This window comes from Heterodontus francisci, chromosome 21, assembly GCF_036365525.1.
Source record: "Heterodontus francisci isolate sHetFra1 chromosome 21, sHetFra1.hap1, whole genome shotgun sequence".
In the NCBI taxonomy this organism is placed as follows: domain Eukaryota; kingdom Metazoa; phylum Chordata; class Chondrichthyes; order Heterodontiformes; family Heterodontidae; genus Heterodontus; species Heterodontus francisci.
In genome coordinates, this window is record NC_090391.1 from 53266806 (window position 1) to 53410984 (window position 144179).

Genomic DNA, 144179 nt, shown 5'->3' on the forward strand with positions numbered 1-144179 from the left:
TCAGCCCCTGTCTGAATTTAGTCTGGGTCACTGCGTAAATACATGTGTTGGTGTAGGAACTGAGAATCTGCAGCATCATTGATGTTTTATTTGTGATAAAGTGAGGGTCAGTGTTGGAGGAAAAGTACTGAATATCTGCAATTCGGCTGCAAATGATAAACACAACCAGTGTGACTCACAACATTATAAAACTGCCGGGTGTACTGAAGAGTAAAATAATTGTTTTTCTGCGATTCTCCATCTCTGGGTCCTTGTGATTCTTTCTTCCCATTAGCTCCTTGCTCATCCGATATATGTGGGATGCTTATAGTGTCCTCCAACGTGAAAACCGATGCAAAATATTGGTTCAAATTATCTGCCATTTCCCTGTTCTCTGTTATCAACTCTCCAGTCGCATCCTCCAACGGTCCCACACACACTTTAGCTACTCTCTTTCTTTTTATCTCACCATGGAAGCTCTTGCTGTTTGTTTTTATATTTCCTGAAAATTTGCTTTCATAATCTATTTTCTGCTTCTTTATCAGCTTCTTAGTCATCCACTGCTTGTTGCTAAAATATTCCAAATCCTCCGGCCCATCATTAGTTTTTGCTGCTTTTTATGCCTTCGTTTTTGATTGGCTGCTCTCCTTCACCACCTTTGTTGACCACCGGCCGTTCATCCTTCTCATCAAGTCCTTCTTTTTACCTGGATAATTTTTTTTTGCTGAGCATTATGAAATATCTGTTTAAATGTCTGCCACTGCACATCCACTGACCTTCCCCTCAGTCTTTTTTTCCAGCCCTCTTTAGACATCTTTTTCTTCATACCGCCATAATTGTCTTTGTTTAAGTTGAGGTCACTAGTTTGAAACCCGAGTTGCTCTCTCAAACTGATTTTGAGATTCTTCCATGTTGTGCTCATTCCCCCCGGATGATCCTTAACTATGATATCTCTTATTAATGCTACCTCATTACACATTATTAGATTTAAATAGCCTATTCCCAGGTAAGTTCTGCAACGTATTGCTCTCAGTAGCAATCCCTGATGCACTCTCTAAATTCGTCCTCCATCTTACCTCTGCCAATCTGATTTGTCCAGTCAGTCTGCAGATTAAAATCACCCACGACAATTGTAGCGCCCTTCTTACACGCCTCCATTGTGTCCGATTTAAAATTTGTCCTCCAGTGAGGCATCTCTTCAGGGGCCTACAGACGACCCCCCACGCGTGACGTCTTACCCTTGCTATTCCTTATTTCCACCCAAAATTGCATCTATATCACTGCTCAGCACCATACTATTAGCTTCTTTTATTAACAAAGCTACTCCACCTCCTTTTCCATTTCGCCGATTTTTCCAGAACGTCAAATACTCTTGAATATTGAGCTCCTAGTCTTGGTCACCCTACAACCACGTCTCTATAATAGCTATCAAGTAATATTCATTTATTTCTATATGTGCCATAAAATCGTCTATCTTTATATAAATGCTGTTTGCATTGAGATAAAAAGCCTTAAGCTTTGACTTTTTACCATTATTATTCATCCTGGTTCTAATTTCCGCTTAACGCTTCAGCTTATATTTTCTGCCCCTTCCTGTCACACTTTGATTACTTATCTCTTCCTCATGACCCTGCAGCTCTGCTCTCTCGCTTCTTCCTTGACTTATTTAAACTTCCCTTCAATTGAACCCGACCACCACCCTCCCCACCCTCCACCTCCACCCCCCCCCCCCCCCGCCCCCCAACTCATAAATTTAAAGTCCGATCTACAATCCGAGTTATGCAATTCGCCAGGACACTGGTCCCAGCTTGGTTCAAATTAAGCCCATCCTAACGGAACACCTCTCACCTTACCCAGTACTGGTGCCATTGCCACATGAATCAGAACCTATTTCACCCACAGCAATCTTGGAGCCACGTGTTTACCTCTCTAATCTTATTTTCATAATACCAATGTGCATGTGGCTCAGGTAGTAATCCGGGTATTATTACCTTTGTGGTTCTGTTTCTTAATTTAGCCCCGAGATGCACATAGTCCATTCGCAGAACCTCTTTCCTAGGCCTACCTATGTCGTCGGTACCTAACTGGATTACAACAACTGGATCCTTCCCCTCCCACTCCAAGTTCCTCTCTAGCCCAGAAGAGATGTCCTTAACATTGGAACCAGGTAGACAACGCCGCCTTCAGGACTCTGTCTTTGCTTCAGAGAACCATATCTATTAACCTAACAATGCTATCCCCTATTACTACTATATTTCTCTTCTCACGCCTCACTTGAATGGCGCTCTGAACAACTGTGATGTGCTCAGTTCATTCATCCTCCCTGCAGTCTGCGCCCTCGTCCACACTGGGAACAAGAACCTCTTACCTATTGAAACAGGGGACTGGCTAAGTCTCCTCCAAAGCTAAACTCGGGATCACCATACCTACCTCAATCGCAGTCACACCCTCATGTCCCTGACCATGGTCCAAGTTTGATTTAATTAATCTAAGAGTCTGAGGGTCTCCTGAAATACTGTGTCCAGGTAACTCTGCCCCTCCCTGAAGTGTCGCACAGTCCGCAGCTCGGACTCCAGCTCATCAAATCTGAGTCGGAAGTACCTCGAGCAGTGAACACTTGCTGCAGATGTGGTCACCGTGGATCGCACCAGCGTCCACCAACTCCCACATACTCTTGCTGCAACAGCAACACATTGCCTTCCCAGCCATTTCTATTCTATTTAATTAATTAATTTGGATGTTAAATATTATAAAAGTGAATTTCTTACCTGTACTCTTCAGCTGTAATAATTTCTTGATTTAAACCACTTGACTAATCAAAAGAGACACCGTCAAGATACCCACCAATCACCTACCTGTTTTCCTGAGATGTCACACCTCGGCTCTGACAGGTGGAGAGAGGTAGAAGGGATTCTCTGCCGCCGCTTTTTATCTCCCACCGCCGCTGCCCTTCTCACGCAGGTCCGCTCTCCATGTCGTTCTCCCGACTGAGTAACGATTATGCTCTGCTGATGAATAACTGAAATATTTAGAATTAAAGTGCAAAAACACTTTAATTTCTGATCAGATTCTCCTGCTCTCCCAACATACTCCGGAATCCACAGGGATAGTGTGGCACAGTAACACAACAATATATTGTATCGAGGAATTGGTGTATATTTAGTACTTGAAATACAATATAGGCATTAATATTGACAAAGGCACAAATTCCAGCTAAAACATTGAATAAATGTGTTATTATTATTTTCCGTTATTTCCATTTTACATCAACACATACATTATATACTGCAGCAATTTGTCCACATTAACTATATGGCAGTGGCGGAAGCAGTTACAAGAAATGTAAAGAGACAGATTTGTTATTGGTCACCCGATGTATTCTAAACCTTCTTTAATAGGAGATGAAAATGTGAGGCGTTACAAAAGGACCTTTGCATAAACACTTCATTAATAAACAATGGTTTTAATCTCTGTAACAGTGTTGGTAATTGCATGTGGAGTAATATGTCTCAGTATTTGTATCGACAGAGAAATAGTCCGAAATCAATTCTGTTTGGAATTTTAATTAAACAGAAAACACACACTGTCAGACAAAATATAGAGGAAAAACAAATCTAGTTATTTCAACACAAAGTACAATGACGGTTGATTAAAACAAAGTGATGTTTATATAGTAAAGCAAAGCACATTCATCATGTTCACACTGTTGGGAAAGTTCATGCCATTCTCTCAGGTTTAACACGGAATATTTTCCACCAGTCTGTGATCCACCGCCTGCAAACATCAAATGCAGGATTTGAGGCTGAATTTTACCTTAAAAGAAAAAGAAAATTACTTGAAAGTTTTACAGCAATGCTAACCATCAAACAAACACATCAATTGCAGTGTATGATCTCCTCAGAATATTCCTGCTTCAATCAGCCTCCCATTTCCTCAGTAAATACAGCAAATGTTCTCTCTGATATTTTGGAATCAATGACCGTTGAAAACACCATTAACTATCATACTAATATCGGAAACAGCCGGGACTGCACATTGTCAGCACAAATACATGTAACAAATAATGAAGCATTGGTCTGACCGGGGTGATGGAGATGTAAGATATTGACCTATACAGTCACTGTCCATCGTTGGTGGAATGTCTGCTGTTGTGAACGTGTCACAGTGATTGTTTTCAGGAATGGAGGGAACCAGTGTTTACCGGGATCAGTGCGGGTCTGAGAGCTGTATACTGTGGAGAGAAATATTATGGATTAATGATTGGTCTCAAAGCGGGTTCAGTGTGGGTCTGAGAGCTGTATACTGTGGAGAGAAAGATTATGGATTAATGATTGGACTGAAAGTGGGTTCAGTGCGGGGCTGAGAGCTGTATACTGTGGAGAGAAAAAAAAATACGGATTAATGATTGGACTGAAAGCGGATTAGTTGCGTGTCTGAGAGCTGTGCACTGTGGAGAGAAAAAAATATGGATTAATGATTGGACCGAAAGCGGATTAGTTGCGTGTCTGAGAGCTGTGCACTGTGAATAGAACAAAATATGGATTAATGATTGGACTGAAAGCGTGTTCAGCGCGTGTCATCGATCTATGTGTCAGTAACGTAAAGGGGACTGGAATTTGTTGGCCTTTGAATGTTTTCAAGCTCCATTCACCGTGTTGTTATATTTCCGCTGGGTGATAGCAGATGAAGCGGATCTGCTTTGCTTGAATCAGGGTGTTCAGATTGAGCACTTGAAGGATTTGCAGTGGGAGTGTTAATAAGAGAGATATCACACACAGAATGGCATCAGAATGTCTTTTCTAAAATAAGTCAAGCTTTGTTTAATCTAATTTCCTTCAATCACAACATGAATTTAATTCAGCCAGCGGTCTGTGAGATCGCCGATTGGAAGGAAATTCAAAGTAGTGCCAGAAAGCTGGTGACTGTGGGAGTTTAACTCACCGAGAGTGGAGAGATCACCGCCGGCACTTGTCAGTGTGAAGAGATCATCAGGACCACTGTCCAGCAACAAGTGACCATCCTGAGTGTCAATGGCTCCAGTCTCAATATCATCAGAATCACCCGTAACCAGATCTGAGAGGAAATAATGATTCTCACAGATATCAAATGGTAACACTGAATACTTAGAATAATATTATTAAATGTTAATCTACCCGGGCCGGCCAGGGTAGATTGTGACCTTCAGCTGCAGCAAGATTAGAGGAGGGCGAATGGTAGGACCATGTCATGTTGCGGGAGTTGAGTCTTCCTGGGCCAGTGTCGTATTTAAAAGACAGCCAGCAATCGATTGAAAGGCAGGGGCTCTGAAGGACATTGGGTGGGAGGATTGACAACTGGTGTATTGGGTAGATGGCAGCAACCAGATCAAGGGTGGCGCCCAGGTTTTCTCCTGCCACGCTGCAACTGCTCATCCAGGCAGCAAAGGCAAGGAGGGAAGCACTTTACGCTTGGGACAGGTGGAGGAGACCAGCTAGGCAGGCAGGGAGGGCATGGCAGGAGATTGAGCAGGAGGTGAGCAGCCGTGAGGTGGTCCCATGTAAGAGGCTGCAGTGCAGGAACAGGATCAATGCCATGATGTACTTAGGCAAGGTGAGTGAAGTACTGAACAGTAGCTGGCAGCCTGAAATGTCAGAGAAAAATGAAAATGAAACTGGAGAAGGGGTCTCCCCACTGAGTCTGCAACAATTACCAGGCAGCAGCATTGGCTGCCAGAGGTATATTAACCTCTCTGTGCAGGACACTGGTCAGTCACAGCTGAGCCCTGCACCTCCAACACTGAATGGCTGCATGCAGCAGGCATCGTTGAGGTGCCATCATGGACAGTGAGGCTGCCACTAACAAAGGTATGGTGTATGCCTCTGACGAGTAAATGCCAATGTTAATCTGTGTGCTTGGAGGGGAACAGAGTTCGTAATGTGCACGAAAGAAGAAGGACTGGATTTGGCGTTGCATACCTCATAGTCCTGATGCCAATGGAGGAAGAGGCCGTGGAGCGAGGAGGCCTGGAGGCAGAGCAACCTATGGCACAGATGGTGAGCTGTCTGCGGAAGCACCAGGTAGTGTGTGCCCGAATGGATGAGGGAAAAACAAATGCTGGTCAGCAATAAGCATAGCGTTGATGTGGTCATCATTGGCCTCCAGCAGCTCCAGAGACTGAGTAGTGAAATAATGCATGCAGCACCCTCTCAACATTCCTCTCGCTCTCTCTCTCTCACAGATCAAATCGATGCAGAGGTAGCCTTATGGACTGCTCAAATATCATTGGAATTGTTGCATGACATTTGTTGCAGCTCTCCTTTGCATTTGCTCTGGGATTTTGCACAGGCATATGAGGCATGTCTTCAGTGGGTAGCCCTTCACACCCATTATCCAACCTTGAATTCTCATGGGAGGGCTGAAATCCTCGTGCACCTCAGACTGCCTTAGAATGAAGGCATCGTGACAGCTTCCAGGGAACTTTACACAGACAAATAAGAAGAACTTACAACGTTCCCAAACCATGCGCACAGAGAGTAGAAGCCCATCCTATTGCTGCCTGGACTATGGAAGTCTTGATGACCACCAGCATGAAGTGGATGGCACCCTGCATGTAACGATGCCCCCAAATGCCGCAACAATTTCACTCTGGCTGTCCAGATTAGTGTGAAAGTGCATGTATTGGCTCGCCTTCTTGAACATGGCATTTGTGGCCATCTTGATGCACTGATGTGCCACAGACAGGGAAATCCCGCAAATGTTTCTCGAGGACCTCTGTGATGATCCTGAGGTGTAATATTTCAGTGCCACTGTGAGTATCAGTGTCGCAGGAAATGGGTGCCTACCACTTCTCATTGGGTTCAGATCCTCGTCCAGCATAGGACACACCTCAGTGGCCACCTCTCTGGAGAGGCACAACATTCACTGACACTGCTGCTCTGACTTGTGCAGGAAGCAGAACCTCTAATGGTAAACCCTGTCTGGTCGGTAGCATCTTCATCACTCAAGACACTGGCTGTGTGCTATATGCGCCCTGGTCATCCACACACTCTTCCAACCACAAGATCTTTTTCCCTCTCTGGTTGCTGCAGCCAGAATGGAAGGCCTCAAAACAGGAGTCGATGAGACCTATTGTAAATTGTTACCCTCATTTCGCAATTCCTCCATTCTTTTTACTCTTTATACTTAAGTTGCAAGCCGGAGTGGAAACTCAACCTGAATATCTCCGATGTGCTCGCCAAGATTGGACAGCCTCCAGATAGTCCATGCCGCGATTCAGTATCTCTCAGCCTCCCTATACTGCCACGATGATTCTTACATCGAAAACTGACCTTCCACTGAGCTACCCCCTCCTTACAGATGACCAGGCTCTGAAACGCCATTTTCTTCGCGCGAATTTCACTAAATTGTGAATAGCTTGGAAAATTACCTTGCATTTCCTGTTCTATAGGCTCAGTTACCAGCCCGTCATCTTGAAGTGCGGCCTTGACCCACCAGCTCGGGCGACTCTGGGAATATCACCCAGCAGCAAAAAACGTTTGGATTTCTTCACACCGCTATCCACCAGTATTTTGCCTCCCAGACTGTCGCCACGGTGTGACAACATTCTGCCCTCCGTTTTAAAGTCACATGCATCCCATTGAATCACCCATCCAACATGCACACAAATTTCACATTTCACCGCCCAGACACCAGTGTCAGAAAACATAATAATTGAATGTTTCATTCCGTTATAGTACTGGGTGCAATCAGGATGATGTTTTAGAAATCCTAATTATTTCTCCATTTTTAAAAGCAAAAATCACTCCGAAAATCTCCATGTTTTCAGCAGCATCATTTTAAGTTCTGATATATTTAGTTGCTGATTTTAGATAGCAGACAGTGTGATGTATTAAAAAAGTGATGGTATTAAGTAAAGATGTACCCACCCTGAATACTGGAAGAGTTCCCTTCAGGATTTTCTGATCCAGGATCCGTGTCACTCAAACTGTGACTGGTGTAATATTCAATCTGACTGAGGGACTCAATGGAATCTGTAACTGTTAAACACAGACATGGATGGTTATTGGAACGATTGAAAATGACGTTCGAGCAAATTGCATAATACCGACATCATAGAAACATGGACACATAGAAAATAGGAGCAGGAGGAGGACATTCGGCCCTGTTCCGCCATTCATTCTGAACATGGCTGATCATCCAACTCAGTAGCCTGTTCCCGCTATTGCCCCATATCCTTTGAACCCTTTCGCTATATCAATCTCCTTCTTGAAAACATGCAATGCTTTGGCCTCAACTGCTTTCTACGGTAGCGAATTCCACAGACTCATAACTCTGTGGGTGAAGTAATTTCTCCTCCTCTCAGTCCTGAAAAGTTTACCCCGTATCCTTAGACTATGACCCCTGGTTCTAGACTCCCCCACCATCGGGAACATCCTTCCTGCATCTACCCTGGCAAGTCCTGTTAGAATTGTATGAGATCCCCCCTCACTCTTCTGAACTCCAGCGAACATAATCCTAGCCGACCCAATCTCTCTTCATACGCCAGTCTCGCCATTCCAGGAATCAGTCTGGTAAATTTTCGCTGCACTCCCTCTATAGCAAGAACATCCTTCCTCTGGTAAAGAGACCAAAACTGCGCATAATATTCCAGGTGTGGTCTCACCAAGGCCCTGTATACTTGCAGAAAGACATCCCTGCTCCTGTACTCGAACCCTCTCGCTATGAAGGCCAACATGCCATTTGCCTTTTTCACCTGCATACTTATTTTCAGTGACTTGTATAGGTCCCGTTGCATCTTCCCCTCTCTCAGTTTAACGCCATTCAGTTAATAATCTGCCTTCCCGTTTTTGCCACCAAAGTGGATATCCTCACATTTATCCACATGATACTGCATCTGCCATGCATTTCTCCACTCAGTCAATTTTTCCAAATCACCCTGAAGCCTCTCTGCATCCTCCTCACAACTCACCATCCCACCCAGTTTTGTGTCATCTGCAATTTCGGAGATATTACCTTTTGTTCCCTCATCTAAATCATTGATATATGTGATAAATTGCTGGGGTCCGAGAAGCGATACCTGTGGTACCCCACTAGTCACTACCTGCCATTTGGAAAAAGCGCCGTGTATCCCTAGTCTTTGTTTCCTTTCTGCCAACCAATTTTCTATCCATCGCAATACACTACTCCCAATCCTATTCACTTTAATTTTACATGCTAATCTCTTATGTGGGACTTTGTCAAAAGCCTTCTGAAAGTCGGAATAAACCGCGTTCTCTGGCTCTTCCTCATCAACTCTGCTAGTTACATCCTCGAAGTATTCTAGTAGATTTGTCAAACATTATTTCCCTTTCGTAAATCCATGCTGACTCTATCCGATTTGCTACAAAATCTTTGATAATGCACTCTTGAATTTTCCTCACTACTGACGTCATGCTGACTGACCTATAATTACTCGTTTTCTCTATAACTCCCTTTTAATATAGTTGGGTTACATTGGCTACACTCGAATCTGTAAGAACTGTTCCAGAGTCTATAGAATTTTGGAAGATGAGCACCAATGTATCCATCATTTCTAGGGCCACTTCCTTAATGCTCTGGGATGTAGATTATCAGGTCCTGGGGATTTCTCGGCCTTCACTCCCATCAGTTTCCCCAACACCATTTCTCTACTAATACTGATCTCCTTCAGTTCCTCCATCTCATTAAACCCTGTGTTCCCCAACATTTCCGGGGTGACGTTTGTGTCCTCCTTTATGAAGAGAGAACTTAAGTATGCATTGAGTTGGTCAGCCATTTCTTTATTTCCCAGAATGCATTCCCCTGTTTCTGACTGTAAGGGACCTTCACTAATCTTTTTCTCTTTACATACATATGGAAGCTTTTACAGTCAGTTCTCATGTTCCCCACAAGCTTACACTCATACTCTATTTTCCCCTTCTTAATCAATTCCTTGGTCCTCCTTTGCTGAATTCTAAACTGCTCCCAATCCTCAAGTCTGTAGATTTTTTTCTGGCAAATTTGTATGACTCTTCCTTGGATATAATGCTATCTCCAGTTCTTCTTGGAAGCCATGGTTTGGCCACTTTCCCATCTTACTTTTGCACCTATCAGGAATAAACAATTGTTTTTGTTCATCTGGTAACAATGTCCTGGATCTTTTTATCTGACCCGATTGTGGAGCATTAACCATCACAAGGACTGCAGTGGTTCAAGAGAAACTAGTCATGGACCATAAATATTTGTTCATCCAGAGAGCAGTCAAACAATACACAGTACAGCTGGTGAGTTAGATTTCAGACGTCAGAGCAGAGACCATAGTGTAAAACATAGTCAGTTAGTACAGTTTCTTCATCCAGAATCCGCCCACCCTGTCCCCATCTCCTTCACTTTCTGAGTCTGAAACGGCTGGTGGTGACTCCAAAGCTTTACCCCACCCCGGATAATGGGGCCGAAAAGATTGCAAGGAGGCTCATTTCGTAATTTTTCCTCTGGGTGTGCTTTGTTTTAAACAAAGACATATATCTCAATGGTTAAATCACACTGCAAATATAGCGCAAGTGAAAACGTTATCGATTCGGTAGTGTTGTTGCCCCAGTATTGTGAAGCAGAATTTGTAGATTAATGCCAAAATTCATAATACAAAGTGTTAGAATACGTTTTTTGTAGAAACCACTGATTTCAGGTCAGGAGTTTCTGATGGGCACGTGCTTCTGATCCAGAAATCCAGTCACCTAAAGAAATAAAATATGAGTCAATGTGACAGTCTCCTCATGAGAGCAGTGATTATTTATGGTTTAGCTTAAAGGGAATAAAATGAAATAATAGTGACACAGACTGCAAAGTCAGCAGATGGAGGAACTGCTAGAAAGGATGTGACGATAAATGAAAAATTGAAGGTATCTTCAGTCGAGTTATGACATTCAGTTGCTGTGTGAGAGAATATAACATTAAAAAATAACACGAACAACCGATGTGTTTATTATTCAGGGTTTCAGATATTTGAGGCAGTCTGTGTGCAGATGGAAGGGAAAATGAAACAACGACCTTGATTGCTAGTTACAAACAAACAGAAAGCACATTCTTTAAACAGTAGCGACCGGTAGCGTCTTCCCAAACCCATTGCTTGCCTTCCTATGCGTACAGATATAGACATACGTGCACTGTGATAGGACTCCTTCACATGGGGATAGTGAGTGGATTTCCAATGTTTTCAATCAGCAAACGGACCATTTAAATGGGATATTTAAGGGGAAGTGACGTTTGTCCAGTGAAATTTGGGTATGAATATAAAACACAGAACTGAACGGCAGACCTGAGAGGCATCCTTGCCAGGTGCAATATTCACAATCTCTGCATAAGCCGCTCGGTACAAAGCCACGAGTGACAGAACCTGTCGGATGGAGGATGGAGAGATTAACATTCTGTTGCAACCCACGAGCGTTTAACAGTAAATTATCTGTGAACACATTCAAATCACAATGATGGTGACAGCGAAGAGACAAAGCCAGGTATTGTGAATGCAGAGTAGTTTTGTTGTGCATACTTTCGTATATGTCTATGCAGCTATATTTTTCTGCTTACTGATATGTTCATCTGCAGCAGTCTGGGGGAAGGAAGAACTGAGCGGGTTTCAGGAGAAACAAATTCCAACTGATTGCTGGGTTCTGGGCCCACAAGTGGAATTCAGCTGAATAGAAGCTGGATGAAGTTGACTGATTCTGTGACAGCATCAGTTGGAAATATGAGCGAGGAGCTTATTGATCGTTGGTATGTTCCCAAACTGTGAGGAAAGACTCGGATACATGGTGCAAGATATAGGTGCAGGAGTTACAGTTGACCCAAAATAAGTGGTCGAGAACTCACAAGAAATATTAAAATATTAAGCTTATGAAGAAACAACAGCTTAGACTCGATGCATAAGCTAAATTGGCACAAGAAGGATGCGACCCATGGCAGATGATTTTACTGTCACTCTCTGAAGCTGGAAGAGCAGGCTTCTTCCTCCCTCTCTCTCTCTCTTTCTGTCACTCTCTGTCTCTCTCTCTCTCTATGTCACTCTCTCTCTCGGTCACTCTCTCTCTCTCTCTCTCTCTCTCTCTCTCTGTCTCTCTGTCTCTCTCTCTCTCAGTCACTCTCTCTCTCTCTCTCTCTCAGAGACTCTCTCTCTCTCTCTCTCTCTGTCACTCTCTCTGTCTCTCTGTCTCTGTCTCTGTCTCTGTCTCTTTCTCTCTCTCTGTCTCTCTATCTCAGTCACTCTCTCTCTCTCTCTCTCTCTCTCTCTCTCTCAGTCACTCTCTCTCTCTGTCACTCTCTCTCTCTCTCTCTCTCTCTATTTTGTGGAGCTGGTAGTTCACCCAATGACAATCATTAGCTCGAACCCTTGTAACCAATGAGCACAGGAGAGGTAGCTGGGGTGTCGAGATGGTCACCTCCCCCTTGTCCATGAATATGCTCCCCAACGTAACCTTTCACCTTATCTCGTGCTTGGTATCGTCTGTAAACTTCTGCTAGGCACTTGTCCAGTGAGGATACTAGGATCCATCTTATCAGCTTTATGAATGTATTATTTCAGAGCCTGTGCTGGTTCTATCGTTGGCAGAGATAAAAGGCCTATGTTCGTTTGTGTTACAGCACTGAAACAGGCCCTGCGACCCACCGAGTCTGTGCCGACCATCAACCACCCATTTGTACTAATCCCATATTCCTACCACATCCCCACCTGTCCCGATATTTCACTACCACCTACACTAGGGGCAATTTTATGTTGGCCAATTTACTGATCAAACTGCAAGTCTTGGGCATGTGGGAGGAAACCGCATCACCTGGAGGAAACCTACGCAGACACAGGGAGAACTTGCAAACTCCACACAGGCAGCACCCAGAATTCAACCCGGGTTGCTAGAGCTGTGAGGCTGCGGTGCTAACCACTGCGCCACTGTGCTGCCACTAGTTCTAGCTATATAAAGATATATTATTAGAGGTGTCAATCATTAAGAGTCCCATTTCTTGTAATAATTCGGGAGTGAGTTGGATGGGTGAAATATGAGTGGAAGCTTTGTTTTGGAATGTGGAAACCGATTAGACAGTTCGAGAATGGATGGCCATACATAGAATCTGAATGGCTCTAATTATGACCAATGGATGAAGGAATATAATATTTTAAATGTCGGAATTTACGAATTCCAGAGCACATTGAATAGAGCAAATCAGCAAAAACGATTACGATTTATTTCTAATAAGGCCACTTGACATTCCTTGCTAAGCTGCAGTGAACTAGAGTCTTGCAAGGATATGCCACAATATCTGGGCTCCTGTGTTGGTTCTCCGGTAAGGTATAAGGCTCACCTCTTCTGAATGACTTTTCCTGTATAACCACCATCAGTGAGATCAACTCACAGACTATCAGGACTCCGAAGCAGACCGCAACTAGGATGGAAGTAGTTTTATATCCCTGTTCTTAATGCAAACAATACAGAAAGGTTGAACAGAGACACAATCCATCTTGCATGATAACATATTTGCCATAAGTATTTAATAATTATATACACTGCTTCAGAACAATGAGTCAAGCTGAACATTCCCTAGTATGTGTGGTGCATATTGCACCAGAGGAACGTGTGAGCCAGTCTATATTACAGAGACAGTGGCCCCATGTTTCTGCTGAGTACAGGACAGTTCAGGGACAGCCAGAAACTGGGGGTAATGGAACTCCAACCAGACGCTTGGAAATATGCAGTGAGGACAATATGCTCCAGTCAATCAGTGAGAACGTGTATCATATTATCTTCCGAAAGTGGCAAATATACCAAATAAACTAATACGAACCTTAACGCTAGCTGGAATACTATTAATGGTAAGTACCTGCAGATGTCGACGGGAAAGCAATTGGAGGCACATCCAACCTTGTGGACGATATTGTACAAACATTTCAGGAAGATGAAATTTCAGCACTTTACATTAAAAGGATAAATACTGTTCTTAATGTACCGAACGAGTCAATTTAACAAAACAAAGAACCCTAACGCCGCTCTCCAAATCCTGCCACCCTCACTGGAACAAATCACACTGGCATCTTCCTTGCGATCGCAGTCAGATTGAGCCGGCGAGGAGGAAGGAAAGTCGGCCAGAGAAGATTCGCTTCCGGTGCACTTCACCTGATACAGCCATATAACGCCATCACCATGGAAAAAGTAACACCTCCTGGGGCTAGTAGAGCGTGGACACAGCCCAGCTGTCTGCAGACAACATTGGCATCAGCCATATCCCAGGAGTAATCACACACCGCGCCTCAGCTTTTATTGCACGATATCTCCACTCTCCCAGAGCAGTTGTTGTTACCACCAAACAGGCGCAACCATTGTTCCGAATCTGTCAAAGGGAATTACTGATTATTATTGATGTAGTATAAGACAGGAGTACATGCCAGATAGTTCCTGAAAGCACTGTGGGTGTAACTATATCACCTGGACTGCAGCCGTTCAAGAAGGCAGCTCACCACCACCTTTTCAAGCGCAATTCGGGATGGGAAATAAATGCTGGACTAGCCAGCAACGTCCACATGTCAGGAATGAACAGAAAAAATGTTTGTACAATAAAGAGGATGTAGTACCTGTTGAAAGTGCACGTTTACAACCATATTCTCGAATGTGGTCCTTTGATCTGTTTGTCTGCTCCACAGTTACTTTTGCTTGTGTGGAGAAAAGAAACATGCTGACTGTATCAGACATCAATGTTTGGAATGACACTCGCACATTGACAGGTTTATTGTGATACCTGCACAAACCTGGAAAATAAGAGTGAGAATGATATATAGGAGCAAAGAGATCTAGGGAGACAGAGAAACTAATTGCTTATAACGTGTCAGAGACCAACGCTAGAGGTCATAACTAGAAGGGAGTCATCAAAAAACTAAATCTGAAATTTTGCAGAATCGTTTTATACAGAGGGTGTGAATCGAATGTAGAACTTGGACGGCATGCAATAGTTGAGGCGAACAGCACAGATGTGTTTAAAGTGAAGGTTGATAAGGACATGAGGGACAAAGAAATTGGAGGACATGCAAAGAGGGTTGGATGCAGTAATTTGGGGTGATACTCGTGTGCAGCATAAATACCACATAGGCCAGTTGTGCCGAATGTCCTGATTCTGTGCTGTACATTTATTGTGGCCACGACCGGAACAACGCACTTTAATTCAGTCCCCTCAGTCCACAGGTTGCAACATATTATTATGCTTTCACACCCAATTGGATAACAGCGAAATTAAACAAACTGGTAACCCCAGAAATGCAACAGGCCAAACCAGGTATCTTTAGACAACAACAACTTTACTATTTATGAAGAAATAAATTTTAAGCACTTTGAAGACAAACCTGTGTCTAAAGACAGTATAACTCCAAATTTCATTCTAACTCCCCATGCACACGCATACATCAAAAATAACTGTAGTTAATTGGTTTTAATAGTGATGTTGTTAAAAATTAGTTGCTTCTTAAGAATAAATGAAATAAGCAAGTCTTTGTGGATTGCGTTCCTGATGGATGAGGTATTCGAATGGGGAATTAGCCAAAGACGACTACAAGTCTTCACAAGGAATTGATGCAGCAGTCCATTCTTAATAGGCAACAACAGTTCTGTCAGCAATACAAACGGTTTATTGGGGAAAAAGGAGGCTTTTCTTCTTTAGGCCCGTAGTTCCCTCTTGAATCTTTGCTGAGAGAGAATAAACAGCTTCTTTCTCGTCAGTGTGCCTCGCTGGAGAGTTTGGTTTCAAGCCAGATTTCCCAACTTTACACAATTAACTAGAAACATCATACCATGTAAACTTTATCTCCTGCTGTTGCCTTTGTAACGAAAATGCAATTGCTGGCACACAATTCCAGAACTTTCTATCCCTATGGCACTATTTTCAACAGAGTCATAAAGGCACACACTGTTGTTAATCCGACGTAAAAACAACACCTTCCCATATGGTGAAATGAAATGTAATTCCTGCAATGCATTGATTACAATGCAAAAACTAAAAGATATTCGAAACTGGGATAAAAGTAACATTTTCTGCCGTATTGAAACACAATTAATTCTACTGATAAATTACAGAATTCTCTTTTCACCATCGCAATCCATATAATTTAATCTGGTCAAATTGGGGCAAGGTGTCAACGATAGCATTATTTTTCCTCGATATATGTCAAATGTTTAGATGATTAGGCTGTCATAACAAACTCCATCTAAATATTCTAACATTTCTTTTTTGTTTACACGAATGTTAATGTGTTATGGTCATTAGAATTAGAATTAGAATTAGAACATTACAGCGCAGTACAGGCCCTTCGGCCCTCGATGTTGCGCCGACCTGTGAAACCACCTGACCTACACTATTCCATTTTCATCCATATGACTATCCAATGACCACTTAAATGCCCTTAAAGTTGGCGAGTCTACTACTGCTGCAGGCAGGGCGTTCCACGCCCCTACTACTCTCTGAGTAAAGAAACTACCTCTATCATCTGTACTATATCTATCACCCCTCCACTTGAAGCTATGTCCCCTCGTGTTTGCCATCGCCATCCGAGGAAAAAGACTCTCACTATGCACCACAGGTGCGGTCTCACCAGAGTTTTGTACAGCTGCAGCATGACCTCGTGGCTCCGAAACTCGATCCCCCTACTAATAAAAGCTAACACACCATATGCCTTCTTAACAGCCCTATTAACCTGGGTAGCAACCTTCAGGGATTTATGCACCTGGACACCAAGATCTCTCTGTTCATCTACACTACCAAGAATCTTCCCATTAGCCCAGTACTCTGCATTCCTGTTACTCCTTCCAAAGTGAATCACCTCGCACTTTTCCGCATTAAACTCCATTTGCCATCTCTCAGCCCAGGTCTGCAGCCGATCGATGTCGCTCTGTACCCGACAACATCCTTCGGCACTATCCACAACTCCACCGACCTTAGTGTCATCCGCAAATTTACTAACCCACCCTTCTGCACCCTCTTCCAGGTCATTTATAAAGATATTACGTATTAGTATTTATTTATAGTCTTAGCAGACATATATTTCAAAATGTTTGAGAGCCAGCAAAAGTCTTAATGTTTCTTCTTCCACAGTGGAATACATTCTTTGATGGCAATTTAGTTTTCTTGAAATGTACCCTACTGGCTTCTCTGTGCCTGATTCGTCATCCTGTAATAGTACTGCAGCAGCCCCCATGTCGCTAGCAACAGTTACTATTTTAAAGGGTTTAGCAGAATTCGGAGCAGCTAACACTGGCTCGATCTCAAGATTTCCTTAAGCGTTTCAAAAGCTGTCTGGCATTCATTTGAGCATACTACATTGTTTTACCTTTTTTGCAGTAAATTGGTTAATGGAGCAGCCACAATACTAAGAGTCTGGATATTTTCTGTAAAAACGGCACATCCCTAAAAACCTCTTTATTTCGCGCCTAGATTTAGCGATAGGTAACTCGAATAAGGCTTGTACCTTTGCCGTATCGGCAATAACTGTCCTTGCCCCGCTATGTGTCTGAGCTCAGTTACTCTTATTTTTCCCAGTTCGATTTTTACCAGATTTATCACTTGGTCCATGGCTTGTAACTTTTGAAAAATAATTTCTGGATGGTTTAAGTGCTCTTGCCAAGTGTTGCTGTATTTTCGTACATCATTGAGATACACTACATAGTCGGGAACACCTGAATCATTAAATATTGAAAAGTGGCTGAGGAGTTCTTTTAGCCTGAATGACATCAAGTGGCCTGACAAAGACCGCCAGGTGTTAGAAAAGCTGATAGCTCTGTCTCGAGGAGAGAAATACACTTGATCGTATTCTTTTAACATGTCGATCTTGGGAGTACATCTGGTACTGCCGACCCTTTCAGTACAGTCTTCTGAACGCGGAATTGGGTAGGAGTCTGCCATCATTACCTCATTGATTTTTCTGCCGTCCATACAAAATTGGGTTCATCCTTCAGGTATAGATACTCGCCCAAAATGAAACCAAAATACTGCTAAATGCTAGAAACCTGAAATAAAAACAAAAAGTGCTGGAAATAATCAGCAGGTCTGGCAGCACTATCAGTTTAGTCCCGTCACTCCACAGGTCGCAGCCCGTTATTGAGCTTTCACACCCAATTGGAAAACAGCCAAAATAAATACCCTGGTAACCCCTGAATAACAGAGACCAAGCCAAATACCTTTAGACACCAACAAATTAACTATTTATTTTTTAAAAATCTTAAACACTATTAAGATAAACCTATGACTAAAGACCTTTTTATTTTAAACGCACTCCCCACATTCGCACATTCGTACATGGGCTCCCACCATCGGGCAAACCTAACTGCAAATGGTCTGTTGGACAACAATATAGGAGAATTCTAATCACAATAGGCATTCACCTCATCACTCAATCCAACTCATTGCACCATCACCAGCTAAAAATAAACATTCTAAATCCACATGTAACAGGTAAATGAAACTATACAACATAATATCGGTCTACACATACCTATTACATATAATGTAAAGCACAGAAATGTTTCAGATATCCTGCAACATCTGGCCCTGACAGGCTCTGGCCTCCAGTCCCCCTTTTATGCTTCAAACCTTGTGTACGTTGTTGCACAGGCAATCGCTCACACGTTGAACCGTCCATTTATGCTCATGTTATATAACTGTATCTGTTCCTTGTCTTTGTATGTTACCCTTATTTATTATCTTGGTCCGACATTTACTGCCATCTCCTATTTCCTTTATCTTGAATACTTGGTGACTTGCATTTATCTAGCGCCATCAACGTAATAAAACATCCCAAGACGCTATCCAGGAGTGATATCAAAGGAAGTTTGACACGGAGCACCGAAGAATATATTAAGTCAGATGACCAAAAGCTAAGTCAAAGAGTTAGTTTTTATGGAGCGTCTTAAAGCAGGAAAAATAGTTTGACAGGCAGATACATTTAAGGAAGTAATTCTGGAGCATGTGACCTTCGCAGCTGAAGACACGGCCACCAATGGTGCGCAATTAAAATCAGGAATGCTCAAGGAGCCAGAACTGGGAGCTGTCAGACTGGAGCCGATTGCAAAGAAAGGAGCTGTGAGGCCAGGAAGGGATTTGAAAACAAGGATGAGAATTTTAAAATCGTGCATTGCTGGGCAATGTTGGTCAGTGGGCACAGGCCAGATGGCTGACTGGCACTTGGTCGAGACAGCAGAGTTTGCAGAGTTTGTAACTAGGGAAGACAGCCAGGAGTACATTCGAATCATCGAGTCTAAAGGAACAAAGCAATGGTAAGAATAGATAAGGGTAAAGTCAGGTGATATTATGGAGGTAAAAATAGACAGTGCTTGTGATGGTAAGGATATGTACCTGGAGTTAAATATAATACCAAGGTTACAAGCAGTCTGGCTTAGTCACAGACAGTTGGCATGGGGAGAAACTGAGTTGGTGGCAAGGGAACAAATGCGATGGGGACTGAAGACAATGACTTCTATCTTTTCAATACTGAAATGTAGGAATTTTCTGCTAATGCAGTACTGAATGTGAGACTGGAATTCTGACAGTTTCCAGGTAGTGGTGGGATCAGGAGTGTTGGATTTGAGGTATAGTTTGGTTCTATGAGATACATGTGGAAACTAAGGCTGTCTTTTTGGATATCACTGAAAGGCAGCATGTAAATGAGAAATTAGGTGTCGAAGGATAGATCCTTTGGTGACTTTACAGAAGCGGGACCAGAAGCCATTGCAGGCAACTTTCTGACTATGACTGAATAGATAAGACTGGAAGCAGCAGAGTGCAGTTCCACCCAGCCAGGTGTTACTCGAGAGGACTGGGAGCAGAATTCCATGATCAACCATATCAAAAGCTGCAGACAAGCCAAGAAGGAGGAAGAGGAGTCGTTTACATTTGTCACAATCACTTTGGATGCATATTGTGACTTTGATAAGAGTTGTTTTGGTACTGTGGAGTAGCGAGAAATCTGGTTTGAGGAATTGAAACATGCAGCTCCATATTTAGTAGAAATAGTGTGTAAACAGCAAGATGCGGATTTCATCGACAGCATAAGTCCAGAGAGAACGTGAAGGACTCCAGGAGAGAAACAAGCAATGCGAATTCAGGATGATGGCATGGGGGGCGTACACTTTTAGGAGGTTAGGCCTGGTGGGTTGGGGAAGAAAGGGAAGCAGCGGAGGCGACTGAATGGATGTTTTTGAACTTTGCAACAGAAAAGTTCACGAGCTCCTCTCAGTTGTTTTTGGAGTTGAAGGTGAATGAGGCAGGGGAATTGTCCAGCAGGAAGATTTGTGATGGAGAAGATATGCTCTGCGTGATCTTTCCCTTCGTGAATAATCTTTGACGAATGAGCAATTTTTGAAAAGAAGAGCAGGACCCGATGATGCTTCATGTGATTCATCAATCCAGGTTTATATTACCAGATAGTTCGCCAGATGTCGCCCTACCTTTCTGCTTTAAAGTTTCAACCACCCTATTTATCATTTCCATTTCAAATCGGAGAATGAAACGTCCACAAGTACTACCCTTGAACATCAGCCTTTCCATAGAACATAGAACATAGAACAGTACAGCACAGTACAGGCACTTCGGCCCACGATGTTGTGACGAATCTTTAACCTACTCTAAGATCAAACTAACTACCTATTCTTCATTCTACTATCATCCATGTACCTATCCAAGAGTCGCTTAAATGCCTCTAATGTATCTTTTTCTGCTACCATCTCTGGCAGCGCATTCCAGGCACCCACCACTCTCTGGATAAAGAACCTGCCTCTGACATCTGCAGTATCTTCGTGTAAAACTATGTTCTAGAGTTGGGGTGATTATAAAATTATCATCAATCAATTTAATGTTAATCACACAACAGAATCCCGCTGAGGAAGCCTGGCTGGCAAACTCGCAGCAGTTGGAGGCGAACGTCACCACTCGGCTGGGGCACTGGACAGGGCTGCTTCGGGTGCTTTCCGACAGCGGCTGAGAGCTGGTCATAAACCAACCCGTGGTCACGATGCTGTGGTACCAGTTGGCCACATTGACCCGGCCTCCTGCACTCGCCAACAAGATCCAGAAGAAAGTCATCGATTTCTTCTGGGGCAAGCGGAAGCACTGGGTCTCTGCTGCGGTCTTGAGTCTCCTGATCGAGGAGGGTGGCCAGACGCTGGTGTGCCTCCGCACCCAGGCTGTTACCCTCCGCCTTCGGACGCTGCAGAGACACCTGAACATTGAGCATCCTCCCAGATGGTGTTCACTGGTGACTTTTTTTTCCACCAGTGTCACTGCATTCAAGACGACAAGCAGCACCCGACGGAAACCTTAAGCCGTGCCTCTCTGAGACAGTTGCCTGTCTTTTACCAGGATCTATTCCGAGTCAGAACATGGTTGGCTCCAGTCAGGGCACTCATCCGCTGATGAAGGAGAACGCCTCGGCTGTCCGGGCGGCCGACTGCGGGGTTGGACCAGCGGGCAGGGAAGTAGCCAAAGCCCCCGGGACACCCCTCACTGCGGATGAGCGGACCCCCGCTCGGCGGGAACTGTTCATCGGACCCAGGTCCTGAAACCCTCCTCGGGACCCGGACCGGCACAACCCGTGCCACCTCTTGGAAATGCCCTCCATGCCATTCCAATCAGCGCAGAGGGGTTACCTTTACGAGCTGCTTCTGGACACTCTCCACTACCTCGCCCTCGTATGCCAGCCGGACACGCCCTGGCGGTCCATGTTGCCATCTGGCAGTGAAGGGAAACCCCGATGGAGGACTCTCCAAGCGAGAGCCCTCCCCTTTTACATAAGGACCTAGCTCTGGTGCAGGGTGCTGCAAAGGGCAGTCCCGTGCACCAGACCTTTAAGTCGGCAATTCTGCGGTTGGACGAGCCTTTGCTCATGTAATATGGAGTGTGCGAAGTTGCAGACCCTCTTTGAGTATTTGAAAGGGCTGCTCCTCAAGTTATGGCTGCACTTCAGCCGCACGCTCCTGATCTTTGGGTACCTGATGTGGAGGGGCGTGGGCCAGCAGAAAGATCTCCTCGTCAGACTGCTCCTGGGTCTGGCCAAGGTGGGAACTCACAGGTCCAAGCTGCGGGCCGTCGGAGGGTCCGTCCACCCTAAATGTCTGCCACTCTTCTGAGGGTGAGTTCGCGCCCGGATGTCCCTGGAGAAGCAGCATGCGGCGTCCACCGGCACACTTGAGGCCTTCCGCGACCGGTGGGCACCGTACGGGCTGGAGTGTATCGTCGATGCCGGGAATGGCATTTTAATTTGAGTTTTTTTGTTTCATTTAGCTTTTCTTTAGTAAAGGAATTTTAAAATGTCAATGAAGGGAGCCTGGAAGTTAAAGGCCCCCTCGACCAAAAAGAAAACGTGGTTCTGTACAAAGTTAGAAAAATGGGGGTCAGATACAGAGTAAAGGTCCCTCTGGACTGTCCCAGCATACACTCCCAGGGCAGGTACAGCACTGGGTTAGATACTAATTAAAAAATAAACGGGGTTATGTACAGATTAAAGCTCCTTCAACATTGTTCAGGGTAGATGGAGAGAAGCTGGAGCTTGATGCAATTGGGCATTCATTATGGCAAAATCACTTTCCCTCCTCCCGGAAATCATATGACAGAACAGGACAGATAGAAATTGAAGCAAGTGACATTTTATTATTGTAGCAGATATTCATTGCATGGCTTTTGAGGTAGTTACCTGCTGAACGTTGAAAATCTGAACTGCTGAGTGCCAGACTATTACAATTTGTATTAATTAGCTAGTTTATGCTAAATAAACTGTTGTAAAATTAAGATAGTTCACGGTTCATGTTAATTAAATTAATTGGAATAGTTTAGAATGACAAAAGGTTAATGCTGATCTATAGCAATGACAGGTGTTGGAAGCAGGTACAATAGCGACGTTTAAGATACATCTTGACAAAGACATGAATAGGATGGGAACAGAGGGAAATGCTGAAGGTTTTAGTTAAGACAGTCATCAAGATTGCTGCAGGCTTGGAGGGCCGAATGGCCTGTTCCTGTACTGGACAGTTCTTTGATCTATAACCACTGCATTACCTGATGCTACTGAGATGGTACTGGTATCCTCAACCGTAAAAACTGAAGCAAAGCACTGATTAAATGTCTCTGCCATTTCTTTGTTCCCTTCTATTCGCTCCCAGTCTCATCCTCCAACGGGCCACCATTCACTTTAGCTACTTCTCACTTTTATATGCATTTAGAAGCTTTTGCTATCGTTTTTATATTTTGCACTTGTTTTCTTTCATAATTTACCTGAGGAATTTGTATTTCCTTTTTAGCGACACTTTGTTGATCTTTAAAAGTTTCCCAATCTTCCAGCCTTCCATTAGCCTTTGCAATATGGTTTGCCTTAGTTCTTGTCTTTATGTTATCCTTAACCTCCTTGCTCAGCTTTGGATGTTTTTTTTTTCCACCTCCTGGAATCTTTCTTCCTCTCTTTAATATATATTAGTTGGGATAAACTGCATATCTCCTAAAACTTCTTTCACTGTTTGTCAACTGTCCTACCTTGTAGTCTTCCTGTCCAATCCACTATGGTCAAATTTGTCCTCTTGCCGCTGCAATTACCTTTTTTTAATCCAAGAACGCTCTTGTGGGACTCCAGCTTCTCGCCATCAAAATGAATTTGAAATTCTATCATGCTCCAGGGAAAAGTGCTTATCGCATGCTGGAATTTCAAATTCAGCTCCTGTCGGTGAAGGATGCAGCCAAGCGAACTTTTACAACTGGTGACATTTCATAAAACAATTCTGACCCATATTAACAGTCATATATGTCAATGATTGTTTGTACTTTATTTGATGCTGCTGTATTTACGTACTAACCTGTAATTATTCAATAAAACCTTCTTAACATTTATCATTTACTATAACAAGAGTTTAACAAACAGGAAAGCGGCCATTTAACAGACCTTGTATGAAGGATCTTCCACCTTTCAGCTTCAGTTTATATAAAGCTCAGCGATAAAGACCTCCACATTCTGACAAAGAGTTTTTGCTGTTGAAATAAAGTGTCACTTGTTTCCATTTGCTTCCTTACTGTTTCTTTCTTCTGCTCTCCTTGGGGGTTCAGAGGGATTTCTGCTCATCACTTGTCCAAATTCACGAGGTTTCAGCTCCACTGCCGCTGCTGTCCTGGAGAAATGAATTGTATTCAAAATCTTTCCCTCAGTTTGGAGACATGAAGAGAGACATGAGAGAGGAAAGTTTTGATCTGGAATTCACTGTCTGACAGGTTTCTGAAAGTGGATTCAATATTGACATTCAAAAGAAAATTGGATCAAAACTTCAATTAATCATAGTTATAATAAAGAAGATATCAGCATAGAAAGAGAAGTGAGACAAAGAGATGTCATAAAGTTTGTGATGAAGAACACAACACCACATATCCAGAGTGCTTTTGTTTATAAATGATTGTTTGAGTTTTATTTGATCCTGTTGTTTTATTTATGCATTTCCATTAATCACACAAAATAATTTTCCATACAGGAACGAGATTAACGTTACAAGTGTTCACATAATAGGAAAGTAGCCATTCAACATAAGTGGCACTGAAATTATTTTAATCAGCTTCTCAAGTTTACATGAAGCAAATTCCTCAAACTTGTGGAAACTTTCAACCTCTCAGCAACATGGAATCTCCCATCAGCAATGGCTCACCAGCTCCTTCTGCTGGTGTCATAGTCACACTGCAGTTACTGTCCCCTCTCACCATCGCCATCTGCTGGTGTACCTGCTCTACTGCAGTTATTGCCACCTCTCACAATCTCCATCTGCTGCTGTTCCTGTCTCACTGCAGTTACTGTCCCCCTCTCACCATCTCCATCTGCTGGTGTCCCTGCCTCAATGCAGTTACTTTCCCACTATCACTATCACCATCTGCTGGTTTCCGTGTCTCACTGCAGTTACTGTCTTCCCGCTCACTATCTCCATCTGCTGGTTTCCCTGTCTCACTGCAGTTACTGTCCCCCTCTCACCATCTCCATCATCTGGTGTCCCTGTCTCACTGCAATTACTGCCCCTCTCACCATCTCCATTTGCTGGTGTTCCAGTCTCACTGCAGTTTCTGCCCCTCGCACCATCTCCATCTGCTGGTTTCCCTCTCTCACTGCAGTTTCCGCCCTTCCCACCATCTCCATCTGCTCGTGTACCTATCTCACTGCAGTTTCATCCCCCTCTCACCATCTCCATCAGCTGGAGTCCCTGTCTCACTGCAGTTTCTGCCCCCTCTCACCATCTCTATCTGCTGGTGTCCCTGGCTCAATGCAGTTACTGTCCCCCTCTCACCATCTCCATCTGCAGGTGTCCCGGTCTCACTGCAGTTACTGCCTCCTCTCACCATCTCCATCTGTCGGTGTGCCTGTCTCACTACTGTTACTGTCCCCCTCCCACCATCTCCTTCTGCTGGTGTCCCTGTCCAACTGCAGTTACTGTCCCCCTCTCACTGTCGCCATCTGCTGGTGCCCCTGTCTCACTGCAGTTACTGCCCCCTCTCACCATCTCCATCTGCTGGTTTCCCTGTCACACTGCAGTTACTGTCCCCCTCTCACCATGTCCATCTGATGGTGTCCCTGCCTCACTGCTGTTGTTGTCCTCTCTCACGATCTCCATCTGCTGGTGTCCCTTTCTCACTGCAGTTACTGTCCCGCCTCTCACCATCTCCATCTGCTGGTGTCCCTGTCTCACGGCAGTTACTGTCTTCCCGCTCACTATCTCCATCTGCTGGTGTCCCTGTCTCACTGCAGTTACAGTCTCCCTCTCACCATCTCCATCTGCCGGTGTCCCTCGCTCACTGTAGTTACTGCCCCTCTCACCATCTCCATCTGCTGGTGTCCCTGTCTCACTAAAGTTTCTGCCCGTCGCACATTCCCCATCTGCTGGTGTCTCTGTCTCACTGCAGGTACTGTCCCCGTCTCACCATCTCCATCTGCTGGTGCCCCTGTCTCACTACAATTTTTGCCCGTCGCACCATCTCTATCTACTGGTGTCTATGTCTCACTAAAGTTACTTGCCCCCTTCTCACTATCACCATCTGCTGGTGTCCGTGTCTCACTGCAGTTACTGTCTTCCCGCTCACCATCTCCATCTGCTTGTGTCCTTGGCTCAGTGCAATTACTGCCCCTCTCACCATCTCCGTTTGTTGATGTTCCTGTCTCACTACAGTTTCTGCCCCCGCACCATCTCCATCTGCTGGTTTCCCTCTCTCATTGCGGTTTCTGCTCTTCTCACCATCTCCATCTGCTGGTGTCCGTACCTCACTGCAGTTTCAGCCACCTCTCACCATCTCCATCAGCTGGTGTCCCTGTCTCACTGCAGTGACTGTCCCCTCTCACCTCCTCACAATCACTGTGATTTGCAGCTTTGTCCTTGGGCTGCCTTTGTTGACAACGCAACCAATAGGTGGCGCTGTACTGGCACATGCACAAATGCAGCCTGTTCCAGTTTAACGTCATAGTCTGCCACGTTCAGGCAGCTGCCAAGACGAAAGATGTCGCCGGTCAAATTATCACAAAGTCGGGTGGGGGAGGGTTGTGGAAGGGCGGAATGAGATTAGTTCCAGTGTTTCAAACCCTTCTGCTCTTTCTCTGATTTCACTAATTTAACAATGAGATGGAGAGGGTATTTCACCGCCTTCTTCAGCTCCTGTCTGAATTTAGTCTGGGTCACAATGTAAATACATGTGTTGGTGCAGGAACTGAGAACCTGTAGCATCTGTGATGTTTGATCTGTGATATAGAGAGGGTCAGTGCAGGAGGAATGATACCGAATATCTGCAATTCGCCTATAAATGTTACACACAACCCCGGTCACCCATAACAGTACAAAACTGCCAGATATACCGAAGAGTAAAATTATTGATTTCTTGCGATTCGCCATCTCTGGGTCCTTGAGATTCTCTCCATTGCTGTGGCGCCGGAATCCTCTGCGGACTTTACTGGAGAATAAAATCCGTCTGACAGTCAGAACATTGAGCAGTAAAATCAGAAATACCGGGACACAAGGGGTTAAAATGAGGTCAAACAATTCAAATGTCACCCATATGGGGGAAGTATAGAAGCTCGGTTTATAAACACAATCCATGGGAACATTATCAACAATGTAATATTGTTCTGTGTAAAGTACCAGGGGAGAGACTCTAAACAGCCCAGCACACTCACTGTTCCTACAACCACAGCCGCTATTTTCTCGCTGCAATATTTTGTTTTCAGCTTCTCACAACAAATGGTCACAAATCGATCAAAGGTGAACGTGACTGTGAGCCAGACAGAAACAACTGTGGCTGCAGAAAGCAGACCGCCAAGGAGGGAACATACAGTGGTAATTCTCAGGAATGAATATGAGAAATAAAATGCAACTATCCAAGTCAATATGGGTTCAGTGATAACGACCAGGAGATCAGACACTGCCATTCCCACCAGGTAGACAGTGATACATTTGGAGAGACCGCACTTTCCTCGGCACAGGATCACAATCGCCACCAAGTTAACTGGAAGAGAGAGAAAAGGAAGCAGAGAAATTACTGATCAGACCTGGAGCAAAGCAGCAGTCTGACAGGATCTGGGCTGAAAGTTCCAGGTTTGGCGCTGCATCGAACAGTGCAAACTGATTCATTGAACTGGGCAGTGCTTTGCCACATTGAAATGTTTGAAAACACGATTATTAAGAATGAATTGGGAAATTGATACAGAAAGTGAATCAAAGTCAGCACCGGATCTACTGATGTACTGAGTGAGGATGCAATGCAGTGGGGAAATGAGAAGGGTTTTTACAGAGATGAAATCCAATGGGTTGATTGGGAATTTGTCTCCAGACTGTTGATTGTGAAGTTTTGGGGAGAGCTGGATGTGTAGCTGTTTTGTTTCTCTGGGGGCAGGGAACTGAAAGAGACTGTTACAAAATGGGAAAATACTGAAAGCTGCAGCGCTGAGTTTGAGTATTAGCCATGATCTAGAATGGTGGAGCAGGCTCGAAGGACTGAATGGCCTCTTTCTGCTCCTATGTTCCTGTATTCCTATCAGGTTGGACGAGGCAGCTGGAGGTGGAGACAGTGAGTGAGATTGGGAGGGAGAGAAGGAAAAGGACATGTTGGAGCAAGAGGGGAGACAGGAGCAGATGGTTTGGGAAAGTGGATAAACTGAAGCAATGGATGAGGAGACTGAGGATTCAATACAGTGAGAGGAGAGTCTGACATTCACAGGGAGAGACTGCAGCAGAGTGTTAGATGAAATCTAATCTATAGATCCCAGTAAAACAACTCAATTAATACATTCAAACAATAATCCATGTGGTTATTGGTATTGGAGAACAGTTCATTGTTAATACAATATAGTCAATATATTTAGTTTGTACAGGAAATTAAATATAAATTTAAATATATTTCTGATCTCAAACACGCTCCTTATTGAATTCAGCATTAAATAATGAATTCCCATCAGTGCAGAACTGATTTTATTCTGTTTATTCAGTCACTAAGTTATGAACATAAACTTTCCACAAAAAAAATGAGGAGCTGACAGAATTCAACACAGAGGATCAAGTCCAACAGGAAAATGAACACAATCTGACAACAGACAACTTCAACTCCCAGTTTCTCTCACTAATTGTTCTGAACATTCCCGCACTTTATGAAAGCTGAAGTATATTCTCAGGGAAGAGGCACCTGCAATAAATATTATACGAATAACCAAGGACATACAATTCTAGCTAGCAATGAAATGTTTGCAAGGCACCATGGGACTTAGCTTACTAACTTGACTACATTCCTTGTAAGGGCTTATTCACACAGATTCAGACAGAAAAGGACTCATTCAGCGGAATATCTCTAATCAAACAGCCTCCAGCAGATACCCTTATGGAATGCTGACAAAGATACCAGCCTGTAACAAGGTTAAGATAAGATGTTATGTATACATAAGTCCCGAGGACGGTGGATAAGGGGGTTTGGAAGACATCATGAGTTCATGAGTAACCCCCTAGCTGTCCATGTGCTGGTCACGCTGTCCCCCAATGGCAAGTAACCAATTTCATTGGTTCCAGTAATCAATGTATATAATCTATAATCACTATGATTGGTCCGTGCCCAGCCAGAATGGGCTGAGTAACTGTTTGAAACTGTATAAATATTGATGATTTTCCTTTGTTCTGTGGAGAGGAATCTGGATTGCCCATTGACCTGCTCCCCGCCGGTGTAAACCAATAAGCAGTTTTACGTTTGGAGCAGAACGGAGTCTCGAGTGATACTTTCAGATTCATTCCCACGAACAATGATAGTGAATTATTCACACTGCTGCTTCTTTCTCTTTCTCTTTACTGCTGCCTACCTCTTTCCCTCGGTTTCGTTCTCCCGGCTCCTTTTCTCCTTCATTATCTCTCTTGAGCACACATACCCTGCACACTGTTCCTTGATGCTACTTTTCGCATATGATATATTCCTAAAATTCTGCGCCTTTGCTCTGTTCACCTGCCCCAGGTTCAATGACTCTATTCTCAGAGTCAGTTTGTTCAATGGTGAAACCTCTGTGTACAATTTACTCTATCTTAAGAACACTTAAGAACCTGTTCACGTACACTCTTCATTTCATCGACAATGCATGGAATAAACAGGTTCGAAAGCTTCTCCCACACAATCATTGAAATTCTTTCTCCTGGAATTGTAAAGTAATCCATTAGAATGTGAGATTGTTTAATTCATACAATATCAACATCAGCGCTGGAGCTGATAATCTACAGATAAATGGAAATACTGCTAATTCCAACTGATAGAGTGTAAAGCAATAAAACATCACATCAATGCTTTCTATTTTACAATGTAGTGCAGTGACAGTGAAGGCTCCGCAGTAAAGCAGAGAAGGAGATGTGAAAGTGTCAGCAGCGAACTCAGTTCAGTAGGCAGACCTCTGAAGCAGTGTCAGGCATACACTGTCAGAATGAAATAATACTTGATAACAGTAATAACCAATAAATACATTGAAATCGCCGTTCTCCTGAGCCATCTTATTGGGGAGGGAAGATATTGTTCCATTGAGACGGTGAGATGTCTCATTATGAATCACTGAAAAAAATTCATAAAAATTATTCCAGGACCAATTAGATCCACATCATGAAACTGTTAAAACTCCAGATGGCCTGATTCTTGATCCTAACTGAAACATCTCATTCACATGATAATAATCCAGTATCAATGCCACGGTTAGTGAACATTAACGACATAATACAACTTCTGCAAGAGTGGAAGAGTAGACCATGAGGATATTCCATCAGTAAATTGTTGGAAAAGAACAGGTGGCTGTGTAACACACACAGTGAGAATTAATTCTGAGTACAGCAGCACAGTTAACATCGATTTACACCAATAACAGATGAGATACTGGCTTGCAAGGAACTCCAGTTGCTGCAAGTACAGGGTAGTAAACGTCTTCGATCTGATAGATTACTGGATATCCCATTTCAGTGAGAAGCAGATTCTTCTGTTGGCCTGGAATCCACAGCTCCACCAGGTACTCTGAGAGGATCCATTCCAATGGGTCCTCATTTATTCAGGGGATAACTCTCCACTAACACTGTTCTACCCCTGATCAATGTTATTAGTTACACTCACCTGAACAAATACATTACATCAGCAGCTTTGACTCTGATGTAAATAATGTGGTGAATAAAACACAATCATTTCACTGTCGATGACATTTTCTGAGCAAGACCTCTCTCGGGAATCTGAAATCTGTACTCATACTGGATGGATGCTCCAATTATGAGTGGAGTCATTTACATTTTCCATATTATTGCACTGACCTTTTTCAGTCCTGGCGTTTCTGTTGAAAATGTAACTGATCTGTCTGCAGTGAACACTGATTCCGGGAACAAAAGCAATCCCGTTTCACTCTGTTCCTGCCTTTTCCCAGATAAAATGTGAATTTTGAGGATCTGATTTGGGACCATGTTCAGCGTTACAGCCCAGGAACTACGGTGGGTGATATTGGGGGCCAGACACTATTCATGTCCATTGGGGCGGCAGTCACACAGTGATGATATCACTGGCCAAGTAATCCAGAGGCCCAATCTAATGCTCTGGCGACAGGGGTTCAAATCCCACCATGACAGCTGTATAAAGTAGAGTGAGCTACCTATGTATGTATAAAGTGGCAGGAGCGCCCCTCTTTGTATAAAGTGGAGGGAGCGCCCTCTCTATTTATAAATGGAGGGCGATGAAGGAAAGAGGAGAGAGGGAAATGGAAACAAATGGGGAAATGGAGATATGGACAAAGTGGAAGACAATGAGAGACAGAAGAGATAGCAAATGAAACCTTGACAGAACCCCAGTCCAGTAACAACCTCCATTGTCTACCCAGTCCGTTATTGTGGGTTTAGTGTGAGGGTTTTAGGCATGAATGTTGGATGAGTTTTTGATATTTGCAAACTGCATGGGCAAGAGCTACAAGTTCAAAATTAACCAAAAAATGGCTCAAAGCATTTCTGTCCAGAGGGAGGGAGAGGTGGGGGGAGAGAGACACAGACGGAGAGAGACACAGAAAAATTGGGACAGAGACAGAGGGAGAGTCAGAGCTAGAGTGAGAGAGAAAAGGAGAGAAACAGAGACAGAGGGAGAGAGACAGAGCGGGAGGCAGGCAGATGCAGAGGGAAAGAGACAGGGAGAAAGCGAGGGAGACAGATACAGAGGAGAGAGACAGATGTGGAGGGAGAGAGACAGATGCAGAGGGAGAAAGGCATAGAGAGACAGAGGGAGAGAGAGCGCGAGAGGGAGAGAGAGAGACAGGGGGGAAACAGACAGACAGAGAGAAAGACTGGGCGAAATTATAGGAGAAACGTTACATCTAATAATATTGAATAAAAAGGTAAAATTAGAAAGTAAATCTGGCTGTGTGCAAGAACTACATTTGAAAAGAAACATTCGGGGTTTAGTCTGAGTGTTTTGCGGGCAAGTATTGGATCAGTGATTGATATTTTCAATCTGCAGCGACATTTAATATTATTTAAAAATATTATAAAACACTGAAAAATTTTAGAATTAGGGGAAAGGGGAGACAGTGCGGGAGGGGACCTTGACAGAACCTCAGTAACAATCCCCTTTATCTGTCTAGTCTGGTTTTGGGGGTTTCGTGTGAGAGTTTAGGGGCGAGTGTTGATCAGTGTTTGATATTTGCAATCTGCGGTGACGTTCCCAGCAAGGGCAAGAATTGCAGGTTCAAAATTAGCCAAGAAATGGATTAAAGCAATTCTATCCAAGGAAACAGGGAGGGCAACATGGTGTGAGAGAGGCACTGTCACAGTCATGGACTGAGGTGGAGAAAGATGGAGAAGGAGATAGAGGGAGAGTGAGAGAGATGGAAAGAGACAGACATGAGAGGGAGAGACAAGTAGAGGTGGAGACAAGATGAAACAATCACTAACAATCCTCATTATCTGCCCAGTCCTGTATTGGGAGTTTAGAGTGACTGTTTTGCAGGTGAGTGTTGGATTAGTGTTTGATATTTTCAAACTGCAGTGACCTTCCTAACAAGGCAGGTGCAGAATATAAGAGCAGAGAGGTCATGCTGGAATTGTATAACCCATTGATTAGATCACAACTTGAGAGCCGTGTGCAGTTCTGGTCACCTCATTACAGAAAGGATGTAATTGCACATGAGAGAGGGTGCAGGGGAGATTTCCGAGGATGTTGCCAGGACTGGAAAAATGCAGCTGTGGGGAAAGATTGGATAGGCAGGGGTTGTTCCACTTGGAACAGAGAAGACTGAGGGGAGATCTGATTGGAACGTGAGGGACTAGGATAGAGTGAAGGTGAAGGGTCTATTCACCTGAGCAGAGAGGTCAGTGATGCGGGTTCACAGACTTAAAGGGATGTGTAGAAAGATTGGAGGGGAGATATTCACTCGGCTGATTCCTGGGATGAAGGGGTTGTCTTATGAGGAATGGTTCAACAGGATGGGCCTAAACCTGAGAGAGAGAGAGAGAGAGAGAGAGAGACAGAGACAGAGACAGAGACAGAGACAGAGACAGAAAGAGAGCGAGAGTGACAGAGAAAGAGAGAGAGAGACAGAGAGAGAGTCAGTAAACACATCCACACTTCCCTGGGAATCTCTCTCCATCTTTGACTCTCTGTTCCCCTCTCTTTTACTCTCTCAATTCCGATTTCCATTCTCTGTTCGATAGCTTGTTGTCATGCAATTACTCCTCAGAATGCAATAACAACATGGATTGCAACATCTGCTTGTAATGTTCTCGCTATTTGTCTTCAAGTGCAATATTCCCCTCAGCAAGATACACCACTGTAACGCAATGGTGTCTTTCAATCCAATAGCACTTTGCAATAAAGCAGCCACTTAAGCACACTGAAGCCTGACTCGACACTAGCTATTTCCTGCTTAGTCGATTGTCCGAATGCAGTAATCCCTTGCAATGCAATAACCACATGCATAGGTACAGCTTCTCTCAGTGCAATTGCCATTTACAATGTCAAATCCACAAGCTATGCAATAGCAGATCCAGTGCAATCGGCCTTTTCAAACCAAAATTTACTTGTCGCGCAATAGCCATTGCAGTGCAGCTTAGACTTGTAATGCGACAGCTTCTTTTTTGGATATAGTCCTGTAGTTCAATCGCTTTCATCTGTCTTGTCTCTTTTTTACTCGAATTCTTTGACGGATATTAATGAGTTGTTTCTTTCCATAGGATCTGCGACGACCTCTCCCGTGACAGAGAATCCACTGACATGAACATCAGGTGAAATCCTTCTCTCCTGAAATCCGTGTTTCCTGTTTGTTTCTTGCTAGCTTATAGCCAACTCCTTCTGGAGAGGGCAGAGCGAAAAGTCTGAGAGGATTTGCGGGGAATTAGTTTTTTTTAAATCTCAAACTGTACCGGAGCAAGTGAGTGTTGGTGTAAATAACAGTGATCAGAAGAGGACAATAGAATTATAGAATAATGCAGCGCAGTAGGAGACTATTCTGCCCATAGAGACTCTTCTGCCTCTTTTGAAGAGCAATCCAGGTCATCCCACTCCTACCCCCATTTCTGCAATTTTTCCCCATTCACTTATTTCTTCAATTCCCTTTTAAAAGCTACTATTTAATCTGTATCCACCGCCCTATCAGACAGTGCTTGACAAACTTTAAACACTCGTCACATTTGAAAAAATGTTTTTCCTCACATCGCCTCTCGTTCTTTAACCAATCACATTAAATCTCTGCCCTCTTTGTATTGATGCTTCAGCCATTGGAAACTGTTTCACTCTATTTCACTTCATTTTTCATGGTTTAATCACCGCGATCAAATCTCCTTGTAATCTTCTCTGCTCTAAGGAGAACAAGCCCAGCTTCTCTTGTCTATCAGCTTAACTGTAATAATCTCATCACTGGAACCGTTCTAGTCAATCTCCTCTGAACATTCACCAAAGCCTCCATGTCCTTCCTAAAGTGTGGTCCCATAATTGGACACAATACTCTGTACCTGTTCATAAAGCCCAGGATACCATCTACTTTATTAACCCGTCTGCAAAGAGAGAAATTCTACCAGAACGATTGACCAGTTAAATTAGACATGAATCGATAAGTTGTTCCAAGGCTGGCAGGAGGGTTTAGGGGGGTCCAGAGATCACCCCGGCCTGGTCAACCTTTTTTCAAACAGAAAGCCATCAGTGTATTGGCACGAATGGCCTGGAAGGATGCTTCTGCACAGTGGTAACATTTTCAGTTGCGAATCAGTGGATAAAGGGTTTAAATCCATCACCGCACCATCCCAGTGATTGCAAACGGGAGATCTGCCTCTGAATTCTGTGTAACATCAAGTGAGCTATTCAGCTGTGTGATCCATCTCACTACCTCTCCACCTCATCTTCTGCCTCTCCCCCTCAGTCGCTGTGTCTTTCCCTCTTTCAACACCACTTTTTTCTTTTCTCCGTTCCTGTCATAAAAAACATAAGAAATAACAGGACTAGGCCATTCGGCCCCTTAAGCCTGCTCTGCTATAAGTATTCCTTCAGTACTGAAGCCAGGACTGTACACAGTACTCCAGGTGTGGGCTCACCAAATCGTGTACCATTACAGCAAGACTTCATCACTTCTGTACTCGAACCCACTTGAAATAAACTTGATTAATATGCACCTTTCTAAATGGCCAATACTACTGTTTATGAGAATTTTTCCTGATAATTTCCCCTCCCCTGAGGTCAGACTGTGTGGCATGTAATTACGCAGTCTATCCCGTTCTTCCCTTTTAATCAATGGTACAACGTTAGCAGTCCTCCAGTCCTGTGGCACCACGTCTGTAACCAGAGAGGATTGGACAATGATGGTCAGAGCCTCTGCCATTTCCTCCCTTGCTCTTCTTAACAGTCTGAGCCTGGGGGAATTATCAGCTTTCAAAGATGCTAAAACCCTTAATAGTTCCTCTCAATATGTTTATCCCATCCAATATTTCAAACTCCTCCTCCTTGACAGCAATGTCTGTGCTGTCCCCTCGTTTGTGCAGACAGATGCAATGTATTCATTCTGAACAACGCCCACATCTTCCACCTCCACAGACAGGAAGAAGGAGGTGAGGGAAATAAAAAAACAAAAGAATACAGTACTAACAGGGGTTGCAGAAACAGACAGATCTGGGGGTGTCTGTGCACCGATCACTGAAGGTCTCAGGTCAGGTTGAGAAAATGGTGAAAAGGCATCAGGGGTCAGTCCTGGGATTTTTAAATAGAGACATCGAATACAAAAGCAAGGAATCTCTGATGGTCTTTTGTATATCACTGGTTACACTTCAACTGGAGTATTGCACAATTGTGCACATCACACTTTAGGAAGGATGAAGGGGAATTAGAAATGGTGCAGAAAAGATTCACAAGAAAGGATCCAGGGATGAGGGACTACAGTTACGTGGATATATTGAAGAAGCTGGGGTTGTTCTCTGTGTATTTCTCCGTCATCCACTCTCTATCTCTTCCTCCTGCTATCTCTGACACGAGACATATCAGAGACATATGAGGGAGAAGGTTAGCTATGCAGGCTGAGAGAGTGAGGGCTGCAGAGAGGGACAACGATGGAGGGAGATAGATTGTTGGTCTGGATTGAAAGGGAGAATCTAAGATATATTAATTTGATATAATCCTTCACGCCTATGTGCACAGACAGAGAAAGATAGGTCCGGAGAGTGAAATATTTGCAGACAGGGAGAAATGTGGATGACCGGGCAACCGGTTTTGATGATGCATAAGTAAAAAGCTCAATTGTAAGCATTCAGCAAGCTATTCCACTGTGGGAGCCATCACACCCTCATGATATTGGTGCAGAAATCTTGTAATCTATGTCCCTGGTTATTGGCAACTCTGCTAAGGGATATGGGCCATTCCTATCCACTCTATCTAGGCCCATCATCTTTTTATACACCTCAATTAAATCTCCTCTCAGCCTCCTCGGTTCCAAAGAATACAATTCCAGCCTATCAAATCGTTCCTCATCGCTAAAATGCTCCATTCCTGACAACATCCTCTGTAAATCTCCTCTGTACTCTGTCCAGTGTGATCACATCCTTCCTGTAATGTACTGACCAGAACTGTACTTCGAATTATAGCTGTGGTCTAAACAGTGTTTTTTTTACAGTTCAAGCATAATCTCCCTGACCTTATATTCGATACATCGGCCAAAAACGGAAAATATTCCGTTAGCCTTCTTAACCACCTTATCCATCTGTCCTGTTGCACTCAAACCCACCACAATGTGATGAACTCTTACATGCCCTCTGAAATAGCCTAGCAAGCCACTCAGTTGTACCTAACCGCTACGAAGTCAATGAAAAGGAATGAAACTGGACGGACCACCCGGCATCGACCTCAGCACCGGAAATGACAAAGGCCATGCTCGCCCTGTTGTCCCAGCAGAGTCCTCCTTACTAACATCTGGGGACTTGCGCCAAAGTTGGGAGAACTGTCCCTCGGATTAGTTCGGCAACAGCCTGACATAGTCATACTCACAGAATCATACCTTACAGACAATGTCTCAGACACAGCAATCACTATTCCTGGGTATGCCCTGTCCCACCGGCAGGACAGACCAGGTGGAGGTGGCAGGACAGCGCTCTACAGTTGGGAGGAAGTTGCACTGGGAATCCTCAACATCGACTCCGGACGCCATGACCTCCGACTGATTACTAGCTACTGCCCTCAGTCAGCTGATGACTCAGTACTCCACCATGTTGAACACCATTTGAGGAAGCACTGAGGATGGCAAGGGCACAAAATGTACTCTGGTTGGAGGACTTCAATGTCCATCATCAAGAGTGGCTCAGTAGCACCACTACTGGCCGCGCTGGCCGAATCCTAAAGGACATTGCTTCCAGACAGGGTCTGTGGCAGGTGATGGGGGTACCAACACGAGGGAAAAACATACTTGACCTCGTTCTCACCAATCTGCCCGCAGCAGATGCTTCTGTCCATGACTGTATTGGTAGGAGTGACCACCACACAGTACTTGTTGAGACGAAGTCCCGCCTTCAAATTGAGGATACCGTCCATCGTGTTGTGTGGCACTGTCACCGTGCTAAATGGGATAGATTTCGAACAGATCCAGCAATGCAAAACTGGGCATCCATGAGGCGATGTAGGCCATCAGCAGCAGCACAATTGTCCTCAACCACAATCTGTAACCTCATGGCCAGGCATATTCCCAACTCTACCATTACCATCAAGCCAGGAGACCAACCCTGGTTCAATGAAGAGAGCAGGAGGGCATGCCAGAAGCAGCACCAGGCATACCTCAAAATGAGTTGTCAACGTGGTGAAGCTACAACCCAGGACGACATGCATGCCTAACTGCATAAGCAGCATGCAATAAACAGAGCTAAGTGATCCCATAACCAACGGATCAGATCAAAGCTTTGCACTTCTGCCACATCCAGTCTTGAATGGCAGTGGATAATTAAACAACTAACTGGAGGAGGTGGCTCCACAAATATCCCCATCCTCAATGATGCGGGAGCCCAGCACATCAGTGCGAAAGATAAGGCAGAAGCATTTACAACAATCTTCAGCCAGAAGTGCTGAGTTGATGATCCATCTCGGCCCCCTCCTGAAGTTCGCAGCATTACAGATGCCAGACTTCATCCAATTCGATTCACTATGCGTGATATCAAGAAACGACTGAAGGCACTGGATACTGCAAATGCCAAGGGCGCTGACAATATTCCAGCAACAGAACTGAAGACCTGTGCTCCAGAACGTGCCGCACCCCATGCCAAACTGTTCCAGTATAGCTGCAACACTGGCATCTACCCAGCAATGTGGAAAATTGCCTTGGTATGTCCTGTGCACAAAAAGCAGGACAAGTCCAACCCGGCCAATTGCCAATCCATCAGTCTACTCTCAATCATCAGTAAAGTGATGGAAGGTGTCATCAGCAGTGCCATCAAGTGGCTCTTGCTGAACAAGAACCTGCTCAGTGATGCTCAGTTTCCTTCTGCCAGGGTCAGTCAGCTCCTGACCTCATTACAGCCTTGGTTCAAACATGGACAAAAGACTGAACTCAAGAGGTGAGGTGAGAGTGACTGCCCTTGACATCAAGGCAGCATTTGACTGAGTACGGCTTCAAGGAGCTCTAGCAAAACTGGAGTAAATGGGAATCAGGGGGAAAAGTTTCTGCTGGTTGGAGTCATACCTAGCACAAAGGAAGATGGCTGTGGTTGTTGAAGGTCAAACATCTGAGCTCCAGGAGAGCACTGCAGGAGTTCCTCAGGGTAGTGTCCTCGGCCGAACCATCTTCAGCTGCTTCATCAATGACCTTCCTTCAATCATAAGGTCAGAAGTGGGGATGTTCGCTGATGATTGCACAATGTTCTGCACCATTCACAACTCCTCAAATATAGAAGCAGTCCGTGTAGAAATGCAGCACAACCTGGAAAATATCCATGCTTGGGCAGATAAGAGTCAAGTAACATTTGCAGCACACAAGTGCCAGGCAATGACCATCCCCAACACGAGAGAGTCTAACCATCTCCCCTCGACATTCAATGGCATTTCAATCGTTGAATCCCCCACTATCCACATGCTAAGTGCTACCATTGACCATAAACTGAACTGGAGCAGTCATATAGATACTGTGGCTGCAAGAGCATGTCAGAGGGTCGGAATCCTGCGGCAAGAAATACACCTCCTGACTCCCCCAAAACCTGCCCACCATCTACAAGGCACAAGTCTGGAGTGTGATGGAATACTCTCCACTTGCCTGGATGGGTGCAGCTCCAACAACACTCAAGAAGCTCGACACTATCCGCAACACAGCAGCCCACTTGATTAGCACACCATCCGCAACCTTTCACTCCCTCCACCACTGACGCACAGTGGCAACAGTTTGTACCATCGACAAGATGCACTGCAGCAACGCAAAAAGGCTCCTTTGGCAGCACATTCCAAACACGCGAATTCTACCACCTCGAAGGACAAGAGCAGCAGATGCATGGGAACATCACCACATGCAAGTTCCAGTACAAGTTACACACCATCCTGACTTGGAACGATATCGCCGTTCCTTCTCTGTCGCTGGGTCAAAATCCTGGAATTCCCTTCCAAACAGCACTGTGGGTGTACCTACCTCGCATGGACTGCAGCGGTTCAAGAATGCAGCTTACCACCACCTTCTCAAGGGCAATTAGGGATGGGCAATAAATGTTGGCATAGCCAGTGACGCTCACATCCCACGAATGAATAAACAAAGAATCAGTGAACATTCACTCCCAACACCTCTGTTCCGAGACAGAGAGATTGTTTGGTTAGATTGAAAGAGCAAATGTAAAACATAATAATTTGATGTTATCCTTCACTGCAGTAAACACAGACATACGGGAGAGACGCATGGAGTGCAAAACATCACAGTCTCGGGATGAGGCATAAATCACTCAGGACTGAGATGAGGAGAAATTAGTTCACGTAAAGGGTTGTGAATCTTTGAAATTCTCGACCCCAGAGGGTTGTGTATGGTCCATCAGTGAATTCATTTAAGCCTGCGATCGACTGATTTTTGGTTTCTCAGGGAATCAACAGATACGGGGAGCGGGCGAGAAAGTGGAATTGAAGCCCAAGATCAGCCATGATCGTATTGAAAGGCGAAGCAGGCTAGCTGGGCCATATGGCCTATTTCTGCTCCTATTTCTTGTGTTCTTGTGTCTTCCCCCTGTCTCTCCCGCTTCCTCTCCCATTGTCTCTCCCTCTCTCTCTGTGTCTCTCCCTCTCTCTCTGTCTCCCCCAATTGCTCTCTCCGTCTCTCTCTGTCCCTCCCTCTCACCCTCCCTTCCCTTCCCGGGCCTTCAATCTTATTCATTAACTCTATTTCTCTGTGCACAGATATTGCCAGACTGGCTGAGTATTGCCAGTGTTTCTAGCATAACCCCCACCTCCCCCCACCCCACCCCACCCCGTGATTGTGCACTGTACATCAGCCAATAAAGGAAATTGTCCCTTATCCCTCCCTAACCATCTTACCCACCTGACAACTTTTGTCCTGTCAGCCGCAGGAATCAGTGAACATTCACTCCAAGATCCCGTCGTTCACACACGCAGAGATAATTATGGAGGCAGTCAGTTGTTAGGTTGGATCGAAATGGCAAATGTCAAATATAATCATAATTTTATGTAATCCTGTGTAAACAGACGTAGAAGAAATAGACATAGAGTGTGAAACATCAGGAAAGAGGGAGAACGAGATCGAGAGAGGGTAACAGTGATAAAGGGAGATGTGGCATGGAGAGAGAAGTGGAGAGCTATTCTTATTGGTAACCTCTTTCCATTTCCGTCTTCGCTCTCTCTTGCTCAATCACTAGTGTCCCTCTCTGTTACTCTCTCTCTGTTTATCTCTCTCCTCTTCTCTCTATATTTCTATCTCCCTCTGGACCCTCGCAATCCCAATCTCTAACTGTGTCATACCTTCAATGTTGCTGCACACAGATTTGTGGGAACATTGACTCTAATCCATTCTCCTCTGTCTCTTTCTGTTACTCTCTCTCTCTCTCTCTCTCTGTCGTATCAATCTCTGTCTCTGCACCTACCTCTCATTATTATTATGTTATTCCAACCTCCATCACTTTCCTGGGTTTGGCTCCGTCTCCCCACAATCTTTAATTCACTTTAATTCCTGGACTGGATAAGCCACTGGAATTCCATCAACTGGCTCCCAGACCCTCGGCACCTTTAACTAATGTGCGGCCAAACACAGGGCCGGACATAGAGCAAGGACCTCCAGAGGCTAACTGGCATTCTGAGCCTTTAACGCACAGGAAGATCCCAGCTCCAGACACATCGCTCTCTGTAGAAAGGTGTTTCACCTGTTCTCCCCATCAGCTTCAGGAAATCAAAGAGGCAGACACACCACAAATACGCACACTCTGACTGGCACAGGGACGGGAGGAGGCTATTCAGCCCTTTGTCCTGGCCCAACCATGTTAGATCATGGCTGATCAGTCCCTTCCCCCATTGAGCCACAAGGAGACAGGCGGAGACAGTCGCAGAGCAGATACACAGAGAGGCAAAGAAACACTGGGCTGAACTCGGACTTGGTGCCAATGGTGCAAACCAGGATGGAGGGGAGGAGGGTGATGGTGAATCGGCTGCCCGTTCAGCATCTCTCCCCTGTTTTTACCTCAATGGGAGCTTAACTGGGCGGAGATGGAAAACAGGATCCCGGTTAACAATCACCCTGGACAACTCCAAGGCAGCGAGTTCAAATCCACCCCCAGACAGAGGGACAGAGACACAGAAAACAGATCTCGGGTTTAGGACAGAACAAAGAGAGAGAGAGAAATAAATGGAAAGTGACATGGAGAATTACATGCAGGGAGTCCGAAAGCACTGAGATAGAAACTGAGAACACAGGGCAGAAATACCGATCAGGGCAGAGAGAGAGAGAGAGAGAAATGGAGACATACACAAAGAGATGTCGATATTGAGAAAAATCCCAGACAGAGAGAGAGATGCAGCGACAGAAAGATGGGGAGGGGCAGAGATTCAAAGTAAGATGTGTTTACAGAATAGAGAGGGGTGTCCCAGGACGGGGGATGGGGGTTGAGAGGATGTGGGTGAATGCAGAGATAATCTTGCAGGAAAGGAGGAGCACAGATGGAAATATTCAGGGATTTGGAAGTGAGTGAGAGAAGAAATGGACTCAGAGAGACAGATAACGATGTAGAGAGTTGCAGAAATGAGAGTGAAAATGGAAACTTGTGAAAGTCTAGAGAGAGGCAGAGAAAGAAAGGATGATGACTGATACAGGGGTATGGATGTAAAGATGTGAAGAAACAGAGCTAGGAACAAGGAGTAAGGTGCAGGGAACATGTTGCAGCAAGAGATGGAGATCTAGGGGGTTACATTGACTGTTCTGGAGCAGGGAAACTATTCCCTTCTGAGCACCCTCCCTTGTGGTAAGAAATCCAAAGACCCCCGAAAGCACAAATTCAAAATACCGTGGCTGCTGGAAATCTGAAAAGAAAACTGTGTTGGAAATACTGAGCATTTCCAGCACTTTGTTTTTCTCTCGGCCCCGAAAACTGTATCTCCTTCTGTATCTAGAAATGAATTTGACAATGACGCATACATATTTATTATTATTTTCCTCTCTGGTTAAAGCTCTTGCCTGAGAATTCTGCGTGGCCAAAAGATTCTACCTCTGCATCATCACAGCTGCAGCTTCCGAAAAGATTCTCCTTGGCAATAAGAGAATTAAAATTGATTCAAACAAAGCAAAGCATTTTTGAACAGAAATAAAACACAGCAAGAAACCAGGGATCTTTCTCTCACTCACTGACATGAAACAATCTCTCAGTGACTCCCCGTCTTCAAAACACATCCCCTGACACAGAGCCAGAGACTGGGAAGTGTGGCTGTGTTTACTCTCTCACTCTCTCACTGCGTCTCTTCTCTCGGCCACTGAGTCTCCCTCTCTCTCTCTGTCTTTTCCTACCTCTCTGACTTTCCGTCTCTCTCCCTCTATCTCTCTTTCACTGTGTCTCCCTTTCCCCCTCCCTCTCTCTCTCTGTCTCTATCTCTTTCTCTCCCTCTCACTTTCGCTTCCTCTGTCATGACTGTTTCTTGTCTCTCTTTCACCATCTCTCCCTTTCTCTCTGCCTCTCTCTCTCTCTCTCTGCCTCTCTGCTTCTGTCTGTCTCTCTCTCTCTGAGCCTCTCTTTCTGTGCCACTGCCTCTCCCTCTATCACTCTGTCTCTCCCCGTCTCTCTGTCTCTCTCTTCCTCTATCTCTCTCTCACCCTCTATCTCTCTCTCTCCTCCTATCTCTCTCTCTCCCTCCATCTCCCTCTCCCTCTATCTCTCTCTCCCACCCTCTATCCCTCCTTCTACCTCTATCTCTCTCTCCTTCTATCTCTCTCTCTCCTCCTATCTCTCCATCTCCCTCTATCTCCCTCTCCCTCTATCTCTCCCTCTCCGACTATCTCTCCTTCTACCTCTTTCTCTCTCTCTCCCTCTATCTCTCTCTCCCTCTATCTCTCTCCCTCTCTCTCTCTCCTTCTATCTCTCCTTCTATACCCTTGTCCCTCTATCGCTCTCTCTCCTTCTATCTCTCCTTCTACCTCTGTCTCTCTCTCTCCCTCTCTCCTTCTCTCTCTCTCTTCCTCTATGTCAATGCAGTTTGAAAATATCCAACACTCATTGCTAAAACACTGACACGAAACCCCTAATACCTGACTGGGTAGACAATGGGGGTTGCTACTGGGGTTCTGTCAAGTTCTCATTTCGCTATCTCTTCTGTATCTCACTGTCTTCCACTTTGGCCCTCTCTACATATCCCCATTTGTTTTCATTACCCTCTCTCCTCTTTCCTTCATCGCCCCCACTTTATACGGAGAGGGAGAGCGCCCTCCACTTTATACATAGAGAGGGTGCTCCCTCCACTTAAGACACAGAGAGGGAGCTCACTCCACTTTACACACAGAGAGGGAGCTCCCTCTCTGTGTCTTAAGTGGAGGGAGCACCCTCCACTTTATATATAGAGAGGGAGCTCCCTCCACATTATACATAGAGAGGGCGCTCCCTCCCCTTTATACATAGAGGGTGAGCTCCCTCCACTTTATACATAGAGAGGTAGCTCATTCTATTTTATACAGCTGTCATGGTGGGATTTGAACCCTTGTCGCCAGAGCATTAGATTGGGTCTCTGGTTACTTGGCCAGTGGTATTATCACTGTGTGACTGCCTCCCGAATGGCCGTGAACAGTGCATGTCCCCCAATTTGACCCACAGTAGTTCCTAGGCTGTAACCCTGAACATGGTCCCAAATCAGATCCTCAAAATTCACATATTAACTGGGAAAAGGCAGGAACAGAGTGAAAGGGGATTGCTTTGTCCCCGGATTCAGTGTCCACTGCAAACAGATCAGTTACATTTACAATCGAAACGCCAAGAATCAACAAGGTCACGATGCTGTGGCAATTACGGAGACTTGGATATCACAGGGGCAGGAATGGATGTTGGATGTTCCGGGGTTTACATGTTTCAAAAGGAATAGGGAGGGAGGTAAAAGAGGTGGGGGAGTGGCATTGCTAATCAAGGATAGTATCACAGCTGCAGAAAGGGAGGTCGTCGAGGAGGGTTTGTCAACTGAGTCATGATGGGTGGAAGTCAGAAACAGGAAAGGAGCAGTCATTTTGTTGGGAGTTTTCGAAAGACCCCCCAATAGCAACAGAGACACGGAGGAACAGATTGGGATGCAGATTTTGGAAAGGTGCAGAATTAACAGGGTTGTTGTCATGGGTGACTTCAACTTCCCTAATATTGATTGCAACCTCCTTGGTGCAAATAGTTTGGATGCAGCAGATTTTGTCAGGTGTGTCCAGGAAGGTTTCCTGACTCAATATGTAGACAGGCCGACTAGAGCGGAGGTTATGTTGGATTTGGTGCTTGGCAACGAACCAGGCCAGGTGGCAGATCTCTCGGTGGTGAGCATTTCGGTGATAGTGATCACAACTCCCTGACCTTTACTATCGTCATGGAGAGGGATAGGAGCAGACGGGATGGGAAAATATTTAGATTAGATTAGAGATACAGCACTGAAACAGGCCCTTCGGCCCACCGAGTCTGTGCCGAACATCAACCACCCATTTATACTAATCCTACACTAATCCCATATTCCAACCAAACATCCCCACCTGTCCCTATATTTCCCTACCACCTACCTATACTAGTGACAATTTATCATGGCCAATTAACCTATCAACCTGCAAGTCTTTTGGCTTGTGGGAGGAAACCGGAGCACCCGGAGAAAACCCACGCAGACACAGGGAGAACTTGCAAACTCCACACAGGCAGTACCCGGAATCGAACCCGGGTCCCTGGAGCTGTGAGGCTGCGGTGCTAACCACTGCGCCACTGTGCCGCCCCTAATTAATTGGGGGAGGGGGAATTGCAATGCTATTCGGCAGGAACTGGGGAGCTTAAATTGGGAACAGATGTTCTCAGTGAAATGCACGACAGAAATGTGGAGGTTGTTTAGGGAGCACTTGCTGCGACTGCTGGATAGATTTGTCCCGATGAGGCAAGGAAGGGATGACAAGAGATGTGGACCAGCTAGTCAAGAGAAAGAAGAAAGCTTACTCAAGGTTGAGGACGCAAGGATCAGACAGTGCTCCAGAGGGTTACAAGGTAACCAGGAAGGAACTGAAAAATTGACTTAGGAGAGCTAGAAGGGGACATGAAAAAGTCTTGGCGGGTAGCATTAAGGGAAGTCCCAAGGCGTTCTACACTTATGTGAGGAACATGACGATGGCCAGAGTGAGGTTAGGGCCGATCAGGGATATTGGAGGGAACTTGTGCCTGGAGTCAGAGGAGATAGGGAAGGTCCTAAATGAATAATTTGCTTCAGTATTCACTCGTGAGAGGGACCTGGTCGTTTGTGAGGACAGCGTGAAACAGGCTGATATGCTCGAACAGGTTGATGGTAAGAAGGAGGATGTGCTGGAAATTTTGAAAGACATGAGGATAGATAAGTCCCCGGGGCCAGACGGGATATACCCAAGGATATTACGGGAAGCTAGGGAAGAGATTGTGACGCCTTTGCGATGATCTTTGCGTCCTTACTGTCCACTGGAGTAGTACCAGATGATTGGAGGGCGGCAAATGTTATTCCCTTGTTCAAGAAAGGGAATAGGGATAATCCTGGGAATTACAGACCAGTCAGTCTTATGTCAGTGGTGGGCAAATTATTGGAGAGGATTCTGAGACAGGATTTATGATTATTTGGAAAAGCATAGTTTGATTAGAGATAGTCAGCATGGCTTTGTGAGGGGCAGGTCATGCCTCACAAGCCTTATTGAATTCTTTGAGGATGTGAAAAAACACATTGATAAAGGAAGAGTAGTGGATGTGGTGTATATGGATTTTAGCAAGGCGTTTGATAAGGTTCCCCATGGTAGGCTCATTCGGAAAGTAAGGAGGCATGGGATGCAGGGATATTTGGCTGTCTGGATACAGAATTGGCTGGCCCATAGAAGACAGAGGGTGGTAGTAGTAGGTAAGTATTCAGCCTGGAGCGCGGTGACCAGCGGTGTTCCAAAGGGATCTATTCTGGGACCTCTGCTCTTTATGATTTTTATAAATGACTTGGATGAGTAAGTGGAAGACTGGGTTAGCAAGTTTCCCGATGACACAAAGGTTGCTCGAGTTGTGGATAGTGTGGAGGGCTGTTGTAGGTTGTAACGGGACATTGACAGTACGCAGAGCTGGGCTGAGAAGTGGAAGATGGAGTTCAACATGATAAAGTGTGAAGTGATTCATTTTGGAAGGTCGAATTGGAATGCAGAATACAGGCTTAAAGACAGGATTCTTGGCAGTGTGGAGGAAAAGAGGGATTTTGCGGTCCACGTCCATAGATCCCACAAAGTTGCCACCCAAGTTGATCGGGTGGTTAAGAAGGCATATGGGGTGTTGGCTTTCATTAACAAGGGGATTGAGTTTAAGAGTCGCGAGGTTATGCTGCAGCTCTATACAGCCCTGGTTAGACTACACTTGGAATATTGTGTTCAGCTCTGGTCGCATCATTATAGGAAGGATGTGGAAGCTTTAGAGAGGGTGCAGATCAGATTTCCCAGGATGCTGCCTGGACTGGAGGGCATGTCTTATGAAGAAAGGTTGAGGGAGCTAGGGCTTTTCTCATTGGAGTGAAGAAGGCTGAGAGGTGACTTGATAGAGGTGTACGAGACGATAAGAGGCATAGATAGAGAGGATAGCCAGAGACTTTTTCCGAGGGAGGAAAGGGCTATCACCAGGGGGCATAATTTTACGTTGATTGGAGGAAGGTTTCAGGGAGATGTTAGAGGTAGGTTCTTTGCACAGAGAGTGGTGGGTGCGTGGACTGCACTGCCTGCGGTGATATTAGAAACAGATACATTGGGACATTTAAGCTACTCTTGGATAGGGACATGGATGATAGTAGAATGAAGGGTATGTATGTAGTTTGATTTTAGAGTATGTTAAAGGGTCGGCACAACATCGTGGGCCGAAGGGCCTGCAATGTGCTGTACTATTCCATGTTCTTTGCTCTATGTTCTGTGCAATAGTATGGAAAATGTTACTGACACCACTCACAATTGTAGCATCTATCCCAAATGAGTACCGATTTCAGGTTTATTCCCGAGAGACGTCTTACTCAGAAAACGTCATTGACCGTGAAATGATTGTGTTTTATCCACCACAATATTTACATCAGAGTCAAAGCTGCTGATGTAATGTGTTTGTTCAGGTGAGTGTAAGTCATAACAATGATCAGGGGTATAACCATATCAGTGGAGAGTTATCCCCTGCATAAATCAGGACCCATTGGAATGGAGCCTCTCAGAGTGCCTGGTGGAACTGTGGATTCCAGGCTAAGAGAAGACTCTGCTTTTCACAGAAATGGGATATTCAGTAATGTATCAGATAGAAGACATTTATTACCCTGTACTTGCAGCAATTGGAGTTCCTGGTAAGCTGGTATCTCACCTGTTCAGGTGTAAATCGATGTTAACTGTGCTGCTGTACTCGGTATTATTTGTCACTGTGTGTGTTACACAGCCACCTGTTATTTTCCTGCAATTTACTGATGGAACCTTTGCATTGTCTACTCTTTCAGTCTTGCAGAAGTTGTATTATGTCTTTAATGTTATGGGTTTCACTAACCGTGGCATTGGTACTGGATTATTATCATTTGAATGAGATGTTTCAGTTAGGATCAAGAATCAGACCATCAGGAGTTTTAACAGTTTCATGATGTGGATCTAATTGGTCCTGGAATATATCTATGAATTATTTTCAGTGATTGATAATGAGACATCTCATGGTCTCAGTGTTACAATATTCTCCCTCCCCAATAACATGGCTCAGCATAACGGGGATTCCAATGTATCTATTGGTTATCACTGTTATCAAATATTATTTCATTTGTGTATGGCTGACGCTGCTTCAGAGGTCTGGATGCTGAACTGAGTTTGCTGCTGACACTTTCACATCACCTTCCCTGCTTCACTGTGGAGCCCTCACTGTCACTGGACTACATTGTAAAATAGAAAGTACTGATGTAATGTTTTATTGGTTTACACTCTATCAGTTGGAATCAAGAGTTTTCCATTTATATGTGGATTATCAGCTGCAGCGCTGATCTTGGTGTTTTATTAATTAATTAAACAATCCCACATTCTAACGGATTACTTTATAATTCCAGGAGAAGGAATTTCAATGATTGTAAGGTTTGTCTGGAAGAAGCTTTCGATCCTGTTTATTCCATGCATTGTCGATGAAGTGAAGAGTGTAGGTGAACAGTGGAGACTTGGGTCATCTGTTGATATATTAAATTATTCACTGAGGTTTCACCATTGAACAAACTGACTCTGAAAATAGAATAATTGAACCTGATGCTGGTGAACAGAACACAGGCGCAGAATGTTAGGAATAAATTGTGTGTGAAAAGTAGTATCAAGTGACAGTTTGCAGAGTGTGAGTACTCCAGAGAGATAGGGAAGGAGAAAAGGAGCAGGGAGAACTAAACCAAGGGAAATACATAAGCAGAAATAAGTAGAAAGAGAAAGAAGCAGCAGTGTGAATAATTCACTATCATAAAGTGCTGGAATGTCCAGAACAATTAGTGGGAGAAACTTGGGGTTGAATTTCTCTGTTGTGAAATTGTGTTCATTTTCCTGTTGGACTTGATCCTCTGTGAGGATTTCTGTCAGGTCCTCATTTTGTTTGAGATAAATTTCCTATTCCTTACTTAGTGACTGAATAAACAGAATAGAGTCAGTTCCTCACTGTTTTTGTTATTCATTCATGGGATGTGGGTGTCACTGGCTCGGCCAGCAATTAATGCTCATCCCCAATTACCCTTGAGAAGGTGGTGCTGAGCCTCCTTCCTGAACCACTGCAGTCCATGTGGGGCAGGTACACTCACAATGCTCTTTGAAAGTGAGTTCCAGTATTTTGACCCAGCGACTGTGACGGAACAGCGATATAGATCCAAGTCAGGATGGTGTATGACTTGGACGGGAACTTGCAGGTGGTGGTGTTTCCATGCTTCTGCTGCTCTTGTCCATCGAGGTGGTGGAGGTCGCGGCTTTGGAAGGTGCTGTCGAAGGTGCCATGGTGCGTTTCTGCAGTGCACACTGCTGCCACTGTGCGTCGGTGGGGGAGGGAGTAAGTGTTTGTGGATGGTGTGCCAATCAAGTGGGCTGCTTTGTTTTGGATTTTGTCGAGCTTCTTGAGTGTTGTTGGAGCTGCACCCATCCAGGCAAGTGGAGAGTATTCCATCACACTCCTCACTTGTGCCGTGTAGATGGTGGACAGGCTTTGGGAAGTCGGGAGGTGCGTTTCTCGTCTCAAGATTCCTAGCCTCTGACCTGCTCTTGCAGCCACGGTATTTATATGGCTACTCCAGTTCAGTTTCTGGTAAATGGTAGCCCCCAGGATGTTGATAGTGGGCATTCAGCGATGGTAATGCCATTGAATGTCAAGGGAAGATTGTTTGATTCTCTCTTGTTGGAGATGGCCATTGCCTTGCACTTGTGTGGCGCAAATGCTACTTTCCACTTATCAGCCCAAGCCTGGATATTGTCCATTTCTTGCTGCAATTTTATGCATAGTAATTCATTAATCAAATACTTCATCTTAAAATCTCAGTGGCTGCTGAATTCAATAAAGAGTGAGGCTGATATCAGAAAAATATTTAAATTTATATTTAATTGCCTGTACAAACTAAATATATTAACTATATTGTATAAACAATGAATTGTTCTCCAACACCAATAACCACAGCAATTATTGTTTGAATTATGAATTGAGCTGTATTACCGGAATCTATAGATCAGATTTCCTCTATCGCTCTGATGCAGTCTCTCCCTGTGAATCTCAGCCTCTCCTCTGACTATATTGATCCCTAAGTCTCCTCATCCACTGCTTCAGTTTATTCACTTTCCCAAACCATCTGCTCCAGTCTCCCCTCCTGCTCCAACATGTCCTTTTGCTTCTCTCTCTCCCAATCTCACTCATTGGCTCCACCTTCAGCTGCCTTGTCAAAACTGAAAACAATACGCGAACAGAGGAGCAGAAAGAGGACATTCAGCCCTTCGAGCCTTCTCGTCCAGTCTAGATCATGACTGAGACTCAAACTCAATGGTGCAGTTTTCAGCCTTTTCACATTTGGTGACAGCCCCTGTCGGTTCACAAAGACCAGAACAACAAACCAGCTACACATCCCGCTCTCCCCAAACCTTCCCAACCAACATTCTGGAGACAAATGCCCAATTAACCCATTGGACTCCATCTATGTAAATCCCCTTTCTCATTTCCCCACTGGCACTGCATGCTCACTCAGTACTTCAATAGATCCGGTGCTGACTTAATTCACTTTCTGTATAAATTTCCCATTCATTAATAAAAGTTATGTTTTCAAACATTTCACTGTGTCAAAGTACTGCCCAGGTCAGCGAATTAGTTTTCACTGCTCGATGCAGCAACAAGGTTGGAAATTTCAGCCCAGATCCTGTCAAACTGCTGCTTTGTCTCCAGGTCTGATCAGTAATTTCTCTGCTTCCTTTTCTCGCTCTTCCAGTTAACTTGGTGGCGATTGTGATCCTGTCCCGAGGAAAGTGCGGTCTCTCCAAATGTATCACTGTCTACCTGGTGGGAATGGCAGTGTCTGATCTCCTGGACGTGATCACTGAACCCATATTGAAATGGATTGTCTTAATTTATTTTCCATATTCATTCCTGAACATTACTCCTGTGTGTTCTCTCATTAACGTTCTGCTTTCTGCAGCCACAGTTGTTTCTGTCTGGCTCACAGTCACTTTCACCTTTGATCGATTTGTGGCCATTTGTTGTGAGAAGCTGAAAACAAAATATTGCAATGAGAAAACGGCGGCTTTGGTTATAGGAACAGTGAGTGTGCTGGGCTGTTTAGAGTCTCTCCCCTGGTACTTTACACTTGAAGAACGTTACATTATTGATAATGTTCCCATCGGTTGTGTTTATAAACTGATCTTCATGACTTCCCCCACATGGGGGGTGTTTGAATTGTTTGACCTCATTTTAACTCCTTGTGTCCCGGTCTTTCTGATGTTGCTGCTCAATGTTCTGACTGTCAGACGGATTTTATTCTCCAGTAAAGTCCGCAGGGGATTCCAGGGCCACAGCAATGGAGGGAATCACAAGGACCCAGAGATGGAGAATCGCCGGAAATCAATTATTTTACTCTTCAGTATATCCGGCTGTTTTATACTGTTATGGGTGACCCGGGTTGTGTTTCTCATTTATAGGCGAATTGCAGATGTTCAGTATTATTCCTGCAACACTGACCCTCTCTATATCACAGATCAAACATCAAAGATGCTGCAGCTTCTCAGTTCCTGCACCAACACATGTATTTACACAGATTAAATTCAGACAGGAGCTGAAGAAGGCGGTGAAATACCTTCTCAATCTCATTGTTAAGTTAGCGAAATAATGGAAAGAGCTGAAGGGTTCCAAACACTGGAACTAAATTGCCTTCCGCCACCAAGCCCCACCACCCCGCCCCCCACCCTCCCCCTCACCCGCTTTTGTGATTATTTGACCAGCGCCATCTTTAGTCCTGGCAGCTGCCTGAGCATGGCAGACCATGACGTTTAAGTGGAACAGGCTGCATTTGCGCATGTGCCAGTACAGCGCCACCTAGTGGTTGTGTTGCCAACAAATGCAGCTGCAAATCACAGGAATTGTGAGGAGGTGAGAGGGAGACAGTAACTGCAGTGAGACAGGGACACCTACAGATGGAGATAGTGAGATGGGGCAGTGACTGCAGTGATTGAGGGACACCAGCAAATGGAGATGTTGAGAGGGGGGCAGTAACTGCAGTGAGGCAGGGCCACCAGCAGATGGAGATGCTGAGACAGTGACAGTAACTGCAGTGAGACAGAGGGTCACCAGCAGATGTAGACGGTCAGTAGGGGCAATAAATGCAGTGAGGCAAAGACACCAGCAGATGGAGGTGGTGACAGGGGCAGTAACTGCAGTGAGCCAGGTGCACCAGTAGATGGGGATGGTGAGAGGGGACAGTAAACGCAGTGAGACAGGGACAGCAGCAGATGGAGATGGTGAGATGGGAGACAGTAACTGCAGCCAGACAGGGACGCCAGCAGATGGAAATGGTGAGAGTTGACAGTAACTGCAGTGGGACAGGGACACCAGCAGATACAGATGGTCAGTAGGGGCAGTAACTGCAGTGAGCCCTGAGGAGTATTGACAGGCAGAGAGATGTGGGCGTACAGGTCCACAGGTCACTGAAATTGGCAACGCAGTTGGGCAAGGTAGTCAAGAAGGCATACGGCATGCAGGCCTTCATCGGTCGGGGCATAGAGTAGCATCGGCAGCAAGTTCCAGGCACTCACCACCCTCTGTGCAAAGAACTTGCCTCGCACATCCTCTCTAAACTTTGCCCCTCGCACCTTAAACCTATGTCCCCTAGTAACTGATTCTTCCGCCCTGGGATAAAGCTTCTGACTATCCACTCTGTCCATGCTACTCATCATTTTGTAAACCTCTATCATGTCACCCCTCCACCTCCGTCGTTCCCGTCAAAACAGTCTGAGTTTATCCAACCTCTCCTCATAGCTAATGCCCTCCAGACCCGGCAACATCCTGGTAAACCTCTTCTGTACCCGCTCCAAAGCCTCCACGTCCTTCTGGTTGTGTGGCGACCAGAATTGCATGCAATATTCTAAGTGTGGCCGAACTAAGATTCTCTACAGCTGCAACATGACTTGCAAATTTTCATACTTTATGCCCCGACCGATGAAGGCAAGCATGCCGTCTGCCTTCTTTACTGGCTTATCCACATGTGTTGCCACTTTCAGTGACCTGTGGACCTGTACGCCCAGCTCTCTCTGCCTGTCAATACTCCTAAGGGTTCTGCCATTTACTGTATACTTCCCACCTGTATTAGATCTTTCAAAATTCATTACCTCACATTTGTCCGGATTACACTCCATCTGCCATTTCTCCGCCCAAGTCTCCAACCGATCTATATCCTGCTGTATCCTCTGACAATCCTCATCACTATCCGCAACTCCACTGACATTTGTGTCGTCTGCAAACTTACTAATCAGACTACATACATTTTCCTCCAAATAATTTATATATACTACAAACAGCAAAGGTCCCAACACTGATCATTGTGGAACACCATTAGTCACAGCCCTCCACTCGGAAAAATACACTTCTACTGATACTTTCTGTCTTCTGTGACCGAGCCAGTTCAGTATCCATCTTGCCAGCTCACCTCTGATCCCGTGTGACTTCACCTTTTGTACCAGTCTGCCATGAGGGAACTTGTCAAAGGCTTTACTGAAGTCCACACAGACAACATCCACTTCCCTTCCTTCATAAATCACCTTCATCACTTCCTTAAAATGTTCAATCAAGTTAGTGAGACACGACCTCCCCTTCACAAAACCATGCTGCCTCTCGCTAATAAATAAATTTGTTTCCAAATGGGAGTAAATCCTGTCCCGAAGAATCCTCTCTAATAATTTCCCTACCACTGACGTAAAGTTCAATGGCCTATAATTTCCTGGATTATCCTTGCTGCCCTTCTTAAACAAAGGAACAACATTGGCTATTCTCCAGTCCTCTGGGACCTCGCCTGTAGCCAATGAGGATACAAATATTTCTGCCATGGCCCGAGCAATTTCCTTCCTTGCCTCCATCAGTGTTCTGGGGTAGGTCCCATCAGGCGCTTCTCAACCCAGGCAGGAAGCATTTTAGAACGAAATCCGTGTGGGTTGGGATCGGGTCAGAACGGGGCCATGACCCCAACCTGCCTCCAACCCCAGCGCTTCCAGATTTAACAAATCCTGGAAGGGGAGGAACAGCGCCCAGCTCACGGAACGCTGGTCAACCAGTTAAATATAGTAATGAGGAGCCAAAACACGGGCAGACTGGAGAATTGTACCCGGTCTTCAAACACTCTCACCTTAAGAACCCATCCCGGACTCGAATCTCTTCCTGGGGCCGAAGAAATTCCTCCCTGACTCAAACCAGTCCCTCGGATTGGAGGCACACATACATCTTGGACCACTCCCTCTGATGTATAAATGAGTTAAATTGAAAGGGGAATTTACTGAGTTAATGGAAATGTGATCACAGCACGGGATTTCATTTCTACAGGAATATCATTAAAAGAAAAGTGTCATAATAACCTATTATAACGGTGGTTATGGATTACATAAATAATGTGCACTCTGCTGGACTACACATAATAACAAATAACCAGCAGGTTCACATATTCTTCACAGAAATAATACCATAACTGAGAGATTATCATTTTCAGGATATGTTGTGGCTCTGTTCTGTCGGTAAGAGAAGGATGAGTGCTGAACTAATAGAGACATTTAAAAATATATAGGGGTTAGAAGGGGATAACGTGGACCTGATATTTCCACCTTTACTGATGACCAGTTCAGCATTTCCTCAAAATAAGACGGTCATCAATAAATGCACCATGGAATTCAAGAGAAACCGATTTACTCGGAGTACTGAGAACGTGGAATTGAGAGCTTTTGGAGTCGTTGAAATGGGAAAACATTATATGCAGAAGCGAGGTTAGTACATGAGGGATAAAAAAAAGAAATGTTGGAACCACTCAGCAGGTCTGGCAGCATCTATAGAAAGAGAAGCAGAGTTAACGTTTCGGGTCAGTGACCCTTCTTCGGAACTCACTGACCCGAAACTTTAACTCTGCGTCTCTTCCACAGATGCAGCCAGACCTGCTGAGTGGTTCAGCATTTCTTGTTTTTATTTCAGATTTCCAGCATCCACAGTATTTTGCTTTTATTTTAGTACATGAGGGAGACAGGACTGGAAGGATATTCAGACAGGATTAGATGAGCTGGAATGAAGAGAGGCTCCTGCAGAGCAGGAAGACTGTCCGAATCTAGTTGTACGGAATGCCCAGTTTCTGTGCTGCAAAATCTGTAACTTGTCTATTAACAAGTCATGGTCATCAGTGTTTTTTCGTAATTTTGAAGAGGATTATTGATTATTTCAGTGCACTTATCACCAAACGCTTCTCAGGACTGTGCTCGGGAACGAAATTAATCAGCACCTGATAGTGTTGTCAACAACTCCACTTCGAGTAAGAGTAAGATGGGGACCCGCATTGAATACAATGACAGATACTCCAGGAAATACATGGTCCCGAATGCTACGTTGTCCACATCAGTTAGTCAGACACAATCAGTGCAATTCTGGAGTGACAGATACTCCCAGTTATACATGATCGCTGAGGTCAGGTGCTCCACTCCAGTTAGTGCACACATGCTGTATAATTCTACGTTAACAGATAATTCCAGTAACACTTCCCCTCTGCTATTTTCCTCCTTTGAGCTGTGAATCTACAAAACACAACGTTCCACAGAATTCAATAACTTTACAATGTAGAATGCCTTGAAGTAGAAACAGTTGAGACAACAGGTTAAAACTGCACAGACAATTCAGGAAATTAATGCAATTATATTATTGAATATGTGTTTGTGTAACTGTAACTATTCGATCTCATGTAATATTATTATTCCTATGGCAATGGAAGAAACCAGCTCATACACAGATTTACAAAACTTCATTGGTTAGAGATACTTACCAGGAACGCCAATTATAGCAAGGATCACGTAGAATATGTTCCTCACCCATTGAATTGGTTGGTGCATTTTCTGCTTGGAGTTATCGGTCTGTTCGTGCTGCAGGTAATATCTCTGAAATACATTCTGAGGTGACACATTCCCAGTGTATTAACTTTATATTCTACCGGATCTCCATGGGGCTACTGAGGTTGCAAAATTGTTCAAACAGTTTTTTCTTAATCTTTGAACAAACAGATTACGACAGCTGTGTTAATTCCCTGTTGATGGAATATATTTTGCACTAAAATTGAATTGGGCCCACCCCCAAGACTGGACAAATCTGATCACAATAAACAACTAATCATAACTGGAAGCTGTGTTAAGCAGAAATCAAGGAAGTCCTACAAAAATCACGAGTCCCATCTATAGATCTCATGTTGTTTTGTTGACGGCCTTCACTCAGCATGGCTATTCAGAAATTAAATTCCTAACGTCAGAGAAGCCTCGAAGGGATGTTCGTATATACTTATATGTGCAATTCCGTTCAACAATTCATGTGTTCAAACAAAAAGGAACATAGAATGGTTGCAACACATCAGTTGGCCATTTGGTCTCTCTTGTTCGTGTCAGCTCTCTTCAAGGGCAGCTCAGCAAATCTCACTCCCACATCTCATCATCACCGACCTGCATTGCTTTTCTCTTCAGTTGTTTATTCAATTCGCTTCTGATTGAATCTGCCTTCACCACACTCTCAGGCAGTTCATTTCATATCCTAAGCACGTGCTGTGTAAAAATACGTTTACCTCATGTCGCCATTGATTCCACTGCCAATCCCTTAATCCTGTGTCCGTTGGATTTCGCCAGGTCTGTCAATGAGAGCACTTTAAACCGTGAATGGTTTGGAACAACTCTATCAAACTTTCTCTCAATTTCCTCTTTAAGGAGAACAACCCCGATTCTCTAATCTGTCGGCATAAAACATCTGTCACCTCTGCAATTTTCTCTTGAACATTTTCTTCACCCGCTATAAAGCCGACACATTGTTCCTCAAAGTGTGGTGCCAAGTACTGGATACAATGGCAGGATTGTCAATATCGTTCTATCCCTCAGACAGTCCGAGCTATTCCGTTTCCCTTTTCAACCTCTTTATCAAATGCATCGATAATTTTTTTTGTGTCAAAACCTTCTTTCACATCGAGCTCGAAAATTTAAACAAATTTGCATTTAAATATCTGCACCTCCCTCGCTGGAAAACGGTCTATCTGTGACTCTTCACTTCTCTTCCACGAATTCCCTCTCTCCATTTAAGTGGACAGACTCTGCATCAATATTTACTATAATCCACCAACTTCCACAGTTATTTTGACCACACTTCCTCCAACTCCGCTTTGCGTAAATAATAACTTCCATTCTCTCAGTTTCCTCATCGCCTTCTGTTTGGCGCAACGATGCCATCTTCCATAATAGAGCTTCTGCAGTCTCTTCATTTCACGTTATCCGTGCATTTCTAACATTAACAAGAAATGCTGGAACCACTCAGCAGGTCTGGCAGCATCTGTGGAAAGAGAAGCACAGTTAACGTTTCGGGTCAGTGACCCTTCTTCCGAAACGTTAACTCTGCTTCTCTTTCCACAGATGCTTCCATACCTGCTGAGTGATTCCAGCATTTCTTGCTTTTATTTCAGATTCCCAGCATCCGCAATATTTTGCTTTCATTTCTCACATTAGTTTTGCAGAGGCCTCAGCTTTATCTGTTTCATAACCCCAGTTTCTGTCCTCACCTCCTTCCCTATCTTCCAGAACCATGATATTAGTTCACTTATTCTCACTTTCCATTGCAACCGCCTCTACCTTCAACACATCATCCTCCTCCATTTCCACCATGTCCAACTAAAATCGCGAACAAAATATCTTTTTTCACACTTCCGTCACACCCAAGATCTGATTTGCTTGCCCACAGCTCTTTTCTATGCAAGTGCAAGAGATGCAACAGATTTCCTTTCGCCTATCATCATAAGGTAATTAGAAATAGAAGTAGGAGTAGGCCATTCAGCCCCTGGATCATGTTTTGCCCTTCAATAACATAATGGCTGATCTGACCGTGGCCATAATTCCAATTTCCCGCCAGACAGCATTAAATCATCACTCCCTCGTAAATGAAAAGTCAGTCTAAACCATGCTTGAATATATTTAATGACCCAGACTCCGCTTACGTCCGGGTAAGTGAATTCTAAATGCGATGGAACTTTCAAGATAAGAAATTCTTAGTTATCAGAATTTTAATTCGGAGACTGCTTATTCATAAACGGTGGAGAATGTGCTGAGCTCATAGCCGGGCAGGACACCAATGTACCACCCATTTGGGTACCAAGATGAAGGCTGTTTCCTTTTGCTCCTTGGATGTGGGCATTGCTGGCGAGGCTGGGATTTCTTATCCATCTTTTTTTGCCTTGGGAACGTGGCGGAGCGCCACCTTCTTGAAACACTGGATTCCATCTACTTTAGGTACACCCGCAGTGCAATTAGAAAGGAAGTTCCAGGATTTTGACCCAGCAATGATGAAGAAATGGCGATATCGTTCAAACTCAGTATGTTGTGGCTTGGAGGGAACTTTCAGGTGTACATATTTACATGCGTCTGCTGGCCGAGAAAGTAAGTAATACAATTTTGGCCCCAGGATATCATTGTATCTTCTGGGTTATCTAAATACAGCAGCAAGAAAACTCTGACCCCGAGGACTATGCCGGTAGGCAGTAAAGGCAAAGCTGGCACAGATTTGCCATTTATGGCAAACAGAAGCCAAAGATACAGACTCACTGGTGAATCAAATTCAATCGTTTGTCTGCAAAAACATTTCCCAATTTCAATAATTCCGTTTCCTTTCTCCTGAAGGTTTATTTTCCCTCCTAGTTTTACATTTTGTTCCCAAATATTTATGTGATTTCATGTTCGATTTCACACAATATCAGGATGGATCAGTTCTACACTTACTAACATAGCATTCAACAAATCCTCAAAAAATCTTCAAGGCAAATCTGCCATTTAAAGCATGTCCACGTCCCTCTGCCTCTCCCTCACATGAATTGCAAATATTGCAGATTTTTACTTCGTGGTGAGTCGGTTCCTTGTTGGTTTGAATTACCCTGAGGGAGGGACTGATAGCCTCATAGAATATTTCGTTCACGTGCCCTGCACTGGCCTGAAATCATGCAAATACGACGCCCTGACAGAGGTCAACAAAGGAGCATGAAACATCCCAATTATAAGATCTGATCCTGGGAATGCGCAAAATGTAGGTCCATGATTTACCAAATTTGGTCAACAGGCATCTGTCAAAGGGCAAAGCAGGAGCTGGTCTTCCTTCCACATAGGTTTATTCACAATACTCCATATAGCATAATTGCAGACTACATTTCCCTTCTCCAGTCCAGCTCCCCCATACCCCCACCCAGGTGGAAACTGGTTCTTCCAGATGTACCCTGATCTTTCCATAATTAGTATCAGCTGCTCTTAATCACAATTAGAGCATACAGCTATACATACTCAATTGACAAATCATTTGCAACATTGGCTCATTAACAGCATTTTGTGATCGTTCCATCAATGTGTCCATTGCACATTATTATTTTTCTTGTGGTTCCTGTTCGAATCCCAACGCTACATGTGAGCATTCCAGCTCCTCCTTGAAGACCAGAACTGCTCTTCACATGTCCTGCTGGAAGAGGTAGACAGAGGGAGAGATAGATGGCGAGAGTGGAAGAGAGCGACAGAGAGAGTAGTAGGTTTGATAGAGGGAAAGTTGGAGAGAGACAGCGAGATAGAGGGCGAGACAAAGTTCAAGAGGAAGAGCCAGAGCGAGAGATAGAGAGAGACAGTGTGAGGGCGCATGAGAAGGAGAGGGAGGGACTGAGCAAGAGAGGGTAGATGGAAACTACCATACGGTGAAAAAATATCTAACTCATGCTGAACCTGTCCTGGGTCTGTTTGAATGGATCTCATACACGGAGCTTTCCTCTGTTTTTAACCGATGTTGCCCCTCAATTGGTAATGTTTGATGGGACAGTGTAGCTGGAGATTTACTCTGTACTTAACCATGCTGGAACTGACCTAGGACCGTTTTGGGGAGAGGTTGATCTGCTGTATTGGGCTGCAGTGGAGCAGAGCATGTACAGTTTCCACCGGATAAAAGGAATGATTCACTCCAGTTTGGTAATGTGTGGCCCATATGTTTATCAGAGTCAGCTAAGAACATAAGAAGATAGGAGAGGCTATTTAATCATTCAAGCCTGAGGTTAGACCACATCTGGAACAGTTGATCATTCTGGCTCCGGTATAATCGTACGCAAATCTTGACCTTGAAAGGAGTGGTGCAGATTCAGCAGAATGTGATCTGGATTGCCAGGAGAAGAGTATGTAGAAAGATTACACAGACCAGTCTTGCATTTCCTGGCATATCGAACTGAGGGGTAATTTGATTGTTTTATCAAGATTTTGAAATAAATTAAGAGTGTCAGTTCGAGAGAAAAATGTTTTTCCCGCCGATTTCGGAGTCCAGGAAGGCGGGACCTAACCTTAAAATCAGAGCCAGGTCTTACAGAAGAATTATTAGGAAACAATTGTTCACAATAAGCCTGGTGAAATCTAGTCTAACGTGGAGCATGAAACCATTGTCGATTGTTGCAAAACCCCATTTAGTTCACGAATGTCCTTTAGGGAAGAAAATCTGCCGTCCTTACATAGTCTGACCTACATGTGACTCCAAACTCACAGCAATATGGTTGACTCTGAAATGCCCTCTGAAATGGCCTGGAAAGTCACTCAGTTGAATCAAACCAGCAAAGTCTGAGAAAAGAAATTAAACTGGATGGATCACCCGGCAATGACCTCGGCACCAGAAGAGAGCCACCGATTGCGTCTGTTATGACAGTATCACCAGAGGGGGAGTCGCTGAGTTGGTCTGTTACTGTATTATCTCCACAAGGAGAGTCAAGGAGTGGGACTGCTATTACAGTATCGCTACAGGACGAGTCACCGACAGAGTCATGGGTGGGTCTGTTATTATAGTATTTCCACAGGGAGAGTCACTGAGTGGGTCTCTTATTACAGAATCTCCAAAGGGAGAGTCACTGAGAGGGTCTGTTATTATATTATGTTCACAGGGAGAGTTACTGAGAGGGTAAAATATCGAACACTAATCCAATACTTACCCCCAAAACATTCACACTAAACCCCTAATGTTTCCTTTCAAATGTAGTTCTTGCATACGTCCAGTTTTTAATGTTTAATGTTTTCAACATTATTAAATGTACTGTTTCTCTCAGAATCTCGCCCTGTCTCTCTCTCTCTCTCTCTCCCCCCTCTGGCTCTGTTTCCCCGTCTGTATGTCCTTCTCACTCTCTCTCTCGTTCTGTCCCTTTCTCACTCTGTTTCTATATCTATCATTCTGCATCTGTCTCCCTCATTCTGTAACTGTCTCTCTCCGTCTGTATCTGTTCATCTTGCTCTGTACCTGTCTCTCTCATTCTGTGTCTGCCTTTCTCACTCTGTATCTGTCTCTCTCATTCTGTTCGTGCCTCTCTCATTCTGTAACTGTCTCTCTCCCTCTGCATTTGTCTCTGTCGCTCTGTATCTGTCTCTCTCATTCTGTAACTGTCCCTCTCCCTTTCTATCTGTCTCTCTCTCTCTGTATCCGTCTCTCATTATGTGAATGTCTCTCTCCCTTTCTATTTGTCTCTCTCTCTCTCTGTATCTGTCTCTATCATTCTGTATCTGTTTCTCGCCCCCTGTATCTGTCTCTCTCGCTCTGTATCTGTCTCTCTCATTCTGTAACTGTCTCTCTCGCTCTGTATCTGTCTCTTATTATGTAACTGTCTGTCTCCCTATGTTCCTGTCTCTCATTCTGTATCTGTCTCCCTCTGTATCAGTCTCTCTCTCTTTTTGCATCTGCCTTTCTCCCTCTCTCTCTGTCTCTGTCTCTCTCTTTCTCTCTGTCTCGGTGTCTCCCTTTGTCTCGCACCCTCTTGAAATGTCTCTCTCACTCTGCCTCTGTCCCTGTCCCACTCTGTCTGTGTCTCTCTCCCTCCATCTCTTCCTCCTTCTCGCCCAGGACAGCAATGCCTGGTGTCACTTCTTAGTCAATTTTGAACCTGCAACTCTTGCCCTTGCTGGGAAAGTCAATGCAGTTTGAAAGTATCAAACACTGATCCTACTGTCAGCCCTAAAACAAACACAATAAACTCTCAATACCAGACTGGGCAGACAATGGGGATTGTTACTGGGGATCTGCCAAGGTTTCATTTCACTATCACTTCTGTCTCCCGCTGTCTTTCACTTCGTCCTTCTCTCCATTTCTCCATTTGATTTAATGTCCCTCTCTCCTCTGTCCTTCAGCTCCTCCACTTCATACATGGAGCGGGAGCTCCCTCCCCTTCATACATAGAGTGGGAACTCCCTCCACTTTATACATAGAGAGGGAGCTCCCTCCACTTAATACATGGAGACGGAGCTCCCTCCATTTTATACGCAGAGACGGAACTCCCTCCACTTTATATGCAGAGATGGACCTCACTCCATTTTAAACGCAGAGACGGAGCTCCCTCCACTTTATACATAGAGAGGGAGCTCTCTGCACTTTATACATAGAGAGGGAGCTCCCTCCACTCTATACATAGAGAGGGAGCTCCCTCCATTTAATACATAGAGCGAGAGTTCACTCCACTTTATGCGCCGAGAGGTAGATCCCTCCACTATATGTGCCGAGAGGGAGCTCCCTCCGCTTTATACGCCGAGAGGGAGCATCCGTCCACTTTATGCGCTGAGAGGAAGCTCCCTCCACTTCATACACCGAGAGGGAGCTCCCTCCACTTCATACACAGAGAGGGGGCTCCCTCCACTTTATACGTACAGAGGGAGCTTCCTCTATTTTGTACAGCTGTCATGGTGGGATTTGAACACCTGTCACCAGGACATCATGTTGGGCCTCTGGATGACTTGACGAGTGCTATTACCACCATGCGACAGCCTCTGCAATGGACGTGAACACTATCTGTCTCCTAATAGCACCCACAGTAGTATCTAGGCTGTAACCCTCAAAATGGTCTCGAATCAGATCATCAAAGTTCACATTTTAACTGGGAAAAGGCAGGAACCGTGTGAAATGGGATTGCTTTTGTCCCTGCCTTCAGTGTCCACTGCAGACAGATCAGTTACATTTACAACAGAAACCTGAGAGTGAACAAGGTCAATGCAATAATATGGAAAATGTAAATGATGCCACTCATAATTGTAGCATCTATCCCGAATGAGTACCGATTTATGTTTTATTCCCGAGAGAGGTCTTACTAAGAAAATGTCACTGACATTGAAATGATTGTGTTTTATACACCACATTATTTACATCAGAGTCAAAGCTGCTGATGTAATGTGTTTGTTCAGGTGAGTGTAAATAATAACAATGATCTGGGGTATAACCATGTCAGTCGAGATTTATCCCCTGTATAAATAAGGACCCATTGGAATGGATCAGCTCAGAGTGCCTGCTGGAGCTGTAGATTCCAGGCTAACAGAAGTCTCTGCTTCTCACAGAAATGGGATATCCAGTAATCTTTTACTTCAGATCCATTTACTATCCTGTACTTGCAGCAATTGGAGTTCCTGGTCAGCCTGTATCTCAGCTGTTCATGGTGTCAATCGATGTTAACTGTGCTGCTGTATTCGGTGTGTTTCTCACTGTATGTGTTGCACAGCCACCTGTTCTTTTCCAGAAATTTACTGATGGAATCTCCTCATTGTCTACTCTTTCAGTCTTGCAGGGGTAGTATTATGTCTTTAATGGTATTGGGTTTGGTAAACGTGGCATTGTTACTGGATTATTCTGTATACCGAGAGCATTCAAATCGAGCATCTCGGCTAGGATCATAATCAGACCATCAGGAGCTTTTAACAGTTTCACCATGTGGATCTAACCAGTCCTGGAATATTTTTATGATTTTCTTTCAGTGATTGATAATGAGACATCTCGCCGTCTCGGTGTTACAAGGGAACAGAACAATGTCCTCCCTCCCCAATAACATGGTTCAGTTTAACTGAAATTTCAATTTGTATCTTGGTTATCACTGTTATCAAATATTATTTCAGGATTTTGACCCAGTGACAGTGAAGGAACGGCGATATAGTTCCAAGTCAGGATCGTGTGTGACATGGAGGGCAACATGCAGGCGGTGGTGTTCCCATGCAGGCGGTGGTTTTCCCATGCATCTGCTGCTCTTGTCCTTCGAGGTGGTTGAGGTCGCGGGTCTGGAAGGTGCTGTCTAAGGAGCCTTGGTGCGTTTCTGCAGTGCATCTTGTAGATGGTACACACTGCTGCCACTGTGCGTCGGTGGTGGAGGGAGTAAATGTTAGTGGATGGGGTGCCAATCAAGCGGGCTGCTTTGTCTTGGATGGTGTCAAGCTTCTTGAGTGTTGTTGGAGCTGCACCCATCCAGGCAACTGAAGAGTATTCCATCACACTCCTGAACTGTGCCTTGTACATGGTGGACAGACATTGGGGAGTCAGGAACTGAGTTACGCACCTCAGGATTCCTAGTCTCTGACATGCTCTTGTAGCCATGGTATTTATATGACTACTCCAGTTCAGTTTCTAATCAATGGTAGCCCCTAGGATGCTGATGGTGGGGAATTTAATGATGGTGATGCTATTAAAATTCAAAAAGATGTGGTTAGATTCTCTCTTGTTGGAGATAGTCATTACCTGGCACAAATGTTACTTGCCACGTATCAGCCCACGCCTGAATATTGTCCAGCTCTTGCTGTATTTCTATGCATGGTAATTCATTATTTAAATACTGCATTGTAAAATCTCTGTGACTGCTGAATTCAATAAAGAGTGAGGCGGATATCAGAAATATATTTACATTTTTTTAAATTGCCTGGACAAACTAAATAGATTGACGATATTGTAAAACAATGAACTGTGTGCAACACCAATAACCACAGGGATTATTGTGTGAATGTATGAATTGAGTTGTTTTACTGAGATCTATGGATTAGATTTCCTCTACGACTCTGCTGCAGTCTCTCCCTGTGAATCTCAGCCTCTCCTCTCACTGTCTTGAATCCTCAGTCTCCTCATCCATTGCTTCAGTTTACCCACTTCCCAAACCATCTGCTCCATTCTCCCTGATGCTCTAACATGTCCTTTTCCGTCTCTCCCTCCCAATCTCACTCACTGGCTCCACCTCCAGTTGCCTTGTCCAACCTGATAGGAATAAAGGAACATAGGAGCAGGAGGAGGCCATTCAGCCCTTCAAGCCTGGTCCACCATTCTAGATCATGGCTGATACTCAAACTCAGCACTGATGTTTCCAGCCTTTTCCCATTTGGTAACAGTCCCTGTCGGTTCATCGAACCCAGAGCAACAAACCAGCTACACATCCTGCTCTCCAGAAACCTTCCCAACCAACAGTCTGGAGACAAATTCCCAGTTAGCCCATTGGATTCCATCTCTGTAAAACAACTTCTCATTTCCCCTCTGAGACTGCATCCTCACTCAGTAGTTCCAGTAGATCCGGTGCTGCCTTTATTCACTTTCTATATCAATTTTCTAATTCATTATTAATAATTGTGTTTTCAAACTTTTTACTGCTGCAAAATACTGCCCAGGTAAATGAATCAGTTTTCACCGCTCGATGCAGCAACAAAGCTGGAAATTTCAGCCCAGATCCTGTCAAACTGTTGCTTTGTCTCCAGGTCTGATCAGTAATTCCTCTGCTTCCTTTTCTCTCTCTTCCAGTTAACTTGGTGGCGATTGTGATCTTGTCCCGAGGAAAGTGCGGTCTCTCCAAATGTATCACTGTCTACCTGGTGGGAATGGCAGTTTCTGATCTCCTGGTCGTTATCACTGATCCAATATTGTACAGGATTGTTTTCATTTATTTCCCAAATTGATTCCTGAGAATTACTCCTGTGTGTTCTCTCATTCCCGTTCTGTTTTCTGCATCCACAGTTGTTTCTGTCTGGCTCACAGTCACTTTCACCTTTGATCGATTTGTGGCCATTTGTTGTGAGAAGCTGAAAACAAAATATTGCAGTGAGAAAACGGCGGCTGTATTTGTTGGAACAGTGAGTGTACTGGGCTGTTTAGAGTCTCTCCCCTGGTACTTTACACTGGAACAAGATTACATATTTGTTAATGTTCCCATGGATTGTTTTTATAACCTGAGCTTCTTTACTTCCCCCATATGGGGGGCATTTGAATTGTTTAACCTCATTTTAACCCCTTGCGTCCCGGTCTTTCTGATTTTGCTTCTCAATGTTCTGACTGTCAGACGGATTTTATTCTCCAGTAAAGTCCGCAGGGGATTCCGGCGCCACAGCAATGCAGAGAATCACAAGGACCCAGAGATGGAGAATCGCAGGATATCAATTATTTTACTCTTCAGTATATCCGGCAGTTTTCTACTGTTATGGGTGATCCGGGTTGTGTTTATCATTTATAGGCGAATTGTAGATATTCAGTATTATTCCTCCTACTCTGACCCTCTCCATATCACAGATGAAACGTCACAGATGCTGCAGCTTCTCAGTTCCTGCACCAACACATGTATTTATACTGTGACCCAGACTAAATTCAGACAGGAGTTGAAGAAGGGGGTGAAATACCGTCTCAATATCATTGTTAAATTAGGGAAATCACAGAAAGAGATGAAGGGTTTCAAACACTGGAACTAAACCGCATTCCGCCCCCCACCCTGGTCCACCACCCTCCACCCAACCGCCTTTATGATTATTTGACCGGCGCCATCTTTAGTCCTCGCAGCTGCCTGAACACGGCAGACCATGACGTTGAAGTAGAAAAGGCTGCATTTGCGCATGTGACGTTACAGTGCCACCTAGTGGCGGAGGTGAGAAGGGGACATTAACTGCAGTAAGACAGGAGCACCAGCAGATGGCGATGGTGAGAGGGAGGACAGTAACTGCAGTGAGACAGGCAGTTCGGCAGATGGAGATGGTGAGAGGGGGCAGTAACTGCAGTGAGGCATGGACACCGGCAGATGGAGATGGTGAGAGGGAGGACAGTAAATGCAGTGAGACAGACGCACCGGCAGATGGAAATGGTGAGAGGGGGGAAAGTAACTGCAATGTGACAGGGACACCAGCAGATGGAGATTGTGAGAGAGGGCAGTGACTGCAGTGACACAGGGCCACCAGCAGATGGAGATGCTGAGCCATTGCTGATTGGGAATTTGGTGTTTTTGAGAGGTTGAAAGTTTCCACAAGTTTGAGGAATTTACTTTATGTAAACTTGAGATGTTGATTAAAATAAGTTCAGTGCCACTTTTATTAAATAGCTATTTTCCTACTATGTGATAACTTGTAACATTAAACTCGTTCCTGTTAGGAAAATTATTTTGTGTGATTAGAGGTAATGCATAAATAAAACAGCAAGATGAAATAAAACTCCGACAATCATTTATAAATGAAAACACTCTATATATGTGCTGTTGAGTGCTTCACCACTAACGATATGACATCTCTTTGTCTGACTGCTCTTTCTATGCTGGTATCTTCTGCACTATAACTAAGATTAATTGAAGCTTTGATCCGATTGTCTTTTGAAAGTTAATATTGAATCTGTTTTCAGAAACCTGTCAGAGAGTGAATTCAATACCAGAACAACTCCCTGACTATTTGTTTCTCCCCTCTGCTAGTGCAAACAGTCTCTCCTCACGCCTCCAATCTGAGGGAAAGATTTTGAATACAATTAATTTCTCCATGGCAGCACTTGCAGAGGAGCTGGATCCCTCACTTTTCTAAACCCATTACCCCCCACCCTGCAATTCCCCCCCTGCAATTTATCCCCCGCCCGCAACTTACTCTCCCCCGCACAATTTATCTCCCCCATTTATCCCCCCCTGCAATTTCTCCCCCCCACAATTTCCAGCCCCTGCTCTTCCCCAACCAATTTATCTCTCCCCCCCGAAATTTATCTCTCCGCCATTTATCCTCCCGCAATTTGTGCCCCCCACGCAATTTATCCCTCCTGCAATTATACTCCCCGCAATTTACCTCCCTGCAATTTCTCCCCGCAATTTAGTACCCCCCTCAATTTATTCGCACCACAATTTTTATCCACCATGCAATATTCCCCTGCAATATGTCCCCCCTGAATAATATCCCCTCTTGTACACACCTCCACCCAATCAAACTAATCCTCGTCTGCAGAACCCTATCTGATATCTCCTGTTAACTGACCACCATCTAATACCCTCATTATGAACAGTCCCCTATCTCATTATCCCCTTCCCCTTGTTACAAGACAACCCATCTAAATACCCCCCGGGAACAGACTCCCATCTACACCACCCTCCCCCCCCACCCAGAACAAACACCCATCTAAATATCCCCAACCCCTGGACCAAACTCCCATCTAAATACACCTCCAGAAGAAACTCCCATCTAAATAACCCCCAGAAATAAACTTGCATCTAAATACACCATAGCCCCCTGGAGTCGACTCCCATCTAAATACCCCACCAGGAAAAACTCCTATCTAAATATCCAAACATCCCCCAGGAGCAAACTGCCATCTAAATACCGCCCATGAAAAGACTCCCATCTGAATCCCCCCGCCCCCCCCCCCCCCCACCCCAGGAGCAGACTCTCATCTAAATATCCCCTGGACAGACTACCATCTATTTACCGCCAGGAACAGACTCCCATCAAAATACCCCGCAAGTAACAGACTTCCATCTAAATACCCCCAGGAACAAACAAACTCCCATCTAAATACACCCCCCGCCCCCAGGAAAATACTCCCATCTAAATACCGACCCAGGAACAAAATCCCATCTAAATATCCCCCAGGAACAAACTCCCATCTAAACACTGCCCAAAAACCGGCTCCCATCTAAATACCCGCCCCCCACCCCCGGAACAGACGCCCATCTAAACACCCCTCTCCTGTGAACAGACCCCCATCTAAATACTCCCAGGAACAGACTCCCATCTAAATACCCCCCCATTAACCGACTCCAAACTAATTCTCACCCCTGCCCCCCCACTGTAAATACGCCCCCCATTCTAAATACCCCCCCGTCCTGTAAATGCCCCCTCGCGCCTACCAATTCCCACCCTGTATCATCCCCCCTCCCTCGTGAACAGCCCAACCCCGGGTTATTCCCACCTCCATCACTTTTTTGGGTGTGGCTCCGTCTCACGACAATCTTTCATTCACTTTAATTCCTGGACTTGGTAAGCCACTGGAATTCCATCAAGTGGCTTCCAGACCCCCGGCACCTCTAACTCCTGACCGGCTAAACACGGGGCCGGGAATAGAGCAAGGATCTCCAGAGGCTAACTGGAATTCTGAGCCTTTAACGCACAGTAACATCCCAGCCCCAGACACATCCCTCTCTGCAGAAAGGTCTTTCACCTGTTCTCCCCATCGGCTTCAAGAAATCAAACAGAGGGAGACACACGCAAACACGCACACACTGACTGGCAGAGGGACGGGAGGAGGCTGTTCAGCCCTTTCAGCCAGTCCCACTCATGTTAGATCATGGCCGAGCTGTCCTTTCCTCCATTGAGGCACAAGGAGACAGGCAGAGACAGTCGGGGAGTAGATACAGACTTGGACTTGCTGCCAATGGTGCAAACTAGGCTGTAGGAGAGGAGGGTTGTTGTGAATCGGCTGTCCGTTCAGCATCTCTCCCCTCAATGGTAGCTAATCTGAGCAGAGATGGAAAGCAGTATCTCGGTTCACAATCACCCTATTCAGCACTAGGCAGCGAGTTCAAATCCACCCGTAAGCAGAGGGACAGAGACGCAGAAAACACATGCTGGGATTCGGACAGCACAGAGAGAGAAAGGGAAGTAAATGGAAATGGAGATAAAGACTGAGATACAGGGAGTCCGAAACCAGTGAGAAAGAAACAGAGAACAGAGGGTCTGAAATACCGAGAAGGGCACAGAGAGAGAGAGAGAAATGGAGACATACAGAGAGAGATGTAGATATTGAGAATGATCCGAGACAAAGAGAGAGATGCAGATACAGAAAGACGTGAAGGGGCAGAGATACAAAGTAAGATGTGTTTACAGAATAGAGAGGGGTGTCCCGGGACGGGGGTGGGGGTGGGGGGGGGGGTGAACAAATGCAGAGATGATCTGTCTGGAAAGGAGGAACAGAGATGGAAAGATTCAGGCATTTGGAAGTGGGTGAGAGAAGAAATGGACTGATAGAGAGAGACAGATAAAGATGCAGTCACAGAAAGAGGGTGAAAATGGAAACTTGTGAGATTCTATAGAATTGCAGAGATAGAAAGGACGGTTAGAGATGCAGAGATAGGGATTTAAAGATGTGAAGAAACAGAGCGAGGAACAAGGAGGAAGGTGCAGGGAACAAGTTGCAGCAACAGATGGAGAGGGAAATCTAGGGGACTACATTGACTATTCTGGAGAAGCACTTCCCAAACTATTTCCTTCGGAGGACTCACCAGCCCTCTCCCTTGTGGTAAAAAATCCACAGACCCCCGAAAACACAAAATCAAAATACGGCGGATGCTGGAAATCTGAAATAAAAACCGTGCTGGAATTACTGAGCATTTCCAGCACTTTGTTTTTCTATCTGTCCCGAAAACACACAGTCTTATTTTCTGTGTCTAGAAATGTATTTGACAATGGCACATACATATTTATTGCTATTTTCCTCTCTGGTTAAAGCTCCTGTCTGAGAATTCCACGTGGTCAAAAGATTCTCCCTGTGCATCATCACAGCTGTATATTCCGAAAAGGTTCTCCTTGGGAATAAGAGAAATAAAATTGATTCAAACAAAGCAAAGCATTTTTGAACAGAAATAAAACACAGCAGGAGCCCAGGCCTCTTTCTCTCACTCACCGACGTAAAACAATCTCTCAGTGACTCCCCGTCTGACAAACACATACCTCGACACAGACAGAGACTGGGAAGTGTGGATGTGTTTACCCTGTCATTTCCTCCTCTCTCTCCCTCTGTCTCTCTGTCTCTGTCTCTCTCTCTGTCTCACTCTCTATTTCTCTGTATGTCTCTACATCTGCTTCTGCCTCATTGTAAAAACACACAAACACCAGTGACCCCATCCCCTCTCCCGTAGAAGGATAGAGAGAGAAATCCACATTCCCATCCCTGAAAATCTGAATTCAAATGGCCCCACGGTGTTTCATTTCACTGTCAAATTCAGCCAACAGCCTAAAACAGCAGCAATATTCGGCAATGAGAACAAACCTTTACAAACCTTCACATTTCAGCCATTTAATTGTTGATTCACAGAAGTCGTTGACAATCAATGAATTAATTTCTAAAGTGGTCATCACTGTTTCAATGTTGGAAATGCTATAGACCATTGTTGCACAGCAAGATCCCACAAGCAACAATGTGATAACAGCCAGCTACCCCCTCTCCCCCTCTGATTCCCTCACTCTCCTGCATCTCTCTCCCTCCTGTTGCTCTCATTCAGAGAGACAGATGGAGAGAGAGAGCGAGAGAAATCCACTCCCAGAACCTTACTCTGAATTCAAATGGCTGCTGCACATTTCACTTCATCCACAAATTCACGGCAGTGCCCAAAGCATCAGTATTATTAGGGGATTATACCGGCTTCAAGCTCAGGACTTTAATTCCAGGCCTTCAGAAGAGCTTTACACACAATGAATTCACTTCTAAAATGCAGTCACTGTTACAATGCAGGGAATTCTGCAGACAAGCTGTGCACAGCAAGATTCCAGCAATGGTGGCACTTCAACAATCAGTTTACCAAGGTTTTGACTGTAGATTCTCTCTCTCTCTGCCTTTCTCCAACTTTCTCTGCCTTCCTTACCTCCATCACCCACACTCGGCCTCTCTCTCTCTCTGTTTAACCTGCCACCTCCAGCTGTTTCTCACTCTCCCTTTTTCCCTCCCATCTGTTGTAGTGTAGGAATTGATGTCGGAAATGTCTGCACAACAGATTCCCACAATGTGATCATCGCCAGATATCCCATCACAGTCCTCAGAAAAATGCTAAACTCCATCTTTAAATTTATATAGCTTCACATTCAGCTCTTGTAATTATTGGCCCTCAGGAGTAGTTGACACTCAATGAATTAATTTTGAAAGTGGTCGTCACTCTTGCAATGCAGGAAACCTGCAGGCAGTCTGTGCACAGCAAGATCCCACAGGCAGCAATATGATAATATGCAGTTTTTTTTAATGAAAGCAGTTTAGAGATCACCGAGAGAGGGACATTCCTTCAGTTTGAAAATCTCAAACACCCCTCTCCCTCTCTTTCTCCTGCTCCCTCCCCCGCACCCCATCCACATCTGCATCTTTTACTCGCGAACTGGGATTTAATCTGGATTAAAACGTCCTCTGAAGTGTTTCTGTCACAGTTTAAAATAACCACACGTCAGATTGTGGCTCCTATTGGTTAATGGTTAAAATAGAGATATTTTTGGGGGAGAGAAAAGCAGAGGAAGATGGAGACAAATCACAGACAAATCCACTCTCAGACCCTCAGGAAGCTGAATTTTGATGTGTCCTCATTGTTGTCATGCAGGAAATTCTGCAGGGCTCTAGATGCAGAGCAAAGTCCCACAAGCAGCAATGTGATAACAGCCAGATTAAAAGGCATTGTTGAATAAAATAGCACAGCAAGAGCCCAAAAATTGCCATCGGTTGCACAGACGCTCTCTCAGCAACACCCACATACAAACAAATCACAGTTAACAAAGCAGAAGCTAAAAGTGTTCAGACAGTTCCCTCCACCAGTGTGTGTCTGTGTGTCTGTCTCTTTATCTCTCTCCCTGTCTGTGTGTGTGTGTGTCTCTCTCTCTCTGTTCCTATCTCAGTCACACCTCTGTCCCTCTCTCTTGCTCTCTCTCTTTGTCTTTATCGGGGATTTCCCCTCTAATTCATACCCAATCTTCACTGAAATGAGCTATGAAATATTTCTGTCTCACCATTTAAACAAAACAACAAATCGTATTGCAATGTGTGGTATGTTTTTAACTATTAAAGGTTTAAATAGAGAGACAGAGGGAATGAAAGCTGAAGAGGGACAGAGAGAGAAATCGAAACTCAGAACCTCTGTCAAATGAATTGAAATGGTCTCCGTACATCTTAGTTAACAGTAAAGCTTCCTAACATTGCCCGAAAGACACGGATTATTGTAGAATTATAACAAGTCTTTTGAAACTATCACATTTGTTACTTAATTCCTAGCTTTTGACACTAAATGAACTAATTTTTAAAGTAATTGTCACTGTTGCAATGTTGGAAATGCTGTAGGCCATTGGCGCTCAGCAAGATGCCACAAGTAGTAATGTGAAAACAGCCGGCTACCCCTCCTCTCCCAGTCTCCTTCCCTCCATGTTTCATTTACTCCCCTGCATCTCTCTCCCTCATATTGCTATCATTCTGAGAGACAGATGGAAAGAGAGAGAGACAGACAGACAGGCAGAGAAATCCACTCTCAGCACCTCACTGTCTATTCAAATGGCTGCTGCACATTTCATTTCACCCTCAAATTCACACCACTGCCCAAAACACCAGCATTATTCGGGAATTATAACAAGCCTTTAGACAGCTACACCTTTCAGATGTTTAATTTAGTCTGGCGAGGTGGTCCTCAGAGAGGAAAGTTACCCTCAGGCGAATAAAACAGACACATCTCACGTGGGCCCTTTGGGTGCAGCCTGTGGACAAGGCCTCAGTCTGTCCCCTCGGGAGGAAGCTCCTGTCCAAGGATTCCTCGTCCCAAACTTTCCCTCTTTTCATCTTCACGATACTGTTTTCAGAATGAAAATTCCTGAAGGCAAGAGGGGGAGAGAGAAAATTGATTAAAAGGCATTGTTAAACAAAAAAGCTCCGTACATCTTATTTAACAATAAAGATTCAGAACATTGCCCAAAGGATATGGTTTACTCTAGAATTATAACAAGCCTTTAGAAACTACCACACTTGTGACTTAATTCCTAGCTTTTGACACTAAATGAACTAATTTTTCAAGCGATCGTCACTGTTGCAATGTTGGAAATGCTGCAGGCCATTGGCGCACAGCAAGATGCCACAAGCAGTTATGTGATAACAGCCGGCTACTCCTCCTCTCCCGCTCTCCTTCCCTCTATGTTTCCGTTACTCTCCTGCATCTCTCTCCCTCATATTGCTCTCATTCTGAGAGACAGATGGAGAGACAGACAGACAGACAGGCAGAGCAATCCACTCTCAGCACCTCACTCTCTATTCAAATGGCTGCTGCACATTTAATTTCACCCTCATATTCACACCACTGCCCAAAACACAAGCATTATTCGGGAATTATAACAGCCTTTAGACAGCTGCACCTTTCAGATGTTTAAGTTAGTCTTGCGAGTTGGTCCCCAGAGAGGGAATTCAACCTCGGGCTAATAACAGACACAACGCACGTGGGCCCTTTGGGTGCGGCCTGTGGACAAGGCCTTGGTCCTTCCACCCTGGAGGAATCTCCTGTCCAAGGATTCCTCGTCCCAAACTTTCCCTCTTTTACCTTCATGATGCAGTTTTCAGAATGAAAATTCCTCAGGAGAAAGAAGGAGAAAAAATTTTCATTAAAATACAAAGCGAGGACATGTTTAAACAAAATAACACAGCAAGAGCCCAGGATTTCCTCTTTCAGTTGCTCAGACAATCAACAATATTCAAATACAATCAAATCACAGTTATAAACCAGACTGAGACAGATTCAGCACACACACACACACACACACACACACACACACACACACACACACACACACACACACACACACACACACACACACACACACACACACACACACACACACACACACACACACACACACACACACTGAACCAGACTGGGGAATGTGTCTACTCTCGAGAGAGAGAGAGAGAGTGAAAGGTTGGTTTTGTGATTGGAACTGGGATCTTCCTACCCAGTTATATCCTGAGTGAGTTGTTTGCAAACTCCACCCTTTGAGCCGCTGACATGTTGGACTGTCTCTCAATCTCCTGCCTCGGGGGCCAGTCCATTGATATGTTAATCCCAGGACAGGACCTTCCTGACTAATCCAGTCCTTTGATATGTTAATCCCAGGACAGCAATGCTTTCAGCCATTTCTTGGTTAATTTTAAACTTTTAATTCTTTCCCTGCTGTTTTAAATATCAAACATTGATCCAGCACTCACCCCCAAAAGCTCACACTAAACCTACGATACATGACTGGGCAGATTGAGGAGTTTTACTGACATCAGTGTGGATTGTAAAGTGTGTCCCCTTCCCTCACTTCTAACGTCTCTCAGGGTTGTCGTTCGCTGACAGATTTTTCAGTGTCCAGTCCCTTTCAACTTTTAATAAAATCTGTGGAACACAAATGAATGTCAAGTTTCTCCTGCAAGCTGTTTTGTACTCCCTCTTCCACTGTCTTTCTCCGTCACTCCCTATCTCTCGCTGTGTCTCTTTCAGGGCTGGGCAAACACTGGGGATTGTTACTGAGGTTCTGTTGGCCATTTCTATTGACATCAGTGTCGATTGAAAATCTGTGTTTGCTTGTGTGTGTGTGTGTGTGTAGGTCTCTGTGTGTAGGTCTGTGTGTGCGTGTCTGTGCGTGTGTGTTTGTGTGTTTGTCTGTGCGTCTGTGTGTTTCTATGTCTGTGTGTTTCTGTGTCTGTGTGTGTGTCTGTTTGTCCGTGTGTTTGGCTGTGTGTGTCTGTGTCTGTGTGTTTCTGTGTCTGTGTCTGTGTGCTTCTGTGTGTGTGTGTCTGTCTGTGTGTGTCTGTGGCTGTGTATGTGTCTGTGTGTATCTATGTGTGTCTATGTGTGTTGTGTTTGTCTCTGTCTGTGTGTGTGGGGGTGGGGAGAGGGGGGTGTCTGTGTCTCAGTGTGTGTTCCTTTATGTGGATGTCTGTGTGTGTCTGCATGTTTGTATGTATGAGTGAGAGAATCTCAGGGTCACCTCTCTCCATCTCTATTGCTCGTTCTCTCTCTGTTTCTCCCTCTTTCTCTGTCTGACCCTCTCTCTGAATCGTCCTCTTTCATGGAAACATAGAAAATAGGAGAGGGAGTAGGCCATTCGGCCCCTCGGGCCTGCTATGCCGTTTAATAAAGATCACGACCGATGGTCGAATTCAGTATCTTGTTCCCACGTTCTCCCCACGGCCCTTGTTCATTTTGTCATTGAGAAATATATCTCTCTCCTCCTTGAATATATTTAATGACGGTCCCAACTGCCTTCTGTGGTAGAGACTTCCACAGGTTGACTACCCCCTTCCCCATCTCTCTCTCCCGCTCTATCTCTCTCTCCCCCCTCTATCCCCATCTACCCCATCTATCTCCCTCTCCCCCTTTATCTCCCTCTAAACCCTCTATCTCCCTCTCCCCCTCTATACACTCTCCCCCTCTATCTCACTCCCCAATTATCTCCCCCTCTCCCCCTCTATCTCTCTCTTCCCCTCTATCTCCGTCTCTCCCTCTATCTCTGTCTCCAGCTTTATCTATCTCCCCTCTATCTCTCTCTGCTGCTCTATATCCCCTTCCCCCTATATCTCTCTCTCCCCTATATCTCTCTCTCTCCCCTCTATATTTCTCTCCCCATGTCTCTCTCTCCCCTCACTCTCCCTCTCCCCCTCTATCTCCCTCTCCCCTCGACCTCGCTCTCCCCTCTACTTCTCTCGCTGCATCTATCTCCGTCTCCCCATCTATCGCTCTCTACCCTCTATATCCGTCTCCCTCTCTATCTCTCTCTTCCCCTCTATATCTCCCTCTCTCCTCCTATCTCCTTCTCTCTCATCTCCCTTTCCCCCTCAATCGCTCTCTTCCCTCCATCTCTATTTCCCCCTCTATATTTCTCTCTCCCGCTCTTATCTTTCTCTCCCCTCTATCACTCTCTCCCCCTCTATCTCCCTCTCCCCCTGTACCTCCCTTTCTCCCTGTATCTCCATCTCTATCTCTCACTCCCCCTCTATCCCCCTCTCCCCTCTATCTCTCCCTCCCCCTCTATCTCTCTCTCCTCCTTTTTCTCCTTTTCACCCTCTATCTCTCTCTCCCCCAATATCTCTCTCTCCCCCACTATCTCCCTCTCCCCCTCTATCTCTCTCCTCCACTATCTCTATCTCCCAATCAATCTCTCTCCCCTCCCCTATCACCGACTCCCCATCTATCTATTTCTCCCCTCTATCTCCCTCTTCCCCTCTATCTCCCTCTCCCCCTCTATCTCTCTCTCCCCCTCTCTCTCTCCCCCTCCAAACTCTCTCATTGTCTTTCGCTATCACTGTCTCTGTCACTCTCTCTCTCACTCTGCCGCTCCCTCTCTCTCTCTGTCTTTCTCTCTACCTCTCTCTCCCTCTCTCTCTGTCACTCTATCTCTCTGTACCTCAGTCAATGACTCTGATTGTGTCTCTCTCAAACCATCTCTGCCTCTCTCTCCCATTCTCTCTCTCTCTCTCTCTATCTCCCTCTCTCATTGCCTCTGTACCTCCCTCTCTATATCCCCGTCTGCAACTCTATTTCTGCCTCTTCATCTTTGTAACTTCTTCTCCCTTTTCCTCTCTTTCTGTCTCTGTCTCCACCTCTCTCACTCGCTTTCTCTGCCTCTGTCCAGAACTCTGTCTGTTTCCCCATGACACCACTTCTCCCTGTCTCTTCCCCTCTCTCTTTTTCATCTCTCCCTTCTTCTCTCGCTCACAGGACAGCAATGGTTTCAACCATGTCTCCTTCTATCTTTATCCCTCTCTCTCTGTACCTCTTTCTCCTTCTCTCTCTGTCTCGCTCTCTGTCCCTCCATCTGTCTTTCCCTTTCTGTCACTCACTCTCTCTCCTTCTATCTCTGTCTCTCTCGCTGTCCCTCCTTCTGTCTTTCCCTCTCTGTCACTCCCTCTCTCTCTCCTATCTCTGTCTCCCTATCTGTCCCTCCATCTGTCTTTCCTTCGCTGTCAATCCCTATACCTCCTTCCCTCCCTGTCTCTCTCTATCTGCCCCTCCATCTGTCTTTCCCTCTCTGTCATTTCCTCATTTTCCTTCTATCTCTGTATCCCTCTCTATCCCTACATCTGTCTTTCTCTCTTTGTCACTCCCTCTCTCTCGTTGTGTGTGTCTCTCTCTCTGTGTCCCTCCATCTGTCTTTCCCTGCAAGTCACTCCCTCTCTCTCCTTCTAACTCTGCCCCTCTCTCTGTCTCTCTCTCTGTCTCTCCATCTGTCTTTCCCTCTCTGTCACTCTATCTCTCTCCTATCACTCTCTCCCTCTCACTCTCTGTCCCTTCATCAGTCTTTCCCTCGCTGTCACACGCTCTCTCCTTCTATATTTGTTCCTGCCTCTCTCTCTGTCCCCCCACCTGTCTTGCCCTTCCTGTCATTCCCACTCTCTCCTTTTATCTCTGTCTCTCCTTCAACCTCTGTCTCTCTCTCTCTGTCTCTCCATCTGTCTTTCTCTCTCTGTCACTCGCTCTCTTTCCCTCTATTGCTGTCTCTTTCTCTCTCCCACCATATGCCTTCCCCTACCTGTCACTCCCTGTCTCGCCTTCAATCTCTGCCTCTAATTCAGTCCCTCCATCTGTCTTTCCCACTCATTCGCTCCCTCCATCTCCTCCTAAATTCATATATATATATATACATAAATGATTTGGAGGGTAGTATAGGTGGTCTGATTAGCAAATTTGCAGATGACACGAAGATTGGTGGAGTAGCAGATAGTGAAGGGGACTGTCAGAGAATACAGCAGAATATAGATAGACTGGAGAGTTGGGCAGAGAAATGGCAGATGGAGTTCAATCAGAGCAAATGCGAGGTGATGCATTTTGGAAGATCCAATTCAAGAGTGAACTATACAGTAAATGGAAAAGTCCTGGGGAAAATTGATGTACAGAGAGATTTGGGTGTTCAGGTCCATTGTTCCCTGAAGGTGGCAACGCAGGTCAATAGAGTGGTCAAGAAGGCATACGGAATGCTTTCCTTCATGGGACGGGGTATTGAGTACAAGAGTTGGCAGGTCATGTTACAGTTGTATAAGACTTTGGTTCGGCCACATTTGGAATACTGCGTGCAGTTCTGGTCGCCACATTACCAGAAGGATGTGGATGCTTTGGAGAGGGTGCAGAGGAGGTTCACCAGGATGTTGCCTGGTATGGAGGTGCTAGCTATGAAGAGAGGTTGAGTAGATTAGCATTATTTTCAATAGAAAGACGGAGGTTGAGGGGGGACCTGACTGAGGTGTACAAAATCATGAGAGGTATCGACAGGGTGGATAGCAAGAAGCTTTTTCCCAGAGTTGGGGATTCAATTACAAGGGGACACGAGTTCAAAGTGAAAGGGGAAAAGTTTAGGGGGGATATGCGTGGAAAGTTCTTTACACAGAGGGTGGTGGGTGCATGGAACGCAATGCCAGCGGAGGTGGTAGACGCGGGCACGATAGCATCTTTTAAGATGTATCTAGACAGATACATGAATGGGCAGGAAGTAAAGAGATACAGACCCTTAGAAAATAGGCGACAGGTTTAGATAGAGGATTTGGATCAGCGTAGGCTTGGAGGGCCGAAGGGCCTGTTCCTGTGCTGTAATTTTCTTTGTTCTTTGTTCTTTGTTCTATCACTGTTTCGCTCTCTCTCTGTCCCTCCCTCTGTCTTTCCCTCTCTGTCACTCCCTCTCAATCCTTCTATCTCTGCCTCTCTCTCTGTCTCTCTCTGTCCCTCCATCTGTCGTTCCCTCTCTGTCACAGCCTCTCTCTCCTTCTATCTCGGTCTCACTCTCTGTCCCTCCATCTGTCTTTCCCTCTCTGTCACTCCCTCTCGCTCCTTTTATCTTTGCCCCTGCTTCACTCTCTGTCCCTCCATCTGTCTTTCCCTCAATGTCACTCCGTCTCTCTCCTATCACTTTCTCTCTCACTCTGTCCCGGCACCCGTCTTTCACTCCCTGTCACTCCCAACATCTCCTTCCAGCTCTGTCTCTGCCACTTTCTCTGTCTGTCCCGCCATCTGTCTTTCCCTCGCAGTCACTCCCACTCTCTCGTTCTATCTCTGTCTCTGCCCCTCTCTCTGTCTCTCTCTGTCCCTCCATCTGTCATTCTATCTCTGATGCTCCCTCCCTCTCCTGATATCTCTGTCTCTTTCTCGCTCTGTACCTTCATTTGTCTTTCCCTCTCTGTCGCTCCCTCTCCCTCCTTCTATCTCTGTATCTATCTCTATCCCTCCATCTGTCTTTCCCTCTCTGTCACTCCCTCTCGATCCTTTTATCTTTGCCCCTGCCTCACTCTCTGTCCCTCTAACTGTCTTTCCCTCCCTGTCTCTCCCTCTCTCTCTCTTCTTCTCTCTCTCTCTCTGTCTGTCCCTCCATCTCTCTTTCCCTCTTTGTTACTCCCTCTCTCTCCTTCTCTCTCTGTCTCTCTCCCTCTCTGTCCCTCCATCTGTCTTTCTCTCTCTGTCACTCTCGCTCTCTCCTATCATTGTGCCTCTCTCTCTCTGTCACTCAATCTGTCTTTCCATCGCTGTCACTCCCTCTCTCTTTCACTCTCTCGCCCCCTCTCTATCTCTCTCTCTGTCTATCTCTCTCTGTCTCTCTATGTCGCTCCATCTGTCTTTCCCTCACTGCCACTCCCTCTCTCTCCTTCAATCTCACTCTCTCTCTCACTGTGTGCCTGCACCCGTCTTTCCCTCCCTATCACTCCCGCTCTCTCCTTCTATCCCTCTCTCTCTCTGTCCCTCCATCCGCCTTTCCATTCCTGTCTATCCCACTCTCTCCTTCTATCTCTGTCTCTCTCTCTCTCTCACTCTCTGTCCCTCCAATTCTCTTTCCCTCTTTGTCACGCCCTCTCTCTCCCTCTATCTCTGTCTCAGTCTCTGTCCCTCCATCTGTCTTTTCCTCTCTTTCACTCCCTCTCAATCCTTCTATCTCTGCCTCTCTCTGTGTCTCTCTCTGTCCCTCCATCTGTCGTTCCCTCTCTGTCACTGCCTCTCTCTCCTTCTATCTCAGTCTCACTCTCTGTCCCTCCATCTGTCTTTCCCTCTCTGCCACTCCCTCTCGCTCCTTTTATCTTTGCCCCTGCCTCACTCTCTGTCCCTCCATCTGTCTTTCCCTCAATGTCACTCCGTCTCTCTCCTATTACTTTCTCTCTCACTCTTTCCCGGCACCCTTCTTTCACTCCCTGTCACTCCTAACATCTCCTTCTATCTCTGTCTCTGCCACTTTCTCTGTCTGTCCCTCCATCTGTCTTTCCCTCGCAGTCACTCCCACTCTGTCTCTGCCCCTCTCCCTGTCTCTCTCTGTCCCCCCATCTTTCATTCTATCTCTGACGCTCCCTCCCTCTCCTGAAATCTCTGTCTCTTTCTCGCTCTGTACCTTCATTTGTCTTTCCCTCTCTTTCACTGCCTCTCTCTCCTTCTATCTCGGTCTCACTCTCTGTCCCTCTAACTGTCTTTCCCTCCCTGTCTCCCCTCTCTCTCCTTCTCTCTCTGCTTCTCATTCTCTGTCCCGCCTTCTGTCTTTCCCTCCCTGTCTCTCCCTCTCTCGCTCTTCTTCTCTCTCTCTCTGTCTGTCCCTCCATCTCTCTTTCCCTCTTTGTTACTCCCTCACTCTCCTTCTCTCTCTGTCTCTCTCTCTCTCTCTGTGTCCCTCCATCTGTCTTTCTCTCTCTGTCACTCTCGCTCTCTCCTATCACTGTGTCTCTCTCTCTCTGTCACTCAATCTGTCTTTCCATCGCTGTCACTCCCTCTCTCTTTCGCTCTCTCGCCCCCCTCTCTATCTCTCTCTCTGTCTATCTCTCTCTGTCTCTCTATGTCGCTCCATCTGTCTTTCCCTCACTGCCACTCCCTTTCTCTCCTTCTATCTCACTCTCTCTCTCTCTGTGCCTGCACCCGTCTTTCCCTCCCTATCACTCCCGCTCTCTCCTTCTATCCCTCTCTCTCTCTCTGTCCCTCCATCTGTCTTTCCATTCCTGTCTATCCCACTCTCTCCTTCTATCTCTGTCTCTCTCTCACTCACTGTCCCTCCAATTCTCTTTCCCTCTTTGTCACGCCCTCTCGCTCCTTCTATCTCTGTCTCAGCCTCTGTCCCTCCATCTGTCTTTCCCTCACTGTCACTCCCTCACTCTCCTATCTCTGTCTCTCTCTCTGTTCCTCCATCTCTCTTTCACTCTTTGTCACTCCCTCTCTCTCCTTCCATCTGTGTCTCACTATCTGTCCCTCCATCTGTCTTTCCCTCCTTGTCTCTCCCTCCCGTACTCTCTCTGTCTCTCTCCCTCTCTGTCATTCCATCTGCCTTTCCCTCTCAGTCACTCCTTCTCTCTGCTTCTATCTCTGCCTCTCTCTCTGTCCTTCCATCTGTCTTTCCCTTTCTGTCACACCCTCTCTCTCCTCTGTTCTCTGTCTCTGTCTCTCTGTCTCTCTCTGTCCCTCCATCTGTATCTCTCTCTCTGGAACTCCCTCTCTCTCCTTCTATCTGTCTCTCTCTCCCTGTGTCCCTGCATCTGTCTTTGCCTCCCTGTCACTGCCTCTCTCTCCTATCGCTGTCTGTCTGTCTGTCCCTCCATCTGCCTTTCCCTCTCAATCGCTCCCTCTCTTTCCTTGTATGTCTACCTCTCTCGCTCTCTGTCCCTCCATCTGTCTTTCCATCCCAGTCTCCCCCACTCTCTCCTTCTATATCTGCCTCTGCCATTCTCTCTGTCTCTCTCTGTCCCTCCATCTTTCCCAACCTGTCATTCCCTCTCTCTCCTTCTATCTCTGTCTTTCTCTTTGTCCCTCCATCTGTCTTTCCCTCTTTGTCACTCCCTATCTCTCCTTCTCTCTCTCTCTCTCTCTCTCTGTCCCTCCATCCGTCTTTCCCTCTCTGTTGCTCTCTCTCTCTCTCCTATCTCTGTCTGTCTCTCTCTATCCCTCCATCTGTCTTTCTCTCCCCATCACTCCCTCTCTCTTCTCTCTCTCTCTGTCTCCCTCCATCTGTATTTCCCGCTCTGTCACTCCAACTCATCCTTCTATCTTTGTCTCTCTCTCTCTTTCTAAATGTCTGTCGATCCATCTGTCTTTCCCTCCGTGTCACTCCATTTCTCCACTTCTATCTCTGTCTCTCTCTCTCGTTCCCTCCATTTGTCTTTCCCTCCCTGTCACTGCCTCTCTCTCCTATCTCATTCTCTCTCACTCTGTCCCTGCATACGTCCTTCAGCCCCTGCCACTCTCCCCCTCTCCTTCTATCTCTGTATCTGCCTCTCTCTCTGTCTGTCCCTCCATCTGTCTTTCCCTCGCTGTCACTCACACTCTCTCGTTCTATCTCTGTCTCTGCCCCTCTCTTTGTCTCTCTCTGTCCCTCCATTTGTGATTCCAACTCTGTCGCTCCCTCTCTCTCCTTATATCTCTGAATCTCCCTCTCTCTGTCCCTCCATTTATCTTTCCCTCTTTGTCACTCCCTCTTCCTCCTTCTATCACTGTCTCTCTCTCTATCCCTCCATCTGTCTTTCCCTCTCTCTCACTGCCTCTCTCTCCTATCTCATTCTCTCTCACTCTGTCCCTGCTCCCGTCTTTCACACCCTGTCTCTCCCTCCCTCTCCTTCTACCTCTGTATCTGCCTCTCTCTCTGTCCGTCTCTCCATTTGTCTTTCCCTCGCTGTCACTCACACTCTCTCGTTCTATCTCTGTCTCTGCCCCTCTCTCTGTCTCTCTCTGTCCCTCCATTTGTCATTGCATCTCTGTCGCTCCCTCTCTCTCCTTATATCTCTGAACCTCCCTCTCTCTGTCCCGCCATTTATCTTTCCCTCTCTGTCACTCCCTCTCCCTCCTTCTATCTATGTCTCTCGATCCCTCCATCTGTCTTTCCCTCTCTGTCACTGCCTCTCTCTCCTTCTATCTTGGTCTCACTCTCTGTCCCTCCATCTGTCCTTCCCTCACTGTCGCTCCCGCTCTCTCCTTCTATCTCACTCTCTCTCTCTCTCTCTCTGTCCCTGCACCCGTCTTGCCCTCCCTATCACTCCTGCTCTCTCCTTCTATCTTTGTCTATGCCTCTCTCTCCCACTCTCCCTTCATTTGTCTTTCCCTCGCTGTCACTCCCCCTCTCTCCTTCTATCTCTCTCTCTCTCTCTCTCTCTGTCCCTCTATCTGTCTGTCCCTCTCTATCACTGTTCACTCTCCTTCTATCTCTGCCTCTCTCTCTGTCTCTCTCTGTCCCAACATCTGTCTTTCCTTCTCTGTCACTCGCTCTCTCTCCTTTTGTCTCTACCTCGCTCTCTTTTCTGTCTCCCCCTCCATCTGTCTTTCCCCCTCTGTCACTCCCTTTCTCTTCTTTTATTTTTACCTCTCTCTCTCTCTCTCTCCTTCCATCCATCTGTCTTTCCCTCCCTGTCACTCCCTCTCCCTCCTTATATCTCAGCCGCACTCTCTGTCTCTCTCTGCCCCTGCAACAGTCTTTCCCTCTCTGTCACTCCCGATTTCTCCTAAACTCTCTGTCTTTCTATCTGTTCCTCCGTCCGTCTTACCCTCTCTGTCACTCTCTCTCTCTCTCTCTCTCTCTCTCTCTCTCTCTCTCTCTCTCTCTCTCTCTCTCTCTCTCCTATCTCTGTCTCTTTCTCGCTCTATCCCACCATCTGTCTTTCCCTGTCTTTCCCTCTCTGTCACTCCCTTTCTCTTCTCTCTCTCTCCCTCTGTCCCTACATCTGTCTTTCCCTCTCCGTCAATCCCGCTCTCTCCTGCTATCTTTGCCTCTCTCTCTTTCTCTCTCTCCGCCCCTCCAACTGTTACTCCCTCCCTGTCACTACCACTCTCTCCTATCTCTGCCTGTCTTTCTGTCCCTCCATCTGCCTTTCAATCTCTGTCACTCCCTCTCTCTCCTTCTATCTCTGTCTCACTATCTGTCTCTCCATCCTTCTTTCCATCTCTGTCACTCATTTTGTCTGCTTCTATCTCTGCCTCTCTCTCTGTCTCTCTCTGTCCCTCCATCTGTTTTTCCCTCTCTGTCACTCCGTCTCCCTCCTTTTCTCCCTCTCTCTCTTTCTATCTGTCTCCCCCTATCTGTCTCTCCATCTGTCTTTCCCTCCATGTCACTCCCTCTCTCCTTCTATCTTTCTCTCCCTCTCTCACTGACCCTCCATCTGCCTTTGCCTCCCTGTCACTGCCTCTCTCTCCTATCTCTGTCTGGCTTTCTGTCCCTCCATCTGCCTTTCCCTCTCAGTCGCTCCCTCTCTCTCCTTTTATCTCTGACTTTCTCGCTCTATGTCCCTCCATCTGGCTTTCCATCCCTGTTTCCCGCAGTCTCTCCTTCTATATCTGTCTCTGCGATTCTCTCTGTCTCTCTCTGTCCCTCCATCAGTCTTTCCCTCCCTGTCACTCCCTCTGTCTCCTTCTATCTCTGACCTCCCTCTCTGTCTCTCTCTGCCCCTCGATCTCTATTTGCCTCTCTGTCACTGCCTCACTCTCTTTCTAACTCTGTCTCTCTCTGTCCCTCCATCTCTCTTTCCCTCTCTGTCACTGCCTCTCTCTGCTTCTAACTCTGTCTCTCTCTGTCCCTCCACCTGTCTTTCCCTCTCTGTCACTGCCTCTCTCTACTTCTAACTCTATCTCTCTCCCTTTGTCCCGCCATCTGCCTTTCCTTCACTGTCACTACCTCTCTCTACTATCTCTGTCACTGTCCCTCCATGTTTCTTTCGGTCTCTGCCACTCCCTCTCTCGCCTTCTATCTCTGTCTCTCTCTCTCTCTCTCTCTCTGTCCCTCCATCTCTCTTTCCTCTCACAGTCACTACCTCTCTCTCCTATCTCTGTCACTGTCTCACTCTCTCTGTCTCTCTCTCTCTCTCTATCCCTCCATGTGTCTGTCCGTCTTTGTCTCTCCCTCTCTCTCCTTCCATCTTTGTCTCACTCTCTCTCCCTGCATCTGTTCTCCCTTCCCTGTCACTCCCTATCTCTCCTCCTGTCTCTGTCTCTCTCTCTCTCTCCGTCCAACTGTCTTTCCCTCTCTGTCACTCCCCCTCTCTTCTCTGTCTCTCTGTCTCCACATCTGTCTTTCCCTCTCTGTCACTCCCCCTCTCTTCTCTCTCTGTCTCCACATCTGTCTTTCCCTCTCTGTCTCCACGTCTCACTCTTTCTTTCTTTGTCAGACTCGGAGAGCGGAGTTCCAGAGCAGGAGGTGCAAAAAAACTTACCTCGGGGATTGTCGGAGCAGACTCAGAGGGCAGAGTTCCGGAGCAGTAAGTATTAAAAAAACTTACCTCGGAGATTCTTGGAGCAGATTCGGAGAGCGGAGTTCCAGTGCGGTAAGTATAAAAAAAACATACCTCGGGGATTCTCGGAGCAGACTCGGAGGGCGGAGTTCCAGAGTGGTAAGTATAAAAAAAAACTGACCTCGCGGATTCTTGGAGCAGACTCAGAGGGCGGAGTTTCAGGGTGGTAAGTATAAAAAACATACCTCAGAGATTCTCGGAGCAGACTTGGAGGGCGGAATTCCAGTGCGGTAAGTATAAAAAACATACCTCGGGACTTCTCAGAGCAGACTCGGAGGGCGGATTTCCAGACCAGTAAGTATAAAAAACGTACCTCGGGGATTCTTGGAGCAGACTCGGAGGGCGGAGTTCCAGACCGGTAAGCATAAAAAACGTACCTCGGGGATTCTTGGAGCAGACTCAGTGGATGGAGTTCCAGAGCGGGAAGCATAAAAAACTTACCTCGGGGATTCTCGAAGCAGACTCGGAGGGCGGAGTTCCAGAGCAGTAAGTTACCTCGGGTAAAAACTGGAAAAGTGACGTCACATGAAAACTGTGACCTGATTGGCTGGTAGGGAATTTGTACCGAATTTGAAAATAAAACTGATAAAAATTGGTTAAAACACTAAATAACTAATCAATAAGGAGAGGAACTAAACCAGAGGGAGGAGATTACTGTATTTAGACAGCATTTAATATTTAAAGTAGGAATCTAGCAGTCGGGACCATATCGTTAAGTGTATCATAATTTGATAAAGATTTGATAAGTATTGATTTATTTTATATTAATTAACTAATTAGTGTAGAAATTACAGTTAGAGGGGTGAAGTGCTTCACCTGTGAGATGTGGGAGGTCCGTTCCGGGCGACTACATCTGCAGGAAGTGTACCCTGTTGCAGCTTCTCACAAACCGCATGGATCGGTTGGAGCGGCAACTGGATGAAGTTAGGAGTGTGCAGGTGGCGTAAAGCGTCATCGGCAGGAGTTTTAGAGAAGTGGTTACACCCAATGTGCAGGCAGATAGATGGGTGACCGCTAGAAGGGGCAGCCAGTCAGTGCAGGAATCCCGTGTGGCTATCCCCCTCTCTAACAAGTACACCGTTTTGGATACTGTTGGGGAGAATGGCTTATCAGGGGAAAACAGCGGCAGCCAGAGCAGTGGCACCACGGCTTTCACTGCTGTTCAGCAGGGAGGGACAAAGCGCAGAAGAGCAATAGTTCTAGGGGACTCTATAGTCAGGGGCACAGATAGGTGCCTCTGTGGACGTGAACAGACTCCAGGATGGTATATTGCCTCCCTAGTGCCAGGGTCAAGGATGTCTCTGAACGGACAGGGGATATTCAAAAGGGGGAGGGATGTACAGCCAGAGGTTGTGGTACATATCGCCACCAATGATATAGGCAGGAAGAGTGATGAGGCCCTGCAGGGGGAGTTTAGGGAGTTCGGTAGAAAGTTAAAAAACAGGACCTCGAGGGTTGTAATCTCGGGAGTACTCCCTGTGCCATGTGCCAGTGAGGCTACAAGTTGGAAGACAGTACAGCTAAACACGTGGCTGAGCAGCTGGTGTAGAAGGGAGTGTTTCAGATATCAGGACCATTGGGTTCTCTTCAGGGACAGATGGGACCTGTACAAAAAAGACGGGTTGCATCTAAACTGGAGGGGCACTAATATCCTGGCTGCAAGGTTTGCTAGGGTCACTCGGGAGGGTTTAAAATAGTGTGGCAGGGGGGTGGGAACCAGAGCAGTAGGACAGCTTGTGAAATAAATGAGGAGGACAGAGTAAATGAGGACAGTAGGACTAAGTGGAAGAGCAGGCAGGGGGATGTTGCTGAGCACAGCGGGACTGGTGGTCTGAAGTACATTTGTTTCAATGCCCGAAGTATAACAGGTAAGGCAGATGAGCTTGGATTAGTACTTGGAAATATGATAAAAGCAAAATACTGTGGATGCTGGAAATCTGAAATAAAAACAAGAAATGCTGGAAACACTCAGCAGGTCTGGCAGCATCTGTGGAAAGAGAAGCAGAGTTAACGTTTCGAGTCAGTTTCGAGTCAGACCCGTCATGAAGGGTCACTGACTCGAAACGTTAACTCTGTTTCTCTTTCCACAGATGCTGCCAGACTTGCTGAGTGGTTCCAGCAATTCTTGTTTTTATGTTGGAAATGTGATGTTGTTGCTATTACAGAGACTTGGTTGAGGGAAGGGCAGGATTGGCAGCTAAATATTCCAGGCTTTCGAAGCTTCAGGCGGGATATAGTGGGATGTAAAAGGGGTGGGGGCATTGTATTACTGATTAAGGAGAATATCACAGAATTACTGCGGGAGGACACCTCAGAGGGGTCATGCAGCGAGGCAATGTGGGTGGAGCTCAGGAATAGGAAGGGTGCAGTCACGATATTGGGGATTTACTACAGGCCTCCCAACAGCCAGCGGGAGGTAAAGGAGCAGATATGTCGACAGATTTTGGAAAGATGTAAAGGTAACAGGGTTGCAGTTGTGGGTGATTTTAACTTCCCCTATATTGACTGGGACTCACTTCGTGGTAGGGGCTTGGATGGGGCAGAATTTTTGAGGAGCATCCAGGAAGGCTTCTTGAAACAGTGTGCAGATAGTCCAACTAGCGATGGGGCCATTCTGTACCTGGTGCTGCGGAATGAGCCCGGCCATGTGGTCTAAGTTTCAGTGGGGGAGCATTTCGGGAACAGTGACCATAATTCCATAAGTTTTAAGGTACTTGTGGATAAGGATAAGAGTAGTCCTTGGGTGAAGGTGCTAAATTCGGGGAACGATAATTATAACAATATTATGCAGGAACTGAAGAATTTAGATTGGGGGTGGCTGTTTGATGGCAAATCAACATCAGACATGTGGGAGCCTTTCAAACGTCAGTTGATTAGAATCCAGGACCAACATGTTCCTGTAAGAAAGACACGTTTGGCAAGTTTCAGGAAGCTTGGATAACGCGGGATATTGTGAGCTTATACAGAAAGAAAAAGGAAGCATTTGTAAGGGCTGAAAGGCTAGGAACAGATGAAACACTTGAAGAATATAAAGACAGTAGGACGGAACTTAAGCAAGGAGTCACGAAGGCTAAAATTGGTCATGAAAAATCATTGGCAAACAGGATTAAGGAAAATCCCAAGGCTTTTTATCCGTATATAAAGAGCAAGAGGCTAACCAGGGAAAGCGTTGGCCCACTCAAGGACAGAGATGGGAATCTATGTGTGAGCCAGAGGAAATGGGAGAGGTGCTAAATGAGTACTTTGCATCAGTATTCACCAAATAGAAGGACTTGGTGCATGATGAGCCGAGGGAAGGGAGTGCAGATAGTCTCAGTCATCTCATTATCAAAATGGAGGAGCTGCTGGGTGTCTTGCAAAGCATTAAGGTGGATAAGTCTCCAGGGCCTGATGGGATCTACCCTAGAATGCTGAAGGAGGCAAGGGAAGAAATTGTTGGGGCCATGACAGAAATCTTTGCATCCTCATTGGCTACAGGTGAGGTCCCAGAGGACTGGAGAATAGCCAATGTTGTTCCTTTGTTTAAGAAGTGTGGCAAGGATAATCGAGGAAATTATAGGCCGGTGAGCCTTACGTCAGTGGTAGGGAAATTATTAGAGAGGATTATTCGAGACAGGATTTACTCCCATTTGGAAACGAACGAACTTATTAGCGAGAGACAGCATGGTTTTGTGAAGGGGAGTTCGTGTCTTACTATGTTATCTATATGGATTTTGGTAAAGCCTTTGACAAGGTCCCGCATGGGAGACTGGTTCAAAAGGTGAAGTCACACGGGATCAGAGGTGAGCTGGAAAGATGTATACAGAACTGGCTCGGTCATGGAAGACAGAGGGTATCGGTGTTGGGTATTTGACTGAATGGATGGATGTGACTAGTGGTGTTCCGCAGAGATCAGTGCTGGGACCTTCGCTGTTTCTAGTTTATATAAATGATTTTGAGGGAAATGTAGCTGGTCTGATTAGTAAGTTTGCGGACGACACAAAGATTGGTGGAGTTGCGGATAATGATGAGGATTGTCAGAGGATACAGCAGGATATAGATCGGTTGGAGACTTGGGCGGAGAAATGGAAAATGGAGTTTAATCTGGACAAATGTGAGCTAATGCATGTTGGAAGGTATAATGCAGGTGGGAGGTATACAGTAAATGGCAGGACCCTGAGGAGTATTGACAGGCAGAGAGATCTGGGCGTACAGGTCCACAGGTCACTGAAAGTGGTAACGCAGGTGGAAAAGGCAGTCAAGAAGGCATACGGCATGCTTGCCTTCATCGGTCGGGGCATAGAGTATAAAAATTGGCAAGTCATGTTGCAGCTCCACAGAATCTTAGTTAGGCCACACTTAGAATATTGCGTGCAATTCTGTTCGCCACACTACCAAAAGGACCTGGAGGGTTTGGAGAGTGTACAGAGGAGGTTTACCAGGAAGTTGCCTGGTCTGGAGGGCATTAGCTATGAGGAGAGGTTGGAAAAACTGGGATTGTTTTCACTGGAACGACGGAGGTGGAGGGGCGACATGATAGAGGTTTACAAAGTTATGAGCGGCATGGACAGAGTGTTAAGTTGGAAGATTTTTCCCAGGGTGGAAGAGTCAGTTACTAGGGCGCATAGGCTTAAGGTGCGAGGGGCAAAGTTTAGTGGGGATGTGCGAGGCAAGTTCTTTTACACTGAGGGTGGTGATTGCCTGGAACTTGCTGCCAGGGGAGGTGGTGGAAGCAGATACGATAGCGACGTTTCAGAGACATCTTGACAAATACATGGATAGGAAGGGAATAGAAGGATATGGGCCCCTGAAGTGCAGAAGGTGTTAGTTTAGGCAGGCATCAAGATCGGCGCAGGGTTGGAGGGCCGAATGGCCTGTCCCTGTGCTGCACTGTTCTTTGTTCTTTGTTCTTTGACTGCACGGCTCTCGGTCCGCTCACCAATATCAAGCTGCACCTTTTGCTCGTACCAGAAACAGATAGAATTCTGCCCGTTGAATATCAATCCCTGTATTTATGAGGAATGAAGGACTATTTCATTCCGAAGTTTTACGTATAGTAACCATGATAATTTAATTTAAATGAACTGTTGTTCTAATGTGTGAACTGACCTGTTTCCTCTCCAGATCTGTCCGAATGTAATTGTCCGTGCAGCTGAAGCGCAGCTGGTCCAGATCACTGGGGGGATGGTGACGGACTCGTCTCGGAAATCGACTGTCCATAGTGGTTATGGATCTCACATTCGCCTCTCTGACTCGGCGAAGTCAATTTAAAATGTAAGATTCGCCCAATGACGAACCATTACTGTGAAAGGCGTTAAAGTGGATCAAATGCAGTCAATGGGTATCAGAGGGAACATTCTCCACTCGTGGGGATCATACCTTGCACAAAGGAAGATGGCTGTGGGTATTGGAGGTCAATCATGTCAGCACCAGGACATCACTGCAGGCGTTCCATAGGGTAGTGTCTTCGGCCCAACCATCTTCAGCTGTTTCATCAATGAGCTGCCCCCCATAAGGTCAGAAGTGGGGATGTTTGCAACAGAGGAGCAATATGCAGGTGGATTCAACAAGTGAATTTATTCAATAATCCATTCAGAAAATGAGGTGTTAAATAGCTTCGTGTTTATTATACACACCCAAAACGTGAGCACTAGATTGTAGAGTCATAGTTAACTATGAGGAGAGGTTGGAAAAACTCGGATTGTTTTCACTGGAACGACGGAGGTGGCGGGGCGACATGATAGAGGTTTACAAAGCTGTGAGCGGCATGGACAGCGTGAATAGTCAGAAGCTTTTCCCAGGGTGGAAGAGTCAGTTTCGAGGGGACAAAGGTTTAAGGTGCGAGGGACAAAGTTTAGAGGGGATGTGCGAGGCAAGTTTTCTACACAGAGGGTGGTGAGTGCCTGTAACTTGCTGCCAGGGGAGGTGGTGGAAGCAGATACGATAGCGACGTTTAAGAGACATCTTGACAAATACATGAATAGGAAGGGAAGAGAGGGACGTGGGCCCCGGAAGTGCAGAAGGTGTTAGTTTAGGCAGGCATCAAGATCGCCGCAGGCTTGGAGGGCAGAATGGCGTGTTCCTGTGCTGTACTGTTCTTTGTTCTTTGTTCTTTATTCTGTCAGAGAATTTTAGAAAAACATAAAAATGGTTTATCTTCAATGACACTAATATAGTCTGTGACAGACACTAGTGAAGAAAAGGGAGGAAAAGTAGATCAGCAACTTCTTATTTACGTAATGTCATTAGGTAGTTAAAGTGTCCAAGTCATATTATCAAGTACAGTTTGGAAGCGAGCAGTGGTAACAGATATTATTGCAGATCAGCAAATGGTTCGTCAATGTAGTAATTTAAAGCAGCATCTTAAAGGAGCAGAGGTCTGGAGAGAGGCAGAGGTCTATAGAGGGAATTCCAGAATTTAGGATCTTGGCAGATGAAAACAAGACCACCAGTGGTAGAGCGATTACATATGGGAATGCTCAAGATTCCGGAATTATAGGAGCACAAATATCTCGTAAGGCTGAATGAGATTACAGAGATATGGAGGGGAGAGGTCACAGAGAGATTTGAAAATAAGCGTGGGAATTTCATCATTGTTAAGGCTCATAAATTAATTGCCAGTTAAAGGAAAAGAGAAACAAGAGATTCATTACAAAACAAGAATATAATCTAAAACCTAATTGAAAACAGGATGTACATGCAGAAATAGAAAATGAATACAAGAACGCCCTGCCTGCAACGAACATAACTTCTGACTTGAGCACAATAAATTACATCTACAATGGATCTGCCTATTACAGCAGACTTTGTATCTCCTCCTGAAGTCTGCTATTGTCAGATTCACGATTTACTCCACAGCCATGTTTTTTTACCATCCACGAATGTCAAAACTATACATTCTGAACCCAAATCTATGTCCTTTGTCCGTGGCAAGAAAAACAGTAGTCTTAAAATAAACTCCAGCCAACCCCCACTCTCTCCTCTTCGAAGAACATCCAGTTACCACTGCTCTCTGCCTCCGATCTCTTAGCCAATCGACGACTCAAGTTGACATCGTCCCTTCAATAATATGCATTTCTATTTTCTGAATAAGTCTGTTATGAGGGATTTCGTCCACATTGTATGTCCTCATCACAAAACATGAATATAATCTAAAACCTAATTGAAAACAGGATGTACATGCAGAAATAGAAAAAGCATACAAGAATACAAGAACGCCCTGCCTGCAACAGTAGTAGACTCGCCAAATTTAAGGGCATTTATCTGGTCATTGGATAGATATATGGATGAAAATGGAATAGTGTAGGTCAGAGGGTTTCACAGGTCGGCGCAACATCGAGGGCCGAAGGGCCTGCACTGCGCTGTAATGTTCTGAATACTAAATTCTAAAGGGCAAAGAGAGAGTATAGAAAAGATAGCAGCTTAGAGAAAAGAGGATCACAAATCTTGTAAAACCTATAAAAGTAAAAGAGATCGTTACAGGTGGGGTGGATTATGGAGAAACAGGTAAATATTCCTGTCGAGGCAGAGGGCCTGACTGAGGTACTGAATGAATAATTTGCAACTGCCTTCAAAAAAGAAGAGGCAGCAGTTAATGTTGCAGTCAAGGAGAGGGAAGTAGAGATCATGCATAGGTTAAGATAGATGGGATGGGTGTGCTAAAACGTTTAACGTCACTAAATGTCGACAGCTTCCTTGGTCCAGATGGGAAGCATCCTAGGTTGCTAAAGGAAGCTGGCTTGGAGATAGCAAAAGCTCTAACTACAATGTTCCAATCCTCCTTATAAATTGCACTGGGGCCAGAGGACTGGAATTAGCAAATGTTAGACTCCTTTTCAAAACAAGAGAGGGTAAGCTCTGTGACTACAGGCTAATCTGTCCAACGACAGTGAAGGTTGAGAGAACTGTTTGAGGCCTTCATCAAGGACAACATTAATCCTCACTTGCAGAAGCATGGGTTAAGATGAGAAAACCATCTCGGATTTGTTAAAGGCCAATCGTGTGTAACTCACCTGATTCAGTTCTTTAATCACATAAGTGACTGAAGTAGGCCTTGTTTATGTGGGGATCCAATGTAGACGAAATCCCTCATAACAGACTTATTCAGAAAATAGAAATGCATATTATTAAAGGGACGATGTCAACTTGAATCGTCGATTGGCTAAGAGATCGGAGGCAGAGAGCAGTGGTGACTGGATGTTCTTCTAAGAGGAGAGAGTGGCGGTTGGCTGGAGTTTATTTTAAAACTACTGTTTTTCTTGCCACGTACAAATGACATCGATTTGGGTTTAGAATTAGTTAGTTTTGACATTTGTGGATGGTAAAAAACATGGCTGTGGAGTAAATCGCGAATATTATAATAGCAGACTTCAGGAGGACAAACACAGTCTGCTGTTATAGGCAGATCCATTGTCGATGTAATTTATTGTGCTCAAGTCAGAAGTTATGTTCGTTGGGAAAACATGATGTCAGTGCCATATGAATGGTACCATTTTAAGGAGATGCAAGAACAGTGGGGATCGGGGATTGCATGTCCATAAATCAGTGAGGATTGCAGGCAAGTACAGAAGCTGATTTGGAAAGTGTATGGGATAGTTGTTTTGAAAATAGAAGTATTGAATGTAAATATAAAATAAATCAAGCTAAGCCTTTACAAATCAATTGTTATGACTCAGCTGGCTTGTGTACAATTCCGGGCATGAACACCTTGGAAGAATGTCAAGGCCCTGGAGAGGGTACAGAGGAGGGTGAGCAGGAAGGCACCATGGGTGAGGAAATACATTTACGTGGAAGAGCTCAGATTTTTCTCAACAGATCGGAGAAGGTTCAGGGGTATCGAACCGAGTTCAAAATGATGAGGGGTTACAATACAGTAAGAATGGGGAAATTATTTCCTCTCAGGAATATGTTTGTCATCAGAGATCATGGCTGGGATTTTAGTGGCCCTCGGAAGCGTGATCGGAAGCCAGGAAGGCTGGGAGGAGGGGGCACAGCGAAAAGTAGCGCGTGGCAGAGGATCTGGCTGGATGGAGATCCCATCGCCTTCCCATCGTCCAGTGATCCCCGGGTGGATGGACCAACAGCAGCTTTCTCTCCGAGAGGCAGTTGAGGATCTGAAATGGCCTATTAAGGGCCAATTATGGGATCCTTGCACCGCAGCTGGGATCGTACCAGCGGCCAGGCACTCCACCACAAGGGCAGGACACATTCTAAAACGAAGCACTCTCCCTGTGTCCTTTTGTGTGGGCTGGGGCGTTGCCGCCCTCGTGGGTAATTTGGGGCCCACAAAGAAACCCACCAGGAACCAGTTCATTCCCCGGGACGTCCCTCCTCCTGGTCCACAAGAACACCGCCCAGACCCGCTCACCGGGCCTTTCCAACCAGCTCCGGTGACCCATCTCACTTCCCTCTTCTCAGGGGTTAAAGAGCTGGGCCTGGGTCCGAGGCCTTCTATTCAACGGGCAGAATAACTAGAGGGGGAATTAGGAGACATTTCTTCACTCAGAGTCTTGTTAAGTTCTGGAAAGCACGACCTGCAAGAATGATGACATCAGCTTCAAGACGATCTTTTAAAGACAATTAAACAAGTATTTGAAGTGGAATAATTTGCAGGGTTACAAGAAAAATCTACATATGTGATAATAAATTAGACAGCTCTTTCAAAGGAACGACCCTGACTAAAGTAGCCGAATGGCCTTTCCTTTACATCTCTGATTCCATGATCTAGTCGCCAGATCAGTGATTCATTTACTTTTCACACGGTGACACGTCATTGTCCTCGCAGGATAGGCTGGTGGTTGGAACCTGGGTTCATTTTATCCTTTAATGATCACATTTCTTCTTATTGGTGTATTTTACCAGACTGTAATTCACAGTTCGCACAAGTCAAAATGTATTGGTTATTTGGAAGGAAACATTGGTTTCTTAGAAACTTCTGTCAAAGAATTAACGTCCACAACAGCCAGAGTTTCAGAAGCTGCTGGACGGAGCTCTCAGTGTCTGAGGACAGCGTTCGGTTAATGTACTGCTCACATCGATGTACCCGGTGCCAAAACAGTGCTGAGGTCCTTCCTGACCCTACTTCGACAGAAGCTTTTGAACTGTGAGTTACCGATTGTTGAATGCATTATGTTATTTACTGATACACTGATTACTATTCAAAGATGATAATCATTAATCTAATTATCGTCATTACTACAGAACACATTCAGGTAATGTAGAAAGTAAAAAATGCTATATACATTTTAATTTTTTTGTGTACAGTGTAATGAAATATCGGAAATAAAAACAAGAAATGCTGGAACCACTCAGCAGGTCTGGCAGCATCTGTGAAAAGAGAAGCAGAGTTAACGTTTCGCGTCAGTGACCCTTCTTCGGATTTCAGGTTTCCAGCATCTGCAGTATTTTGCTTTTATTTTAATGAAATATCGAAACTTGTTTCATGCAATTTACTCGCTGCTCGTACAAACAGAGCAGACTGCAGTTGAAAATATAATGGGTCGATTTACGCAGGGTCTGTTTGAAAAAGAGCCACTTCACTTTTCGAATAGAATCTGTCAGTGCCTGGGATCAATTTACAGAAAACGGATCTATTTTATTTACAGTTGTCATTCATTGGGATGGTATGAAATGGATACTGAAATGGTTTATATAATCTGTAGAAGTTTCATTTGACACACAATTTGGATTGATTGCTTCCATTTTAAGTTCTATCAACCACAAATAGGAATAAACCTCCATTTATATAAAATGGCTTGCGTTGATATAGCGCATTTCACGATGTCAGGACGTCCCAAAGAGCTTTACTGTCAATTAGGTACTGTTTTGTCGTGTTGTTCATACCGTAATGTAGGAAACGCAGCAGACAATTAGCACACAGCAAGTTCTGGCAAACAGCACTGTGATAATAACCAGAGTACTTCTTTTTGTGTGTGATGTTGAATGAGGGATCAACACAGGCCGGAGTACTGGGGATAATTCCCCTGCCCTTTCTCCAAATAGTGCACCTGAAAGGGCCGACGGGGCCTCGGTTTAACTTCCACTCCGATGGAAAAAACCTTGGACAGTGCAGCACACCCTCAGTACTGCACTGGAGTGGCAACCCAGGTTTTGTGTTCAGGTCTCTGGAATTAGAATTGTTGGTTTCACTTTACATTCCATCACCTTTCAATAGGGAACCATTATCCATTCTGTACTGTCAGAAATTCGAAGCACAGTAGTTAAACAAGAAATCTAGCAATAGAGCATCATCACAGTGAGAATAGAAGGTCTCGGGGTCTGGGGTCTCTGGTAACACAGGGATGTTAGAACTACAGTCAAAGCTAAATCTACTGGCAACAGAACATACACGGGCATTTCTCTGTCCCCAGTATTTCGCAGTAGAAGTGCTGTCTAACCCTGTGTGACATACTGCATGAGATAACATATTTTAAATAGTTTGTTCAGCGTTAGAGCGTTGTACATGTTGAATAATGTAGGAACTATATTTGGCGCCAATAATATTACAATTAGCATTAAGTATTACTGTAAGTGTGAAGTGACTCTTCAAAAGATGATGTTACTGAATATTGCAAAATCTCTGGAGGATTTTCTGTTTATTATTGCTTATTTAATGATGACCTTGAAAATTTAGAACTGTGTATTGGAAATTAATCACCTTATTTCACATTCAAGTAGTAATTAATGTGGCAAAGTCTCCTTCCACATGCTCCTTTTGTGTAAAGCATCGTGAAGTGTTTACTTAGATATCGTGAATGGTCTCCTTCCCTGCTCGATATTTTTGTGGAGTTTTTCCGTCGATGATCCGATTCAGTTTCTCATTGTTTCAAGTGCGGGTTTAGTTATATTTGTTAATGTCTATCAACAGCAAATGTTGGTTTCCGACAGGGAAGCCTTCCCTAAATGTTATTAGACATTTCTGTGATCAATGTTCTTTTCTTTTTTGTAAAAGGGATTTTATTCTAAAATCCTGAATTGGAAGGTAATTTAAAGAATATTTTCTGCAATCCAGAGAACGGAGAGAAAGTATGAAATGCCTCTGACTCCCTGAATCGATTCTTTTAGCAATCGGCCACTGATCAAAATCAATTTATTGAAAATGTTCATATTTATTTAAATTTGTCATTTATTGAGATTGCATAAAGTGAATATTGAAACAGTTTCTTTGTTTTATAAATTTATCACTTAATACGTTTTCTCCTGTTTGATTTTAACTTCATCAAATGCAAATAGGGAACTGTTATCCATTTCTGTCGCTGACAGCAAAAACGTATCTAATATTTGTTATCTCATTAACATTTGATTGAATTTTCAGAGGAGATTTGAGTAAAATTTAGTATTATTACCAAAATTGAACATAAATACTGCAACAGTTGGTTTTATTTTGTTTCCTGTGCCTCTCATACAGATGCAGCAGACTGGAGTTAAAATTCTAATCATGCGTTTAAAAAGGAGACTCCTGGAAGTAGAAAGTGCTCAGTGTTACATTCGAGTGTATGTGAATCAGAACTGCAGAATCCCGGGATCTGCATCGAGCCAACTGATCCCACATTGAGATTTCTGTCCCCAGAATTTCTCAGTGAAGCACCGTGTGTTGCAAAGAATTACATTAAATAGTTTGTACAGCATTTGGAATGTTTGGAAAGGACTATAAATATTGTGTAACCTATGGAGGTGGAACCAATATTGATTCATTTGAACTAATTATTAATGGAGTTATCAATTACAGTCCCCGAAAATGATGCTACTTATCTCAGGGGGATTTGCTGTCTGAGTTTTTTTATTTAGTTGGCGACAATCTTCAAAACTGGGCATTTTTGCATTAAATCATGCTCTCCATTTTATACATTTATGTGCACGGTTTTGTGCAATAAATACTGTTTCTCAGTCTCTTGCTACGTGACTCATTAAGTTGATGTAGTATTGAATATCCGGACGTGTTTCTGAATCTCTTTCTATATGTCCCATACTTTTTTATGTCTTTCGATGCAGTGTTTAATGAAAGGTCTGGAGTTGTTTCTGAATCTCTGGGGAAAGGCCGGGAAAGTGGATTTGGGGCAGGAGATCAGCCATGCTCTTATTAAATGGCGGAGTAGTCTGGGAAGGCAGTATGGCCTACTCCTATTCCTATTAAGTGCTTCAATGTCCTTCCACATGTCCCATACTCTGGTCACCTTGTGGAACAAATCCTGAATTCGTTTGCATATTTAAATTCAACAGACAGTGCCCGGACGATTTGTCTCAGTTATTGCATTGACTGTATTTTGTAATATCTAAACCTTGGTTTTGTAACTAATTCAAGTGTTTAAATTCTGGGCTTTGAATACCCCACGTTTGTCTCGTGTCAGTTCACCTGCTTTGACTTTATTGCTATTTATAATTAATATTTCTATATTACTGTTTGCGGTAATACGATACAATAGCAAGTTAACTTCAGTATAAAATGTTAAAATAACTTCACAGTTTGGCACCAAACCCATTAGGCTAAACATCAGAAAGGTAACGGTGCAGCCATTGAAATTTGAGGCGTTGGGAACCGGGAGTCGCCGCAGGTCAGTGAGAGCAGGGGAAATCAGTGAGTGGGACTGTCTGTTCCAGGAGAACAGCAGCAGCTGAGTTTTAGATGAGTTCATGTTTACCTAGAGTAGGAGGCCGACCAGAAACGTGTGGGTATATTCTCTGTATATATAGGCGATTCGAATAACGGTACACAAAGAATTGTATTCAAACTTTTTGGAGGACAACAATGACAGCAGATAGAAACTGTGAGGAAGGATACGAGAGCAAAATGGAGGAATCGGCAGATAGAAGGAGTATTGTAGATAAATAAATGGGAAAATAGTAATGATTGAGAAAGGGGAGCGGCTGGACATTTCTCTGAGACAGTAAGAGATAAACTCGACGAACAGGCAAGTATGTGAGTCTCGGCTAAAGATTGTTTAGATTCATTTTCAGGATATGAGCGCGTTGGCCAGGTGGAATTTACTGAACAACCCAACTTAGCCAGAGAAGATGGCGTGTTTTTTCTTGAACCACTGTCGTCAAGTTGGCGATATTGTTCTGAACCCATGTATTGTCCATCCCTACTTTCCCTAAGAAGGTGTGAGTTGGACTCAGTACCACTCCAACTGTGATGAACACTGTCCTGTTTTGTCTTGGCCATTTCCCAGTTTGTGACTGTGGCTCAGTACCACAGTACCACTCCAACTGTGATTAACACAGGCGTGAATTGTATAGGACTTTTTCTGGTTTGTGAGTGGGAGTCAGTACCACTCCGGCTCGGATTAGCACATACCTACTTTGAAATGGTGCCTTCCTGGTTGGTGGGTGGAACGCTGTACTACTCCAGCTAGTAGTAAAGCACAACTGGTTTGAATTGTCCCATTCCTGCTGTGTGAGTTGGACCGAGTACCACTCCAACTGGGATGAATACAGGCCTGGTTTGTATCGGACTTTTTCTGGTTTGTGAGTGGGAGTCAGTACCACTCCGGCTGGGATTAGCACAGACCTGCTTTGAATTGGTGCCTTCTTGGTTTGTGGGTGGAACGCTGTACCACTCCAGCCAGTAGTAAAGCACACCTGGTTTGGTTTGAATTGCCCATTCCTGCTGTGTGAGTTGGACTCAGTACCACTCCAACTGGGTTTGACATAGTCCTGTTTTGTATCGGCCATTTCCTGGTGTATGAGTGGGACACAGTAACACTCCATCAAGGGATTAACACAGGCCTGTTTTGCATTGGACCTTTCCTGGAGTGTCAGTGGGATTTAGTATTACTCCAACTGAAATTAACACAGTCTGGTTTGAATTGGTCCTTTTCTGCTGTGTGAGCTTGTCTCAGTACGACTCCAACTAGGATTAACACAGTCCAAGTTTGTATTTGCCCTTTCTTAGTTTAGTTTAGAGATACAGCACTGAAACAGGTGCTTCGGCCCACCGAGTCTGTGCCGACCATCAACCACCCATTTATATACTAATCCTACACGAATTCCATATTCCTACCACATCCCCACCTATCCCCATATTTCCCTACCTGTACTAGGGACAATTTATAATGGCCAATTTACCTATCAACCCACAAGTCATTGGCATGTGGGAGGAAACTGGAGCACCCGGAGGAAACCCACGCAGACACAGGGAGAACTTGCAAACCCCACACAGGAAGTACCCAGAATTGAACCCGGGTCGCTGGAGCTGTGAGGCTGCGGTGCTAACCACTGCGCGACAGTGCCGCCCTCTTGGGCTGAGAGTTGACTCAGTACCACTTCACCTGGGATAAGTATAGGCCTGATTGGAATTGATCCTTTTTTCTGTTGTGTGAGTGGGCCTCAGTCCCACTCCACATGTTTTCAGGCAGAGTTGAAATGAATTGGCCTTTTCATCTCGTGTGACTTGGACTCAGTAGCACTCAAACTAGGATGAAAACTGTCCTGCTTCGTCTTGGCCATTTTCTAGTGCGTGAGTCAGGCTCTGTATCACTGCAGCTGCGATTAACACAGGCCTGGTTTGAATTGGTCATTTCCTGGTGTGCGAGTGGGATTCAGTACCACTCCAACTGAGGTAAAACGAGGCCGCGATAGAATTGGCCTTTCCCCCTATGAGAGCTCGACTCAGTGCCACTCCAATTGGGATTAACACAGGCCTCAATTGAATTGGCCCTTCCCTGGAGTAAGAGTGGGACTCAGTACCATTCCAACCGTGATTAACATGGGCCTAGTTTGAATTGGCCCTTCCTGGTGATTGAGTGGGACTCAGTTCCCCTCCAGATGGTATTAACGCAGTCCTGGTTTGAATTGGCCCCTTCTTGGTTGCTGAGTGGTATTCTGTAGTATTGCTGCTGGTATTAACACAGACGTGGTTTGAAATGGCCATTTCCTGGAGTATGATTTGGTCCCAGTACCACTCCAACTGGGATTAACACAATTCTTTTCGACTGGGAGATTGGGTCTCTGCAGCATTCCCTATTTGATTAACACAGGCCAGGCTTGAATTGTCCCTTTCCTACTGTGTGTTTGGGACTCAGTGCCACTCCTATCGGGATTAACACAGTCCTCGACAGAATTGGCCCTTTCCTGGAGTTATAGTGGGATTCAGCACCACTCTGACTGGGATTAACATGGGCCTAGTTTGAATTGGCACGTTCCTGGTGTGTCTGTGGGACTCAGTACCACTCCAGATAGGATTAACACAGTCCTGGTTTGAATTGGCCCATTCTTGGTGTTTGGGTGGGACTCAGTGCCCCTCCAGATGGGATTGACACAGGCCTGGTATGGATTCGCCATTCTCTGGTGTCTAAGTGGGACTCAGTACCACCTCGGCTGTGATTAACACAGTGTTGATTTGAAGCGGCCCCTTCCTGGTTTGAGAGTGGAACTCAGTACCACTCCACGTGGTATTAACACAGTCCTGATTTGAATTTGCCATTTCCTGGAGTATGAGTGGGACTCAGTGCCACTCCTGAACGGATTTCCACAGTCCTGTATTGTATTGGACATTTTCTGGTGTCTAAGTGGAACTCAGTACCTCTCCAAGTGATATTAACACAGTCCTGATTTGAATTGGCCATTTCCTGGAGTGTGAGTGTGTCTCAGTACCACTCCAACTGGGATTAACACAGTCCTGTATGGTATTGGCCGGGCTCTTTTGTATCAGTGGGACTCGGTACGACTCCAGATAGCATTCACACAGGTCTTGTTTGATTTGGACCCCTCCTAGCTTGTGAATGAAATTCAGTAATTTTACCATTGGCATTGACACAGACGTGGTTTGAATTGAATTTCCCTGCTGTGTAGAATGTTCTCAGTCCCACTCGAACTCGGATTAATACAGTCCTGGTATGTATTGGCCATTTTCGGCAATGTGAGTGGGAGTCCCTACCACACCAGATGGGATTAACATGGGCCTGGTTTGAATTGGCTCTTTCATGGTTTGTGAGAGGGACTCAGCACCAGTGCAACTAGGCTTAACATCGTTCTGGTTTGAATCGGCACTTTTCTGGTGTGCAAATAGAAGCTCTGTAACTGCGATTATCCCATGCCTCGATTGGCTTGGCCTTTCCTGCTATGACGGTGGGACTTTGTACCACGAAAACTGAAATTAATACATGCCTTTTTTCACTGGCAATTTCCTGGTGTGTGAGTGATACAAAGTACGAATCCAGCCGTAATGAGCAATGCGTGTTGGTTGTGGTTGAGTTGGTAGTACACTCACCAATAAATCAGAAAGGCAGGGATTCCAATCCCACTCCAGGAATTGAGTATAGCAATCAAGGCTGACGCTCCAGTGCAGTAGTAAGGACATATTGAAGACTTTTTTATTGGGCGGCACAGTGGCGCAGTTCCCAGCACCGCAACCTCACAGATCCAGCGACCCGGGTTTGCTCTGGGTACTGCCTGTGCGGAGTTTGCAGGTTGTCCCTGTGACTGCGTGGGTTTCGTCTGGGTGCTCCGGTTTCCTCTCACATGTCACAGACTTGCGGGTTGATAGGTAAATTGATCATTGTACATAAAATTGCCCCTCGTGTCGGTAGGTGGTAGGAGAATTGAGGGAAGATGGGGATGTCAGAGGGAAAACCTGGGATTAATATAGGATTAGTATAAATGGGTGGTTGATGGTCGGCACGGACTAGGTGGGCCGAAGGACCTGCTTCGGTGCTGTATCTCTCTATGACCTGGTTTGAATTGACCTTTCCTGGAGTGTGAATGGGATGAAGTACCAGTCCGACTGGCATTAACAAAGACATGGTTTGTGTTGGCTGTTCCCTGGTGCGCGAGAGCGACTCAGCACCACTCCAGATGGGATTATCAAAGGCTTGGATTGAATTATCCCTTTCCTGCTGTACGAGTTGGGCTCAGTGCCACTCCAGCTGTGATAAGTACCGGCCTGGTTTGAAATGGCCCATTCCTGAATGGTGAGTGCTTTCAGTAGCGTTGCAGCTGGTATTAACACAGACGTGGTTTGTATTGGCCATTCCCTGGTGTGTGTACCACTCTAACTGGGCTTACCTCAGGCCTGATATGAATCTGCATATTTCTGGTATGTGCGTGGGACTCAGTGTCACTCCACCTGGGATTAACATGGGCCTAGTTTGAATTGTTCCTTACCTGGTATGTGTGGGGCTCAGTACCATTCACTATTTGATTCAACAGGCCAGGTTTGAATTGGCACGATCCTCGCATGTGTGTGGGACTCAATACCACGCCACATGGGATGAACACAGTCCCGGTCTGAATTGGCCATTTTTTGTGTTTAGGTGGGACGCAGTTCCTCTCCAGCTGGGATTATCACCGCCTGGTTTGAAAGTACCCTTTCCTGCGGTGTGAGTGGGATGCAGTACCACACCAACTGGGATTAACAGAGGCCTCGATTGAATAGTCCTTTCTTTCTGTGAGAGTATGACTCAGTATCACTCCAAATGGGATTAACACAGGCCTCGATTGAATTGTCCTTTCTTGCTGTGAGAGTGAGACTCAGTACCACTCCCTATTTGATTATCATAGGACAGGTTTGAATTGGCCCTTTCCTACTTTGCGTTTGGCTCTCAGTGCCTCTCCTACTGGGATTAGCACATACCAGGTGTGCACTGGCCCTTTTCTGGCGTATGTGTTGGGACGCAGTACAACTCCAACTCGGATTAGTACAGTCTTGGTTTGTATTGGTCATTTTCTTATTTCTGAGTGGGAGTCAGTACCACTCCAACTGGGAGTAACACAGAGCTGGTTTGAATTGGCATGTTCCTGTAATGTGTGTTGGACTCAGTATCAGACAGTGCTGGATTGACTTGCCCTTTCCTGGAGTCTGAGTTGTACTGACTACTGCTCCAGCTGGGATTATAACAGGCCTGATTTGTATTGGCCCTTTCCTGGAGTATACATTGTTCTCAGTGACATTCCTGATGGGTGTAAAACAGGCCTGGTTATAATTGGCCCACTACTGGCCTGTGAGTGGGGCTCAGTGCCACTCCAGCTGCGATTATCACTGGCCTGGTTTAAATTATGCCTTTCCTAGTGCTCGAGTGGGCCTTAGTACCAATCCAGTGGGATTAGCACAGCCCTCTTTTGAAATGGCCCTTTACTGGTGTGTGACTCGGCTCAGAACCACTACAGCTGGGAGTAACAAAGCCCTGGTTGAAATTTGTACTAAGGACATTTTAAGTGATATGCTGTATGGCCAGATTCGGTGACCTGCACTGCGGCCACTTTAAGTGCTGTGCAGTGTGGCCATTTGAAGTGACGTGGACTGCAGCCATTTTATGTCTTATGTACTGCAGCTATTTCAAACTATATGCAGGGCAACCATTTTTTTACTCATTCATGGGATGTGGGCGGCACAGGCAATGCCATCATTTATTGGCGATCCCTAATTTCCCTTGAGAAGGTGGTGGTGAGCTGCCTTCTTGAACTGCTGCAGTCCATGTGAGGTAGGTACACCCATAGTCCTGTTAGGTAGGATGGGTGTTCCAGGATTTTGACCCTGCGACGATGAATGAAAGGCGATATAGTTCCAAGTCAGGTTTGTATGTGACTTGGATGGGAACTTGCAGGTGGTGATGTTCCATGCATCTGCTGCTCTTGTCCTTTGAGCTAGTAGAGATCGCGGGTTTGGAAGGTGCTGTCGAAGGAGCCTTGGTGCATTGATGCAGTGCATCTTGTCGATGGTGCACACTGATGCCACTGTGCGATGCACTGTGGCTATTTTAAGTGATATGTTCTCCGGTCATTTTAACTGATATGTACTGCGGCTATTTCAAGTAGCAAGCACTGTGGCCATTTTAATGATATGCACTGAGGCCATTTTAACTGACATGTTGTACGCCCATTTTAAGCGATATGTACCTTGGCTATTTTAAGTAACAGGCTCTGCAGCCATTTTAATGATATGCACAATGGCCTGTTTGAAATGAGAGCAATCCACGGCGATCATTTTCTGCGTTTTCTGTCTACAGCAGCAAATGTATGAGATGTAACTGTGTATAAATAGGTATAAGGTCTCATAAAGGATTATAAACTGTTACTTAAGGATTATGGATGATTGAAAAGTTTTATGAAATATTATAAAGGTTACAAAGGATTAAGATGGGCTATGAGTGGTCAGGTATTATAAAGGTTATAAATGGGTGGGATGACAGGCTCCACCTCCGTTCTGTCTCCGTAGCGACAGGGCCCGATCTCCCTCAGTCTCCATCGAGAATTCCCCAACCCCACTCTGTTACCGTAGCAACATGCCCTCAGCCGTTCTGCCTCGATAGCGACATGCCACGCCCCGCTCTGTGACTATCGTGACAGGCCCGTCTCCCAATAAATGTAACGCCAGACCCGCCCCCGCTGTGTCACCACATCGACAGGCCTCGCCCCCGCTTTGTGTCCATTGTAATTTGCGTCGCCTCCGCTCTGTCACGATAGCGACAGGCCCTGCCCCAGGGTGCTGGAAATCATCAGACATTCGGTCCCTCTCATCATTGAATGAATTTAATAATTAGAGTAAAGGGATATTTCAGCACATACTTCAACTCCTCTCTGAACTGTGTCTGTGTCACGGCATAAATCGCAGTGTTTGTGCAGCAACTCAGGAGCTGCAGCATGAAGCCTAATTCTTTCACAAAAGTATGTAAAAATACAGACTCATAATCCATCCAATACATCCGGAAGCATATCGAATACACCATGAACCCTGCCCATAACAGGATGAAATTGCCCGAGATAACTAACAGTAAAATAATGGATTTCCTTCGACTCTCCATCTCTGGGTCTCTGCGACTCTGCCCACTGCTGTGAGTCCTGAGTCTTCTGCGTCCTCTGTTGCTCACTAAAATGTGTCTGACGGTGAGAGCGTTGAGCAGCAGAATCACCACAAATGGGACACCGGGTGTTAGAAAGTTGTTGAGGAACTCGATTATTCCCCAGACCCGAGAACTCATAACATCTATTGGTACAAAACAAAACCAGGGTTGGTTCCAAAGCCAATATTCATCTGTTAGCATAAAATACCAGAAGATGTTCTTTAAACAGCTAATCACAGTCACTGTTCCCAGAACCACAGCCGCCGTTTTATCGGTACAATATTTACTTTTCAGCTTCTGGCAACAAATGGCCACAAATCGATCAAAGGTGAAAGTGACGGTGAACCAGACAGAACAGTCTGTCGCTGCATAAAGCAGGACTGCGTGGATATTACACACGTGGATGTCACCCAGGAATTTAAACTGTTCATCAAAAGCAATGGGAATCTGCCTTAATATCAGGTCGAGGATAATGACCAGTAGATCTGCCACTGACATGGCCACCAGGTAACGAGTGACACATTTGGAGAGACCACACTTTCCCCGAGACAGGATCCGAATCGTTAGCAAGTTAACTGTGAGGATGGGAAACACAGGGAAATTATACATCAGGCTGGTAACAAACTTACCAGTTTGATTGAGGACTTATTGAGATTTATAAATGTGTTCCTGTATCAGTGATGTATTGAAATGATTGGACCTGAAAGAACAAACGGAAAATGCTGTGATATGGTGGAAGGCAGGAGAAATTCAATAACAATGGATTTATACTGAAATTGTTAAATTCAATGTTGATCATAATCCTCCCACTCCTTCCTTTTCCTGTCTCGTCAAAAAACTGTTCAATTTCTAATCACTCCCAGTTCTGATGAAGATTCACCGACCTGAAACATTAACTCGGTTTCTGTCTCCACAGATTCTGCCAGACCTGCTGGATATTTCCAGCATTTTCTGTTTTTATTTCAGATTTGCAGCATCTGCAGCACGTTGCTCTTGTCTCGAAATTTAAATATTGGACTGACTGAAAGATTCTCTCACCTGTGACAGGCAGCTCGGAGATCAGTTATTTCAAAGCTATAATTGGAAATGTGTCCACTGAAAGATCAATAAAACAAATAATCTCAATCGTCACTAAGTTAACTGTAAGCAAGGGAAATTGTCAGAGAATTTTACACCGGTAAAAACAACAGTTTGAGGGATTTCGTGTTAACATTTGAACATTTATTACCACTTTCAGTTTGTGTAGAATTATTGCTCCAGTGACAGGGCTTTCGGCTGGTGAATGGCCAGTCAATTTAGTGGCGCCTGCGGGCTTCCTGACGATGGATGAAAAGATGAGGCAACAAAGCATCAGCAATTCGGAGCTCCCACCTGGTGCAATTCTCTGGCACCCGGAGAATTAACTGCCTGATGCCGTCGTCCATATCCCTTTCAGGATGGAGATCCCGCCTGCCAAATCCGCTGAACAATCAGAGGGCCAGCAGCTCAGTAGTATCGGCAACGCCACCTGCAGCACTGGAACTGCCAGTACGACACCAGGCCTGGGTTCAGGGTCATCATTGGACCCCAGACCCGAGATCAGTGTGGCGAGGACATCAACACCAAAAAGCTAGTTGGTGTCATTGCTGGTGATTCACCAGGTGAAGGAGTCCTGGATTGCAGGTAATTGTGGCGAGGACACCATGACCAGTCTGCGTATGTGTGTATGTGTGTGCATGTGTGTGTGTGTGTGTATGTTTTTGTGCTTCTCGTGTTTGTGGGTGTGTTTCTGGTTCAGTTTGCTGATGCGGGTGTGGTTTTGTGTGGGTGTGTGTGTCTGTGTGTGTGCATGTGTGTGTGTATATGGGTGCTTTATGGCTCAGGGCCTGGGTTCTTCTAAGCCTGTGTGTGTATCTCAGTACTTATGCGTGTGTGTGTGGCACAAGGTCTGGGTTGTGATGGGTGTTTGTTTGAGTGTGTGTGTGTGTGTGTGTGTGCATTAGGAACTGGACTGTGCCTGCGTGTGTGTGCACACAATAATGTGTGTGTGGATGTTTGTGTGTGTAGTTTCTTGTGAGTTTGTATGAAAGTGAGTGCTTGTGTATCCTTATGGGTGCGTGTGTGTGGTATGTGTGTGTGTGTTTGTTGCGTGGATATGTGTACGTGTGTGCGTAGTTGTGTGTATCGATGTTCATGTGCGTGCGTGTGTTTGTGTGTATGTTTGTGCATGTCTGTGTGTGTGTGTGTCTCAGGGACTGGATTGTGCTGTCTGAGTGTGTCTCAATGTATGTATTTCAGTGCTTGTGTTGAGCTGTGTGTGTGTGTGAATATTTCTGTGTGTTTGTGTGTGCGTGTGTGCGTGTGTGTTTGTGTGTGTGTGAGTTTTTGTGGCTGCATGTGAGTGTGTTTTTGTGTGCGTACGTGTGTTTTTCTGTGTATGTGTGTTTTGTGTGTGGGTGCGTGTGTGTTTGCTTCTGGACTTGGGTTGTGCTGTGTGTCTGCATGTGTCCGTGCGTGTGTGCATTTCTGTTTCTCAGACTTGTGCTGCTCTGTCGTGTGTTTGTATTTGCATCTTCTGTGTCTCAGGGCCTGGGTTGTGCTGTGCATCTTTGTATTTGTGCATGTGTGAGTGTGCGTGTGTGTGCAGTTTATGGCTCGGTGCTGGTTGTGCTCTGTCTGTGTGTGTCTCAGTGCTAATGTTGTTCTGTGTGCGTGTGCGTGTGTGTGTGAGTCTCTGTGTGTGTGTTTCAAGGACTGGGTTGTGCTTTGTGTCCTTGTGCATGCATGCGTGTGTGAGTGTGTGTGTGTGTGTTTCAAGAACTTGGTTCTGCTTTGTGTCTTTGTGCATGTGTGCGTGAGTGTGCGTGTGTGTGCGTTTGTGTGTGTGCGTGTTTATGTGTATCTCAAGGTCTGGCTTGTGCTGGGCGCTGGGTGCTGGTGTGTGAGTAAATGAGTCTGCGTGTGTGTGTCTTTGTGTCTGTGTGTGCGTGTGTGTTTCAAGGAGTGGGTTGTGTTTTGTGTCTTTGTTTGCGTCCATGCGTCTGTGAGTCTGTGTGTTGTGTGTGTTTCAGGAACTGGGCTGTGTGTGTGTGTGTGTTTGTGTGTGTGTGTGCGTGTGTGCGTGTGTGCGTGTGTGCGTGTGTGTGCACACGTGCATGTGTGTGTGTGGATGTTTGTCTGTGTAGATGTTTGTATGTTTGTGTGCAAGTGCATGCTTGTGTATCTTTCTGGGTTCATGTGTGTGTTTGTGTGCGTGGATATTTCTGTGTATTTGTGTGCGTGTATGTGTCTGCATGTGCGTGTGTATGTGTGTGGGTATGCGTGTGTATGTGTGTGCACATGTGTGTGTTTGCCTCCGGACGTGGGTTATGCTGTGTGTGTGTGTGCGTGTGTCCATATGTATGTGCATTTCTGTTTCTCAGACTTGCGCTGTGCTGTGGTGAGTTAGTGTTTTTGTCTTTGGTGCCTCATTACCCGGGTTGTGCTGTGTGTCTTCGTATGCTTGTGTCAGTGTCTCAATGACTGGGCTGCGCTTTGTGTGTGTGTGTGTGTGTGTGTGTGTGTATCAGTGCGTGTCTGTGTGTCTGTGTGTGTATCAGGAACTGGGTTGTGTGTGTGTGTGTGTGTGCACGCATGCATATGTGTGCGTGGATGTTTGTTTGTGCAGATGTTTGTGCGTTTATATGCAAGTGTGTGCTTGTGTTGCTTTGTGGGTGCACGTGAGTGTTTGTGTGCGTGGATATTTGTGTGTATGTGCGTCTATGTTTGTGTCGTGTTTGTGTGCGTGTGTGTTTGTGTGTGTGTGCGTGCCTGTGTGTCTGCTTGTCTCAGGGCCTGCGTTGTGCTGTCTCAGTGTGTGTCTGTGTGTGTATATCTTAGTGCCTGTGTTGCGCTGTGTGTGTGTCTCAGGGACTGTGCTATGCGTGTTTGTCTGTATGTGTGTGCGGTCACGCGCACATGTGTGTGTGTGCCGATGTTTGTGTGTGCATGCCTGTGTGTACTTGTGTATTTTTGTGGTGCATAGGTGTGTACATCTAGGACCTTGTAGCTAGGGTCAAGGATGTCTCTGAGCGGTTGCAGGGCATTCTAATGGGGGAGGGCAAGCAGACAGTTGGTACATATCGGTAACAATATCACAGGTAAAAAATAAAGGGGTGACGTCCTACAGGCTGAATTTAGAGAGTTAGGGTGAAAAAAGTAGAATCTCAAAGGTTCTAATCTCCGGATTACTACCAGTGCCACGTGCTTGCGAGAGCAGAAATAACAGGATCCATCAGATGAATACGTGACTACAGAAATTGTGTGGGGGGAGGGATTCAGATTTCTGGGACATTGGGACCGGTTCAGCTGAAGGTGGGACCAGTAAAAGCTGGACGGATTGCCTCTGGGCAGGACTGGGACCAATTTCCTCAGGGTGTGTGCGTGAGGTGGGGTGTTTGCTTTTGCTGTCAGGGAGGGCTTAAACTAGAATGACAGGATGTGTGGGATTCTGAGCGGGCAGATACAGGAGGGGGAAGCAATAATAGAAATGAAAATCAGAAATTGGCGGCACAGTGGCGCAATGGCTAGCACTGCAGCCTCACAGCTCCAGGGACCCGGGTTCAATTCTGGGTGCTGCCTGTGCGGAGTTGGCAAGTTCTCCTTGTGACCTTGTGGGTTTTCACCGCGTACTCCGGTTTACTCCCACAGCCGAAGAATTGCAGATGATAGGTAAATTGACCATTGTAAATTGCGCCTTTTGTCGGTAGGTGGTAGGGAATATGGGATTACTGTGGGGTTAGTGTAAATGGGTGGTTGTTGGTCGGCACAGACTCGGTGGGCCGAAGGGCCTGTTTCAGTGCTGTATCTCTAAATAAAATAAAACTTAAAGACGGAAAAAATAAGGGCGAGAAACAAATGGGGCCACAGTGCAAAATAAAGCTAAGATGACTAACAACGTTAAAAGAACGAGTCTAAAGGCATTGTGTCTTGATGTGCAGGGCATTTGCAATAATGTAGATGAATTAACAGTGCAAATAGATATAAACTCTTATGATATAGTTGTAATTATAGAGGCATGCCTACAGTGTGACAAAGGATAGGAAGTGAGCAAAGTGATTATGGGGAGTTATGCAGAAGGTTAAAAAGCAGGACCTCCAGGGTTATAATCTCAGGATTACTCCGTGTGTCGCGTGCTCGTGATGGTAGAAACAGGTGGATTCGGCAAAAGAAATGCGTTGGTGAAATGCTGGTGTAGGCGGGAGGGTTTCAACTATTTGGAGCATTGGGGTCTCTTCTGGGTCAGAGGTGACCTCTACAAGAAGGACGGGTTCCATCTAAACTGGAGGGGGACCAATATCCTTGCGGGGAGGTTGGTTAGCACTACTCTGGAGGGTTTAAACCCGTCTTGCAGGGGGGGTGGGGCCCAAAGTAGGAGAACGAGCAAATTGGATACAAAATTGTCTTGGTGATAGGAGGCAGAGGGTGGTAGTGGAGGGTTGTTTTTCAGGTTGGAGGCCGGTGACCAGTGGTGTGCCACAGGGATCGGTGCTGGGGCCTCTGTTGTTTGTCACATATATTATTGACTTGGATGTGAATGTAAAGGGCATGATAAGTAAGTTTGCAGATGACACCAAAATTGGTGGTATAGTGAATAGTGAAGAAGTTCGTCTAAGGTTACAACAGGATATAAATCAACTGGGAATGTGGGCAAGGGAGTGACAAATGGAATTTAACACAGACAAGTGTGAAGTGATGCATTTTGGGAAGTTAAACCAAAGCAGGGCATATACAGTGAATGGCAGGGCTCTGGGGATTGTTGTTGAACAGAGAGTCCTTGGGGTGCAAGTACATCGCTCCCTGAAAGTGGCAACACAGGTAGACAGGGTGGTGAAGACGGTGTATGGCATGCTTGCCTTCATTGGCCGAAGCACTGAGTGCAAGAGTTGGATCGTCATGTTCCAGTTGGACAGAACGTTGGTTAGGCCGCATTTGGAGTACTGTGTGCAGTTCTGGTCGCCGCACTACAGGAAAGCTGTGTTTAAGCAAGAGTGGGTGCAGAAAAGATTCACAAGGATGTGACCTGGTTTGGAGGGCTTGAGTTATAAAGAGAGATTGGATAGGCTAGGTCTGTTTTCCCTGGAGTGAAGGAGGCTGCGAGGGGCCATGATAGAGTTATATAAAGTGATGAGAGGCACAGATAAAGTAAATAGCCAGTGTCTGTTTTCGATGGTAGGGGTGAGTAAAACTTTCTTTCTTTTGGGCCTCCTTATCTCGAGAGACAATGGATACGCGCCTGGAGGTGGTCAGTGGTTTGTGAAGCAGCGTCTGGAGTGGCTATAAAGGCCAATTCTAGAGTGACAGGCTTTTCCACAGATGCTGCAGAGAAATTTGTTTGTCGGGGCTGTTGCACAGTTGGCTCTCCCCTTGCGCCTCTGTCTTTTTTCCTGCCAACTACGAAGTCTCTTCGACTCGCCACATTTTAGCCCCGTCTTTATGGCTGCCCGCCAGCTCTGGTGAACGCTGGCAACTGACTCCCACGACTTGTGATCAATGTCACAGGATTTCATGTCGCGTTTGCAGACGTCTTTATAGCGGAGACATGGACGGCCGGTGGGTCTGATACCAGTGACAAGCTCGCTCTACAATGTGTCCTTGGGGATCCTGCCATCTTCCATGCGGCTCACATGGCCAAGCCATCTCAAGCGCCGCTGACTCAGTAGTGTGTACAAGCTGGGGATGTTGGCCGCCTCGAGGACTTCTGTGTTGGAGATACGGTCCTGCCACCTGATGCCAAGTATTCTCCGGAGGCAGCGTAGATGGAATGAATTGAGACGTCGTTCTTGGCTGGCATACGTTGTCCAGGCCTCGCTGCCATAGAGCAAGGTACTGAGGACACAGGCCTGATACACTCGGACTTTTGTGTTCCGTGTCAGTGCGCCATTTTCCCACACTCTCTTGGCCAGTCTGGACATAGCAGTGGAGGCCTTTCCCATGCGTTTGTTGATTTCTTCATCTAGAGACAGGTTACTGGCGATAGTTGAGCCTAGGTAGGTGAACTCCTGAACCACTTCCAGAGCGTGGTCGCCAATATTGATGGATGGAGCATTTCTGACATCCTGCCCCATGATGTTTGTTTTCTTGAGGCTGATGGTTAGGCCAAATTCATTTCAGGCAGCCGCAAACCTGTCGATGAGACTCTGCAGGCACTCTTCAGTGTGAGATGTTAAAGCAGCATCGCCAGCAAAGAGGAGTTCCCTGATGAGGACTTTCCGTACTTTGGACTTCGCTCTTAGACGGGCAAGGTTGAACAACCTGCCCCCTGATCTTGTGTGGAGGACAATTCCTTCTTCAGAGGACTTGAACGCATGTGAAAGCAGCAGGGAGAAGAAAATCCCAAAAAGTGTGGGTGCGAGAACACAACCCTGTTTCACGCCACACAGGATAGGAAAGGGCTCTGAGGAGGAGCCACCATGTTGAATTGTGCCTTTCATATTGTCATGGAATGAGGCGATGATACTTAGTAGCTTTGGTGGGCATCCAATCTTGTCAAGTAGTCTGAAGAGACCACGTCTGCTGACGAGGTCAAAGGCTTTGATGAGATCAATGAAAGCAATGTAGAGGGGCATCTGTTGTTCACGGCATTTCTCCTGTATCTGACGAAGCGAAAACAGCATGTCAACTGTCGATCTCTCTGCACGAAAGCCACACTGTGCCTCAGGGTAGACGCGCTCGGCCAGCTTCTGGAGCCTGTTCAGAGCGACTCGAGCAAAGACTTTCCCCACTATGCTGAGCAGGGAGATTTCACGGTAGTTGTTGCAGTCACCGCGGTCACCTTTATTTTTATAGAGGGTGATGATATTGGCATCGCGCATGTCCTGGGGAACTGCTCCATCATCCCAGCACAGGCATAGCAGTTCATGTAGTGCTGAGAGTAGAGCAGGCTTGGCACTCTTGATTATTTCAGGGGTAATGCTGTCCTTCCCAGGGGCTTTTCCACTGGCTAGAGAATCAATGGCATCACTGAGTTCTGATTTGGTTGGCTGTATGTCCAGCTCATCCATGACTGGTAGAGGCTGGGCTGCATTGAGGGCAGTCTCAGTGACAGCATTCTCCCTGGAGTACAGTTCTAGGTAGTGCTCAACCCAGCGGTCCATTTGTTTGTGTTGGTCAGTGATTATGTCCCCTGATTTAGATTTGAGCGGGGAGATCTTCTTAATGGTTGGCCCAAGAGCTCTCTTCATGCCATCATACATTCCTCTGATGTTTCCGGTGTCTGAGGCCAGCTGAATATGACTGCATAGGTGTTGCCAGTAGTCGTTTGCACAGCGCCTGGCTGTTCTTTGTGCAGTGCTTCTGGCTGCTTTAAGTGCTGCGGATGTTAAATCGCTGGGCGCTTTCTTGTAGTTCAACAATGCAATGCGCTTTGCGGCTATGACAGGTTCCAGCTCTTCATTATGAGATTGAAACCAGTCTGCATTTCTCTTCGCACTTTTGCCGGAGGTGGTCAAAGCTGACTCATAGATGGTGTCTTTGATGTGGGCCCACTTGGTCTCAGCATCCCCTGTGGGAGTGTTTTGAAGGGCTGTTACAAGTGAATTTAGAAATTTTTGTAACAACTGTGGGTGAGAAATTCTGCTCGTGTTGATGCGCGGGTGGCCCTTCTGCTTGGAATGATGCAACTTCTTTGGTCTGAGTCTAACCTTGCTGCACACCAGGGAGTGGTCGGTGTCGCAGTCCGCACTGTGGAAGCTGCGTGTGATTTGAACACTGTTGAAGGCGGCTCGCCTTGTGACAATGAGGTCTAGCTGGTGCCAACGAAGTGATCTTGGGTGCCTCCATGAAACCTGGTGACAGGGTTTAGTGTGAAAGAACGAGTTGGTGATGCAGAGGTTATGATAGGTACACAACTCAAGCAGTCTCTGCCCGTTCTCATTCATCCTTCCAACGGCACTTGGGACCTTATTACCTGCACCCGCTTCCCCCCCTTTTCCCCCCTTTTCCCCCTTCCCCTTCCCTGCTCCACCCTCTCAGCTCACCCCCCAACAACCCCGTCCCAGCCCGCCCCCCCTCGCACCATCTTCACGACACACCCCCTTCTCCTGCACCCCCCACCCCCTTACAGCCCCCTTCCCAGCTCCCCCTAGCACCCCCTCCCTCCACCCCTCCCCCTCGCATCTCCTCCTCCCACAGGCACCATCCTACACCTGTGTAGGGGTCCCAACAACCCCACTGCCTTGTGGGCGTCTCGGGAGAGACCAAGGCTAAGGGAGTAAACCCTAACAGATAATCCGCAGTGGAACCCCGTAGGCGGTCATGTGTCACCTTTGGCATGTTTCCGGCAGTTCCTGCAGCCATAACGGTGCCAAACGTCGTGCTCTGCACTCCTTTGGACCCCAACAGAAAGGCCGAGAGGGAGGTTTTGACGACTGGGCAACTCTCAACCTCCATAAACTTGCCCAGGCATGCGCCATGGAGAGGTCACTCCATAGTTGCCTCACAGCGACTGACACAACACGGAAGGCAGCAGTTACGGGCTATAAGTCCAGATAAATTGGCGTAGAAACTGGGCGCCACGGGTTGCCTTTGTCGGTGGGAGAGGTCATTGCACCTCACTGGACAGCTACCGCCCACCTCAAACCGGGCAGCCCCCGGTCAATAAGGTTCTGTCCCGCCACAGTCGACCTGCTTCAATGGGTGCTTGGAGCTCAGGGTCATTGCCCGAAAGGTGGACTGATACACCGCACCAATCAACATGAAAAAAGGAAATAAGGTACCAGCCCTTCGCTTTGCAAGCTGGAACGTCAGAACGATGTTTCCTGGCCTGTCGGAAGACCTTACACAAATCAATGATTCTCGGAAGACAGCCATCATTAACAACGAGCTCAGTAGACTCAATGTAGACATTGCAGCACTTCAGGAGACACGCCTCCCCGCGAGTGGATCTCTAACAGAGCAAGAGTACACCTTCTTCTGGCAGGGCAGGGATCCTGAAGAACCAAGGCAGCATGGAGTGGGCTTCGCCATCAGAAACTCCTTGCTCAGCATGATCGAGCCTCCCTCAAATGGCTCGGAACGCATACTGTCCATCCGACTGCTCACCACCTCTGGTCCAGTACATCTACTCAGCATCTATGCTCCAACACTCTGCTCCCCTCCTGAAGCTAAAGACCAGTTCTACGAGCTACTCCATAACATCATTAGCAGCATCCCCAACACCGAACACCTATTCCTGCTGGGGGACTTTAATGCCAGGGTTGAGGCCGACCATGACTCATGGCCCTCCTGCCTTGGGCGCTATAGCGTTGGAAGTAAAACTAGAGGGCATAAATGTAAGGTGAGAGGGAGGAAGTTTAGAGGGGATCAAAGGGGTAAATCTTTCACACAAACAGAAATGAGTATCTGGAATGAGCTGCCTGAGGAGGTGGTGGAGGCAGGAATAGTAGCGACATTTAAGAGGCATCTGGACAGGTACTTGAATGAGCAGGCATAGAGGGATATGGAATTAATGCAGGAAGAGGGATTAGTATAGATCGGCATTATGTTAGGCATGAATTCGCTGGGCAGAACGGCCTGTTTCTTTGCTGTACGACTCTCTGACTCTATGACTTTGTGAACATCCAGGGGTATTCAATATTTAGGAAGGATAGGCAAAAAGGGAAAGGAGGTGGGGTAGCGTTGTTAGTAACGGAGAAAATCAATGCAATAGTGAGGAAGGACTTTGGCTCGGAAAATCATAGTGTGGAATCTGGGTGGGGCTAAGAAACACCAATGGGGCAGAAAACGTTGATGCGGTTTGTGTATAGGCCCCCAGATAGTAGTGAAGATGTTAGGGATGGCATTAAACATGAAGTAGAGGCGTATACAATAAGGCGACAACTGTGACCATGGGTGAATTTAATCTACATATAGATTGGTCAAACCAAATTAGCAGTAATACTGTGGAGGAAGATTTTTCTGGAGTGGGTTCGTGACGGTTTTTTGGACCAATACTTTGAGGAAATAACTGCAGAACAGATTCTCCTCGACTGGTTATTGGACAATGAGAAATCATTAATTAACCACCTTGCTGTGTGGTGCCCCTTGCCGAAGAGCTTCCAGAACATGATAGAATTCTTCATTAACATGGAGAGTGAAGTAGTTGAATTCGAAACCAGGGTGCTGAATATAAGTAAACCAAACTACAAATATATGACGTGCGAGTTAGCTATGGTAGATTGAGGAACTTTACTAAAAGCGTTGAGGGTTGAGAGACAATGGATAATATTTAAAGAACAAAAATCATTCATTCCTGTCTGGCACAAAAATAACACCAGAAAGGTGGCTCAACCGTGGCTTACAAAATAAATTAGGGATAGTATTAGATCCAAAGATAAGGCATATAAAATTGCCAGAAAAAGCAGCAAGTCTGAGGATTGGGAGCAGTTTAGAATTCAGCAAAGGAGGACGAACAGGATGATTGAGCGGTTAAAAATAGAATATGAGAGTAAACTTGTGCGGAACGTCAGAACTAACATTAAAATCTTCTATTTGGGCCTCCTTATCTCGAGAGACAATGAATACGCGCCTGGAGGTGGTCAGTGGTTTTTGAAGCAGCGCCTGGAGTGGCTATAAAGACCAATTCTCGAGTGACAGTCTCTTCCACAGGTGCTGCAGAGAAATTTGTTTGTCGGGGCTGTTGCACAGTTGGCTCTCCCCTTGCGCCTCTGTCTTTTTTCCTGCCAACTACTCGGTCTCTTCGACTCGCCACATTTTCGCCCTGTCTTTATGGCTGCCCGCCAGCTCTGGCGAACGCTGGCAACTGACTATCAATAAATATGTGAAAAGTAAAAGATTACTTTAGACAACTGCAGGTCCTTTACCGTCTTAAACGGAGGAAATTACAATGGAGAACAAAGAAATAGCAGAAAAATTAAAGACATACTTTCGTTCTGTCTTCACAAAGGAGGACGCGCATAACCTCACAGAAATGTTAGGGAACAAAGGGTCTGATGAAAGGGAGGAACTGAAGAAAGTCAGTATTATTTATAAAAAAGTTATAGGGAAATTAATGGGATTAAAGGCTGACAAATGCTCAGGGACTGGTAATCTAAGTCCCAGAGTAAGAAAGCAAGTGGCCCTGGAAATAATGGATCATTGGTGGTCATCTTCCAAAATGCTATAGACTCTGGAGCAGTTCCTACAGATTGGAGGGTGGTCAATGTTGCCCACTATTTAAAAAAGCAGGGAGAGGAAAAGAAACCTGGCAATTATAGATCCAATAGCCTTACATCAGTAGTTGGGAAATGCTAGAATCTATTATAAAGGATATGATAGCAAAACACCTGGAAAGCATAAACAGGATTGCACAAAGGTAGCATGGGTTGCGAAAGGCAAATCACGCTTAATAAACCTACTGGAGTTTTTTTGAGGATGCAACTAGTAGAATAGATAAGGGAGAACCCGTGGATGTGGTGTACTTGGATTTTCAGAAGGTTTTTGATAAGGTCCCATATAAGAGGTTATTGTGCAAACTTAAAGCACATGGGATTGGGAGTAATATACTGGCATAGATTGAGAATTGATTGACTGACAGGAACCAATGAGTTGGAATAAACGGGTATTTTTTCAAGGTGGCAGGCAGCGACGAGTGTGGTGCCGCAGGGATCAGTGCTTGGACACCAACGATTCACAATATATACTAATGGTGGGGGAACTAAATCTAACATTTCAACATTTGCAGATGACACAAAGCTGCGGAGGAAAGTGAGCTGTGAGGAGGATGTAAAGAGGCTCCAATTCGATTTGTACATTTTGGGTGAGTGGGCAAATGTTTGGCAGCTGCATTACAAGGTGGATAAAAGTGAGGTCCCGGTTCTGTTCTCATATTCCTGCAAGTTTATTTCCCTCAACTGTCCTTCCAAAATTATTTTGAAATCGTTCATTGTCTCTGCTTCCATCACCCCTGTGGGCAGTGATTTCCAGGCCATTGCCATTGGTGCGTAAAAACGTTCTTCCTCACATTCCCCTGGAATCACTTGCCCAGGCGTCATCTCTAGTCTTGTAGCATCGGCTAATGGGAAAAGTTTTCTTCATCTACCTATCTAAACCTCTCATAATCTTGTCCACATCAATCTCCTTTCCTCCAGGCAAAACAATACCAGCTTTTTGAAGCTAACCCTGTAACTAAAATCCTTCATCCCTGGAACCATTCTGGTAAATCTCCTCTACATCCTGTCAAGGAACCTTACAACCTTCCTAAAGTGTGGTGAGCAGAACTGGATGCAGTACTCCAGTTGGAGCCTAACCAGAGCTTTATGAAGGTTCAGCATAACTTTCCTTCTTCTGTACTCACTACCTCGATTTATGAAGCCCAAGATCCCGTATGCGTTACTAATGACTCTCTCAATATGTCCTGTATCTTCAGGGATCTATGTCTATGAGCACCCATGTCCCTCTGTCCCTGTACACTCTTCCACCTGTGATATTAAGTCTATATTGCCTTTCTTCATGCCTTCTACAAAAGTGTCCTGCAGAGCTACCTACACCATCAGGAATCCGGCTGTCCCGATAAAGCAACGGGACCTCTCATCCTGCGTCTCCCTGCTGAGGGAGAACATGTTGACAGAGATGGTCACCCTCACCTCCCAGAATTATCAATAGACAACACACATGTCTAGCAACTACTGGTCAGTTACTTTAACATCAGTGGTGGGTAAAGTTTTAGAAACAATAATCAATGGGGGAATATCAAAACACACTTGCAGAGACCTGAGTTAATTTGGAATTGTCAGCATGGAATTTTACAAGGCAGATCATGCTTTACTAAACTTTTTTTGATGAAGTAACAGAGAAGGTTTCTGAAGGAAAGTGGTGGATGTTGTCGACATGGATTGCAAGAAAGCGTTTGATGAAGTACCACACAAAAGGTTAGTTAGAAAAATTGAAACTCATGGAAAAGCATCAAATGGGATCAAATATTGTCTAAAGGACAGAAAAGAGCGAATTGTGGTAAACAGTTGTTTTTCATACTGGAGGATGATGTTCCACAAGGGTCAGTACTGGGACCACTGCTTTTTCTTTTTCTTTTGCTATATGTAAATGACTTGGATCTTGTAATACAAAGTGGAATTTCAAAATGTTCTGATGATACCAATCTTGGAGGAGTGGTAAACCGTGAGGATGATGCAAACTGCCAGCAGCAGGATATAGATAGGACTGAAAAGTGGCAGGTGGAATTTAATAGAACAGTATGACGTGAAGACTTCTGGCATAAAGGGGAGAAAGGCAATATAGAATTATAATGGTACAGTTCTAAAGACTGTGCAGGAACAGAAGGACCTGGCCTCCATTTGCATTGATCTCTGAAGGTGGCAGAACATATTACGAGAGTGTTTGGCAAAGCATATCAGATCTTCGGCTTCATCATGAGAGGCAACGAGTATAAAAGCAGGGAGCTAATGCTGAAACTCTATAAAGCTTTGCTCAGGCCCCCTGGAAGACTGTGTCCAGTTCTGCTTACCACACTTTTGGAAGGATGTGAACGCCCTCGTGAGGGTTTAGAGGAGATTTACCAGAATGGATCCAGGGTTGGGGGGCGACGTTTAGTTACAAGGTTATCTTGTCGACTCCTGCACTGCTCTCCCTGGAGTAAAGGAGATTGAGAAAGATTTAACAGAGGTATACAAGATTATGATAGTCTTCGAAAAGGCAAACAAGGAAAAACTGTTCCCATTAACTGATGAAACACGGACTAGGGGACACAGATGAAGGTTTTGGGTAAGTGATGCAGGGGGAATATGAGGAAGAACATTGGTTTATGCAGTGGACGGTAATGACTTGGAACCCACTGCCCAGGAGGGTGGTGCAAGCCGAGACAATCAATGATTTATAAATGAATCCTGTGGGGCACCTGCATGAATTAAACTTGCAGGGCTACGTGGATTGAGCGGGGCAGTGGGACTGACTCAATTGTTCCATAGAGAGCTGCCATGGAGCGTCCGAATGGCCTCTTTATATGTCGTACATGACTCTATGACTCAATTAATGTCGACAACTCGATGTTGTATGCAGCACACGCACTGCCTGCAAAGATCCAAATGCATAGAATTCAATGAAACTGTGACCTTAATGGTCACTGGCAGTTCAGTCTTCACCCTGGTGTGAGGCTCCAGGTCATTTTGCAAGAGGTGACACATCCTTATTGAATCAGAGTCACCTCACATACTGCTCCTGGGATAGGAGTAGTTTGGAAAAGTGCTGTTGAAAAACCCGGCATGGGTAGGGCAGAGCCGCTTCTTCTTCCCTCTGTGCAGAGCTTCCCCGCTCTGCAGTCTCTGCCCCATTTGTTTGTCTTGTTACAGACCCAAAGACACTGTAACGACAGTCACCAGACCTCGTGCAGGGTTTGGTCACCAAATCATCTGTCCTCCCTGAATGTCTGCAGCAGCTCACAACACAACCTCCAGAAAACCATCCGCAACACCTCCACTAACTTTACAATAGCAGCAGTAGGTCAAAAGTCCCTCACCTGTAAGTTGGGGGCCTGGTCCTTTTCAATAACACGAGAACGCGGCCCTCGTGCTGCTGAATGCAAGACCAGATGAGAATGGCTAACACAGGTGGTAAGTGGACATGCACAGTGCAAGTTTCAAAGACGTGCGTCAAAGCTGCTGGAATAGCTCATTGACATCAATTCAACCCCGCTCCCCCCCCCTCCCCTCATACTGCCGGGACATGCACAGTATGCCCACAGCTATATTCCTGCCCAGCATGGGGCACTGTGCAGGCCACACTGGAAGATCCAGGATTTTGTAACACTGGCACCAGTGGCGCCACGGGGTAAAAATCACAGCCGGGGGAGATAGAAAGGGAAAGCAACTCACTTTATTAAGGGAATTGGCAAAAGACTCACAGGCATAAGTTTTGCAGGAAGAGTGAAATGGGCAGGGGAATGGGACTAATCGGGTGGGGTGAGTCAATGGAGGAATTCAAACACAGGAATGAGAATATTAAAATTGAGGTGCTGGCAGACCATCGAGCCAATGTCAATCAGTGAGCTGGGAGGTGATGGGAGATCGGGAATTGCTGTGAGTTAGGATACAGACAGCAGAGTTCTGGATGGGCTGTGGTTTATGGAGCTATTTAACTGGGAGGGTGACCAGGATAGAATTGGAATAGTCAAATATGCATTTCAACAAAGACACGGATGAGGGTTTATGGAACAGATGGGCTGAGGCAGAGGTGGAGACGGATGATTTTTCAGAGGTGGTAGTCGGCAGGATTGGTGATAGAGAGAATATGGAGATGAAATCAGCTCAGAGATCAATACAATACAGAGGCTGTAAAAAGTCCAGTCCAGCCTCAGACATTGATCAGTAAGGGTATGGCAGTTCATGGATAAGGGACAGATTTTTGATGGAGACCGATGACACTGTCTACAGTCTTCCCCAAATTTAAATTAGAAGAACAGTATTTCAGTGAGACAGGGTTTACAGATCTCCTCGCTGGAAATAGAGAATTAGGAGTGGCAGCAATAACAGTAAAGTCCAATAGCTATAATACAGTGAGGAATGATTTATAGAGCAAACAGCTAGAAATACAGGTATACGAGGAATAACAACAGCAGCAAGTTTCGCAGGTAAATTGCAGAAGCAGTAATGCAGTTAAACATGGTTAATAAGATGTATAGAGAGACTTATCAGGGACACCAACAATAGAAAGAATGGGATAATAAATGCATTGCATAATCAACAGTGTGTGATAGATCCCAAGTGTTAACACATGTGAACCATACGTATGAAGCATGTAAAGAGACCATGATAAACTCTTGCACATTGTTGTAACATTCCAGTCTAATGTTCTCAGATTCTGATCCATTGTTGTAACATTCCAATCTATTGTTCTCGGATTCTGAACTACACTTTCGCTCTCTCTGGAGCCACTGCTCCCAGTTTGTGCTGAGGCTGATGCGCTCACTGACACTATGGGATAACACATGTAAAGGAGCCCCTTATTAATGGAAGAGGGAAACCCTTCAGTGACACAATTAGTGTCCGAGGAGATTGGCATTAATTAGAGTGACTGAACAAACAGATACAGTTAACCCTTTTCAATCCAACACCTTTTGTACCACAATAAAGTGGAATATTTATCCAGTCTGGATGGGATGTTTAAGGGTTGCTGAGGGAAGGGCTGGTGGAAATAGCAGAGGCACAAGCCAGAATTTTCCTATTCTCCTTGGATATGGGAGTGATGACAGAAGACTGGAGGGTTGCAAATGTTATACACTGTAGAAAAAAAAACAAAGGTTGGATAAACCCTGTATTTACTGAACAATCTAACATTGCTGGTGGGGAAGGTTCTAGAAGTCACTACCAGGAGAAAAGTAATCATGTTCGAAAAGAAACATGGGATGGTATGTGGCAAGCAGCATGGATATGCGAATGCCAAATCATATCTGGCAAACTTCAACAACAACTTATTTTATATAGCACCATTAATGTAATTAAATATTACAAGTCTCTTCACAGAGGCATTATAAAACAAAATATGTTACCGATCGATATCAGCAGACATTCGGGCAGGCGACCAAAAGCTTGGTGAAAGAGGTAGATTTAATGGAGTAGCTTAAAGGAGCAAACAGAGGTAGAGAGGTGGAAAATTGACGGGAGGCTATTTAAGAGTTCAAGGCAGAGGCTGCTGAAGGCATGGTCATCATTCGTAGAACAATGATGATTGGAGATGCCAAGGAGTCCAGAATTGGAGGAGTGAAGATAGTTCGGAGGGTTGTAGGTCTTAAGGAGTTTGCAGAGATAGGGAGGAGCCAGGCCACAGAGGGATTTTCAAATAAGAACGAGCAGTTTAAAATCGAGAAGTCTTTTAACTGGAAGACAATGTGTACCAGCAAGCACAGAGGTGCTGGGTGAACGGCATTTAGAGCATGTTCGGACACTGGCAGCAGAGGTTTTGATGACCTAAAGTTTACAGAGGGCAGAATGTGGGAGGCCAACCAGGAAAGCGTTGGGATCACCAAGTCTAACGGTAACGAAGGTATGGATGAGAGTTTCAGCACGAGAAGAGCTGAGACAGGGGCGGAGTCGTGTGATGTTATGGAAGTGGAAACGTAACGTCTTAGTGATGGTGCAGATACCTGGTTGAAAGCTCATCTCGGAATCATATGTGACACAAAAGTTACAAATATTCTGGTTCAGCCTCAGACGTTTGCCAAGGAGAGGGATGGAATCAATGGTGAGAGCGCACAGATTGTAACAGAGACAAAAGACAATGGATTCAGTCTTTCCAATATTTTACAGGAGGAAATGTCTGCAAATCCAGTAGTGGATGTTGGAAACTACACCTGATATTTTAGAGACAGTGGAGGGGTCGAGGGAGGTGGTGGTGCGGTTGAACTCTGTGCCAGCAGTATACATGTGAAAAGTTATATTGCGCTCTCGGATGATGACACCAAGGGGCAGCATGTAGATGAGCAATAGGATGGGGTGACGGAGAGATCCATGTGGAAAACAAGAGCTAACGGTGCAGGAGCAGGAAGAGAAGTCATTGCAAGTGATTCTCTCTATATGATTAAATAGCTAAGACATACTCCACAAATTTATTTCATTCTTTACTTATCCGACACTTTAACAAAAAGCTTTTTTTCCTGTCAAGGAAAGCAACCCCATCACTGCTTCTAATCTGACCGGTTGTAATGTATTCACAATTGCCCTGGTCTTCCCCCTCTGACGCTGAAAGATATGTACTTAACAAAGGACTCAGTCTAATCCTCTTACAACCCCACCTCAATGAATTTCACGGTCGGCATTACGTTGAGCGTTTCTTCCACCGTCTCCGGGCTCATTTCTTTGACCAGGAGCTCTTTCCCAATCAGTGGACCCATTCACCCACCTCCAGCATTCTCCCTCCACCTGGACCCCTCCCTCTGGTCTCATAGCTGCTCTTGATCATTTCATTGCCATCGGTCAGCGCCTTAACTTCTCCGCTCCTCTCACTCAGTCTAACCCCTGAACTTGCAGTACTCCATTCCCTCAGGTCTAACCCCAATAATGTAATCAAACCCGCAGATAAGGGTGGTGCTATTGCTGTCGCTGACGTCCTCTCTTCTGCAAATCTTCCCTCTACAGCTTCCAACCTCATAGTCCCACAACCCCGAATAGTCTGCTTCTACCTCCTTCCTAAAATCCACAAATAGGACTGTTCCGACAGACCCATCGTTTCATCCTGTTCATGCCCTACTGAATTTAATTCTTCCTACCATGCCTCTATTTTCTCCCCCTTTTCCAGTCTCTTCCCACCTACATCCCCGACTCTTCTGATGCCATGCGCCATTTCAACAATTTCCAGTTTCCTGGCCCTCTTCACTATGGACGTCCAATCTCTCTACACCTCCATCCCCCACCAAGACAGTTTGAGGGCTGTCCACTTCTTCCTTAAACACAGGCCCAAACCATTTCCCATCTTACATCACCCTCCTCCGCCTGGCTGAACCTGTTCTCACATTGAACAACTTCTCCTTCATTTCCTCCCAATAAAAAGGATCGACTATGAGTACCAGCATGGATCCTGGTTATGTCTGGCTTATTGTCACATATTTGGAATATTTCTTGTTCCAGTCATATTCAGACAACCTCCCCGAGCTCTTCTTCTGCAATATTGAGACATGCATTGACCATCTTTCTGCTCCTGCCCCATACTGGAAAAAATCAACCTCGCTTCCAATTTCCACCCTTCTGTCACCTTTACATGGTACATCTCCGACACTTCCCTTCCCTTCCCTTCCTCGACTTCTTTGTCTCCATCTCTGCGGAAAAGCTGTCCACTAATGTTCGTTATAAACCCACTTACTCCGACCACTGCCTAGACTACATTTCCACACAACTTGTTTCCAAAAAGGCTTCCATTCCAATCTACCAGTGCCTCTGTGTCCGCTGCATCTGCTCCGATGATGCAACCTTCAACAAAAGTTCTTCTGATGTGTCTTCGATTTTCCTGACCTGAGGATTCCCCCCACCCCCAACTGTGGTTGAGAGGGCCCTCAACCGTGTGCAACCCATTTCTCAAACTTCTGCCCTCACTCCTCCAACACCCACGACACTTCATCCCCTTCCCACTGCATCGTCCCATGCAATCACGGGACCTGTAATAACTGCACTTTTACCTCCTCTCTCCTCACCATCCAAGGCCCGAAACACTCCTTCCAGGGAAAGCAGCGATTTACTTGAACTTCTTTCAATTTATGTCTACTGTATTCGCTGCTCACAACGCAGTCGCCTCTATCTTACTGAAGGGTAGCAAATGGTGTCCCAGGCAGCAACGCCCGCATCCCATGAACGAGTAAAAAAACATTGGGGAGATCAAATGCAGATTGGGTGATCGCTTAGCAGAAGCTGTCCACTCAGTCCACAAACAAGAACCTGAACTTCGCGTCGTTTGCCATTTCAATTCACTGCCCTGCGCCCACTCCGACATTTCGAAACTCGGCCTACTGCAGTTTTCCAGTGAAGTTGAATGCAAGTTCTCGGAACAGCGCCTCATCTTCCAAGTAGACACTTTAGAGTCTCTGGACTCAACACTGAGTTCAACAATTTCAGACCGTCACCAGGTCTTAAACTTGTTTTTCATGCCTGTGCTTTCCGAAAGAGCAGTTCAGTATTCAACCGTTAACACTCTCTCTGGACAAATGATTTGTTCCTGACAACAAATGTTACCACTCGCTTTGTCTAGTTTGATGACATCTTTGTCATTCAATCTCTCTGCCGTCGGCACTATCACAGGACGTCCCTTTTCGTGTTCTTCCCCATCTTTCACTTTATCAAAACCTATTTTCTTTCTAACTATTGTCAGTTCTAATGAAAGGTGATGAGCACGAAACATTAACTCTGCTTCTCTCTGCACTAATGATGCCTGGCAAGTTGAATATTTCCAGCACTTTCTGTTGTTATTATAGATATGAATGGAACCGAGCCAAACAGACGTCAACGGGTATGAAGTGGAAAATTGTCCGCTGGTTGGAGTTCGTACCTAGCACGAAGGAAGATGGCTGTGGTTGTTGGAGCTCAATCATCTCAGTTCCAGGACACTACAGGAATTCCTCAGGGTAGTTCTAGGCCCTCCCATCTTCAGCTGCTTTATCAATGGCATTCCCTCCATCATAAGGTCAGAAGTGGGGATGTTCACTGATGATTGTACAATGTTCAGCACCATTTGCACCTCCTCAGATACTGAAGCACGTTAGATGCATCAAGAGCTGGACAACATTCAGGCTTTAGCTGATAAGTGGCAAATAACTTAGTCACCACATCTCCAACAAGAGAGAATCTAACCATTTCCCTTCACATTCAACGGCATTCATACCAATGAATTCCCCAATTTTAATATCCTGAGGTTGCTATTGACCAGAGGGGAGAATTGGACAAGCCACAGAAATACTGTTGCTCTAAGTGCAGGTCAGATGCTGAGAATTCTGCGGCGAGTAACCCACCTCCTGACTTCCCAAATCCTGTCCACCACATGCAAGGCACAAGTCAGGAGTGTGATTTAATACTGTGCACTTGTCTGGATGGGTGCAGCTCCAACAGTACTCAGGAAGCTCGACATCATCCAGGACAAAGCAGCCCGCTTGATCGACAGCCTATCCATAATCATTCCCTCCCTCCACCACTGTCGCTCAGTAGCAGCAGTGTGTACCATCTACAAGATGCACTGCAGCAAATTACCAAGGCTCCTTAGACATCAGCTTCCACACCACGACCTCTATCACCTAGTACGAAAAGGGCAGCAGATGCATGGAAACAGCACCAGCTGCAAGTTCCCCTCCAAGTCACACACCATCCTGACTTGGAAATATATCATCGCTCTTTCACTATCACAGGTTCAAATTCCTGGAATTCCCTTCCGAATAGCACTGTGGGTGTACCCGCAGCAGATGGACTGCCAGAAGGCTTCTCACCACCACCGACGCAAGGGCAGTTTAGTGATCAGCAATAAACGCTGAACTAGTCTGCAGTGCCCACATCCCAAGAAATTATAAAAAGGTAAATGCAGTTCCTTCCAGCTGGACGACAGTGGAGAGATAGTGGAGGAAAATGGTACCACCAACATTGTCACAGGGTGTAGTAAGTTTGTGAAGGGGAAGGAGCGATAGTCTGCCTTTGTAACAGTCGCACAGCATGTAATTTTTAACACTCTTATCAACATGTCCGGGCACCTTTATAGAATTATGCACAGGCATCCACGCTGTTGCTGCAGCCCCATTAAAATTACACCCTTTATTTTCCAGACTGTCCTCTCTGCCCTTTGAAAATGTATCAATGTGTGCTTCTCTTAAAGTTCATCTGTCATGTGCCCGTCTAATCCACCAGGCTGTCTATATCCAGTTGAAGTCTATCACTATCCTCCTCACTGCGCAATACACTTCGAAGTTTTGTGTCAACTGCAAATTTTGAAATTGTATAATTTACACTCAAGTACAAGTGGCGAATAGAAATCACGATAAGTAGCAGTCCTGGTAATGACTTCTGGGTAAACGTCCTCCAGTTCTATAAACAACCTTTCACCACCTTTCTCTGCTTCCTGTCATGCAGACAACGTTGTTCCTTTTATTCCATGGGCTTCAACTTTGCTGACAAGCCTGTTGAATGACACTTTATCAAATGCTGTTTGGACGTCCATGCACAACACATCAACTACATGACCCTCATCAACCCGCTCTGTTAATTCACTGAAAATACTCAATCAAATTAGTAAAACACAATTTGACTTGGACACATCCGTGCTGGATTTCCTTAATTCATCCACATTTGACCCAGTCAGTTAATTTTATCCCGGATTATTGTTATTAAAGTTTTCCCAGCACCGAGTTTTAAATGGATGGCTTCCATTTGATGGGCTTTTCCTCACACCGTGTTTAAACAATGGTGTAAGATTTTCAATTCTCCAGTCCCTTGACACCATCCCTGTGTGTCAGAAAAGGTATGGCTGGTGCCTCTACAATTTACATCCTTTCTTCACTCAGCAATTCGCATGCTTTTTGCCTTCACAGCCAGCCTTTCTAATACCTCTTGTCGAGAAAACATGCTTTACTGAATGAGGAATTTTAATCCATCGGTTGTATACCTACGTTTAACTTTGAAAAAGGAAAGCTAGAAACCTGCATTTATCTTTTAAAAAGCTGGCATCCAAGATGGCAACCACAATTTTTTTTATTCATTCATGGGATGTGGCGACACTGGCCAGTCCAGCATTTTTTGCCCATCACTAATTGCCCTTGAGAAGGTAGTGGTGAGCTGCCGTCTAGACCGCTGCAGTCCATTTGGGGTAGGTATGCCCACAGTGCTGTTCGGAAGGGAGTTCCAGGATTTTGACCCAGTGACAGTGAAGGAACGGCGATATAGTTCCAAACAGGATGGTGTGTGACTTGGAGGGGAATTTGCAGGTGGTTGTGTTCCCATGTATTTGCTGCCCTTGTCCTTCTAGTTGGTGGAGGTCGCGGGTTTTGAAGGTGCTGTCTAAGGAGCCTTGGTGCATTGCTGCAGTGCATCTTGTCGATGGCACACACTGCTGCCACAGTGCGTCGGTGGTGGAGGGAGTGAATGTTTGTCGATGGGGTGCCAATCAAGCGGGCTGCTTTGTCCTGGATGGTGCCGAGCTTCTGAGTGTTGTTGAAGCTGCGCCCATCCAGGCAAGTGGAGAGTATTCCATCACACTCCTGACGTTTGCCTTGTAGATGGTGGACAGGCTTTCGGGAGCCAGGAGGCGAGTTACTCGCCTCAGGACTCCTCGCCTCTGACCTGCTCTTGTAGCCACGGTATTTATATGGCTACTCCAGTTTAGTATCTGGTCGATGGTAACCCCTAGGATGTTGATAGTGGGGGAGTCAGCGATGGTAATGCTGCTGAATGTCAAGGGGAGATGGTTAGATTCTCTCTTGTTGGAGATGGTCATTGCCTGGCACTTGTGTGGCGCGAATGTGACTTGCCACTTATCAGCCAAAGCCTGGATACTGTCCAGGTCTTGCTGCGTTTTTACACGGACTGCTTCAGCATCTGAGGAGTCACGAATGGTGCTGAATATTGTACAATCATCAGCGAACATCCCCACTTCCAGCTTATGATTGAAGAAAGATCATTGATGAAGCAGCTGAAGATGGTTGGGCCTAGGACACTACCCTGAGGAAATCCTGCAGTGATGCCGTGCAGTTCAGATGATTGACCTCCAACAACCACAACCCCATCTTCCTTTGCGCTCGGTATGACTCCAGCCAGTGGAGGGTTTTCCCCCTGATTCCCATTGACCTCAGTTTTGCTAGGGCTCCTTGATGCCATACTCGGTAAAATGCTGCCTTGATATCAAGGACAGTCATTCTCACCCCACCTCGAGTTCAGCTCTTTTTCCATGTTTGAACCAAGGCTGTAATGAGGTCAGGAGCTGAGTCGGCCTGGCGGAACCCAAACTGAGCGTCACTCAGCAGGTTTCAGCTAAGCAACTGCTGCCTGATGGCACCGTTGATGACACCTTCTATCACTTTACTGATGATTTAGAATAGGCTGATGGGGCGGTAATTGGCTGGATTGGACTTGTCCTGCTTTGTGTGTGCAGGACATACCTGGCCAATTTTCCACATTGCCGTTTAGATGCAAGTGTTGTAGCTGTACTGGAACAGCTTGGCTAGGGGCACGGCAAGTTCTGGAGCACAGCTCTTCAGTACCACTGCCGGAATATTGTCAGGGCCCATAGCTTTTGCAGTGTCCAGTGCCTTCAGTCGTTTCTCAATATCACGCAGGAGTGAATCGAATTGGCTGAAGTCTGGCATCTGTGATGCTGGGGACTTCAGGAGGAGGTCGGGATTGATCATCAACTCGGTACTTCTGGCTGTAGATTGTTGCAAATGCTTCAGCCTTATCTTTCGCACTGAGGTGCTGGGCTCCCCTGGTATTGAGGATGGGCATATTTGTGGAGCACCACCTCCAGCTTGTTGTTTAATTGTCCACCACCATTCACGGATGGATATGGCAGGACTGATCCGTTGGTTGTGGGATCGCTTAGCCCTGTCTATCGCATGCTGCTTATGCAGTTTGGCACGCAGATAGTCCTGTGTTGCAGATTCACCTGGTTGTCACCTCAGATTGAGGTATGCCTTGTCCTGCTCCTGGCATGCCCTCCTGAACACTTCATTGAACCAGGGTTGGTTTCCTGGCTTGTTGGTAATGGTAGAGTGGGGGAAATGCTGGGCCATGAGGTTACAGATTGTGGTTGAGTACACTTCTGCTGCTGCTGATTGCCCACAGCGCCTCATAGATGCCTAGTTCTGCATTGCTCGGTCTATTCGAAATCTATTCCATTGAGCACGGTGATAGTGCCACACAACACGATGGAAGGTATCCTCAATGTGAAGGCGGGACTTCGTCTCCACAAGGACTGTGCAGTGGTAACTCCTACCAATACAGTTATGGACGTAAGCATCTGCAGCAGGCAAATTGGTGAAGACGAGGTCAAGTATGCTTTTTTCCTCGTGTTTCTTCCATCACCTGCCGCGGACACAGTCTAGCAGCTATGTCCTTTGGGACTCGGCCAGGTCGGTCAGTAGTTGTGCTACCGAGCCACTCATGGTGATGGACATTGAAGTCCCCCACCCAGAGTACATTTTGTGCCCTTGCTACCCTCAGTGTTTCCTCCCAGTGGTGTTCGACATGGTGGAGTACTGAGTCATCAGCTGAGAGGGGGAGGGATGTGGTAATCAGACGGAGGGTACCTTGCCCATGTTTGACCTGATGACATGAGGCTTCATGGGGTCCGGAGTCGATGTTGAGGACTTGCAGAGCAACTCCCTCCCGACTATATACCACTGTGCCAGCAACTCTGGTGGATCTGTCCTGCCGGTGGGGCAGACATACCCGGGGATGGTGATGGCAGTGTCTGGGACATTGTCTGTAAGGTATGATTCCGTGAGTATGACTATGTCAGGCCGTTGCTTGACTCGTCTGTGGGACAGATCTCCCAACTTTGGCACAAGATCCCAGATGTTAGTAAGGAGGACATTGCAATGTCGACAGGGCTGGGTCTGCCATTCTCGTTTCTTGTGGCTCGGTCGATGCTGGGTGGTCCGTCAGGTTTCATTCATTTTTATTGACTTCATAGTGGTTAGGTACAACTGAGTGGCTTGCTAAGCCATTTCAGAGGGCATGTAAGAGTTAACCACATTGCTCTGGAGTCACATGTAGGGCTGACCAGATAAGGACAGTAGATTTACTTCCCTACAATACATTAGTGAACCAGATGGGATTTTACAACAATCGGCAGTAGTTTCATCGCAATCTCTAGACTAGTTTTAATTCTAGATGTATTAATTAAATTCAAATTTGCATCGAAATACCTCACATTGCAGGACATCGAAGTGGAGGCGGATGACTTCAAAACTCCCATCCAAGGCAATGGCTTGTGCAGTTGAGTACATCACCTGGCATCACGCTCAGGACATTCGAAACCACCTTGGAGCATTTAGGAGCAATTATGAAGTGAGGTAAAAGAGGTGGGGGAGTGGCATTGCTAATCAGGGATAGTATCGCAGCTGCAGAAAGGGAGGTCGTCGAGGAGGGTTTGTCTACTGAGTCATTATGGGTGGAAGTCAGAAACAGGAAAGGAGCAGTCACTTTGTTGGGAGTTTTCTATAGAGCCCCCAATAGCAACAGAGACATGGGGGAACAGATTGGGAGGCAGATTTTGGAAAGGTGCAGAAGTAACAGGGTTGTTGTCATGGGTGACTTCAACATCCCTAATATTGATTGGAACCTCCATAGTGCAAATAGTTTGGATGGAGCAGTTTTTGTCAGGTGTGTCAAGAAAGGTTTCCTGATTCAATATGTAGATAGGCCGACGATAGGGGAGAACATGTTGGACTTGGTGCTTGGCAACGAACCAGGCCGGGTGACAGATCTATCGGTGGGAGAGCATTTCGGTGATAGTGATCACAACTCCCTGACCTTTACTACAGCCATGGAGAGGGACAGTAGCAGACGGGATGGGAAAATATTTAATTGGGGAAGGGGGAATTACAATGCTATTAGGCAGGAACTGGGGAGCATAAATTGGGAACCGATGTTCTCAGGGAAATGCACGACAGAAATGTGGAGGTTGTTTAGGGAGCACTTGCTGCGACTGCTGGATAGGTTTGTCCCGATGAGGCAGGGAAGGGATGGTAGGGTGACGGAACCTTGGATGACAAGAGAAGTGGAACAGCTCGTCAAGAGGAAGAAGGAAGCTGACTTAAGGTTGAGGAAGCAAGGATCAGACAGGGCTCTAGAGGGTTACAAGATAGCCAGGAAGGAACTGAAAAAAGGACTTTGGAAAGCCAGAAGGGGGCATGAAAAGGTCTTGGCGCGTAGGATGAAGGAAAATCCCAAGGCGTTCTGCACTTATGTGAGGAAAACGAGGATGGCCAGAGTGAGGGTAGGGCCAATCAGGGATAGTGGAGGGAACTTGTGCCTGGAGTCGGAGGAGGTAGGGGAGGTCCTTAATGAATACTTTGCTTCAGTATTCACCAGTGAGAGGGACATGGTCGTTTGTGAGGACAGCGTGGAACAGGCTGATACGCTCGAACAGGTTGAGGTTAAGAGGGAGGATGTGCTGAAAATTTTGAATGATATGAGGACAGATAAGTCCCCGGGGCCAGACGGGATATACCCAAGGATATTACGGGAAGCGAGGGAAGAGATTGCTGCGCCTTTGGCGATGATCTTTGCGTCTTCACTGTCCACTGGAGTAGTACCGGATGATTGGAGGTTGGCAAATGTTGTTCCCTAGTTCAAGAAAGGGAATAGGGATAACCCTGGGAATTATAGACTAGTCAGTCTTACGTCGGTAGTGGACAAATTATTGGAGAGGATTCTGAGAGACACGATTTGTAATTATTTGGAAAAGCATGGTTTGATTAGAGACAGTCAGCATGGCTTTGTAAGGGGCAGGTCATGCCTCACAAGCCTTATTGAATTCTTTGAAGATGTGACAAAACAAATTGATGAAGGAAGAGCAGTGGATGTAGTGTATATGGATTTTAGCAAGGCGTTTGATAAGGTTCGCCATGGTAGGCTCATTCAGAAAGTAAGGAGGCATGGGATTCAGGGAAAGTTGTATGTCTGGATACAACATTGGCTGGCCCATAGAAGTCAGAGGGCGGTGGTAGATGGAAAGTATTCAGCATGGAGCTCGGTGACCAGTGGTGTTCCACAAGGATTTGTTCTGGGACCTCTGCTCTTTGTGATTTTTATAAATGACTTGGATGAGGAAGTGGAAGGGTGGTTTAGCAAGTTTGCCGATGACACGAAGTTTGCTGGAGTTGTGGATAGTGTGGAAGGTTGTTTTAGGTTGCAACGGGACATTGACAGGATGCAGAGCTGGGCTGAGAAGTGGCAGATGGAGTTCAACCTGGACAAGTGTGAAATGATTCATTTTGGAAGGTCGAATTAGAATGCGGAATACAGGCTGAAGGACAGGATTCTTGGTAGTGTGGAGGAACAGAGCGATCTTGGGATCCATGTCCATCGATCGCTCAAATTTGCCAACCAAGCTGATAGGGTTGTTAAGAAGGCGTATGGTGTGTTGTCTTTCATTAACAGGGGGATTGAGTTTAAGAGCTGCGAGGTTATATTGTAGCTCTATAAGGCTCTGGTTCGACCGCACTTGGAATATTGTGTTCAGTTCTGGTCGCCTCATTGTAGGAAGGATGTGGAAGCTTTAGAGAGGGTGCAGAGGAGATTTACCGGGATGCTGCCTGGACTGGAAGGCATGTCCTATGAAGAAAGATTGAGGTAGATAGGGCTTTTCTCATTGGAGCGAAGAAGGATGAGAGGTGACTTAATAGAGGGGTACAAGATGATGAGAGGCATAGATAGAGTGGATAGACAGAGACTTTTTCCAAGGGTGGCAAGGGCTATCACCAGGGGGCATAATTTTAAGGTGACTGGAGGAAGGTTTCGGGGAGATGTCAGAGGTAGTTTCTTCACACAGAGAGTGGTGGGTGCGTGGAATGCGCTGCCAGCGGTCGTAGTAGAAGCAGATACATTAAGGACATTTAAGCGACTCTTGGATAGGTACATGGATGATAGTAGAATGAAGGGTAGGTAGTTAGTTTGATCTTCTAGTAGGTTAAAGGTTCAGCACAACATCGTGGGCCGAAGGGCCTGTACTGTGCTGTCATGTTCTATGTTCTATGTTCTATTAGCAGAGACGTACCTGTGGAGGGGTCATTGACACAATATAATTTGAGAATGATTTGGGATTCTTATACTTTGAAGCTCATTAAAGAAAGAAAGGAGCTGAGACTCCATGTGACAACCCTCCCTCCACGCAGTCTGGAAAAACTTGAACCTGTTTGTTACCCACAGCAGGCAAGCTTTGGGACCTAACCCATGCAAGACCCATGTGGGGCTGTCTCTTTTGCTTTTTCTCTCCAGGTAACATTGCAAGTTGTGTAATCTCTATGTGTCTGCAGAACATTCAAGTCCACCATTGCGACTAATAGAAACCTTGGAGAAAGCCACCAACCATCATTGTCTCCAAGAAAACCCTAAACCAGGCGAAACAGCTGCATGTGCACGTCTACCAGCCAGAGACTTTGGAACCATGAATCCAGCCAGAAGAAAACTGAATTACCAGACCCCACAGACACTATATTAGATTTACTTTTTTTTAGGAAGCTAATCCAAATTAAGCTATTCTTCATCATTCTCCCACTTATGTCTCTGTACTTGTAATTCTCGTGTGTGTGTGAGTGTCAAAGTTGGAAAAAAAAAGTGACTAAGAGCCCAAAGGCTGAAGGAACAGAGCCGATTGTGGTCACCGGCTTAAGGAACAGAGCCTATTCACTGCAACAAAAAATTACATAATATTTACAGCACTGAAACTGGTCATCCAGCCCAGCTGATCCGTGCACCACACAAGCATCCTCCACTACTCTTCATTTGACTCCATCAACATATCCTTCAATCCTTTTGTCTCTCATGAATCTCGAGGCGAGTGGAAAATATAAAGTGTCCTGATTACCAAGCTCCAGTCAGAAAGGCACAGAGAGTGGTGATGGGATAGCTTCTACAAAACCTTGGGTGTATCTCACAAGATAACGCTAATGCCATTTGTAAAGTCATTGCAGCCAAAAGATGTTGGAGCAATTTTCACTCTGGATTATCCCAAAGCCCTTGATTGGACTTCCCATCTGCATTAATACCATTCAGCACTTGACAGAAGAAATTCGATCATGATGTCCAAAAATTATCAGAAATGTTGTTGGCCTGGTGTCCATCAGGATATACAAAGGAATGTCATATCGAAATTCCCGATAAACTTTTAAATACATCGAATGTTGTGTTTCATTTTATTTTAATCTCGTATAATAATAACACCATGATTGGTTAAAAAGCCATTGACCACAGACACCAACATATAAGGCACAAAACTGATAGCACATGGCAAAAAATTTAACCGGTTCTATATTCAAATTCAGAGAAAGCAGATTTTATTGAACATTTCAGCAGTATAAGTTATTTAATTCATATATTAAGGATCCTCCTTAATTTTCTTCCTTTGGCTTTGTTAATGTTGCTTGAACAGTTTGAGAGTTACTCGAAACCTAAATGTGTAATATCCATGGCAACCCTGGGAGACCAGTGTTCTGCTTCATAATCAGCCACTCCACCACATTTATTGAAAAGCTTCGGTGTGTCAAATAAGTTATTTAGCCGTTTCATCCTGAGCTAATAATATCATGGTGATTGATGAATGTTAAATACATAATCTTATTTGATAAATCCTCACTGTGGCTTTTTCTGAAGTGTCGTTAACAATGATTCACATCCATTTTTTTCATTAATTGGGTACTATTATCTGCACCTTCTTGAATGCTCACTCACACCCCTTATTCCCTTCTGCATTGTCGGACAATCAAACTTTCATGGCAGGGAACGCCAAGCAAACTAGCACTTAAAATTAGTAATTAGGCAGTAGATTCTTATTGACAAAGGAAATGTTCACAAAATGTTCAAACCCATTGTAGCCTGGCTCTTTAATGGTGACAGGGTAGAAAAAGCTTCTGCAAAAGCTAGAGAGAGAGGGAGGAAGTGAGAGAGATGTTTGCCTGTTTCTCGGCCTCAGGGTCCATAGGATCACACTTGTTGAAACGGCAATACTCAGCAACCTGCTCCTCATCTGAGATTGTATAAAATAAGTCGAACACCGAGACAGATTACTTCATTGGGATCTGCCCAAGAGCGAGAAAGTTAAATGTTCAAATGTAGTAAACTTCTGAGACTCCCTGAAATATCATCAGTTTTTGGACAGCATTGTTTAGTACTGTAACTGAACGGGCTTCAACAATAGAAACCTCTGACACCGCTTGTTCATACATTACCAGCTTGTCCTGGAAACAATTCGGCCCACTTGAAACTTTCGCCAGAACCTGATTTTTGTACATATTCAGAGTTGTGTAAATGCACAGGTAAACTTTTGGTTGCAACTTCGAACTGAGTTAAAATTATGTCATCTTATTTTAATTCATTGTTTCATCTTTTCGGTTTGAAAATGTAATAGTTGCTTTCTACGTTAGTTGTGGAATGGAATTTTTATTCTGATTGTTCCCTGGCAACCTCAGAATTGAATGTGCAACATGGGCAGTAGAGAACAATCATAAAAGAGGATTCTGAATAAATGTGACATTCAGACACTCATATAACATAGGACATAGAACATAGAACAGTACAGCACAGTACAGGCCCTTCGGCCCACGATGTTGTGCCGAACCTTTAACCTACTCTAAGGTCCGACTACCTGCATACCCTTCATTCTACTATCATCCATGTACCTATCCAAGAGTCGCTTAAATGTCCCTAATGTATTTGCTTCTACCACCACCGCTGGCAGTGCATTCCACGCACCCACCACTCTCTGTGTAAAGAACCTACCTCTGACATCTCGCCAAATCCTTCGTCCAATCACCTTAAAACTGTGCCCCCTGGTCATAGCCCTTTCCGCCCTTGGAAAAAGTATCGGGCTATCCACTCTATGCCTCTCATCATCTTGTACCCCTCTATCAAGTCACCTCTCATCCTTCTTCGCTCCAATGAGAAAAGCCCGAGCTCCCTCAACCTTTCTTCGTAAGACATGCCCTCCAGTCCAGACAGCATCCTGGTAAATCTCCTCTGCACCCTTTCTAAAGCTTCCACATCCTTCCTATAATGAGGCGACCAGAACTGAAAAGAATATTCCAAGTGTGGTCTCACCAGGGCTTTATAGAGCTGCAGCATAACCTCGCAGCTCCTAAACTCAATCCCCTTGTTAATGAAAGCCAACACACCAGACGCCTTCTTAACAACCCCATCAACTTGTGTGGCAACTTTGAGCGATCTGTGGACATGGACCCCATGGATACCACTCCGACACAAACCAGGCTTGTAACAAAGGTTTGGGATTTAAATCTGTCACTGTGAGATCAAGCTGTAAGGACACCGAGCACGTGTCTGAAATGATTAATTTGATTACAGCGTTCCTGTCTCGTTGTTCCCTGGTTGACAAGCCCAATATTGACAATTGTCGTCCTTTACCTGCCTTTGGCGACGTGGCCACCACGTATTTTTACAGACAATTTTTAAAAAAATGTTATTTAGTATGGAGCTGTTGCGCATTGTTGATGCATGTCACTCTGAAATATTCCGGATCAAATTTGAAGGAATCATTAGTTTTGTCTCTTTAAAGAAGCAGTGTCCAGCTGTATAGCACCGGTCTGACACAGCACTGTCTCTCTACTCGAAATGCAGTGCACAAAGAGGCAGTAATGAGTTACATTTCATCACAGCACAGTTCCACAGCACTGAGAACACGTGAACAGTCTGTCGGTGGGGAATCAATTCAAATTTGAAAATCTTTTGGAACCAGAGAAAGTTACATCTCTCCCCAAGTAACACGTCTTCTCATCAGAATAATCTGGGAAAAACAAAGGAATCTGAAGCAAAAATCCGCGATAAATTAACACAATAAATTAATCAATTTGATTCCAATAAATTAGATTTAAAAAGATTTAATTTAAGGTTGACTCTTAAAAACTAAAACCTATTTGACGTTCCCAGTATATTTGGCATATGCATTCTGTGCTATTTCACTAGATTTAGAATCATAAAATATTAGAGCACAGAAAGACGCCATTCAGCCTATTGTGCTTGTGCTAGCTCTTAGAAAGAGCTCTTCAATTAATCCTCCTCCCCTGCTCTTTCCCCAACAATCGTCAATATTAAAGTTCCGCTGAAGGCCGGTTCGAAATCTTAACCAACAGATAGGAAAGCTAAGAAACAAGTTCGAAAAAGTGTTCAAAAATTTATCTTTGGACATTTTGAGATGGAGAAACGCATCACCATTAACAACGATATGCCAGTTCTAAAATCATGTTATGAGTGATTTGCATTTTTTATGTGCAACATTAGAATTTGTCCACAAGCAAAATACACATTTTCACTATCACAACTTTGTACAAAAATGTAAATGAACCACTTTTGTTATCACGAATAATGCCACAAAATTACTCCCGTTAATCCTGCCGACGATGGGAGAGTCATGTTCTTCGTTGTCACTGGGTGAAAATCCTGCAGCTCTCTTCCGAACAGAACTATTGAAGCAGCTTCTTCCCACAGTTCGAGAAGAAGGCATCACCACCGTCTCAAGGTGTATGGAGGGATTGGCAATAAATGTTTGCTTGGCCAGTGACACGCACATCCCAAGAACGATTAAAACTAATATTATTAGCCTCAAGGATGATACTCCTTGTGGGAATTAATCGCGCTTGTATAAAGCGGCAGAGATGTGGTGATGTGTCCCTTTAAAACTAATGTCAGCACCCAGTGAATATGGCTGCAAGGGATTTTCTTCTCTTCAGGATTAGGCTGAGAGCTCTGTACCTTGGCAGAGAGTCACACATGAGTCAGCATCGGAAAATCCGGGAGGACAACAGCAAGCTCACCCAGGGAGGGATTCCAGGACTGACCTTGGTCCAGGGCTTTGCAGTTCTGATCTGCACCACCAACTCATGCCAGCTGGTGTAGCAATTCCAATGTGGCACTACCGCATCATCTTGACAACTCCACCCCATCATGCATGCCCTTTTACAGTTACTGTTGCTGCATGTAGCGATCTAAATCCCATCCATTCAGAACCGATCCAGTTGGCACCCCGTGTGAAAAAGCAATTGCACTCACGGAGATATTTCCCGCTTTCACTATGATAAATGTATCAGTGATTAACTCCAAGGGAAACTCCTGTGACTGCGCTATTCTGCACTCCAGCGTGCTACAGTAAAACAGGGACATGAGAGCTTGTAACAGAATTCAGTGTTTTGCAGATGAACAGGTTGGAAAGATTTTTCAATCCACACCAGAAGAAGAAGTCTTTGATAATAAAGCCAAACTGTCAGAGACATGGCCCTTGAAGGATTAAGTTACAGGTGTAGAATTTAGTCTGTCCCCCTCATTACATTCATGTAACATATCTGGAAAGTTCTCTCTGAAAAGATGGAAGTTCACTCATACGTGATTGCCTGTGTCAAGTGTCTATCTGAGTGTACAGATAGTGTTATAATGTCGAACTCATAATTTCTAGTATAGAATCATCGGCCATTTGCGGCTGTGGTATCAGTGCGAACCCCACCCGGACATGCCGTGTCAGTAACAGAGAATGAGCAGTCACAGACATATCAGTGGTAATCACACCCGGGCAGCTCCTGTCAGAAACAGATAGTGCTCACCGGACCCGTGTAGGCCCTTGTGGCTGTTCAGTTTTCATTCCATTAACACCCTATCTGTACTAATGCATTGTCTTTAAGCACACCATTAACATGTAGTTTGCCTTTGCTCCATGACCTTCTGCTCAGCTACTCTGTGACCTTCTCCTATCAATACCTTCTCTTTTGTTATCTCTTGCCCCCCACCACCTCCCCCACACCCCCCCCTCCCCCACCGCTTTACTTGCTTAAAATCTTTTACATTTCCGATATCTGCCAGTTCTGAAGAAGGGTTACTGACCTGAAACTTTAACTGTGCTTCACTCTCCACAAATGCTGCCAGACCTGCTGAGATTTTCCAGCATTTTCTGTTTTTGATTCAGAGATAACCCCGCCCGGACAGCTGAGGCAGTAACAGAAAGTGACCAATCACAGACATATTAGTGCTAACCCCGCCCAGAAACCGAGAGTGACCAATCAGACACAGATGCAGTTCCCTCCTACCCCCTCTGCTGATTGGACAGGGGAACTGTCAATTGCGTTCGAGCCACAGGCAGATTGATGGACTGTTGGGCTGGATGATAACCTTCAGCGGGCCGGATTCTCACCTGTGTGCAGTATGCCAGATAACCTGGTTTGAACTAAATTGAAGGGAGATCACACAGAAAAGTTGAAAAGAGGAATATTGTGCATAACGTTGTGAGATAGTTGGATATTACTGGAAAAGGAAGTCGTGGCTTTGAAGAAAACATTTGGTGAAGTGTCACATAAAAGGCTTTTTAACAAAATTGAGGCTGATTGAAGAGGAGGTTCAGTGTCAGCCTCGATAAAACCATGGCTTAAGGAGAGAAAACAGTGAGACATGATAAATGCTAGTTTCTCATACTGGAGAACGGAATGCAGTGGTGTTCCCCAAGGTTCAGTGCCGCGAACGCTGCTTTATGTGATGAATATTTGATGTGGCTTGGATATGACTTCGATATTGAAATATAGAGTAGAATTCCAAAAATTTCCGATGATATCAATCCTGGAGTCATGATGGTGAGGATAGTTCCAATCAACGGAAACAGAACATAGATCGGCAAGCAGAAGTGGCAGACAAGTGGCAGATGGGATTTAATGCCGAGAATTGTGAGGTGGTGCATTTTTTCAGAAGTGACAAGGAGTGACAATATAGCCTTAATAGTGCAATTCAAAAGAGTGTGCAGGAACAGAGGGGCCTGGGGGTGCATGTGCATCGATCTTTGAAGGTAGCAGGACATATTGAGGGAATGTTTTTCAAAGCACCGGGGATCTTTGGTTTCACAAAGAGAGGAATTGAGTACAAAAGCACGAATGTTGTACTGAATCTTTACAAAGATCTGGATTTGGGTGGCGAAGCTGTTTTTTTCTTCTTGCAGAAATGGAGATTGAGGCTAGATTTGATACAGGTGTAAACGATTATGACAGGCATGGACAGGGCAGACAAACAAAATATGTTTGTTTTCTGCATTTGTGGGATGCATGCGATGCTGGCTAGAGCAGAATTTATTGTCCAGACCTAATTGCCCTCGTGAAGGTGATGGTGAGCTGACCTTTTAAACCGCTGCAGTCCTTGGGTGTAAGTAGACCCACAGTGCTCTTCGGAAGGAAGTTCCTGGATTTTGACCGAGCAACGTTGAAGGAATTGTGATATAGTTTCATGTCAGAACGGTGTGTGGCATGTAAGGGAGTTTGCATGTGGTGGAGTTCCCATGTATCTGCTGCCCTTGGCCTTCGACGTGGTAGAGTTCGCCTGTTTGGAAGGTGCTGCCTCAGGAGCCTTGGTGCGTTGTTGCATTGCATCATGTATTTGATACACACTGCTGCAACTGTGCATTGGTGGTGGAAGTAATCTAAGTTGAGGGTAGTGGATGGGGTGTCCTGGACGTGCTGAGCTTCATGAGTGCTGTTGGAGATATAATCATGCAGACAAGCAGAGAGTATTCCATCCCACTCCTGACTTGTGCCTTGTAGATGGTTTACAGGCATTGGCGTGTCAGGAGGTGAGTTACCCGCCGCAGGGATAGCAGCCACTGACCTGTTGTAGTTGCCACAGTATTTATGTGATTGGCCCATTCCAGTTTCTGGTCAACAGTATCCCCCAGAATGTTGATAGTTGTGGATTCAGTGGTCGTAATGCCATTGCAATTAAGGGAAGATGGTTGAATTCTCTTTTGTTTGTGATCGTCATTGCCAGGCACATGAGTGGTGTGGATGTTACCTGTCACTTATCAGCCCAAGCCTGCATATTGTCTTGGTCTTGCTGCATTTCTACATGGACTGCTTCAGTATCCGAGGAGTAGTGAATGATGCTGAACATTGTACAATCATCAGCGAACATCCCGACTCCTGAATTTATGATTGAGAAAAAGGTCATTGATGCAGCAGCAGAAGATAGTTGGGCCGAGAACACTACGCTGA